Source organism: Toxotes jaculatrix, chromosome 1, assembly GCF_017976425.1.
Source record: "Toxotes jaculatrix isolate fToxJac2 chromosome 1, fToxJac2.pri, whole genome shotgun sequence".
Lineage (NCBI taxonomy): Eukaryota > Metazoa > Chordata > Actinopteri > Toxotidae > Toxotes > Toxotes jaculatrix.
Genome location: NC_054394.1, coordinates 7,790,847 through 7,932,614, shown reverse-complemented (window position 1 = coordinate 7,932,614; position 141,768 = coordinate 7,790,847). Strand labels below are relative to the sequence as shown.

Sequence of the window (141,768 nt, the reverse complement as noted above, 5' to 3'; positions counted from 1 at the left end):
TCAACAATGGTGGAAAATGTAATTACTCTGAAAGTAATTATTCATTCAAACTCTGTTTGGAGGATGACTTTGAAAAGATGGTGGTTGCATGATGGTGGTCGATGTCCTTGCCTCGAGTTCTGACAGTGATGTGAGCTGATACCAGAAGGGATCTTCCCATACATGCCACTGAACACTGAAGGCCATGATTCTGTAGTTAACCAGCATTCATTCTGCATTATCACAGCAGGTACAACTTTTTTGTGTGTGTAGGTTTTGTAAGTTAAATTTTGTGAGCATCATATAATTTAAACCACCCAGCTTCCAGACCAGTTGTTATTGCTTCCTGACTGAGAGAGAAGCAAAAATAGATTTTTAAAGAAAATTCTCTTGAGGCTGGAGCTAAAGTGCACTTTAGTGTGGTTCACTAAGCAAACAGTTGCTTCTATTTTGCTGCAAAATAAATAAAAAATAAAAAATCTCCACTCTTTTTGTGTAAGGAAATATAATCTAAAATGATTTTGCGGCTGTTGTGCATAATTTTCCATTTTTTGAAAGAGGATAAAACTGTTTTTGGACGTATTTGTAGAAACACTGCCTCTGCTTCAGGCCCTTGAGGGAGCGTTTCCCCCGCAGCAGCTGTCGCACATCTGAGGGCTGGAACCGATAGGACACACACTGTTAATTTATGTGGTGTGCTACTGACAGGAGCAGTTCAATGCCCCCTACTGGCCTAGTCATCAGCAACAAGGAAGCGCTCAAACACATTTCGCTAGGATTTCTCTAGGATTTCTGTTATAATAGTCAGGGTAACTGAATCTGTTTGTGTTTATAACACTGTAATATCACAACAAGAGCTGTCAGAGTGTAGCTGTTCAAAACATGTTGAAACAATATTATCTAAAACAGAGAGTCACGGTGGATTTTCATCTGGTTAGCATATTACATATTGTCAATGAAACAAATATCAATATCAATAGGTTAAGCATCAATTCATCAGAAACATAGGTGAGAAAGAGAAACAGGCTGTGTGAACTGACCAGGACTAAAATTTTTCATTTCCTGTGGACATCTGGCTTATAAACATACTGTGCTATCTTACAGACAAACATTAGCACTAAAACAGGAGATTTTTTTGTACATTAAAGAAGGAAGTATTGCTGCCTAAAAGCATATTGAAACAAGAAAAGTTCTGTGTGTTTTGACCATTACTACAGGATCATACAGAGTACTCAGCTAGTGGTTCTTATCTAAGATGGTGAGAAGACACCAACTCTCTGCACGCTAACTCTACTCAAGCTCTGCAGTTTGTCTCCCCCCTTCACCCTGCATCATGCTACATGTTGTGTTGGATCACTGTCTGCGATAAACATCATACACTGAACACCACATACCCTCGTCATTCCTTCATCCCAGCAGCTCTTCAATGCCAAAGTCCTGCTCTCCTCCTTCCCTGTGCATCTCTGTTGCTGCGTTCATGTAAGGATTACCAGCTGGGCATGTGGCACATATTGACTGAAGCCTCAGACCATGGTCCAAGGAATCTCTCTGGCATCACAGCATGAATCTGCAATTTCTCTTGAACTACAATTGGAATAGGAGTCTCCAGTGATTGTGTTGCAGTAAACTATGAGGCTTCTTCTCTGCTGTATCATGTTGCCATGATTGGTATTTTCTTTGTGTCTTCACATACTGATACTGGTAAAGTGTACTGGTTATTTATTTAGAAAATTGCTAATGGTTCTCACAGCATGTGTACATCAATGTTCTTACTCTCAGCCTGATCCCAGCATTCAGTCAACACTGATGACAAACTTTTGCAAGATCCTGGAGGGGTTTTTGTGTGGGGGCTTGTTGTATTTGATGTTGTTTGATGTGCTAATTTAATTTTTTAAGCTTTCTGGACGTAACTAATACTTTGAAGTCCAGATGAATTAAATGTTGTTGTGAAGATCTATTAGTTTCTACCAGAGGTTGGTCATGTTTTTTTTACAGGAATTTGCTCTCAGATGCAGTATCATAACATTTTATCACTGTTAGCATTATTATTACAGACTATAACATACTTAACAGGGTGCAGGATAATGATTTGAGTACAATAGTTATTTTATTTTGCTTATCTCGATTTAAACTCAGTCTGAAAATGCTGTAGAAATCCCATCATATTGATAAGAACATCTATTTTCCTACTGCACGTGGACTATGTTCACTACTCGAAATCAAATTAGTCCTTATTGTCATCAGCAATTCAGTAAAACTGCAATTTAATTATGTTTATTGTAAGAAGAGTGGTTAAAGTGCGTGTGCTTGTCCTTTTTTTGTTATTTGAAAATAATAGTATCGAGAAGGGGGTTAAATTGAACATGTCAAGAGTTCAATGTGAAGCGGACAGAGATTCATCATTCCTTTATTCCTGCATTAAATGCTGGGGTCCTATAGCTTCTGCATTTTAACAAAACAGGTTAACACTGCCAGTACCACAAAAGCAGGTTATTCTTATTGGTTCCTATTGTGAACATGGTAAACACAACTTCACACCACACAGCACCATATTATTTTGTTAAGATACAAACTGAATGAATAGCATTGACTCAATATTACTATGGAAACTGTGCTTTCCCTGTTTGAAAAACCCCTGGCATAAGGTTGCACATGCCTCAGTAACCCAGCTAATGTTGGCATATCCCAGGTGTCTTATTTAGGTTTCTCATTGCAGGAATATGAGCTTGTTCAAGCTACTGTAAACAACATTGACGTGCACCAATTTATAGGAAGAATACTATACAAAATACACGTATTGACCCAAATATAGAATTCCAGTTACAGCTAATGATCATAACCTTGAAGAGTTATACATGATAACACTGATATATAAAAGTTAAAATTGTGGTTGCTAGCAAGAAGACGTGAATGTACATAGATTTTTCTTGGTGTCAAATATTTCAAAGAAATATGACCAACAAAGCTGAGACTGATAAACATATTTAAGAACAACAGGGCCTCACAAAGGGAGCAAACAAAGTGGAAGATGTTCCATGAATAGATAATTGGTTCTTGAGGATGTTACAGTCGTGTACAGTGTCAGGAATTGTAAAGGATTGTAAAACTAAAATAATACATTGATCACCAGCATGTACCCCCTCCAACTCAGATTTCTTTTTTTTTTTTTTGTCTTAAAACACACACATTGTGGCTTACATGCGCTTTCCATAAGTTGATACACTTACCATATGTTACATGGAGGGATATTCCAGCTTTACAATTGGCAAAATGTTTTTTGGAGGCTTACGTACAGTATGCACGGCTCTCAGAGAAAATAAATTACGTTTACTGGCTTCTACAACTGAAACAGCACTGAATCGATTTTCAGCATGCCCACACTAAGTAATCCTGTTTGTGTATCCTCCTATGCTTATTGCTGCAGTGATTCTCAGCGCATTGAGAGGAATTAAATAAAATGAAAGGAAAAGGGAGATTTTCAGGAAGCTGCTCCATTTTACAATTTAAAGTGAAGATTATTTACCTGCAGCAAGTAAACAAAGAGCTCTTAGATAATAGGAAAAATGAAGCCCCAGTTACTCTCCTCTGGCTCTGCTTCTCCAGAAATACATTCTTCATGTCCTTGAAAAGCTTAATTAAATGCAAAATTAGTTCTTTTCCAGGTCTCATTAGCCCTGCTAAGAACATGTCTGTTTTAATAGCATCTCTTTTTTACTCTATAAACGTAAGCAATGGAGCACAGTCTTCCAGCTTTCCCACCTGATTCATTACACACCAATGACATCTAACAAGAAGAAAGGAGAGGTCTACACTCACTTCGTGTTTTCTTTCCATCTCTTTGTTCTTAAAAGCAGCAGGAGAATAGTGACATCATCACCTTTTTGTGATAATATGATTGAACCAGTTGAAAAAAAAATTTACATGTGATTCCTTACCACTGTGCATTAAAAAAAACAAACTAAAATGAGTCTTAAGAGTTTAAAAATATATGGTAAAAACATTTCCAATGTTCTGTGAGCCCTGTATGAGAGGTTCAGGATATAAGATTGAGTCTGAAAATGCCACCTTTCATTTCAGTAAAAAAAAAAAAACCTACCTAAACAAAGCCAGAAAGTGGCTGTAGCATTTCTGCCATCAAATTTACACTTAAGAGTGATGTCTGAATCATTGTCAGTGAAATAGGGATAAAAAACAAATCATCAATCAAAAAATCAAACATCTTTTAAAAGTGAATTGTACATTGTCAGTGTTGAGAAACTAAGCTGCAGATACATGTGATTTACACAGAGCTGTCTTCCATCCAACCTTTTCTCTCAGCTGATATTAAGTACAGATCCCATACCAGTGCCCTCTTAGTCTCATATTTGATATTAGTGTACCTCAGAGTGTGGAACTCATTAGAATCATTTTTGTGTAAAGTAATAATACAATACTGAAACGTTGCTTTATCTAAACTAAAGCATGTGGCTGAATTTAGCTCAGTATGTAGATATTTCTTATGTCCTCTTAACTTTGGAATGACAGATTGGGCCTTAAACTGTTCAACCTTGTACTGGCATTGAAATGGACTGAATCATTATTTTTAGGACATTCTGCCTGGCCCCTGCGTAGACCACTCTGTTCCTTAATTTGAGAACTAGAACGTGACTCATCTCATCATAATCTTTTAAGGCGCTCCAAATTACTCTACAAACAAGGTCAAAGCACATTCAGAAATAATAAGATTTCGATAATCATTTTTAATCCCCCCTGCTGTTACACCACGAAACAAATTGCTTATTTATTTTTCATCAGTGCCTTTGCAAAAAAAAAAATGTTTTGGTTTCCTCTCTCAGTACAAGGACTCATGCTTTCTGCTCCTCGTCCCTTAAAGTCCATGTTGTGGGGCTGATCTCGGATCTGTGACAAGGGTGTGAGATCGCAACGTTAGACAGGGGAGACAATCTCAATCCCTACCCCACAATGCACTTGGGTCAGGTTCATCTAGGTGTGACAGTGGGATTGGTCCCTCCGGGAGCAATTAGTTCTCACTAACGGATCTGGGATGGTGGGAGCGGCAAGATGTCAAACAATGGCTTCACCCCTCGTCAGCTAAACGCCTGTTACCCTCGGCTCCTGTGAGGGTGAACTGCCAGCATTTTGTGTTTCTGCGTGACTACTCCCCAGCTGCATACACTGTGGCTCAGAGTGATTTCAGACTCTGTTCAACATAACCTGCTTCGCTGTGTCATGTCATCATGGGAGGAGTTGTGTGTGTGCGTGGGTGCGTGTGAGTTGTGTGTGTGCGTGGGTGCATGTGTGTCTATTCACATGTGACTGTGCTGCTCAAATAAAAGCAATAAATCCAGTGTTGTGTTAAAATTCATCCGCCAACAAACCACAAGCTGCCTGTTTGTTGATCAAACTCTCAAACATGCATCAGACTTTTTTTTCCCATCAAAACCTTGACAAAAGGAGGCATGTTAGATCTTAACTTGGAAACTATCTGCCAGCACTTCTCTGTCTTAAAAACTGATGCAAAGTAGATGAAACTTTTCAGAAAACAGTGCTTATGTTGATCTTCAGAGTCTTATTCATCCCTGCCAGTCACCCCTCAGCACTGACAATTTATTCATCGTGGAGGGACAAAGTGCTCCAGATTTGTTCTTCGGGTTCAAAACACAATGTTTTAAATGGGATGCGCTGTCTATAAGGTCATAATATAAACCCCTGCTAATAACCGCAGTTATCACCATTAACATATTGTGAGAACTGACAAAGCTGATGGAAGTTTTGGCGTACTATGACATTCTTTTTATCTGAAGCATAAAGACACCTAGTGACAGGAATTCTTTTCGTTTGGCGAAGAGAAAAGACCGGTTGTTATGGTTACAAGTTATAAATAGAGCAGCTAGGAGTGTAGGTGACAAGGGAACTGAGAGCTTCAGGATGAAAGACGAAGATGAAATCCACCCCACGATCCCTTGCTGCAGATCTGCTAACTTACAGGGAGACATCAGCGCAGGCAAACTTGGAAACATCGGCCCACAGAAAGAACCTGTGCCCCAGCACTCAAAGTGTGCTCACCTGAATATCAGAACCACCTGTGTTTATTTATTTGTTTCCCATTGCTGTTCGGTCGACTGCTATTAATGGCAAGAACTGTATTAATGACTATTATGACACTGCAGTTTTAAAGTTCAGTCTTGAAGCAGAGTAGCAGTAGGATATGGACAGTTACATTTGTCTGTTGAGATTTGTCACCCCCCCCCCCCCCCTTATGATTTTTGGCATTTGTGTCATGCATATTGTTCTCTGCCCCAGTGCCCAGCACCGAGGGCCTCCTGATACAGCCCGTAATTAGAAGCAGCTCAAGGATTTAATGAAGAGGCGCTCACTTGATGGCAGCAGCGCTTGAGACATTGCCAGTGGCTCTGACTTCAAAGCTGGAGATATGGCTCCTCAGCAAAGGCCGGGGAAAAGCAGCAATGAGATAACAAGTCATGGCTTTCTTTTGATTTGTGGCATGCCAGGGCACTTACTATATAGGTTTGCAGCCAGCAAGGGCATGCAAACGGTTGATCAGTGTGGCATTGCACTACTGGGCAATGAGTATCATCAGCAATAAAGCCCAGTAATGATGCGAGTGGGAGGCAAGATAAGTTAGGCTGCATGAATTTCCTCCCCCTGCTGATTCACAGTCAGTAACTACCAGGATCACTCCATATCATCTAGTGTGCTGCCTTCCAGAAACAAACTTTGGAGAAGCTTTGTGATCAACCCAAAAGCCTTAGAGGAGGAGGATGTGTTTCAAAGTCATTTTCAACTCTCTTTGACAGCTGTGAGCCTAAAAAAAAAAACATAGTAGTTCCTCTGGAAAAGTTAAATGACATTTGCAGTGTATGAATGAATATTAATGACAGTTGTCAGGCTATACTCTATTACTGTTTGCTTGTAAGGTAGGTAGGCAAGTACTGGTTTGTTGCAATGTTAAAAGTATCGTCCACCGTGTTGTGTGCTGTGTGTCTGTAAGGATTAATGAAGCAGATAATGTCCTTGGTTGCATCGCTGAAGGGTTTCCACCCCCACATTCATTTCATATTAACTACAGTCAGTTCCTCTGACTTCATCCTACTGATAAGATATTTTCTTTTTCACTTTGAGATGCCTTCAAATTGAATTTAGCTGTTTCATAATTCCCTTTTTAAGCTGTTATATAAGATTGTTCCATAGGGTATATACTGTACACTTGTACAAACACTGACATCAAAGTATTTTGGGAAAGGGTTTTGAAGATCAACCATCTTTTTCTTTTTTTTTCTTTTTCTTTTTTTTTTTCAAAAATACACATCTCTAGAGCTGCTTAACGGGGGATTCAGTGGTAACAAGTGATTCGAGTGTATAGGGCGTGGTACCTTTGTGATGGGTGTCCTCTTGCCGTGTTGGTTAGAGCACACACTCGTCAATCAAATACAGTCCAATAATTTACTTTAGTTGTTCAAGGTATTCACACAACATAGCAATGAACAGCAAGTTACAGGTTATTGTGCATTCACATGTTGTGTGGTCTGAAATAAGAATAAACTTACAAGAAACCACAATTACATTAATATCACATATAATGTAGTTACATACAATAACTTTACTTTACATTACTTACACTAATATTAGTAATATAAACATTACTGTGTTAAAACAGGTAACTGTCATTGTCATTACATATGTCACATGGGCAAATCCAAGCCACCAGTGCCTCTTGCCTCACACAGATGATTACAAATGTGTGTCCTAATCTCAACAAAATAAGCAAGTGACAGAAGATTTCCAAACCGTCTTCAAAATTGTTTCAGCTACACAGTCATTACCTTTCCCACTGGTCCCCCAGATCTTCCCTGTCACCAAAGAAAGGCCTCTAGGGGGTTTAAAAAAAACTTTACACATCCTCAAACATGAAATTATATTATATACAACATTATTAAGTTTGAATAGTGAGAAGTTGAGGTAGCATTTCTCAGTCTCTTTCTCTTCTGTTTGCTCAAAGAAGGTCCTGGGGAATCTTTCTGTCTTTTTGAGAAGCCTGCACCCAACCTTTAGTTCTAAGTTGTTTTCATCTTTGGTTACATTACATAACTTATACTTCTGGCCCACAGAAAGGAGATGAATGATGCAAGATGTATTCAGGGACAACAATTCATTGAGGTTTTTGGTGTGTCGACCACAGTGCCCTGTTTGGATGCTGTAAATGTATAAACTTTTGTATAAACGTATGTATAAATGTATAATGTGTAAACGGTTTTCCTCTGCTGCAGTCAGTCTGGATAAGAATGTCACATTCATAAATTAATTATGACTCTACAACCCATTCTATATGTTTCCCTCCTTAATAAGTAGTTGTCACCCACGAATGGAAATTCTGATATAGAGGAAATTAAGCTCTGCAGGGATTAATGCAGCCTCAGGCTTTTCTCCTTTCAGTCATCTCTATCATGTATTCAAATTACAAACTATGTATTCAAATTACAAACTATGGCACAAAGTAAAATATCTACCACACACTGTGTGTACTAAGGGCTTTCACCATCCAGAGCAACATGTTATCCTTAATGTGACCAGAGCAGAGACTTCTGATTGTGCTATGTTAAGATCTGGCATCCTGCCTTTGGCTTTGGAAACTGGATGACTTCATTTAGTCCCAGTGAAGGACAGAAAGTGTGACCAGTGTGATTTGGATGAGATTAAGAGTGAAATGTATTCTATATGCCACTGTCTATTGTATCATGATTTTTGAGTTGAGCTTGTTTTGAAAGCGTTTGCTGGACATCCATGTCTGTTTGACGTGACAGATCAATGTAGATTACTCTACAGTTTGTTAAGGTTATGTCTAATAAATATATTCTGACTTTTATGTGGGACTGCAGGTAATGCTTATTTTCATTATTGATTTATCTGCTGAATATTTTTTTAATTAATCAATTCATTTTTTGAAATGTCAAGAATTACTTTTTCCAAATCACAGTTCTAACCTAAGGAAATTCGCATTTTTCCAAATAACTGATTAATCAGAGAATCATTTTATCTCGACTCATTTTCATAGAGTACCGTGTGTTTTCTCTTTCCTCTGTATTAATTAGAGGTGGTGCTTTGTAAACCCATGTGGGTTGGGCATCCTTGAATCAATGACATTTAAATGAAAGCATTCACCATTCACTAGTCTACTAGTTGACATTTCAAGCTGTTACATTTCAACACCCTGCCACTGAGTGCCCCTGTTTGCATGAATTAGCTGGCAGAAGATTCATGTTTATTTGTTGTGTCCAACTGACAGACAACAGTCATAATGAATTTACCTAATTTCAACCCTAAACCAGATTAATTATATCATTTATTTCCCATGTTGGAGGTACGCAGAGGCTGGGAGTACGTTTTGGTTTGGCCAGAGGTTGAACAGCTAAAAATATCTTTCCTTGGACACTTCATCATGTTAAAAAAAACCTTTTTGCATGCATTATCTGGCTAAATTATATTAATATTTTAATCTCATATTATCCCTGGCAGGAGAGGCAATTATTTTGTGGTGATGGAGTGTCACTGCTAAATGAATAACCAGTTGTCACAGCCCACCACTGAGGACAAGGGGCATCGCTGTGTGAATATAAAGCCCAATATATCCGCAATTAACTTCTACCCTCCATTCCCCTCCAAAGCGTAAATAACATTTATGTTCCACATTTTCTATCAGTTGAGCTTGTTCTGCAGGGTTAGGCATATTATCAGCTCATTACAATGGCCCACACACAAGCTCCTTTATTCTCATTATTCTGCCAGTCTCCCCCAACTCTCACTATCTTCACCTAATGAGTATTTATGACCCTGGACTATCTGCTGTGATATAAGAAACTACACATTCAATACATTTCATATTTTCCCTGGTGCTGGCGTTTAGAATAGCACAGAAATAAAAGAATCTGACAAAACAGCACATTCACAAATTAAAGTGATAGATCAACTATAATTCTTTAACAGTATGTTCCAAATGCTAAAACAAAGCAAAACCTCAATGGGTATCTCTCATTACCTTGTAACTCATCACACAATGGGTGTCCAAAATTATGATGTATAAGCCTGTCACAATTCATTTGTAGCATATCCCCACCTAGACATCTCTCACCTACTTTGTTAGCCTGCAAATTACATCCCACCCGACAAACAAAACAGTACAGAGAGTTTCCTTCTTACCTTTTTCAGTTTCCATTTCAGTTTTGACACTGTGTTCACCATGTAGCGTTAATTGATCTAAATAAGTGCAGTTTTCACTGCAGTGCATCACATCAGAAATACTGATCTTCTTGCTGCTTCTTTTAATTCTTTAATATTCAACCCCCACCCCCACCCCATCCCAACCCCCTTTTTTGGTCCATGAAGACATAACTAGCCTTAAGACTGCTCACATGTTTGTGCATACATGTAGTATGTTGAGCAAGTAGATGTGCAGATTAAAGTCCTGCAGCTGGACTTAAAGTAGTTCATTTTTAAAATATCACAGGGAGAGAAAGGGGAAGGATGAGAGGGAAGGAGAAAACAGAAGAGAAAAACTACGTGTGCGTGTGTGTATGTGTGTGTGCTCACATGCTGCTGAAGGATTCATGAAGCTGTTCACCCATGTTGTGCTTTCAGACAGAACACCTGGCCTTTCCAGCCTCATGAAACAAACACAGGAGCTGCAGATACTCATCTATTTTCTATACTTTTTAAAGATCAGACTATACAGAACCATATCTCTGTATGCGCACACCTGTTCCAAATATGACTCTTTACATTTATATCCATGCTACATTTTCTCACTCTCCCTGTCCTCATCTCTTTGTGTTTCTTGTGTGCATGTTGTGACCAGATTGTGTTCAGGTTATAAGAGAAGCCAGATTAAAAATTCACAGGTAATGGCCATGATATTGACCTTAAGTGGATCAGATACCGACCAGAAATGACCAGTACCCATTAAATGTGGTTTCTTTGTCTTGTTTCTGCATTAAAGTAACATCCAACCAGCCATCAACACAATTTTTTGTACTTTTGATATTATTATTATTTTGATATGAATTATTTACCCAATGAGTTTGGATTAATGGATCCTTTCTTTTTCTATTGTTGGGTATTTTGATAAAAAAATATCAAATGTCCCATATGGTCTAGCGGTTAGGATTCCTGGTTTTCACCCAGTATTTTCGTATTTTATAACACAGTCACATGTTTGTGTCACATGCAAAATCTGCAAAGTAACTAACAAATGTTTGCCTCTGAACTGTAGTGGAGTGAGACATATGAACCAACTACAGGGAACAAGCACCCCCCAAACAATCTACTTTCTGTCACGCATTGTGTTGGGAGATTCACTTGAAACTTTGTAAGGACAGAAGCAGCTCAGGAAAACAAGACAGCTAATCAGAAAAAAAAATGACTGAACAGTTTCTGGTATATTTATTCATTTTGGGTGAAATGACCCATCATTATTCAGTGTGCTGTGATGTTCATGGATGATAAAAACTGCATGAAACAAACTTAGAACTCTCTTCCTTACTTGTCTCTCTCAGCCTAATCAAATGTTTCTCACAGAAAACCCAGACAGTCTTTACACTGTACAGACAGGGTCACAGTTTTTTTTCTACAGCTACACTCTGAGTCCTTGTATGTTGATTTTGATCGACTGAACGTCCAATCCATCTGAAATGAAAACAGATGGTTTCCATTCTTTCTATTCCTGCACTGTTAAACCTGAAGGACATTTGAGGGTAATAATGACTGATCTGCCAAATGCCTGGCACACTGGCACAGCTGGCCTCCACTGGAAAGAAGTTGCATAATAATTGAAGTTATTTAGCAGTTAAAGTGAGCGGCTTTAGGGCAATCCAGTTTCAGAATTTGACGAGGATAAATCCTGATGAAATATGTGTGCTGTCCCTAATCCTCTTCAATCATAACCAGCTGTCCAGGGTTATGGATGTGACTGCTGCTTAACCTGCTGAGAGAGAGGCCTTTGATCTGGATTTGGGTCTGCCTACACTAACCTGATCCCTTTTCCCCACCCTGCCATCTGTCATAGTTTAATTACTCTTGTTTTTCAAAGTAGGTTTTAATAGCCAAACAGCCTCTAAAAGAGGTTTTATTCCTTTATAAGCCTTGTTCTTATAACCTTTGCTTTAAGCACACTTCACTGAGCATGCATGTGTCCTGGCTGTTATTCTCACTTACACCCATTGGCGTCTGGTGATGCTGAGTGCAACCACAGTCATCACCACCTCCCATAACTCAGTTACAGAATGGTATAATGTATGCCAATTCTTGCAACCTGCAGGGAAATAGTTTTGCTGTTTGAGCTAATTATTTTGGCCTGACACAGTGTTTACATGTGTGAAGGTCAAGGCTGGAATTTACCCTGAAGACTCTCTGGTGTGAATTTACATGCAGAGGATATAAAGAACATGGACATGCTCAAGCAGCAACAAATATCAGTATCATAATGCATTCTGTGCTCACTTTTCACTGTTTTGCATTCAGCTGAAATAATCCTGCTATTAAACTAAAAGTGTCACACTGGAACTATGCAATTTTCCCAAAGGACAACACTTTTGTGTCTATTGTTTAACATAAATACAGAATAAGATTTGGGGTTCGGGTATAGAGGGGTTCTACTAGTTCTGCTTCCAGATTACATTACTTAAGAAGAGCTTCTGTTTAAAACCACTAACCTGTTTAAATTACTAATGTATCATTGTAAGGCGGCATTAAAAGAAAATCCTGTGATTGTATGGGGCAATTGACAGTCCTACCAACTCTTCTTCTTCAACTTTTCTTCACTTTCTTTGATATCTGCACAAGGTACAGTTAAGGTTCATGAAAGGCAAAATGTTAATTGCAGGTCCATGCACTACACGGCCATCCACCACCGCAACCTCCAGACTTGCACACACTGTTTCCTGCGGTGGTACTGAATGAAAGCACTGAATGTATGTTGTATTTCAGCAGTGCATTCAATGATGCAATTAAATGAGAGGTTCTGTTAAGAATAAAAAAAAATACTTTGCTGTCTTTACCCAGGTTTCATACAGGGGTGCTGACACCTAATGATGACAGAAGTACAAACATTGTTTTAGTTTTGAGAGTGGCCTAATGTTGATGATGCAGATCTTTGGAGTCTAAGGGTTGCCACAGAAAGCACGTTTGTAATAGCATTTAAGTGATTAGTTTAAAGATTAGTCTTTTAAGTGTATTAAACTCCTTAAACAGGTTGTGTCACGGCAAGGGACCCAAGCAGGGAGTGATCAGTCCAATTTGGCTGTACAAGGCTTTGGTACTGGACATGTGAAACTTGCCTCCCAATGCAATTACTTTTCCAACACATAATATATTGTACCGTATTTCACATAGCTACATAAATTTGAATTAAAGTTGCAGTGAGCAAAATTTGTATAAACATTGAACAAAATGACTCCTGCTAATGTGAGGCTGCTGACTACTGATCCAACTTGGAACCACAGATCCATTATGCACATTTATGCAGCTTTCAGCCACTTACAGCCACTTTCAGCTCATTATCTTGCTCAGTAAACCACAAATGCTGGTTCAAAGGAAACTTTAGGCAGATGCTCCCAACCACAACCAGTTAGCTATTTATCCAGTATAAAGTGGCCAAAGTAACCTAAGTCGTGGCTCAAATAGCAAAGAAAATTCAATTTTTGATCAGATGGAGGACTGCCTATACAGTGACGCTCTCTTTCACAAGTCCTTGCTAACAAATCAACCATAAGAACTTGATTGGCTCACATTAGACTCCTTGTTGATTTGCAGCTTAATACAGCTCTGACTAGTTCCCTCAGTGCAAAAAGAGCACAGCAGAACAACTTGTCCTCTATTCTGTTCAGGGTTATTTACGCAGCTCTGAAGGTCTCCGCTGCCTTCTATAGCCATGTTTATCTTGTTCAGCTCTCTGGAGATCAGCCTGTAGTGAGTCTCCTGACTACAGTGGGCCTCTCTGAGGCATTTTAACAAGATGGAAACAAGCAGAGCCGTCTCTGTTGGACCATTCATCTTTCTCTCTGGCATCTCGGCAGATGGAAAGGAATTGGCACATCATACCTGTGCCACCAGCATTGCACCCATGGGGACACAAACGTAGTGACTGTCAAACTTTGAAGGATAGAAGTCTTATAGTAAAGTAAGTAAAGATGACAGCACAGCTTCTGCTAAATTCAAGACTTTTTCAATATTGATACTTACATTTCATACTTACATTTCAGTAACCTCTATGGATGCATGAGTGTTGATATGCTGGTGTTTTTGTCTGTGTGCATGTATTCCAGCTGTTAGTCCCCAAGATCACCTCATCAATAGTTATAAATGATTTTAAATATGTGAATAGATGGTCCTTTGTGCGTTGAGAAAATTCTGGCACATAGGCTTATAAAAACAAATAAACCCACCTTTAATGAAAAAAGGTAAAGGAATTAATCAGATGATTCCCTTAAGGGTTTTGTCATGAGATCTGGACATACAATAAATAAGTGAACAGTCTGTGCAGGTGCATTAAAATGAAAGCACACTGACCTTGGAGCAATGTACATGTGGCCTCAATAGATCAATTTTAGCTGCCAAAGAAAGACTGATTCACACTGTCACGCAAGAGGTCACAAATAATGTTCCCATCTTACAGACAGCCTGCGTTTGTCTGGCACAAGCAGCCTAAACCTCCATACATGTTGTAAAGAATTTAATTGTATTCAAACACATCCTGGCATATAATTCCTTAGACAAATTTTACTCATCAATAAATGAGCCAATACAATACATTTCAGTCAGTTGTATCAAAATACAGTAAGGAAGAAGAACCTAAAACCTCCTAAACCTAATCAGCCATATAGGTCACCTGTCCTTACAACCCATGGGATGGTACCAATGGCAGGCATACCAGACCTTTGACATTAGGGTTATAATAACAAACATTCAGTTAACGTTGAGGAATGGTCATGGTTTGTTTAGGTTTAGGCACAAAAACTACTTGGTTAGGTTTAGGAAAAAATTGTGGTTTAGAATAAAATAAGTACTTCCTTAAGGTTAGAGGACTAATGGTTTCACACGTGAAACAAAAAGCAGTGTCCTATGTTTTGTCGACCCATCCATCCACTCTAACCCTCCTCCCAACACAAACTCTGTTGCTCCATATACTGCATTACCTAATTTTCTCCTTTGCTCCTGCTAGAGGCTGCTAACCATATTATTATTTAAGTAATAATTTAAGTATTATTACCACGATTCATGCTGCTTAAAAAAAAAACAAAAAAACTATGGGGTCATTTTTTACAGGACAGTTTCCTGTTGTCACTATGACAGTATATTGGTTTTAGTGCAGAATATAACAGAGCAAAATTATGCCATATTTTCTGACCAAGATACAGTGCATCATACACTAAATCAAAGTGTTCCAAGTACTGATCCCTGTGTGACACCACATTTAACAAGACAGCAAAAGCAGACCCTTGAGACTGAAAATGTTTTCAAGATGATCTGAAAGGACGGTGTGGTCCACAGGATGAAATGCAGAACACAAGTGACAGCAAGACAGTCGATAGGCAGATCAGGAACCATGAAAAAGCACTATATTGAATGTACCATTAAGCTACACCTCCATCACAGACAGAAGATGTGTGATTTTCCCTGTGCTGTTCTCATCTGTCTGAGCTTCTTGAAACAACTTTGTTTCATTTCTTACTGGAGTGGAGGGTGTTGCAGTACTCATCTGCTTCAGGAGCTACTAATCAGCGTAACTCTACCTCAGACAGACCCCCTACTGAGGGAGCCCTTGCTACAATTTCCTTTCTTCTGTTAACTCAGCCTTTTGTGTGGTTGTTCAGATAGTAATCAGTGTTTCCATGCAGGTAGATGTCTATGTATTCCATAGCACAATATTCAAATCAACAGTGCTCTTGTTCTTTCAGTCTGGGGTTGATTCTTGTTCTGAAATCAGGGAACAATGAAACTGTTAGCGCTGAATGAACAGGCTTATCAGAATAATTAATCTTAATAATTAGCCTTGACCTACAGCCCTCTGTGCCTCATGTTGTAAACCCACATTCATATCTTCCCTTGCTTTGTCACCAAGCAGTTCTGTAGATTACTTTTAGAATAACATTAATTGACATGTAATAAAAACAAAAAGCTTTTTGTATTAAATTGGACAAAAAATCCCAAGGTCATTCGAAGGACCAGACACGCAATGCAAAGGGACAGTGCACATCAGTCATCCATTCACATCTCGCAGAAGACATACTGATACTAATTTCAAGTGGTCAGAGCGCTTAAGTGTTTCATGTGGCTATTTGTTTGATGATTAGAGAACACTTTGTACAGTCTTAAAGCTGCAGATCAGGAAAGGAGGGGCAAGAAAGGAAGAAAGCATTCCAGATAATGAAGACGTACAGTATAAGACTGCTCTGAACTGATTACCATGTCCTCTGATCTCTGACTGCTGTGATCCTACAAAGTTTGAAGTGTGTCTTGTGTCTGACCAAATTTCAAGTAATCTCAAACACTCTTTTTCCTCTGCTCACAGAGTTTATCTCCTATAGGCTGAAAAAAAAATCTTAATTAAGCATCTGATAAAGTTACAGTTTAATTTAATTAACAAAAGCAGTCTGGTGTAGTTGTGCCCACCAGCTACTTTAAATTTCAAGTAGATTTCTGTGTGTTTGTTTCTTTTTCAGCACTCCATTCATTCACGTTTATTTTCATGCTTGCCTTCACACCTTAGCGCTCCAGTACAAGTAAAGCTTCACACTGTTTGCCAGCAGCTTGGGAAAAAACACCAATTTATGTTTCTAATTGGCTGATGGTCCTGCTCTAAATAAAGCTGAGAGATTGGGAGTATGACTAAATTTATTAACGAATAATGAAACCCGCTCAAGGCAGATGCTTAAACAGAAGAGAGACTAGGGCTCAAGTAAGAAAGAGACATGGCTTTGTTATGACCCATTCCCACCCATTCTTACTACTGTTCTGTTGATTTAGTTATGCAGTGTACAGTGACAGGTAATGCTACATGAGCTCACTTAAATACCTCTTCATGGGCAGTTTCAATAACCCAAAATTCCTTACTATTTATATTACTTACTATTTTATCTTAAATCTACATCCTAATGTATACAATTCATATAGGTGCAAACAACCTAAAGTTAAGATTAGAGTTGGAAGGGAGCTGTTGTGAAACATATTTTCCCTCTGCAGTGAGGGAGGTATCATGGTATCAGGTCAGCCAAAAGGATAAAGCTATTAAAAGTAGAATGGCTCCACGTTGTTTGTGTTACCATGTACCTGCTTTAATCTGGAACATTGTATACTATTGGCATTCAAACGGTGATATCAGTAACATGAAAACAAACTGCTTTTAAAGGAATTAGATATATTTGGATAATTAAGTTTTAGTTTAGATGGTAGTTTGGTGCCTTGCGGTAGAGTTTACTTTCTTCTGCCACGGACTCGTGCGTCTGAGACACGTTGACCAGAAGGTATTACAGCACTCTGCAGAATCCACCAGCCCGCAGGCAGATTTTTGTGTTTTAATTAAACTCTCTTCTGGTCATCTGAAGAGAAAGAGTAAATAATCTGAGTCAATAGTGCTTCTTGCCACACTCCACTATTTGCCTAACTGACTGAAGAATTTTTGCACAGGAGGAGCTGGGTCAGTTTCTTAAGGAAATTAAAGGTAATCTCATCTCTTATATAATCGTATCCATATTTTTGGATGTGAACCTCAAACATACCAATGGGCTTGAAAAGTGGTTGTAAAATGTCTGTAGTATGGTTAGCTTGGACTAATTAACCTTATAGAATACAACGTCCCATCCATGGGACATTTTAGCGTTAGTCACAATACTTCAGGTGTTTTGTGGTCTGTACTAGACTCTAGTCCTCACACAACCTTGATAAGTTATACTCTGTTTGAAAGCTCTATGTCTCCTGATTCTGTGCAAAGCATTTTTGGATCCCTTTATCACTGCAACATTTGCTAACAAAGAACTGGTTCATACTTGTGCCATGGCTCCGAAGTGTTTTCCCAGGCAAACTACTACACTGCTATGGGAATTATTTAAACCATGGTGACAAAAAATTTCTATCATATTTGCGCCTCTGTGACTTTGGTTTTGTATCTCTTACACTTCTCCTGAATTTTTGTTTGAAAATTTTAAGGTTAGCTTTCAGAAGAGACCAGGGTTATGACTGTAATCAAAACAGTTTAAGGACAATAACCCTTTGAAATACATTCCAGTAGAGGGAAGACACTGAAACAGATCAGATCCACTTGCCGCTAGTCATATTTTGCTAAAATATGGTTAAATACACAGCTTTTGTTTCAGTTTTCACACAAGTGGCTAGAACTGCTGTTCCTCCTACTACAGTTCCAGTGTTACTCTCCTTCCTGTGAATAAGACAGAAGCATTACCAGCACTTTGCCTCTGTATTCCTTGGAGTATGCAGTAACTCGCCCCATTATTCTATGGATTAAATGCTGTATGAGAGGAATTTTAGAGTCTTTATTCAATGGGGCATGTTGACTAAGAACCACTTGAATGAACAGAAATGACCAGTAGAAGCAGATTTTTAGGGAGGAAGGGATACATACACAACTGGGAGCTGCCATCAACAACCTCAGTTAAGTGCCTTGCTCAAGGAAAGCAATAACTGAGGGAACAGACAGGAAGCCTTGTTCTCTTCCTGTGCTGGTTTCCACATTCAAAACAGCAACTTTCTAGTCACACGCCATCATTACAGAAATCTTTTCCTTCAGAACCATCTTTTTTCATGTGTTTCACCAGGAATTTCACACACAGGCTAGTGTGTGTCCCCAGCCTGGCCCATACATGTACATTTTTTTTTTAACCCTTTTTTGTCCTGAAACTCTTAGTGTCTATAAAGATGCCCCTCCTTCCATTGCAAATGTCCAAAGCCTGCAAGGAGTAAGGTTTTGAGTTCAAAACCCGACAGTTCAACTGTATCAACACAACTTACAGCTGGCACTAGAGATAAAATTTAGGATGCAGGGGAATTGGCACTCAGTCTACAGTGACAGTGGTGGCTTGATGCCTGGTGTCCCAGAGTCCTCCTTTGTACTACCAGCAGAAACACTTCCTCTCTGCCTGGGGTCCACTGGGGGGAAACAACAAAATTATGAGTGTGTGATGTGAGGATATATTTTTGTGGCATGTCAGGAACAAGTGTGAATCAAGCCAGTGATTTGTCAATGAAATCATCTGACTTCTCTGTGAGTTTATTGTGTTTTGCAAGAAAAACAAGGATGACTATAACTGGATTATACTTTGCCCTTTAAAAAGTGCCAAATGTATGCACATGAATATAATGAGTACCAAGTAAAACTGCCTGTAGTTCAAATTAGGCACAACTTACTGAGAGCAATGGCCTCATTTAATTTGGACCACACTAGCAGAAGGGGTGGTGGAAAGGTTAGGAGTCTTATTAATAATATCTGGAAATCTAAATAAGTGTTCAGTGTTCATTTTTCAGCTAAATGTTAAGTCCAAATAGCCAAGACACACTTTAAAATAGTTGAGACATGGACAAATGATATTTGCAAATGCTTTATATTTTTATTGTTGTTGAGAACTAATCTATCTTCCAGTCTAACATTAGGTTAGTTAGTATAGTAAGTTCCTCATCTGCCACCATAGCAGTTAAAGTAAGTCATTATGATGGATGATTAAAGATAACTTCCATCTGTCTGGATTGGAAGAATTAATTAAATTATTTTAAAACTTTATTTCAGCAGAAAAAGAGACAGGTGTTATAATATCTTGTTACCGTATGCCCTGCCATCAGACATCAACAACCTCTCGCAGTGAAAGCTGCTCATGTTTCAAGTTGAGCGTGTCAACCCTCTTGACAGTCTGTCATCTTTGCCTGGATGCTGTCTTTCATGACACATTGTTTAGAGTTACCTGCGTCATGTATCTGTAGTCACTCATAATAATTAATTATTTCTCAAACTCACCCTGCATTGTGTTGAAAGAGAGTTGCATCTCCCCCTACTGTTTTTACTGTAAAAGCACCATTGCAGAGTCAAATCCAGAGGCAGTAACCTTTTTAACAATTGTGTGCTTCTGAAGGTCTCACATTGCACTTTGTTTTCTGAATATTAAGGTGTTTTGGTAGGTTGGTTTGGTTTGGTTTTTGTTTTGTTTTTTTTTTTTAAATGTACAAATAAATAATGAAATGATAGTGCCAGATACACATGTTAAAGTATAAGCTCACTGTCTTTTCCCTATGGATTACAGAACAATTTGTAATTCTCTTAGTGTGGACTCATTTACATTCACAGTGGATAATTTCACAATTTCAATTCCTCAGCACAAAAAAAAAAAATTCACTGTTTTTTTGTGCTGAGGAAGGTCAGGTGTCTCAGCTGTGCTATTCATCTTTTTAATTAAAATCTAAAAACATATGTGTGTGTGTGTGTGTGTGTGTGTGTGTGTGTGTGTGTGTGTGTGTGTGTGTGTGTGTGTGTGTGTGTGTGTGTGTGTGTGGACAGACAGACACACAGACAGACAGACAGACAGATAGAAAGATAGATAGCTGCTGGTCAACCAACCACACACAGGCATGGTTTACAAAGAGCAGCAGAGAAGATCAAGAAGTGGCAGACATGGCAGTACTACTCCATTCTTCAGAGACATGCTATAGCCTCTGCTTTGAATCTTTGTGGAGAAGGATTCACATAGCTGCAAGTAAATGATCCCAAACACACCTCAAAGCTATGCAAGAACTACTTGAACACTAAAGAAGACCAAGGAGACCTCACTGTCATGGACTGTCCTCCACAGTCACCTGACCTCAACCCCACTGAACATGGTTGCTTTGCTTTTCAAGCACTTGAAAACCGAGAAAGTCAAGCATTCTGGGACAAGAAGACTCTTTTGAACATTGTCTAATCATCCTGAGATAACATGGGTCATCTGGTTTTGCACAAACTTGAGAAGTCGTAGCTTCTCACAATTCTTGTGCAGTGCCGTTTGCTCTTACTGACTGCAGCACTTTGTAAATGACAGCCAAACAACTTCACGGTCGATGCTAATATCTCCAAAAGACTTAAACGCAGCACAGTGCCACGTCAGCTGACCAGCGCCAGAGCGCTACAAAACTCACGTGAGCTCTGTCAGCAGTCTAGACCCGTATAATGCGGTGTATGAATGAATACACATGGCTGCAGCACCACAGTGAGTCGAGTCCCGTCTTTCGTTGTGTTTACAACGTTTTAACTGGAAAAAATATGGATTTATTTTACAAATACAAATTGTTTATTTTAAGTTTTTACTGAAAAGCCACCGCAGCATAGATGTTACTTTGCTAAGCTCCCGAGCTCGTCTAATAATAAATCAGCTGTCAGGCAGATGTACCGTTAAGACACTGTGTAACTGATGCCAAAATATTTTCAAGTTCACTTTGGAAAGAATGTCGTAAACTTTCACTTTCTCAAACTCAAAACGGTACATAGCTCTCTTACAGCTGCGTTCAGTAAAAAGTTTTAACTGCTCAGACATTTAGTTTACTTCCAGTTTTTAAAAAAAACTGATGTGAGAGTACCTGAAGCTGCTTTCACAGACACATTCATTTCTAAAGTAAATACACTTCAGGCAATGTGATATTGGAAGAGACTGTAATGTTTGATAATATGAACAGAACCAGTCATCCCCAACCTTTCTGTCTTGGGACCCTTTAAAGGAGGCAATGTGTTGTTGAAATGAAACTCCTTATAGATAGATAAATAAAAAGACAGACAGACACGTGTTACGCGATCTACAAGTCACTCAACTCGACACGTGTTAGGTCTTATTTAGTTTTTTTGTGTAGTTATTGACGTGAGTCAGACACTGATATTGTCCCTTTGTGAGAGTAAAAATCTTTGTTTTATCATTTTTTTACTCTGTTATATATTTACTTTGTAATAATTGTGTGCCCTTTGGACAAAATCTCTAGGGTCTCTGAGGCAAGTGAAGATAGGCTAATTCAATCCAGGTGTTCTGTGCTAAGTGTTTTTCTTCCTGGCAACTGTAACTAGACTTATGGTTATTTTGATAGGTTAAATCAGTGAGTGTCCTGCTCGTGGACAATTTATGACTTCTTTCCAATTGTAATATTACCTTGGTTTTGGGCAAGTGGCCAATCAAGCCCATTGTAAAAAAGAAAACTATAAAATACACTTGTTTTTTGTTCAAGGAGATCTCCCCTTGTTTTCAAGGTATGTACTTTTCTGAACTGCGTAACTTTCCATAACACCTTCACTTAAAAAGTGCAGCATCCACTGCTGAAATAACTCAAAGCCAGTAGTATAGTGATGTGTTTTGTTTGCTCAAGGAAACATGAAATAACTCTGTCTTGGTGTCAACGTGATATGCAGTAACGCACAGTGACTATCCTGCAAACATTAAATAATTATGTAGTGATCAGACAGATAATGTTTAATTTTCTAGTGAACATGACACACCCCAGACTAACTTCTTGTGACCAGTAGATAAAACTGCATAAAAATCTGCTGTGATAATCATAAAAATGTGAGCAGTCAGCAGTCATAAGACAGTCTCTGCCAGATATCTCCTTTTCACAGACTGCAGAGATTGGAACACACAACAGGCACACTGTATGATATTATGTAATCCAGTACAACACCAGAGACTGTGCCTTCAAAAATTAATTTACTTTAATGAATACCTCATTGACACAGTGTGGACTGGGATTGCAGTTTAGTACATGTTTGTGGCTGATCCGTCCTCACAGATACACGGTCTCACCTGTAAACTAAGCCATCAGTGGATGATACAGAAATCCTTGAGCCATAAAATACTGTGAGGTTATGGATTAACCTTTGGTCCTGTCCAGACTGAATCAGATATGTTGTTTTTGTTATCTTATCACTAAGGACACAGCCAGAGACCAAGATTTATAACCAAGACCTCTAAGTTGCAAAGCTGTCGATCGCTCTATATCTATGTCTTCACTCAGTCTGAAGGCAGGCTGGGCTGTGGTTCACAATATAGTATTTTGTTTTCACTCTGTCATTTATCACATATGGTTTTGTACGTGAGCACTACATGAATAAACCAGGATATCAGAGAATAGTTGAATGATGGTGAAACAGCGTGGGTCAGATTATATTGTTGGAGGCTTGTGCACCACGTGACTGGACAGTCCTAAACTAGACCCATAGCCCTCCATTTTGGAGCCAGTCTCTCCAACCACTCAACTACTCCCCTGTCTCCCTGTCCTTTCAGACCTGTCTACTGGCTGGGTAATGACACCTTGAGGGTGTCTGCTGCCCTTTTTGCCGAGAACCGTCAACGACTGTGCAAAGGACTGAAAGCCAAAGACGGAGTGGTGCCAAAGTCAGTGGTGGTGCTGCAGGGAGGAGAGCAGGAGCAGAGATACTGCACAGACACAGACCTCCTTTTCAGGCAGGTAAGTTGTCTTTGGTTGACTCTGAGATTGCTGCAAAACTAAAGCTGAGGTGGGAGCAAGGTTTTACATTTATTGATCCATCTGTCCATCCATGACCCATGTTGGCCCCAAGCCATGAGTGAGTCAGTGTCCCATCTGCATGTTCTGGGTCCATCTGCTCTCACTTGGTGGTTTCTTGAAAGGAAAGTCCTCAGAGGGCTTTCTATCAAGGTGCCACAAAAAGCTCACCTTTCTTCTCTCTTACCGTTCATTTCCACGCTGTGTCAGAAATATGTCTGCCAGCCACTTTGCAGATAAATCTTCAAGGTGGATATAGAGTCTTTTAACAAAACAAAAACTGGCACATTGAAAGTTTTGTTTTGTTGTTGGGCTTTGTATTCACCTCAGTCAATCTAACTGGTCTTATTTTTTCCTCATGTAATAATCTGACCAGAATCTGCTGACACCCTGCTTCCTTCTAGCTGAATATTATAATTTCCTTCACTAGTGTCCTGGCTAATTGTTTCAATTCTGTAGGAGTCTTTCTTCCACTGGGCTTTTGGAGTAACTGAGCCTGACTGTTATGGTGCCATTGATGTGGACTCTGGGAAATCCATCCTTTTTGTTCCCAAACTGCCTGAAAGCTATGCCACTTGGATGGGAGAGTGAGTCACACTAATCTTCAAAGAGCTGTGGACGTGGCCAACAATCATCACCAGCTGGTGCAGAACTGTGAGCTCTGATGTGATGTGCAACACAGTTAGATCATGTTTGCATTTAGTACTTTAATTGTAAATACAGCCAAAATTCACCCAAAACACCTTAGTGATATGTTTGACTACACGGATACAAAAGCCTGCTCTAGTATTTCCACCTCACAGCTACACAGAGTAAAGTGCTCAAATAAATTGTATTTTTCAGGTTTTATTTATTGTATGTTTTGAAAATTTTAATCCTCTTGCAAAATGCCCAAAATTCCAATTAAAACAGGCATTAAATTGCAGATGAAATTAATAATTTGCACATTGAAATAAATGGTGCATAAACTGCTTCAGACTCCCTAGTGTTTGTAACTGAATCAGTGAAATCAGCGAACACAATGATGTGGAAATAACCTGCAGATTCTTGACCATGTCACATTTTCTCTTCCCTGATCTATAAACCTCAAAGCATCTTTTGTCATCTGACATGAATAAAAAACCCTTTTCACTCAGGAGTTACTTAATCAGCACTTTAATGTATTGAGTTCCTGATTAGTTTTTCCCCCCGTGAATATTTCAGTTTTTCTAGTGTTTTTCCCAAAGTGTAACGTAAATTTCCAACACTTGTGTGTTTTGCATCTGTTGACAGGATTTTTCCAAAAGAGCACTTCAAGGAGAAGTACGCTGTTGATGAGGTGCAATACACCTGTGATGTAAGTCTCTGTGTGTGTCTGTGTCTGTGTAATATGAGTACAAGTATGTGTGTGTGTGTGTGTGTGTGTGTGTGTGTGTGTGTGTGTGTGTGTGGGTGTGGGTGTGTGTGTGTGTGTGTGTGTGTGTGTGTGAGACCCTTTTCCTGTGCAGTAACTGAATCTTGATGTTAAGTCACCGAGCTATGAAATTTCTGGAAAGGACATTAGTGCCTCCATAGACTGTTTTAAAGGTGGAGCCATGTACAGAAATGAACATGCATTAAAATGTAAAGTTACTCTCTGAGGCCTTTGTGTGTTTGCATGTGATTAGATGTTTGGAACATGTGCATATATTTGTGTAAGAGGATCACTGGATGCTGTTTGAGAGCAAACAAAGCACGTGAAGTCTTTCATTCTGATAATTAATTTGCTGGAAGAGGTCGCCATTGTGCACACTTCTGAGAGTTTAACCACCACAATTCTCTGCAGACTTTTATTTTGAATATTATTTTTACATTTGTAACCTGCAGCTCTATTCTCTTCTCAGCTCTATTCTCTTCTTTTTAACAACCTAGGCTTAAAAAATATGCTCCTGTTCAGACTGTCTATAATTGCATATTCTGAGAATTTGGGAAAACAGTCATGTATAGAAAGTGTTGACTGCAGATTCCCATGGGAGCTGTATTGGAGGGTTGACAGCTCTGGAGCTATTTTTGCGATTTAGACAAATCAAAATAATATATTTAGCCTATAATATAGCAGTTTTCACAGGCCAACAAGTCACTTAGAAGTTTGCATTTGAAATGATCACATATAAATTCTATATTTACACTGTAACACTTTGTTGAGTCATCCTGCTGATATTTCAGGTATTTTTCCATCTCCCCACCTGCCTGAGGTGTTAGCTTTGCTAATTAGTCACAGGTTGAGATGCCGTCCAACCGATTCAGTTATTCCATGAGGCTGTTCAACGCTGCAGTATATTAGAAAACATTAAATCATCTAATTACTGTGTCTGCATTTGTTTAGCTAATACTGTCATCTCGTCAGACAAAGAAACCAGTTGCTGATATTGAGCATTCAGATGCCAATGCCGCCTACAGAAGGACCTAAAAGAGAAAAATATTTTCTTATATTGCTTTCTTATTTCTTATTCCTTCTGATATTTTCTTAAGAAGCCAGTTTTCATAATAAAAACAGTGCTCCAATATCACCACACTGTCTGTGAACACAGTCAGGGATATTTTTTATCTGACATTTAGGCGGTTGGCAGAGGAGTAATAATGCCGCTTGATGTTTGTCATTCACTGTGCTGCTGAGTACCAGAGAGGCCACGTAACCACAACGGCGCCTGCCAGAGTGACCTTTATTCTGCAGCCTGAGAGTAAAAGAAAACTGGTGCTTGTTGTCTCTGCTGCTCTGTTGTGTGTCTCAGTTGTATAATTACTCCCTGTCTGCTCCCCTGTAGATTGTTGATGTCCTGTCCAACCTGAGACCAGCAGTGCTTCTAACACTGGTATGCATCACTCAGAAATATATATATGCGTGTGTGTGTATATCAGAGGTGTCCAAACTGTTCCACAAAGGGCCGCGTGGCTGCATATTTTTGTTCCAACCAAGCAGCAGCACACCAGACTCATTTAATCAACTGATCTCAGTCTTCAGACAGTTGATTGGTCAAACTGCGTGTTCTTCATAGTTAGAAGACACATGGCCCTTTGTAGAACAGTTTGGACGCCTCTGGTGTAAACGTATATAATATAAACAGTATATGTATACATATATAAAAGGAGGGTCTGTAAAAGCTCCAGTCAGATCTGCACTCCATCTTAGCTGAGTGAGAACTGTTTGTAAACTCCTTCTACTAATTCCACAGTAGTCCAAAATTTGCCATTGGTCATTATGGAATAAATCATCAGAACTAATATAAATCAACTTTATGTACTGTATTGACATTTTAATGCACTTGTTTTTTTGTTTTTTTTTCACGCAGCGAGGACAAAATACAGATAGTGGGAGCATCTGCCGTGAAGCCTCCTTTGAAGGAATTAGTCGGTATGTTTAATTGGCATCTATTTGCATTAACATAATTATACTTTGTTTAGGGGCGCTATTTTTTTTTTCTGTTTCATCAAGGATACAACAGACTCATGCATACTTATTGTTGCTGATTAACCTAATTCTGTATGTAATGTGATTAAGCAAAGAATATTACTTTTCCTAGTTAGTAATCAATTAATTGTAATGTTACTGTTGTCCTAAGCACTGTTCTTTGTTCTTTTTTTTAACTGCATATATTTACGTTTTATCTACTCTACACTCTGACCCTAACTGCTTTGAAAAAGGAGTCTCATACTTATTTCAAAGGTAAAACCATTTGCATCAAATATCATTTATATTTATAATGTTGTTGTTTATTGTTCTATTTTTATTCAGCTTCCAAGTAAACAACACTCTTTTACACCCAGTCATTGTGGAATGGTAAGTAATTCAATTTTGTTTAATAATATTATTGACAAAGTCAACTCAAGATCCAGATAAAGACTGTAGTCTCTCCCTTAATTTCCTAAAAGTCTTTTCAGTCAGATTCTGCTACTTTTAATACACAAACCTTGGCAATTAGACGTGCCCAGTCAGGTAACTGTGTGTCTGCAATCAGAAACAGGGACTTTTCTTTGAGGTGTTTTTTCCCTCTTAGAGTCAGAAGCCATTCTGCACAGATGTAATGGACTTCGTGCTTGCCTGGTTGTTCTTGGCATTAGAGTTTGCACCCTCCAGATGAATTGACATTTTCTGAAATAAGGAGGAATGCTTTTCAGGCACACCTCCTGGGAAGAAAGACTTGATTGATTGATTTAACTTTCGTTAGTGTTACTACTGGTTACCACTGCCTTGTGCTATTTACTCTCCAGTATGTATTTCATTTCTATCCATTTAAGGTGCAGCTACCAGTTATATTATGGTCTTAAAGCTTGTATTTAAATGTACTATATGTAACATTCAGAAAATTCTTGTTATTAATAACACCAGTGGCTGTTAGGTGATTTGTAGTCAAAATGCATGTTCATAATCCATAAGTAGGTGCAAGTGAGCATCTTGGACATCAGCCAAAACAGGGATATGAGATACATGAGACTGAACATGATTGACTAGCTTCATGTTAAACGATGATGTCGCACTCTTATTATGGTTTGACTATAACCAAGGTTTGAGACAATAGACTATTTATGACTCTCCAGCACATAGCGCTAAAGTGAAAGCGTTCACCCAGAGGCTCAGCAATGTCAGCATAGCTAAATTTGCTGGATGATAATAGTTAGTGACCTAGTTGGAATATTATAAATGTGTTAAAAATGTGTTGCCACACTTTATTATTGATAGGATAGTTCTCATCACATTTCTCATTTTGCTAAATCAGTGTTTCAGTATAATAGAACAGACCTTTTATATTGCCAAGTAATGTTACTGTCATAAATGGGTCTGGCAGCGAGTTGAGACAACGATAATCCTAAACTACCGTCAGTTATTGATTGGAGTTCAAAGAGTAACATTAGACTGGAGATAATGCACATAAACTCTGCAAAGTAACAGGTTCTAAACATGAGATATTTTGTGCTGGAAGCTTGTCGTCTGTTGACGTTAGTGGGCTCCACTTCTAAGCTAACGTTAGCTAGTGTTGCACACTGTTGGCGCTGCAGGGGAGTGGAGGAGAGGCACTGAGGCAGAGTACACAAACATCACATCCTTTGGATTTTAAAGAGATGAATATCATGACTCTGTTTCAGCCATCACATCACAATTACTACATTCCTTTAACTTGATGAAAGTTGTATGAATTCTGTAAGCTGTTTGACTGTACATTTCTCATACCATGCATTGATAAATTGGCAGTGTAGTGATCAGATAAGGAGAATGCGATCTCTCACTTCTCATTTCTGTCTGTGTCTGCAGCCGTCTGATTAAGACTGACATGGAGCTGGAGGTCCTGCGCTACACCAACAGGATTTCCAGTGAAGCCCACAAAATGGTGAGATCCCTCTTTGTTAGACACGGTGTCAATCAAAGTATCAACATGTATCAAGCATCTTATTGAATTTAAAACTCAAGCTTGGATTCAAAGATGTCAAGATCCTCTGAGGCTATAAACTGTTTAAATGGGATCAATTTAAACTTTATCCAGTAGCTTAGAGGCCAGCAGTTAGCAGAGATAGCCTTTGACCAATAAGCTGCAACATTAAAGCATTATTTTACTTTTGCACAGGATTTAACTTTATTACCAAGAAGCCACCCATTTTGGTAGATTTTCAGCTGTGACATTAGGTTAGAAGTGTCCAGTCAAAACAGAAAATGTTCTTCCAAATCAGAAAGTGCTTGTGGACACACTCTCTTGAACTCTTTATAGTATTATGTTAGAAGTGGAGAAGGCACAAAAAACGATCAGATAATACAGCCACTCAGAGGAATGTGTTCACCTACTTAGACTGCTGTTTTGCAAATAAACTGAGTTAACAGAAAATAATGAAAATACATTGCATGGTGTTAAACGTCAGAGAGGAAATCAAGGTGTAACATGCATGGAGGGTTTTAAATTTACTCATGACTCACTCTCTTTCACTGTAGGTCATGAAGCATGTGAAAGCTGGACAGAAAGAATATGAAATGGAGAGGTAAGTGGCTCATTTTCTCAGTGGATTTGTATCAGCCCATGTTTGGTGACAAGACACAGAAATAGTATCTGCTTTTTTGTATCTATGGTTATAGATATAGTATATGTGGGGATTGAAGCAGTCCTTATTTTATTTGACTTTCAAATATAATCAATAGTGACGCTTTCTGATTCACCAAAAACAGAACTTTTCTAGAATTGGGGGGTGTAGCCTTTAAATTCAAGCAGAAGAGACTGTGAGCAAAGCACAAAAAGAGAGTAATTTGTACAGTAATTTAATGTGTTTATTCTTCTGTATTTTGAACAGCTGTCAGTCACACTTTGCGTTTACTGTGTTAGCAGAGCCAGGAAACTTTCCCCTACACAACATTGTGATGCTGTCGAGATCCATCGAAGTAATTGATATGCTTGACCATGTGATGACTAAAGAAAGAGAGCTGAATGAATTCTTAAAAAGCATGGAGTCAGGAAGAGGGCAGTGAAAGTCCATCTGCTGATCTCTGCTGTGCTGAAGAAGTTCATTTTCCTTTTTCTGACTGTTTTTTTTTTTCAGCCTATTCCAGCACTACTGCTACACCAAAGGAGGGATGCGCCACACCTCATACACCTGTATCTGTGGGACGTATGTTTTCTCAATTAATTCTTTACCTGTTTTATTTCTGACTTAGTTTCTTACCCTTATTACTTTCTTCATACTTTCTTCTGTAGCACGCCAGCACTCTTAAGGATTTGAGCACATCTAAACAACTAAAACAGTACATCACCTTCCTCACTGTCGAAGGGTTACTGCCAGCCGGCAGCATCACTATGGATGAAGAATTTTGAGAGGTTGTTGCTAATCATGCTCTGGCTTTTCATACTAAAGGCCATGTGTAATGAGTACCTCCAGGGGATTAGTGGTCAAGGATACAAGTCATTTTCCTGGTCAAATTAAGAGCTTGAAAAATGAAGGAGGATGCTGTCTTGAAATACACTAGTTAATTAAAACTGTTTTAATAGTAGCTTTATGTAAGTCACATTCAGTACAATTACCACTTTGTAGTGTAGCTGTTATTCACATGTAGTTATACTATTTAATTCATCCATTGTGTTTTCCACACCAGAGGTCATAATTCTTCTGTCATCTTCTACGGCCATGCTGGGGCTCCTAATGACAAGACAGCTATGGATGGAGACATGTGGTGAGTAGCTTACAGTAATTTTTCGGCAGTTATTAGATTCAAGCACCTTGTGGTGCTGGTTTGTAACTCGCTCACAAAGTCTACACATTCTCCTTTAGGGGGAGCTGTTGTGTCATTGTCAGACCAAGGCTCCACATGCCAAACTCCTCAGCCTCTCAAGTGTCTCTGAGTCATATTTAGGGCCCGAGCACCGAGTGGTGCGAAGGCCCTATTGTTTTTCTAATGTTTATTATTATTATTATTATTATTATTAGGGCCCGAGCACCGAGTGGTGCGAAGGCCCTATTGTTTTTGTAATGTTTATTATTATTATTATTATTATTAGGGCCCGAGCACCGAGTGGTGCGAAGGCCCTATTGTAATTCTAATGTTTATTATTATTATTAGGGCCCGAGCACCGAGTGGTGCGAAGGCCCTATTGTAATTCTAATGTTTATTATTATTATTATTATTAGGGCCCGAGCACCGAGTGGTGCGAAGGCCCTATTGTTTTTGTAATGTTTATTATTATTATTATTAGGGCCCGAGCACCGAGTGGTGCGAAGGCCCTATTGTTTTTCTAATGTTTATTATTAGGGCCCGAGCACCGAGTGGTGCGAAGGCCCTATTGTTTTTCTAATGTTTATTATTATTATTATTATTAGGGCCCGAGCACCGAGTGGTGCGAAGGCCCTATTGTTTTTCTAATGTTTATTATTATTATTAGGGCCCGAGCACCGAGTGGTGCGAAGGCCCTATTGTTTTTGTAATGTTTATTATTATTAGGGCCCGAGCACCGAGTGGTGCGAAGGCCCTATTGTTTTTCTAATGTTTATTATTAGGGCCCGAGCACCGAGTGGTGCGAAGGCCCTATTGTTTTTCTAATGTTTATTATTATTATTATTATTATTATTATTCCTCCCAAACAACTGCATTTTTCAACCCCTTCCCATGCTCTAAAACGCCTGAAATTTTGCACACTCATCAGGTCTGGTGAAAAATTTGATATTTTGTGGTCGTTGTAAATGGGGGGGGCCAAATGGCTCCGCAGCGCCCCCTTGAAATTTTCAAAACCCCCCTCCCATTGGGCTTAGTTTGTCATAGGTGCATGAAAATTGGTACACATGTTGATCATACCGAGACACACCAAAAAGTCTCTTGACACCATGACCTCAACCCAACAGGAAGTCCGCCATTGTGGTCGGAAGTTGGCGATTTTGGCGAAATACACCATTGGTATGCGGACGAACTCGTGCTAGGGATTTCACCTGATCCACTTCATATTTGGTGGACCTCACCTCAAGACTATGATGATCAAAAGTTATCAAAGGCTTTTCTCTAAGTTAAAGGGCGTGGCCTCTGTGGCCCGCCAAAGTTTGGTGGCGTTTGGTGAATTTGCCATGACATTTTGAATGGCTCTCACGTCCACATACTTTATCCAAACATCTTCAAACTTCATGAGCTTGATCAGGGCTCTGCCCTGAACGCCTCCATATGTCAAACTCCCGCCTTACTCGTGGCGTCCCCTGCTGGTAACAGGAAATGACCTATTTTTACTCTGAAGTGTACTGCTCCTTAATAGTTGACACCATCGGCTTGGTTTCTGCTCTACAACCTTCCCAACTACTTGGTGAAGCTACATTATAAAGGCCGTGAAGCTGGGTGCAATGGCATCTGTGTGGCGGCGCGGCAACTGACGATCCCTCGCCGTGAAATTACGTTTGGATTTGTAATGACCTTAACCACCTCCTATGATCCTAAAAATTCATACACACGTTCTTGGGGGCTGGTCCTAGACTCTGATGGGGTTTTTGTAATTGGGCGGGGCAAAATGGCTCAACGGCGCCCCCTTGAAGATTTAAAATACCCCTCTCCATATGGGTTTTTTTGGAGTACGAAGATGAAAATCGGTACACATAAAGAACACTTCCTGACGCACAAAAAAGTCTCTTGACACCATGACCTCAACCTAGCAGGTAGTCGGCCATTTTGTTTTTGGCGGCCAAATTTCAGTGCTTTCCACCATTGGTATGCGGACGAACTCGTGCTAGGGATTTCACCCGATCAACTTCATATCTGGTGGACCTCACCTCAAGACCATGATGATCAAAAGTTATCAAAGGCTTTTCTCTAAGTTAAAGGGCGTGGCCTCTGTGGCTCGCCAAAGTTCGGTGGCGTTTGGTGAATTTGCCATGACATTTTGAATGGCTCTCACGTCCACATACTTTATCCAAACATCTTCAAACTTCATGAGCATGATGAGGGCTCTGCCCTGAACGGCTCCATATGTCAAACTCCCGCCTTACTCGTGGCGCCCCCTGCTGGTAACAGGAAATAACCTGTTTGTACTATGACGTGTACTGGGGAGAAGAGGAGAGGACATAGGAGGACTCTGGTACTCTTGGCTGCGCCGGCTGCGACTCCCGCGGGTCGCAAGGGGTGCGAGGGCCCGTCATCGCTGCTTGCAGCTTTAATTATTATTATTATTATTATTATTCCTCCCAAACAACTGCATTTTTCAACCCCTTCCCATGCTCTAAAACGCCTGAAATTTTGCACACTCATCAGGTCTGGTGAAAAATTTGATATTTTGTGGTCGTTGTAAATGGGGGGGGCCAAATGGCTCCGCAGCGCCCCCTTGAAATTTTCAAAACCCCCCTCCCATTGGGCTTAGTTTGTCATAGGTGCATGAAAATTGGTACACATGTTGATCATACCGAGACACACCAAAAAGTCTCTTGACACCATGACCTCAACCCAACAGGAAGTCCGCCATTGTGGTCGGAAGTTGGCGATTTTGGCGAAATACACCATTGGTATGCGGACGAACTCGTGCTAGGGATTTCACCTGATCCACTTCATATTTGGTGGACCTCACCTCAAGACCATGATGATCAAAAGTTATCAAAGGCTTTTCTCTAAGTTAAAGGGCGTGGCCTCTGTGGCCCGCCAAAGTTTGGTGGCGTTTGGTGAATTTGCCATGACATTTTGAATGGCTCTCACGTCCACATACTTTATCCAAACATCTTCAAACTTCATGAGCTTGATCAGGGCTCTGCCCTGAACGCCTCCATATGTCAAACTCCCGCCTTACTCGTGGCGTCCCCTGCTGGTAACAGGAAATGACCTATTTTTACTCTGAAGTGTACTGCTCCTTAATAGTTGACACCATCGGCTTGGTTTCTGCTCTACAACCTTCCCAACTACTTGGTGAAGCTACATTATAAAGGCCGTGAAGCTGGGTGCAATGGCATCTGTGTGGCGGCGCGGCAACTGACGATCCCTCGCCGTGAAATTACGTTTGGATTTGTAATGACCTTAACCACCTCCTATGATCCTAAAAATTCATACACACGTTCTTGGGGGCTGGTCCTAGACTCTGATGGGGTTTTTGTAATTGGGCGGGGCAAAATGGCTCAACGGCGCCCCCTTGAAGATTTAAAATACCCCTCTCCATATGGGTTTTTTTGGAGTACGAAGATGAAAATCGGTACACATAAAGAACACTTCCTGACGCACAAAAAAGTCTCTTGACACCATGACCTCAACCTAGCAGGTAGTCGGCCATTTTGTTTTTGGCGGCCAAATTTCAGTGCTTTCCACCATTGGTATGCGGACGAACTCGTGCTAGGGATTTCACCCGATCAACTTCATATCTGGTGGACCTCACCTCAAGACCATGATGATCAAAAGTTATCAAAGGCTTTTCTCTAAGTTAAAGGGCGTGGCCTCTGTGGCTCGCCAAAGTTCGGTGGCGTTTGGTGAATTTGCCATGACATTTTGAATGGCTCTCACGTCCACATACTTTATCCAAACATCTTCAAACTTCATGAGCATGATGAGGGCTCTGCCCTGAACGGCTCCATATGTCAAACTCCCGCCTTACTCGTGGCGCCCCCTGCTGGTAACAGGAAATAACCTGTTTGTACTATGACTAGTACTGGGGAGAAGAGGAGAGGACATAGGAGGACTCTGGTACTCTTGGCTGCGCCGGCTGCGACTCCCGCGGGTCGCAAGGGGTGCGAGGGCCCGTCATCGCTGCTTGCAGCTTTAATTAGGGCCCGAGCACCGAGTGGTGCGAAGGCCCTATTGTTTTTCTAATTAGGGCCCGAGCACCGAGTGGTGCGAAGGCCCTATTGTAATTCTAATGTTTATTATTATTATTATTATTATTATTATTCCTCCCAAACAACTGCATTTTTCAACCCCTTCCCATGCTCTAAAACGCCTGAAATTTTGCACAGTCATCAGGTCTGGTGAAAAATTTGATATTTTGTGGTCGTTGTAAATGGGGGGGGCAAAACGGCTCCGCAGCGCCCCCTTGAAATTTTCAAAACCCCCCTCCCATTGGGCTTAGTTTGTCATAGGTGCATGAAGATTGGTACACATGTTGATCATACCGAGACACACCAAAAAGTCTCTTGACACCATGACCTCAACCCAACAGGAAGTCCGCCATTGTGGTCGGAAGTTGGCCATTTTGGCGAATTACACCATTGGTATGCGGACGAACTCGTGCTAGGGATTTCACCCGATCCACTTCATATTTGGTGGACCTCACCTCAAGACCATGATGATCAAAAGTTATCACAGAGTTTTCTCTAAGTTAAAGGGCGTGGCCTCTGTGGCCCGCCAAAGTTTGGTGGCGTTTGGTGAATTTGCCATGACATTTTGAATGGCTCTCACGTCCACATACTTTATCCAAACATCTTCAAACTTTATGAGCATGATCAGGGCTCTGCCCTGAACGCCTCCATATGTCAAACTCCCGCCTTACTCGTGGCGTCCCCTGCTGGTAACAGGAAATGACCTATTTTTACTCTGAAGTGTACTGCTCCTTAATAGTTGACACCATCGGCTTGGTTTCTGCTCTACAACCTTCCCAACTACTTGGTGAAGCTACATTATAAAGGCCGTGAAGCTGGGTGCAATGGCATCTGTGTGGCGGCGCGGCAACTGACGATCCCTCGCCGTGAAATTACGTTTGGATTTGTAATGACCTTAACAACCTCCTATGATCATAAAAATTCATACACACGTTCTTGGGGGCTGGTCCTAGACTCTGATGGGGTTTTTGTAATTGGGCGGGGCAAAATGGCTCAACGGCGCCCCCTTGAAGATTTAAAATACCCCTCTCCATATGGGTTTTTTTGGAATACAAAGATGAAAATCAGTACACATAAAGAACACTTCGGGACGCACAAAAAAGTCTCTTGACACCATGACCTCAATCCAGCAGGAAGTCAGCCATTTTGTTTTTGGCGGCCAAATTTGAGTGCTTTCCACCATTGGTATGCGGATGAACTCGTGCTAGGGATTTCACCCGATCAACTTCATATCTGGTGGACCTCACCTCAAGACCATGATGATCAAAAGTTATAACAGACTTTTCTCTAAGTTAAAGGGTGTGGCCTCTGTGGCTCGCCAAATTTCGGTGGCGTTTGGTGAATTTGCCATGACATTTTGAATGGCTCTCACGTCCACATACTTTATCCAAACATCTTCAAACTTTATGAGCATGATGAGGGCTCTGCCCTGAACAGCTCCATATGTCAAACTCCCGCCTTACTCGTGGCGCCCCCTGCTGGTAACAGGAAATAACCTGTTTGTACTATGACGTGTACTGGGGAGAAGAGGAGAGGACATAGGGGGACTCTGGTACTTGGCTGCGCCGGCTGCGACTCCCGCGGGTCGCAAGGGGTGCGAGGGCCCGTCATCGCTGCTTGCAGCTTTAATGTTTATTATTATTATTATTATTATTATTATTCCTCCCAAACAACTGCATTTTTCAACCCCTTCCCATGCTCTAAAACGCCTGAAATTTTGCACACTCATCAGGTCTGGTGAAAAATTTGATATTTTGTGGTCGTTGTAAATGGGGGGGGCCAAATGGCTCCGCAGCGCCCCCTTGAAATTTTCAAAACCCCCCTCCCATTGGGCTTAGTTTGTCATAGGTGCATGAAAATTGGTACACATGTTGAACATACCGAGACACACCAAAAAGTCTCTTGACACCATGACCTCAACCCAACAGGAAGTCCGCCATTGTGGTCGGAAGTTGGCGATTTTGGCGAAATACACCATTGGTATGCGGACGAACTCGTGCTAGGGATTTCACCTGATCCACTTCATATTTGGTGGACCTCACCTCAAGACCATGATGATCAAAAGTTATCAAAGGCTTTTCTCTAAGTTAAAGGGCGTGGCCTCTGTGGCCCGCCAATGTTTGGTGGCGTTTGGTGAATTTGCCATGACATTTTGAATGGCTCTCACATCCACATACTTTATCCAAACATCTTCAAACTTCATGAGCTTGATCAGGGCTCTGCCCTGAACGCCTCCATATGTCAAACTCCCGCCTTACTCGTGGCGTCCCCTGCTGGTAACAGGAAATGACCTATTTTTACTCTGAAGTGTACTGCTCCTTAATAGTTGACACCATCGGCTTGGTTTCTGCTCTACAACCTTCCCAACTACTTGGTGAAGCTACATTATAAAGGCCGTGAAGCTGGGTGCAATGGCATCTGTGTGGCGGCGCGGCAACTGACGATCCCTCGCTGTGAAATTACGTTTGGATTTGTAATGACCTTAACCACCTCCTATGATCCTAAAAATTCATACACACGTTCTTGGGGGCTGGTCCTAGACTCTGATGGGGTTTTTGTAATTGGGCGGGGCAAAATGGCTCAACGGCGCCCCCTTGAAGATTTAAAATACCCCTCTCCATATGGGTTTTTTTGGAGTACGAAGATGAAAATCGGTACACATAAAGAACACTTCCTGACGCACAAAAAAGTCTCTTGACACCATGACCTCAACCTAGCAGGAAGTCGGCCATTTTGTTTTTGGCGGCCAAATTTCAGTGCTTTCCACCATTGGTATGCGGACGAACTCGTGCTAGGGATTTCACCCGATCAACTTCATATCTGGTGGACCTCACCTCAAGACCATGATGATCAAAAGTTATCAAAGGCTTTTCTCTAAGTTAAAGGGCGTGGCCTCTGTGGCTCGCCAAAGTTCGGTGGCGTTTGGTGAATTTGCCATGACATTTTGAATGGCTCTCACGTCCACATACTTTATCCAAACATCTTCAAACTTCATGAGCATGATGAGGGCTCTGCCCTGAACGGCTCCATATGTCAAACTCCCGCCTTACTCGTGGCGCCCCCTGCTGGTAACAGGAAATAACCTGTTTGTACTATGACGTGTACTGGGGAGAAGAGGAGAGGACATAGGAGGACTCTGGTACTCTTGGCTGCGCCGGCTGCGACTCCCGCGGGTCGCAAGGGGTGCGAGGGCCCGTCATCGCTGCTTGCAGCTTTAATTATTATTATTATTATTATTATTCCTCCCAAACAACTGCATTTTTCAACCCCTTCCCATGCTCTAAAACGCCTGAAATTTTGCACACTCATCAGGTCTGGTGAAAAATTTGATATTTTGTGGTCGTTGTAAATGGGGGGGGCAAAATGGCTCTGCAGCGCCCCCTTGAAATTTTCAAAACCCCCCTCCCATTGGGCTTAGTTTGTCATAGGTGCATGAAAATTGGTACACATGTTGATCATACCGAGACACACCAAAAAGTCTCTTGACACCATGACCTCAACCCAACAGGAAGTCCGCCATTGTGGTCGGAAGTTGGCGATTTTGGCGAATTACACCATTGGTATGCGGACGAACTCGTGCTAGGGATTTCACCTGATCCACTTCATATTTGGTGGACCTCACCTCAAGACCATGATGATCAAAAGTTATTCAAGGCTTTTTTCTAAGTTAAAGGGCGTGGCCTCTGTGGCCCGCCAAAGTTTGGTGGCGTTTGGTGAATTTGCCATGACATTTTGAATGGCTCTCACGTCCACATACTTTATCCAAACATCTTCAAACTTCATGAGCATGATCAGGGCTCTGCCCTGAACACCTCCATATGTCAAACTCCCGCCTTACTCGTGGCGTCCCCTGCTGGTAACAGGAAATGACCTATTTTTACTCTGAAGTGTACTGCTCCTTAATAGTTGACACCATCGGCTTTGTTTCTGCTCTACAGCCTTCCCAACTACTTGGTGAAGCTACATTATAAAGGCCGTGAAGCTGGGTGCAATGGCATCTGTGTGGCGGCGCGGCAACTGACGATCCCTCGCCGTAAAATTACGTTTGGATTTGTAATGACCTTAACCACCTCCTATGATCCTAAAAATTCATACACACGTTCTTGGGGGCTGGTCCTAGACTCTGATGGGGTTTTTGTAATTGAGCGGGGCAAAATGGCTCAACGGCGCCCCCTTGAATATTTAAAATACCCCTCTCCATATGGGTTTTTTTGGAGTACGAAGATGAAAATCGGTACACATAAAGACCACTTCCAGACGCACAAAAAAGTCTCTTGACACCATGACTTCAACCTAGCAGGAAGTCGGCCATTTTGTTTTTGGCGGCCAAATGTCACTGCTTTCCACCATTGGTATGCGGATGAACTCGTGCTAGGGATTTCACCCGATCAATTTCATATCTGGTGGGCCTCACCTCAGGACCATGATGATCAAAAGTTATTAAAGGCTTTTCTCTAAGTTAAAGGGCGTGGCCTCTGTGGCTCGCCAAAGTTCGATGGCGTTTGGTGAATTTGCCATGACATTTTGAATGGCTCTCACATCCACATACTTTATCCAAACATCGTCAAACTTCATGAGCATGATGAGGGCTCTGCCCTGAACGGCTCCATATGTCAACCTCCCGCCTTACTCGTGGCGCCCCCTGCTGGTAACAGGAAATAACCTGTTTGTACTATGACGTGTACTGGGGAGAAGAGGAGAGGACATAGGAGGACTCTGGTACTCTTGGCTGCGCCGGCTGCGACTCCCGCGGGTCGCAAGGGGTGCGAGGGCCCGTCATCGCTGCTTGCAGCTTTAATTAGGGCCCGAGCACCGAGTGGTGCGAAGGCCCTATTGTTTTTCTAATGTTTATTATTATTATTATTATTATTATTATTCCTCCCAAACAACTGCATTTTTCAACCCCTTCCCATGCTCTAAAACGCCTGAAATTTTGCACACTCATCAGGTCTGGTGAAAAATTTGATATTTTGTGGTCGTTGTAAATGGGGGGGGCCAAATGGCTCCGCAGCGCCCCCTTGAAATTTTCAAAACCCCCCTCCCATTGGGCTTAGTTTGTCATAGGTGCATGAAAATTGGTACACATGTTGATCATACCGAGACACACCAAAAAGTCTCTTGACACCATGACCTCAACCCAACAGGAAGTCCGCCATTGTGGTCGGAAGTTGGCGATTTTGGCGAAATACACCATTGGTATGCGGACGAACTCGTGCTAGGGATTTCACCTGATCCACTTCATACTTGGTGGACCTCATCTCAAGACCATGATGATCAAAAGTTATCAAAGGCTTTTCTCTAAGTTAAAGGGCGTGGCCTCTGTGGCCCGCCAAAGTTTGGTGGCGTTTGGTGAATTTGCCATGACATTTTGAATGGCTCTCACGTCCACATACTTTATCCAAACATCTTCAAACTTCATGAGCTTGATCAGGGCTCTGCCCTGAACGCCTCCATATGTCAAACTCCCGCCTTACTCGTGGCGTCCCCTGCTGGTAACAGGAAATGACCTATTTTTACTCTGAAGTGTACTGCTCCTTAATAGTTGACACCATCGGCTTGTTTTCTGCTCTACAACCTTCCCAACTACTTGGTGAAGCTACATTATAAAGGCCGTGAAGCTGGGTGCAATGGCATCTGTGTGGCGGCGCGGCAACTGACGATCCCTCGCCGTGAAATTACGTTTGGATTTGTAATGACCTTAACCACCTCCTATGATCCTAAAAATTCATACACACGTTCTTGGGGGCTGGTCCTAGACTCTGATGGGGTTTTTGTAATTGGGCGGGGCAAAATGGCTCAACGGCGCCCCCTTGAAGATTTAAAATACCCCTCTCCATATGGGTTTTTTTGGAGTACGAAGATGAAAATCGGTACACATAAAGAACACTTCCTGACGCACAAAAAAGTCTCTTGACACCATGACCTCAACCTAGCAGGAAGTCGGCCATTTTGTTTTTGGCGGCAAAATTTCAGTGCTTTCCACCATTGGTATGCGGACGAACTCGTGCTAGGGATTTCACCCGATCAACTTCATATCTGGTGGACCTCACCTCAAGACCATGATGATCAAAAGTTATCAAAGGCTTTTCTCTAAGTTAAAGGGCGTGGCCTCTGTGGCTCGCCAAAGTTCGGTGGCGTTTGGTGAATTTGCCATGACATTTTGAATGGCTCTCACGTCCACATACTTTATCCAAACATCTTCAAACTTCATGAGCATGATGAGGGCTCTGCCCTGAACGGCTCCATATGTCAAACTCCCGCCTTACTCGTGGCGCCCCCTGCTGGTAACAGGAAATAACGTGTTTGTACTATGACGTGTACTGGGGAGAAGAGGAGAGGACATAGGGGGACTCTGGTACTCTTGGCTGCGCCGGCTGCGACTCCCGCGGGTCGCAAGGGGTGCGAGGGCCCGTCATCGCTGCTTGCAGCTTTAATTAGGGCCCGAGCACCGAGTGGTGCGAAGGCCCTATTGTTTTTCTAATGTTTATTATTATTATTATTATTATTATTATTATTCCTCCCAAACAACTGCATTTTTCAACCCCTTCCCATGCTCTAAAACGCCTGAAATTTTGCACACTCATCAGGTCTGGTGAAAAATTTGATATTTTGTGGTCGTTGTAAATGGGGGGGGCCAAATGGCTCCGCAGCGCCCCCTTGAAATTTTCAAAACCCCCCTCCCATTGGGCTTAGTTTGTCATAGGTGCATGAAAATTGGTACACATGTTGATCATACCGAGACACACCAAAAAGTCTCTTGACACCATGACCTCAACCCAACAGGAAGTCCGCCATTGTGGTCGGAAGTTGGCGATTTTGGCGAATTACACCATTGGTATGCGGACGAACTCGTGCTAGGGATTTCACCTGATCCACTTCATATTTGGTGGACCTCACCTCAAGACCATGATGATCAAAAGTTATTCAAGGCTTTTCTCTAAGTTAAAGGGCGTGGCCTCTGTGGCCCGCCAAAGTTTGATGGCGTTTGGTGAATTTTCCATGACATTTTGAATGGCTCTCACGTCCACATACTTTATCCAAACATCTTCAAACTTCATGAGCTTGATCAGGGCTCTGCCCTGAACGCCTCCATATGTCAAACTCCCGCCTTACTCGTGGCGTCCCCTGCTGGTAACAGGAAATGACCTATTCTTACTCTGAAGTGTACTGCTCCTTAATAGTTGACACCATCGGCTTGGTTTCTGCTCTACAACCTTCCCAACTACTTGGTGAAGCTACATTATAAAGGCCGTGAAGCTGGGTGCAATGGCATCTGTGTGGCGGCGCGGCAACTGACGATCCCTCGCCGTGAAATTACGTTTGGATTTGTAATGACCTTAACCACCTCCTATGATCCTAAAAATTCATACACACGTTCTTGGGGGCTGGTCCTAGACTCTGATGGGGTTTTTGTAATTGGGCGGGGCAAAATGGCTCAACGGCGCCCCCTTGAAGATTTAAAATACCCCTCTCCATATGGGTTTTTTTGGAGTATGAAGATGAAAATCGGTACACATAAAGAACACTTCCAGACGCAAAAAAAAGTCTCTTGACACCATGACCTCAACCCAGCAGGAAGTCGACCATTTTGTTTTTGGCGGCCAAATTTCACTGCTTTCCACCACTGGTATGCGGATGAACTCGTGCTAGGGATTTCACCCGATCAACTTCATATCTGGTGGACCTCACCTCAAGACCATGATGATCAAAAGTTATAAGAGACTTTTCTCTAAGTTAAAGGGCGTGGCCTCTGTGGCTCGCCAAAGTTCGATGGCGTTTGGTGAATTTGCCATGACATTTTGAATGGCTCTCACATCCACATACTTTATCCAAACATCGTCAAACTTCATGAGCATGATGAGGGCTCTGCCCTGAACGCCTCCATATGTCAAACTCCCGCCTTACTCGTGGCGCCCCCTGCTGGTAACAGGAAATAACCTGTTTGTACTATGACGTGTACTGGGGAGAAGAGGAGAGGACATAGGAGGCCTCTGGTACTCTTGGCTGCGCCGGCTGCGACTCCGGCGGGTCGCAAGGGGTGCGAGGGCCCGTCATCGCTGCTTGCAGCTTTAATTATTATTATTATTATTATTCCTCCCAAACAACTGCATTTTTCAACCCCTTCCCATGCTCTAAAACGCCTGAAATTTTGCACACTCATCAGGTCTGGTGAAAAATTTGATATTTTGTGGTCGTTGTAAATGGGGGGGGCCAAATGGCTCCGCAGCGCCCCCTTGAAATTTTCAAAACCCCCCTCCCATTGGGCTTAGTTTGTCATAGGTGCATGAAAATTGGTACACATGTTGATCATACCGAGACACACCAAAAAGTCTCTTGACACCATGACCTCAACCCAACAGGAAGTCCGCCATTGTGGTCGGAAGTTGGCGATTTTGGCGAATTACACCATTGGTATGCGGACGAACTCGTGCTAGGGATTTCACCTGATCCACTTCATATTTGGTGGACCTCACCTCAAGACCATGATGATCAAAAGTTATTCAAGGCTTTTCTCTAAGTTAAAGGGCGTGGCCTCTGTGGCCCGCCAAAGTTTGATGGCGTTTGGTGAATTTTCCATGACATTTTGAATGGCTCTCACGTCCACATACTTTATCCAAACATCTTCAAACTTCATGAGCTTGATCAGGGCTCTGCCCTGAACGCCTCCATATGTCAAACTCCCGCCTTACTCGTGGCGTCCCCTGCTGGTAACAGGAAATGACCTATTCTTACTCTGAAGTGTACTGCTCCTTAATAGTTGACACCATCGGCTTGGTTTCTGCTCTACAACCTTCCCAACTACTTGGTGAAGCTACATTATAAAGGCCGTGAAGCTGGGTGCAATGGCATCTGTGTGGCGGCGCGGCAACTGACGATCCCTCGCCGTGAAATTACGTTTGGATTTGTAATGACCTTAACCACCTCCTATGATCCTAAAAATTCATACACACGTTCTTGGGGGCTGGTCCTAGACTCTGATGGGGTTTTTGTAATTGGGCGGGGCAAAATGGCTCAACGGCGCCCCCTTGAAGATTTAAAATACCCCTCTCCATATGGGTTTTTTTGGAGTATGAAGATGAAAATCGGTACACATAAAGAACACTTCCAGACGCAAAAAAAAGTCTCTTGACACCATGACCTCAACCCAGCAGGAAGTCGACCATTTTGTTTTTGGCGGCCAAATTTCACTGCTTTCCACCACTGGTATGCGGATGAACTCGTGCTAGGGATTTCACCCGATCAACTTCATATCTGGTGGACCTCACCTCAAGACCATGATGATCAAAAGTTATAAGAGACTTTTCTCTAAGTTAAAGGGCGTGGCCTCTGTGGCTCGCCAAAGTTCGATGGCGTTTGGTGAATTTGCCATGACATTTTGAATGGCTCTCACATCCACATACTTTATCCAAACATCGTCAAACTTCATGAGCATGATGAGGGCTCTGCCCTGAACGCCTCCATATGTCAAACTCCCGCCTTACTCGTGGCGCCCCCTGCTGGTAACAGGAAATAACCTGTTTGTACTATGACGTGTACTGGGGAGAAGAGGAGAGGACATAGGAGGCCTCTGGTACTCTTGGCTGCGCCGGCTGCGACTCCGGCGGGTCGCAAGGGGTGCGAGGGCCCGTCATCGCTGCTTGCAGCTTTAATTAGGGCCCGAGCACCGAGTGGTGCGAAGGCCCTATTGTTTTTCTAATGTTTATTATTATTATTATTATTATTATTATTCCTCCCAAACAACTGCATTTTTCAACCCCTTCCCATGCTCTAAAACGCCTGAAATTTTGCACACTCATCAGGTCTGGTGAAAAATTTGATATTTTGTGGTCGTTGTAAATGGGGGGGGCCAAATGGCTCCGCAGCGCCCCCTTGAAATTTTCAAAACCCCCCTCCCATTGGGCTTAGTTTGTCATAGGTGCATGAAAATTGGTACACATGTTGATCATACCGAGACACACCAAAAAGTCTCTTGACACCATGACCTCAACCCAACAGGAAGTCCGCCATTGTGGTCGGAAGTTGGCGATTTTGGCGAAATACACCATTGGTATGCGGACGAACTCGTGCTAGGGATTTCACCTGATCCACTTCATATTTGGTGGACCTCACCTCAAGACTATGATGATCAAAAGTTATCAAAGGCTTTTCTCTAAGTTAAAGGGCGTGGCCTCTGTGGCCCGCCAAAGTTTGGTGGCGTTTGGTGAATTTGCCATGACATTTTGAATGGCTCTCACGTCCACATACTTTATCCAAACATCTTCAAACTTCATGAGCTTGATCAGGGCTCTGCCCTGAACGCCTCCATATGTCAAACTCCCGCCTTACTCGTGGCGTCCCCTGCTGGTAACAGGAAATGACCTATTTTTACTCTGAAGTGTACTGCTCCTTAATAGTTGACACCATCGGCTTGGTTTCTGCTCTACAACCTTCCCAACTACTTGGTGAAGCTACATTATAAAGGCCGTGAAGCTGGGTGCAATGGCATCTGTGTGGCGGCGCGGCAACTGACGATCCCTCGCCGTGAAATTACGTTTGGATTTGTAATGACCTTAACCACCTCCTATGATCCTAAAAATTCATACACACGTTCTTGGGGGCTGGTCCTAGACTCTGATGGGGTTTTTGTAATTGGGCGGGGCAAAATGGCTCAACGGCGCCCCCTTGAAGATTTAAAATACCCCTCTCCATATGGGTTTTTTTGGAGTACGAAGATGAAAATCGGTACACATAAAGAACACTTCCTGACGCACAAAAAAGTCTCTTGACACCATGACCTCAACCTAGCAGGTAGTCGGCCATTTTGTTTTTGGCGGCCAAATTTCAGTGCTTTCCACCATTGGTATGCGGACGAACTCGTGCTAGGGATTTCACCCGATCAACTTCATATCTGGTGGACCTCACCTCAAGACCATGATGATCAAAAGTTATCAAAGGCTTTTCTCTAAGTTAAAGGGCGTGGCCTCTGTGGCTCGCCAAAGTTCGGTGGCGTTTGGTGAATTTGCCATGACATTTTGAATGGCTCTCACGTCCACATACTTTATCCAAACATCTTCAAACTTCATGAGCATGATGAGGGCTCTGCCCTGAACGGCTCCATATGTCAAACTCCCGCCTTACTCGTGGCGCCCCCTGCTGGTAACAGGAAATAACCTGTTTGTACTATGACGTGTACTGGGGAGAAGAGGAGAGGACATAGGAGGACTCTGGTACTCTTGGCTGCGCCGGCTGCGACTCCCGCGGGTCGCAAGGGGTGCGAGGGCCCGTCATCGCTGCTTGCAGCTTTAATTATTATTATTATTCCTCCCAAACAACTGCATTTTTCAACCCCTTCCCATGCTCTAAAACGCCTGAAATTTTGCACACTCATCAGGTCTGGTGAAAAATTTGATATTTTGTGGTCGTTGTAAATGGGGGGGGCCAAATGGCTCCGCAGCGCCCCCTTGAAATTTTCAAAACCCCCCTCCCATTGGGCTTAGTTTGTCATAGGTGCATGAAAATTGGTACACATGTTGATCATACCGAGACACACCAAAAAGTCTCTTGACACCATGACCTCAACCCAACAGGAAGTCCGCCATTGTGGTCGGAAGTTGGCGATTTTGGCGAATTACACCATTGGTATGCGGACGAACTCGTGCTAGGGATTTCACCTGATCCACTTCATATTTGGTGGACCTCACCTCAAGACCATGATGATCAAAAGTTATTCAAGGCTTTTCTCTAAGTTAAAGGGCGTGGCCTCTGTGGCCCGCCAAAGTTTGATGGCGTTTGGTGAATTTTCCATGACATTTTGAATGGCTCTCACGTCCACATACTTTATCCAAACATCTTCAAACTTCATGAGCATGATCAGGGCTCTGCCCTGAACGCCTCCATATGTCAAACTCCCGCCTTACTCGTGGCGTCCCCTGCTGGTAACAGGAAATGACCTATTCTTACTCTGAAGTGTACTGCTCCTTAATAGTTGACACCATCGGCTTGGTTTCTGCTCTACAACCTTCCCAACTACTTGGTGAAGCTACATTATAAAGGCCGTGAAGCTGGGTGCAATGGCATCTGTGTGGCGGCGCGGCAACTGACGATCCCTCGCCGTGAAATTACGTTTGGATTTGTAATGACCTTAACCACCTCCTATGATCCTAAAAATTCATACACACGTTCTTGGGGGCTGGTCCTAGACTCTGATGGGGTTTTTGTAATTGGGCGGGGCAAAATGGCTCAACGGCGCCCCCTTGAAGATTTAAAATACCCCTCTCCATATGGGTTTTTTTGGAGTATGAAGATGAAAATCGGTACACATAAAGAACACTTCCAGACGCAAAAAAAAGTCTCTTGACACCATGACCTCAACCCAGCAGGAAGTCGACCATTTTGTTTTTGGCGGCCAAATTTCACTGCTTTCCACCACTGGTATGCGGATGAACTCGTGCTAGGGATTTCACCCGATCAACTTCATATCTGGTGGACCTCACCTCAAGACCATGATGATCAAAAGTTATAAGAGACTTTTCTCTAAGTTAAAGGGCGTGGCCTCTGTGGCTCGCCAAAGTTAGATGGCGTTTGGTGAATTTGCCATGACATTTTGAATGGCTCTCACATCCACATACTTTATCCAAACATCGTCAAACTTCATGAGCATGATGAGGGCTCTGCCCTGAACGCCTCCATATGTCAAACTCCCGCCTTACTCGTGGCGCCCCCTGCTGGTAACAGGAAATAACCTGTTTGTACTATGACGTGTACTGGGGAGAAGAGGAGAGGACATAGGAGTACTCTGGTACTCTTGGCTGCGCCGGCTGCGACTCCCGCGGGTCGCAAGGGGTGCGAGGGCCCGTCATCGCTGCTTGCAGCTTTAATTAGGGCCCGAGCACCGAGTGGTGCGAAGGCCCTATTGTTTTTGTAATGTTTATTATTATTATTATTATTATTATTATTAGGGCCCGAGCACCGAGTGGTGCGAAGGCCCTATTGTTTTTGTAATGTTTATTATTATTATTATTATTATTATTATTCCTCCCAAACAACTGCATTTTTCAACCCCTTCCCATGCTCTAAAACGCCTGAAATTTGGCACACTCATCAGGTCTGGTGAAAAATTTGATATTTTGTGGTCGTTGTAAATGGGTGGGGCAAAATGGCTCCACAGCGCCCCCTTGAAATTTTCAAAACCCCCCTCCCATTGGGCTTAGTTTGTCATAGGTGCATGAAAATTGGTACACATGTTGATCATACCGAGACACACCAAAAAGTCTCTTGACACCATGACCTCAACCCAACAGGAAGTCCGCCATTGTGGTCGGAAGTTGGCGATTTTGGCGAATTACACCATTGGTATGCGGACGAACTCGTGCTAGGGATTTCACCTGATCCACTTCATATTTGGTGGACCTCATCTCAAGACCATGATGATCAAAAGTTATCAAAGGCTGTTCTCTAAGTTAAAGGGCGTGGCCTCTGTGGCCCGCCAAAGTTTGGTGGCGTTTGGTGAATTTTCCATGACATTTTGAATGGCTCTCACGTCCACATAGTTTATCCAAACATCTTCAAACTTCATGAGCATGATCAGGGCTCTGCTCTGAACACCTCCATATTTCAAACTCCCGCCTTACTCGTGGCGTCCCCTGCTGGTAACAGGAAATGACCTATTTTTACTCTGAAGTGTACTGCTCCTTAATAGTTGACACCATCGGCTTCATTTCTGCTCTACAACCTTCCCAACTACTTGGTGAAGCTACATTATAAAGGCCGTGAAGCTGGGTGCAATGGCATCTGTGTGGCGGCGCGGCAACTGACGATCCCTCGCCGTGAAATTACGTTTGGGTTTGTAATGACCTTAACCACCTCCTATGATCATAAAAATTCATACACACGTTCTTGGGGGCTGGTCCTAGACTCTGATGGGGTTTTTGTAATTGGGCGGGGCAAAATGGCTCAACGGCGCCCCCTTGAAGATTTAAAATACCCCTCTCCATATGGGTTTTTTTGGAGTACGAAGATGAAAATCGGTACACATAAAGAACACTTCCTGACGCACAAAAACGTCTCTTGACACCATGACCTCAACCTAGCAGGAAGTCGGCCATTTTGTTTTTGGCGGCCAAATTTCACTGCTTTCCACCATTGGTATGCGGATGAACTCGTGCTAGGGATTTCACCCGATCAACTTCATATCTGGTGGACCTCACCTCAAGACCATGATGATCAAAAGTTATCAAAGGCTTTTCTCTAAGTTAAAGGGCGTGGCCTCTGTGGCTCGCCAAAGTTTGGTGGCGTTTGGTGAATTTGCCATGACATTTTGAATGGCTCTCACGTCCACATACTTTATCCAAACATCTTCAAACTTCATGAGCATGATCAGGGCTCTGCCCTGAACGGCTCCATATGTCAAACTCCCGCCTTACTCGTGGCGTCCCCTGCTGGTAACAGGAAATGACCTATTTTTACTCTGAAGTGTACTGCTCCTTAATAGTTGACACCATCGGCTTGGTTTCTGCTCTACAACCTTCCCAACTACTTGGTGAAGCTACATTATAAAGGCCGTGAAGCTGGGTGCAATGGCATCTGTGTGGCGGCGCGGCAACTGACGATCCCTCGCCGTGAAATTACGTTTGGATTTGTAATGACCTTAACCACCTCCTATGATCCTAAAAATTCATACACACGTTCTTGGGGGCTGGTCCTAGACTCTGATGGGGTTTTTGTAATTGGGCGGGGCAAAATGGCTCAACGGCGCCCCCTTGAAGATTTAAAATACCCCTCTCCATATGAGTTTTTTTGGAGTACGAAGATGAAAATCGGTACACATAAAGAACACTTCCTGACGCACAAAAAAGTCTCTTGACACCATGACCTCAACCTAGCAGGAAGTCGGCCATTTTGTTTTTGGCGGCCAAATTTCAGTGCTTTCCACCATTGGTATGCGGACGAACTCGTGCTAGGGATTTCACCCGATCAACTTCATATCTGGTGGACCTCACCTCAAGACCATGATGATCAAAAGTTATCAAAGGCTTTTCTCTAAGTTAAAGGGCGTGGCCTCTGTGGCTCGCCAAAGTTCGGTGGCGTTTGGTGAATTTGCCATGACATTTTGAATGGCTCTCACGTCCACATACTTTATCCAAACATCTTCAAACTTCATGAGCATGATGAGGGCTCTGCCCTGAACGGCTCCATATGTCAAACTCCCGCCTTACTCGTGGCGCCCCCTGCTGGTAACAGGAAATAACCTGTTTGTACTATGACGTGTACTGGGGAGAAGAGGAGAGGACATAGGAGGACTCTGGTACTCTTGGCTGCGCCGGCTGCGACTCCCGCGGGTCGCAAGGGGTGCGAGGGCCCGTCATCGCTGCTTGCAGCTTTAATTATTATTATTATTATTATTCCTCCCAAACAACTGCATTTTTCAACCCCTTCCCATGCTCTAAAACGCCTGAAATTTTGCACACTCATCAGGTCTGGTGAAAAATTTGATATTTTGTGGTCGTTGTAAATGGGGGGGGCAAAATGGCTCCGCAGCGCCCCCTTGAAATTTTCAAAACCCCCCTCCCATTGGGCTTAGTTTGTCATAGGTGCATGAAAATTGGTACACATGTTGATCATACCGAGACACACCAAAAAGTCTATTGACACCATGACCTCAACCCAACAGGAAGTCCGCCATTGTGGTCGGAAGTTGGCGATTTTGGCGAATTACACCATTGGTATGCGGACGAACTCGTGCTAGGGATTTCACCCGATCCACTTCATATTTGGTGGACCTCACCTCAAGACCATGATGATCAAAAGTTATCACAGAGTTTTCTCTAAGTTAAAGGGCGTGGCCTCTGTGGCCCGCCAAAGTTTGGTGGCGTTTGGTGAATTTGCCATGACATTTTGAATGGCTCTCACGTCCACATACTTTATCCAAACATCTTCAAACTTTATGAGCATGATCAGGGCTCTGCCCTGAACGCCTCCATATGTCAAACTCCTGCCTTACTCGTGGCATCCCCTGCTGGTAACAGGAAATGACCTATTTTTACTCTCAAGTGTACTCCTCCTTAATAGTTGACACCATCGGCTTCGTTTCTGCTCTACAACCTTCCCAACTACTTGGTGAAGCTACCTTGTAAAGGCCGTGAAGCTGGGTGCAATGGCATCTGTGTGGCGGCGCGGCAACTGACGATCCCTCGCCGTGAAATTACGTTTGGATTTGTAATGACCTTAACCACCTCCTATGATCATAAAAATTCATACACACGTTCTTGGGGGCTGGTCCTAGACTCTGATGGGGTTTTTGTAATTGGGCGGGGCAAAATGTCTCAACGGCGCCCCCTTGAAGATTTAAAATACCCCTCTCCATATGGGTTTTTTTGGAATACAAAGATGAAAATCAGTACACATAAAGAACACTTCGGGACGCACAAAAAAGTCTCTTGACACCATGACCTCAACCCAGCAGGAAGTCGGCCATTTTGTTTTTGCCGGCCAAATTTCAGTGCTTTCCACCATTGGTATGCGGATGAACTCGTGCTAGGGATTTCACCCGATCAACTTCATATCTGGTGGACCTCACCTCAAGACCATGATGATCAAAAGTTATTAAAGGGTTTTCTCTAAGTTAAAGGGTGTGGCCTCTGTGGCTCGCCAAAGTTCGGTGGCGTTTGGTGAATTTGCCATGACATTTTGAATGGCTCTCACGTCCACATACTTTATCCAAACATCTTCAAACTTTATGAGCATGATGAGGGCTCTGCCCTGAACAGCTCCATGTGTCAAACTCCCGCCTTACTCGTGGCGCCCCCTGCTGGTAACAGGAAATAACCTGTTTGTACTATGACGTGTACTGGGGAGAAGAGGAGAGGACATAGGGGGACTCTGGTACTTGGCTGCGCCGGCTGCGACTCCGGCGGGTCGCAAGGGGTGCGAGGGCCCGTCATCGCTGCTTGCAGCTTTAATTATTATTATTATTATTATTATTATTCCTCCCAAACAACTGCATTTTTCAACCCCTTCCCATGCTCTAAAACGCCTGAAATTTTGCACACTCATCAGGTCTGGTGAAAAATTTGATATTTTGTGGTCGTTGTAAATGGGGGGGGCCAAATGGCTCCGCAGCGCCCCCTTGAAATTTTCAAAACCCCCCTCCCATTGGGCTTAGTTTGTCATAGGTGCATGAAAATTGGTACACATGTTGATCATACCGAGACACACCAAAAAGTCTCTTGACACCATGACCTCAACCCAACAGGAAGTCCGCCATTGTGGTCGGAAGTTGGCGATTTTGGCGAATTACACCATTGGTATGCGGACGAACTCGTGCTAGGGATTTCACCTGATCCACTTCATATTTGGTGGACCTCACCTCAAGACCATGATGATCAAAAGTTATTCAAGGCTTTTCTCTAAGTTAAAGGGCGTGGCCTCTGTGGCCCGCCAAAGTTTGATGGCGTTTGGTGAATTTTCCATGACATTTTGAATGGCTCTCACGTCCACATACTTTATCCAAACATCTTCAAACTTCATGAGCTTGATCAGGGCTCTGCCCTGAACGCCTCCATATGTCAAACTCCCGCCTTACTCGTGGCGTCCCCTGCTGGTAACAGGAAATGACCTATTCTTACTCTGAAGTGTACTGCTCCTTAATAGTTGACACCATCGGCTTGGTTTCTGCTCTACAACCTTCCCAACTACTTGGTGAAGCTACATTATAAAGGCCGTGAAGCTGGGTGCAATGGCATCTGTGTGGCGGCGCGGCAACTGACGATCCCTCGCCGTGAAATTACGTTTGGATTTGTAATGACCTTAACCACCTCCTATGATCCTAAAAATTCATACACACGTTCTTGGGGGCTGGTCCTAGACTCTGATGGGGTTTTTGTAATTGGGCGGGGCAAAATGGCTCAACGGCGCCCCCTTGAAGATTTAAAATACCCCTCTCCATATGGGTTTTTTTGGAGTATGAAGATGAAAATCGGTACACATAAAGAACACTTCCAGACGCAAAAAAAAGTCTCTTGACACCATGACCTCAACCCAGCAGGAAGTCGACCATTTTGTTTTTGGCGGCCAAATTTCACTGCTTTCCACCACTGGTATGCGGATGAACTCGTGCTAGGGATTTCACCCGATCAACTTCATATCTGGTGGACCTCACCTCAAGACCATGATGATCAAAAGTTATAAGAGACTTTTCTCTAAGTTAAAGGGCGTGGCCTCTGTGGCTCGCCAAAGTTCGATGGCGTTTGGTGAATTTGCCATGACATTTTGAATGGCTCTCACATCCACATACTTTATCCAAACATCGTCAAACTTCATGAGCATGATGAGGGCTCTGCCCTGAACGCCTCCATATGTCAAACTCCCGCCTTACTCGTGGCGCCCCCTGCTGGTAACAGGAAATAACCTGTTTGTACTATGACGTGTACTGGGGAGAAGAGGAGAGGACATAGGAGGCCTCTGGTACTCTTGGCTGCGCCGGCTGCGACTCCGGCGGGTCGCAAGGGGTGCGAGGGCCCGTCATCGCTGCTTGCAGCTTTAATTATTATTATTAGGGCCCGAGCACCGAGTGGTGCGAAGGCCCTATTGTAATTCTAATGTTTATTATTATTATTATTATTATTATTTGTCCTCCCAAACAACTGCATTTTTCAACCCCTTCCCATGCTCTAAAACGCCTGAAATTTTGCACACTCATCAGGTCTGGTGAAAAATTTGATATTTTGTGGTCGTTGTAAATGGGGGGGGCAAAATGGCTCCGCAGCGCCCCCTTGAAATTTTCAAAACCCCCCTCCCATTGGGCTTAGTTTGTCATAGGTGCATGAAAATTGGTACACATGTTGATCATACCGAGACACACCAAAAAGTCTCTTGACACCATGACCTCAACCCAACAGGAAGTCCGCCATTGTGGTCGGAAGTTGGCGATTTTGGCGAATTACACCATTGGTATGCGGACGAACTCGTGCTAGGGATTTCACCCGATCCACTTCATATTTGGTGGACCTCACCTCAAGACCATGATGATCAAAAGTTATCACAGAGTTTTCTCTAAGTTAAAGGGCGTGGCCTCTGTGGCCCGCCAAAGTTTGGTGGCGTTTGGTGAATTTGCCATGACATTTTGAATGGCTCTCACGTCCACATACTTTATCCAAACATCTTCAAACTTTATGAGCATGATCAGGGCTCTGCCCTGAACGCCTCCATATGTCAAACTCCCGCCTTACTCGTGGCGTCCCCTGCTGGTAACAGGAAATGACCTATTTTTACTCTGAAGTGTACTGCTCCTTAATAGTTGACACCATCGGCTTGGTTTCTGCTCTACAACCTTCCCAACTACTTGGTGAAGCTACATTATAAAGGCCGTGAAGCTGGATGCAATGGCATCTGTGTGGCGGCGCGGCAACTGACGATCCCTCGCCGTGAAATTACGTTTGGATTTGTAATGACCTTAACCACCTCCTATGATCATAAAAATTCATACACACGTTCTTGGGGGCTGGTCCTAGACTCTGATGGGGTTTTTGTAATTGGGCGGGGCAAAATGGCTCAACGGCGCCCCCTTGAAGATTTAAAATACCCCTCTCCATATGGGTTTTTTTGGAATACAAAGATGAAAATCAGTACACATAAAGAACACTTCGGGACGCACAAAAAAGTCTCTTGACACCATGACCTCAACCCAGCAGGAAGTCAGCCATTTTATTTTTGGCGGCCAAATTTGAGTGCTTTCCACCATTGGTATGCGGATGAACTCGTGCTAGGGATTTCACCCGATCAACTTCATATCTGGTGGACCTCACCTCAAGACCATGATGATCAAAAGTTATAAGAGACTTTTCTCTAAGTTAAAGGGCGTGGCCTCTGTGGCTCGCCAAAGTTCGGTGGCGTTTGGTGAATTTGCCATGACATTTTGAATGGCTCTCACATCCACATACTTTATCCAAACATCTTCAAACTTTATAAGCATGATGAGGGCTCTGCCCTGAACGGCTCCATATGTCAAACCCCCGCCTTACTCGTGGCGCCCCCTGCTGGTAACAGGAAATAACCTGTTTGTACTATGACGTGTACTGGGTAGAAGAGGAGAGGACATAGGATGACTCTGGTACTCTTGGCTGCGCTGGCTGCGACTCCCGTGGGTTGCAAGGGGTGCGAGGGCCCGTCATCGCTGCTTGCAGCTTTAATTAGGGCCCGAGCACCGAGTGGTGCGAAGGCCCTATTGTTTTTCTAATGTTTATTAGGGCCCGAGCACCGAGTGGTGCGAAGGCCCTATTGTTTTTCTAATGTTTATTATTATTATTATTATTATTATTATTATTCCTCCCAAACAACTGCATTTTTCAACCCCTTCCCATGCTCTAAAACGCCTGAAATTTTGCACACTCATCAGGTCTGGTGAAAAATTTGATATTTTGTGGTCGTTGTAAATGGGGGGGGCCAAATGGCTCCGCAGCGCCCCCTTGAAATTTTCAAAACCCCCCTCCCATTGGGCTTAGTTTGTCATAGGTGCATGAAAATTGGTACACATGTTGATCATACCGAGACACACCAAAAAGTCTCTTGACACCATGACCTCAACCCAACAGGAAGTCCGCCATTGTGGTCGGAAGTTGGCGATTTTGGCGAATTACACCATTGGTATGCGGACGAACTCGTGCTAGGGATTTCACCTGATCCACTTCATATTTGGTGGACCTCACCTCAAGACCATGATGATCAAAAGTTATTCAAGGCTTTTCTCTAAGTTAAAGGGCGTGGCCTCTGTGGCCCGCCAAAGTTTGATGGCGTTTGGTGAATTTTCCATGACATTTTGAATGGCTCTCACGTCCACATACTTTATCCAAACATCTTCAAACTTCATGAGCATGATCAGGGCTCTGCCCTGAACGCCTCCATATGTCAAACTCCCGCCTTACTCGTGGCGTCCCCTGCTGGTAACAGGAAATGACCTATTCTTACTCTGAAGTGTACTGCTCCTTAATAGTTGACACCATCGGCTTGGTTTCTGCTCTACAACCTTCCCAACTACTTGGTGAAGCTACATTATAAAGGCCGTGAAGCTGGGTGCAATGGCATCTGTGTGGCGGCGCGGCAACTGACGATCCCTCGCCGTGAAATTACGTTTGGATTTGTAATGACCTTAACCACCTCCTATGATCCTAAAAATTCATACACACGTTCTTGGGGGCTGGTCCTAGACTCTGATGGGGTTTTTGTAATTGGGCGGGGCAAAATGGCTCAACGGCGCCCCCTTGAAGATTTAAAATACCCCTCTCCATATGGGTTTTTTTGGAGTATGAAGATGAAAATCGGTACACATAAAGAACACTTCCAGACGCAAAAAAAAGTCTCTTGACACCATGACCTCAACCCAGCAGGAAGTCGACCATTTTGTTTTTGGCGGCCAAATTTCACTGCTTTCCACCACTGGTATGCGGATGAACTCGTGCTAGGGATTTCACCCGATCAACTTCATATCTGGTGGACCTCACCTCAAGACCATGATGATCAAAAGTTATAAGAGACTTTTCTCTAAGTTAAAGGGCGTGGCCTCTGTGGCTCGCCAAAGTTAGATGGCGTTTGGTGAATTTGCCATGACATTTTGAATGGCTCTCACGTCCACATACTTTATCCAAACATCGTCAAACTTCATGAGCATGATGAGGGCTCTGCCCTGAACGCCTCCATATGTCAAACTCCCGCCTTACTCGTGGCGCCCCCTGCTGGTAACAGGAAATAACCTGTTTGTACTATGACGTGTACTGGGGAGAAGAGGAGAGGACATAGGAGTACTCTGGTACTCTTGGCTGCGCCGGCTGCGACTCCCGCGGGTCGCAAGGGGTGCGAGGGCCCGTCATCGCTGCTTGCAGCTTTAATTATTATTATTATTATTATTATTATTATTATTATTATTATTATTCCTCCCAAACAACTGCATTTTTCAACCCCTTCCCATGCTCTAAAACGCCTGAAATTTTGCACACTCATCAGGTCTGGTGAAAAATTTGATATTTTGTGGTCGTTGTAAATGGGGGGGGCAAAATGGCTCCGCAGCGCCCCCTTGAAATTTTCAAAACCCCCCTCCCATTGGGCTTAGTTTGTCATAGGTGCATGAAAATTGGTATACATGTTGATCATACCGAGACACACCAAAAAGTCTCTTGACACCATGACCTCAACCCAACAGGAAGTCCGCCATTGTGGTCGGAAGTTGGCGATTTTGGCGAATTACACCATTGGTATGCGGACGAACTCGTGCTAGGGATTTCACCCGATCCACTTCATATTTGGTGGACCTCACCTCAAGACCATGATGATCAAAAGTTATCACAGAGTTTTCTCTAAGTTAAAGGGCGTGGCCTCTGTGGCCCGCCAAAGTTTGGTGGCGTTTGGTGAATTTGCCATGACATTTTGAATGGCTCTCACGTCCACATACTTTATCCAAACATCTTCAAACTTTATGAGCATGATGAGGGCTCTGCCCTGAACGGCTCCATATGTCAAACTCCCGCCTTACTCGTGGCGTCCCCTGCTGGTAACAGGAAATGACCTATTTTTACTCTGAAGTGTACTGCTCCTTAATAGTTGACACCATCGGCTTGGTTTCTGCTCTACAACCTTCCCAACTACTTGGTGAAGCTACATTATAAAGGCCGTGAAGCTGGGTGCAATGGCATCTGTGTGGCGGCGCGGCAACTGACGATCCCTCGCCGTGAAATTACGTTTGGATTTGTAATGACCTTAACCACCTCCTATGATCATAAAAATTCATACACACGTTCTTGGGGGCTGGTCCTAGACTCTGATGGGGTTTTTGTAATTGGGCGGGGCAAAATGGCTCAACGGCGCCCCCTTGAAGATTTAAAATACCCCTCTCCATATGGGTTTTTTTGGAATACGAAGATGAAAATCAGTACACATAAAGAACACTTCCAGACGCACAAAAAAGTCTCTTGACACCATGACCTCAACCCAGCAGGAAGTCGGCCATTTTGTTTTTGGCGGCCAAATTTCAGTGCTTTCCACCATTGGTATGCGGATGAACTCGTGCTAGGGATTTCACCCGATCAACTTCATATCTGGTGGACCTCACCTCAAGACCATGATGATCAAAAGTTATAACAGACTTTTCTCTAAGTTAAAGGGCGTGGCCTCTGTGGCTCGCCAAAGTTCGGTGGCGTTTGGTGAATTTGCCATGACATTTTGAATGGCTCTCACATCCACATACTTTATCCAAACATCTTCAAACTTCATGAGCATGATGAGGGCTCTGCCCTGAACGCCTCCATATGTCAAACTCCCGCCTTACTCGTGGCGCCCCCTGCTGGTAACAGGAAATAACCTGTTTGTACTATGAAGTGTACTGGGGAGAAGAGGAGAGGACATAGGAGGACTCTGGTACTCATGGCTGTGCCGGCTGTGACTCCCGCGGGTCGCAAGGGGTGCGAGGGCCCGTCATCGCTGCTTGCAGCTTTAATTATTATTATTATTATTATTCCTCCCAAACAACTGCATTTTTCAACCCCTTCCCATGCTCTAAAACGCCTGAAATTTTGCACACTCATCAGGTCTGGTGAAAAATTTGATATTTTGTGGTCGTTGTAAATGGGGGGGGCAAAATGGCTCTGCAGCGCCCCCTTGAAATTTTCAAAACCCCCCTCCCTTTGGGCTTAGTTTGTCATAGGTGCATGAAAATTGGTACACATGTTGATCATACCGAGACACACCAAAAAGTCTCTTGACACCATGACCTCAACCCAACAGGAAGTCCGCCATTGTGGTCGGAAGTTGGCGATTTTGGCGAATTACACCATTGGTATGCGGACGAACTCGTGCTAGGGATTTCACCCGATCCACTTCATATTTGGTGGACCTCACCTCAAGACCATGATGATCAAAAGTTATCACAGAGTTTTCTCTAAGTTAAAGGGCGTGGCCTCTGTGGCCCGCCAAAGTTTGGTGGCGTTTGGTGAATTTGCCATGACATTTTGAATGGCTCTCACGTCCACATACTTTATCCAAACATCTTCAAACTTTATGAGCATGATGAGGGCTCTGCCCTGAACGCCTCCATATGTCAAACTTCCGCCTTACTCGTGGCGTCCCCTGCTGGTAACAGGAAATGACCTATTTTTACTCTGAAGTGTACTGCTCCTTAATAGTTGACACCATCGGCTTGGTTTCTGCTCTACAACCTTCCCAACTACTTGGTGAAGCTACATTATAAAGGCCGTGAAGCTGGGTGCAATGGCATCTGTGTGGCGGAGCGGCAACTGACGATCCCTCGCCATGAAATTACGTTTGGATTTGTAATGACCTTAACCACCTCCTATGATCCTAAAAATTCATACACACGTTCTTGGGGGCTGGCCCTAGACTCTGATGGGGTTTTTGTAATTGGGCGGGGAAAAATGGCTCAACGGCGCCCCCTTGAAGATTTAAAATACCCCTCTCCATATGGGTTTTTTTGGAATACGAAGATGAAAATCAGTACACATAAAGAACACTTCGGGACGCACAAAAAAGTCTCTCGACACCATGACCTCAACCCAGCAGGAAGTCAGCCATTTTGTTTTTGGCGGCCAAATTTGAGTGCTTTCCACCATTGGTATGCGGATGAACTCGTGCTAGGGATTTCACCCGATCAGCTTCATATCTGGTGGACCTCACCTCAAGACCATGATGATCAAAAGTTATCACAGAGTTTTCTCTAAGTTACAGGGTGTGGCCTCTGTGGCCCGCCAAAGTTTGGTGGCGTTTGGTGAATTTGCCATGACATTTTGAATGGCTCTCACGTCCACATACTTTATCCAAACATCTTCAAACTTTATGAGCATGATGAGGGCTCTGCCCTGAACGGCTCCATATGTCAAACCCCCGCCTTACCCGTGGCGCCCCCTGCTGGTCACAGGAAATAACCTGTTTGTACTATGACGTGTACTGGGTAGAAGAGGAGAGGACATAGGGGGACTCTGGTACTCTTGGCTGCGCCGGCTCCGACTCCGCTGGGTCGCAAGGGGTGCGAGGGCCCGTCATCGCTGCTTGCAGCTTTAATTATTATTATTATTATTATTATTATTTGTCCTCCCAAACAACTGCATTTTTCAACCCCTTCCCATGCTCTAAAACGCCTGAAATTTTGCACAGTCATCAGGTCTGGTGAAAAATTTGATATTTTGTGGTCGTTGTAAATGGGGGGGGCAAAATGGCTCCGCAGCGCCCCCTTGAAATTTTCAAAACCCCCCTCCCATTGGGCTTAGTTTGTCATAGGTGCATGAAAATTGGTACACATGTTGATCATACCGAGACACACCAAAAAGTCTCTTGACACCATGACCTCAACCCAACAGGAAGTCCGCCATTGTGGTCGGAAGTTGGCGATTTTGGCGAATTACACCATTGGTATGCGGACGAACTCGTGCTAGGGATTTCACCTGATCCACTTCATATTTGGTGGACCTCACCTCAAGACCATGATGATCAAAAGTTATAACAGACTTTTCTCTAAGTTAAAGGGCGTGGCCTCTGCGGCCCGCCAAAGTTTGGTGGCGTTTGGTGAATTTGCCATGACATTTTGAATGGCTCTCACGTCCACATACTTTATCCAAACATCTTCAAACTTTATGAGCATGATGAAGGCTCTGCCCTGAACGCCTCCATATGTCAAACTCCCGCCTTACTCGTGGCGTCCCCTGCTGGTAACAGGAAATGACCTATTTTTACTCTGAAGTGTACTGCTCCTTAATAGTTGACACCATCGGCTTCGTTTCTGCTCTACAACCTTCCCAACTACTTGGTGAAGCTACATTATAAAGGCCGTGAAGCTGGGTGCAATGGCATCTGTGTGGCGGCGCGGCAACTGACGATCCCTCGCCGTGAAATTACGTTTGGATTTGTAATGACCTTAACCACCTCCTATGATCCTAAAAATTCATACACACGTTCTTGGGGGCTGGTCCTAGACTCTGATCGGGTTTTTGTATTTGGGCGGGGCAAAATGGCTCAACGGCGCCCCCTTGAAGATTTAAAATACCCCTCTCCATATGGGTTTTTTTGGAATACGAAGATGAAAATCAGTACACATAAAGAACACTTCGGGACGCACAAAAAAGTCTCTTGACACCATGACCTCAACCCAGCAGGAAGTCGGCCATTTTGTTTTTGGCGGCCAAATTTGAGTGCTTTCCACCATTGGTATGCGGATGAACTCGTGCTAGGGATTTCACCCGATCAACTTCATATCTGGTGGACCTCACCTCAAGACCATGATGATCAAAAGTTATAACAGACTTTTCTCTAAGTTAAAGGGCGTGGCCTCTGTGGCTCGCCAAAGTTCGGTGGCGTTTGGTGAATTTGCCATGACATTTTGAATGGCTCTCACGTCCACATACTTTATCCAAACATCTTCAAACTTTATGAGCATGATGAGGGCTCTGCCCTGAACAGCTCCATATGTCAAACTCCCGCCTTACTCGTGGCGCCCCCTGCTGGTAACAGGAAATAACCTGTTTGTACTATGAAGTGTACTGGGGAGAAGAGTAGAGGACATAGGAGGACACTGGTACTCATGGCTGTGCCGGCTGCGACTCCCGCGGGTCGCAAGGGGTGCGAGGGCCCGTCATCGCTGCTTGCAGCTTTAATTATTATTAGGGCCCGAGCACCGAGTGGTGCGAAGGCCCTATTGTTTTTCTAATGTTTATTATTATTAGGGCCCGAGCACCGAGTGGTGCGAAGGCCCTATTGTTTTTGTAATGTTTATTATTATTATTATTATTATTAGGGCCCGAGCACCGAGTGGTGCGAAGGCCCTATTGTTTTTCTAATGTTTATTATTAGGGCCCGAGCACCGAGTGGTGCGAAGGCCCTATTGTTTTTGTAATGTTTATTATTATTATTATTATTATTATTATTAGGGCCCGAGCACCGAGTGGTGCGAAGGCCCTATTGTTTTTGTAATGTTTATTATTATTATTATTATTATTATTATTATTATTATTATTATTCCTCCCAAACAACTGCATTTTTCAACCCCTTCCCATGCTCTAAAACGCCTGAAATTTTGCACAGTCATCAGGTCTGGTGAAAAATTTGATATTTTGTGGTCGTTGTAAATGGGGGGGGCAAAATGGCTCCGCAGCGCCCCCTTGAAATTTTCAAAACCCCCCTCCCATTGGGCTTAGTTTGTCATAGGTGCATGAAAATTGGTACACATGTTGATCATACCGAGACACACCAAAAAGTCTCTTGACACCATGACCTCAACCCAACAGGAAGTCCGCCATTGTGGTCGGAAGTTGGCGATTTTGGCGAATTACACCATTGGTATGCGGACGAACTCGTGCTAGGGATTTCACCCGATCCACTTCATATTTGGTGGACCTCACCTCAAGACCATGATGATCAAAAGTTATCACAGAGTTTTCTCTAAGTTAAAGGGCGTGGCCTCTGTGGCCCGCCAAAGTTTGGTGGCGTTTGGTGAATTTTCCATGACATTTTGAATGGCTCTCACGTCCACATACTTTATCCAAACATCTTCAAACTTTATGAGCATGATCAGGGCTCTGCCCTGAACGCCTCCATATGTCAAACTCCCGCCTTACTCGTGGCGTCCCCTGCTGGTAACAGGAAATGACCTATTTTTACTCTGAAGTGTACTGCTCCTTAATAGTTGACACCATCGGCTTGGTTTCTGCTCTACAACCTTCCCAACTACTTGGTGAAGCTACATTATAAAGGCCGTGAAGCTGGGTGCAATGGCATCTGTGTGGCGGCGCGGCAACTGACGATCCCTCGCCGTGAAATTACGTTTGGATTTGTAATGACCTTAACCACCTCCTATGATCCTAAAAATTCATACACACGTTCTTGGGGGCTGGTCCTAGACTCTGATGGGGTTTTTGTAATTGGGCGGGGCAAAATGGCTCAACGGCGCCCCCTTGAAGATTTAAAATACCCCTCTCCATATGGGTTTTTTTGGAATACAAAGATGAAAATCAGTACACATAAAGAACACTTCGGGACGCACAAAAAAGTCTCTTGACACCATGACCTCAATCCAGCAGGAAGTCAGCCATTTTGTTTTTGGCGGCCAAATTTGAGTGCTTTCCACCATTGGTATGCGGATGAACTCGTGCTAGGGATTTCACCCGATCAACTTCATATCTGGTGGACCTCACCTCAAGACCATGATGATCAAAAGTTATAACAGACTTTTCTCTAAGTTAAAGGGCGTGGCCTCTGTGGCTCGCCAAATTTCGGTGGCGTTTGGTGAATTTGCCATGACATTTTGAATGGCTCTCACGTCCACATACTTTATCCAAACATCTTCAAACTTTATGAGCATGATGAGGGCTCTGCCCTGAACAGCTCCATATGTCAAACTCCCGCCTTACTCGTGGCGCCCCCTGCTGGTAACAGGAAATAACCTGTTTGTACTATGACGTGTACTGGGGAGAAGAGGAGAGGACATAGGGGGACTCTGGTACTTGGCTGCGCCGGCTGCGACTCCCGCGGGTCGCAAGGGGTGCGAGGGCCCGTCATCGCTGCTTGCAGCTTTAATTATTATTATTATTATTATTATTATTAGGGCCCGAGCACCGAGTGGTGCGAAGGCCCTATTGTTTTTGTAATGTTTATTATTATTATTATTATTAGGGCCCGAGCACCGAGTGGTGCGAAGGCCCTATTGTTTTTGTAATGTTTATTATTATTATTATTATTATTATTATTATTATTATTATTATTATTCCTCCCAAACAACTGCATTTTTCAACCCCTTCCCATGCTCTAAAACGCCTGAAATTTTGCACACTCATCAGGTCTGGTGAAAAATTTGATATTTTGGGGTCGTTGTAAATGGGGGGGGCCAAATGGCTCCGCAGCGCCCCCTTGAAATTTTCAAAACCCCCCTCCCATTGGGCTTAGTTTGTCATAGGTGCATGAAAATTGGTACACATGTTGATCATACCGAGACACACCAAAAAGTCTCTTGACACCATGACCTCAACCCAACAGGAAGTCCGCCATTGTGGTCGGAATTTGGCGATTTTGGCGAATTACACCATTGGTATGCGGACGAACTCGTGCTAGGGATTTCACCCGATCCACTACATATTTGGTGGACCTCACCTCAAGACCACGATGATCAAAAGTTATCACAGAGTTTTCTCTAAGTTAAAGGGCGTGGCCTCTGTGGCCCGCCAAAGTTTGGTGGCGTTTGGTGAATTTGCCATGACATTTTGAATGGCTCTCACGTCCACATACTTTATCCAAACATCTTCAAACTTTATGAGCATGATCAGGGCTCTGCCCTGAACGCCTCCATATGTCAAACTCCCGCCTTACTCGTGGCGTCCCCTGCTGGTAACAGGAAATGACCTATTTTTACTCTGAAGTGTACTGCTCCTTAATAGTTGACACCATCGGCTTGGTTTCTGCTCTACAACCTTCCCAACTACTTGGTGAAGCTACATTATAAAGGCCGTGAAGCTGGGTGCAATGGCATCTGTGTGGCGGCGCGGCAACTGACGATCCCTCGCCGTGAAATTACGTTTGGATTTGTAATGACCTTAACCACCTCCTATGATCCTAAAAATTCATACACACGTTCTTGGGGGCTGGTCCTAGACTCTGATGGGGTTTTTGTAATTGGGCGGGGCAAAATGGCTCAACGGCGCCCCCTTGAAGATTTAAAATACCCCTCTCCATATGGGTTTTTTTGGAATACGAAGATGAAAATCAGTACACATAAAGAACACTTCGGGACGCACAAAAAAGTCTCTTGACACCATGACCTCAACCCAGCAGGAAGTCAGCCATTTTGTTTTTGGCGGCCAAATTTCAATGCTTTCCACCATTGGTATGCGGATGAACTCGTGCTAGGGATTTCACCCGATCAACTTCATATCTGGTGGACCTCACCTCAAGACCATGATGATCAAAAGTTATAAGAGACTTTTCTCTAAGTTACAGGGCGTGGCCTCTGTGGCTCGCCAAAGTTCGGTGGCGTTTGGTGAATTTGCCATGACATTTTGAATGGCTCTCACGTCCACATACTTTATCCAAACATCTTCAAACTTTATGAGCATGATGAGGGCTCTGCCCTGAACGGCTCCATATGTCAAACCCCCGCCTTACTCGTGGCGCCTCCTGCTGGTAACAGGAAATAACCTGTTTGTACTATGACGTGTATTGGAGAGAAGAGGAGAGGACATAGGGGGACTCTGGTACTTGGCTGCGCCGGCTGCGACTCCGGCGGGTCGCAAGGGGTGCGAGGGCCCGTCATCGCTGCTTGCAGCTTTAATTATTATTATTATTATTAGGGCCCGAGCACCGAGTGGTGCGAAGGCCCTATTGTAATTCTAATGTTTATTAGGGCCCGAGCACCGAGTGGTGCGAAGGCCCTATTGTTTTTCTAATGTTTATTATTATTATTATTATTATTATTATTATTATTATTATTATTCCTCCCAAACAACTGCATTTTTCAACCCCTTCCCATGCTCTAAAACGCCTGAAATTTTGCACACTCATCAGGTCTGGTGAAAAATTTGATATTTTGTGGTCCTTGTAAATGGGGGGGGCAAAATGGCTCCGCAGCGCCCCCTTGAAATTTTCAAAACCCCCCTCCCATTGGGCTTAGTTTGTCATAGGTGCATGAAAATTGGTACACATGTTGATCATACCGAGACACACCAAAAAGTCTCTTGACACCATGACCTCAACCCAACAGGAAGTCCGCCATTGTGGTCGGAAGTTGGCGATTTTGGCGAATTACACCATTGGTATGCGGACGAACTCGTGCTAGGGATTTCACCCGATCCACTTCATATTTGGTGGACTTCACCTCAAGACCATGATGATCAAAAGTTATCACAGAGTTTTCTCTAAGTTAAAGGGCGTGGCCTCTGTGGCCCGCCAAAGTTTGGTGGCGTTTGGTGAATTTTCCATGACATTTTGAATGGCTCTCACGTCCACATACTTTATCCAAACATCTTCAAACTTTATGAGCATGATCAGGGCTCTGCCCTGAACGCCTCCATATGTCAAAGTCCTGCCTTACTCGTGGCGTCCCCTGCTGGTAACAGGAAATGACCTATTTTTACTCTGAAGTGTACTGCTCCTTAATAGTTGACACCATCGGCTTGGTTTCTGCTCTACAACCTTCCCAACTACTTGGTGAAGCTACATTATAAAGGCCGTGAAGCTGGGTGCAATGGCATCTGTGTGGCGGCGCGGCAACTGACGATCCCTCGCCGTGAAATTACGTTTGGATTTGTAATGACCTTAACCACCTCCTATGATCATAAAAATTCATACACACGTTCTTGGGGGCTGGCCCTAGACTCTGATGGGGTTTTTGTAATTGGGCGGGGCAAAATAGCTCAACGGCGCCCCCTTGAAGATTTAAAATACCCCTCTCCATATGGGTTTTTTTGGAATACGAAGATGAAAATCAGTACACATAAAGAACACTTCGGGACGCACAAAAAAGTCTCTTGACACCATGACCTCAATCCAGCAGGAAGTCAGCCATTTTGTTTTTGGCGGCCAAATTTGAATGCTTTCCACCATTGGTATGCGGATGAACTCGTGCTAGGGATTTCACCCGATCAACTTCATATCTGGTGGACCTCACCTCAAGACCATGATGATCAAAAGTTATCACAGACTTTTCTCTAAGTTAAAGGGTGTGGCCTCTGTGGCTCGCCAAATTTCGGTGGCGTTTGGTGAATTTGACATGACATTTTGAATGGCTCTCACGTCCACATACTTTATCCAAACATCTTCAAACTTTATGAGCATGATGAGGGCTCTGCCCTGAACAGCTCCATATGTCAAACGCCCGCCTTACTCGTGGCGCCCCCTGCTGGTAACAGGAAATAACCTGTTTGTACTATGACGTGTACTGGGGAGAAGAGGAGAGGACATAGGAGGACTCTGGTACTCATGGCTGTGCCGGCTGCGACTCCCGCGGGTCGCAAGGGGTGCGAGGGCCCGTCATCGCTGCTTGCAGCTTTAATTATTATTATTATTCCTCCCAAACAACTGCATTTTTCAACCCCTTCCCATGCTCTAAAACGCCTGAAATTTTGCACACTCATCAGGTCTGGTGAAAAATTTGATATTTTGTGGTCGTTGTAAATGGGGGGGGCAAAATGGCTCCGCAGCGCCCCCTTGAAATTTTCAAAACCCCCCTCCCATTGGGCTTAGTTTGTCATAGGTGCATGAAAATTGGTACACATGTTGATCATACCGAGACACACCAAAAAGTCTCTTGACACCATGACCTCAACCCAACAGGAAGTCCGCCATTGTGGTCGGAAGTTGGCGATTTTGGCGAATTACACCATTGGTATGCGGACGAACTCGTGCTAGGGATTTCACCCGATCCACTTCATATTTGGTGGACCTCACCTCAAGACCATGATGATCAAAAGTTATCACAGAGTTTTCTCTAAGTTAAAGGGCGTGGCCTCTGTGGCCCGCCAAAGTTTGGTGGCGTTTGGTGAATTTGCCATGACATTTTGAATGGCTCTCACGTCCACATACTTTATCCAAACATCTTCAAACTTTATGAGCATGATCAGGGCTCTGCCCTGAACGCCTCCATATGTCAAACTCCCGCCTTACTCGTGGCGTCCCCTGCTGGTAACAGGAAATGACCTATTTTTACTCTGAAGTGTACTGCTCCTTAATAGTTGACACCATCGGCTTGGTTTCTGCTCTACAACCTTCCCAACTACTTGGTGAAGCTACATTATAAAGGCCGTGAAGCTGGGTGCAATGGCATCTGTGTGGCGGCGCGGCAACTGACGATCCCTCGCCGTGAAATTACGTTTGGATTTGTAATGACCTTAACCACCTCCTATGATCCTAAAAATTCATACACACGTTCTTGGGGGCTGGTCCTAGACTCTGATGGGGTTTTTGTAATTGGGCGGGGCAAAATGGCTCAACGGCGCCCCCTTGAACATTTAAAATACCCCTCTCCATATGGGTTTTTTTGGAATACAAAGATGAAAATCAGTACACATAAAGAACACTTCGGGACGCACAAAAAAGTCTCTTGACACCATGACCTCAACCCAGCAGGAAGTCAGCCATTTTGTTTTTGGCGGCCAAATTTGAGTGCTTTCCACCATTGGTATGCGGATGAACTCGTGCTAGGGATTTCACCCGATCAACTTCATATCTGGTGGACCTCACCTCAAGACCATGATGATCAAAAGTTATAACAGACTTTTCTCTAAGTTAAAGGGCATGGCCTCTGTGGCTCGCCAAAGTTCGGTGGCGTTTGGTGAATTTGCCATGACATTTTGAATGGCTCTCACGTCCACATACTTTATCCAAACATCTTCAAACTTTATGAGCATGATGAGGGCTCTGCCCTGAACGGCTCCATATGTCAAACTCCCGCCTTACTCGTGGCGCCCCCTGCTGGTAACAGGAAATAACCTGTTTGTACTATGACGTGTACTGGGGAGAAGAGGAGAGGACATAGGATGACTCTGGTACTTGGCTGCGCTGGCTGCGACTCCCGCGGGTCGCAAGGGGTGCGAGGGCCCGTCATCGCTGCTTGCAGCTTTAATTAGGGCCCGAGCACCGAGTGGTGCGAAGGCCCTATTGTTTTTCTAATGTTTATTATTATTATTATTATTATTATTATTATTCCTCCCAAACAACTGCATTTTTCAACCCCTTCCCATGCTCTAAAACGCCTGAAATTTTGCACACTCATCAGGTCTGGTGAAAAATTTGATATTTTGTGGTCGTTGTAAATGGGGGGGGCCAAATGGCTCCGCAGCGCCCCCTTGAAATTTTCAAAACCCCCCTCCCATTGGGCTTAGTTTGTCATAGGTGCATGAAAATTGGTACACATGTTGATCATACCGAGACACACCAAAAAGTCTCTTGACACCATGACCTCAACCCAACAGGAAGTCCGCCATTGTGGTCGGAAGTTGGCGATTTTGGCGAATTACACCATTGGTATGCGGACGAACTCGTGCTAGGGATTTCACCTGATCCACTTCATATTTGGTGGACCTCACCTCAAGACCATGATGATCAAAAGTTATTCAAGGCTTTTCTCTAAGTTAAAGGGCGTGGCCTCTGTGGCCCGCCAAAGTTTGATGGCGTTTGGTGAATTTTCCATGACATTTTGAATGGCTCTCACGTCCACATACTTTATCCAAACATCTTCAAACTTCATGAGCTTGATCAGGGCTCTGCCCTGAACGCCTCCATATGTCAAACTCCCGCCTTACTCGTGGCGTCCCCTGCTGGTAACAGGAAATGACCTATTCTTACTCTGAAGTGTACTGCTCCTTAATAGTTGACACCATCGGCTTGGTTTCTGCTCTACAACCTTCCCAACTACTTGGTGAAGCTACATTATAAAGGCCGTGAAGCTGGGTGCAATGGCATCTGTGTGGCGGCGCGGCAACTGACGATCCCTCGCCGTGAAATTACGTTTGGATTTGTAATGACCTTAACCACCTCCTATGATCCTAAAAATTCATACACACGTTCTTGGGGGCTGGTCCTAGACTCTGATGGGGTTTTTGTAATTGGGCGGGGCAAAATGGCTCAACGGCGCCCCCTTGAAGATTTAAAATACCCCTCTCCATATGGGTTTTTTTGGAATACCAAGATGAAAATCGGTACACATAAAGAACACTTCCAGACGCAAAAAAAAGTCTCTTGACACCATGGCCTCAACCCAGCAGGAAGTCGACCATTTTGTTTTTGGCGGCCAAATTTCACTGCTTTCCACCACTGGTATGCGGATGAACTCGTGCTAGGGATTTCACCCGATCAACTTCATATCTGGTGGACCTCACCTCAAGACCATGATGATCAAAAGTTATAAGAGACTTTTCTCTAAGTTAAAGGGCGTGGCCTCTGTGGCTCGCCAAAGTTCGATGGCGTTTGGTGAATTTGCCATGACATTTTGAATGGCTCTCACATCCACATACTTTATCCAAACATCGTCAAACTTCATGAGCATGATGAGGGCTCTGCCCTGAACGCCTCCATATGTCAAACTCCCGCCTTACTCGTGGCGCCCCCTGCTGGTAACAGGAAATAACCTGTTTGTACTATGACGTGTACTGGGGAGAAGAGGAGAGGACATAGGAGGACTCTGGTACTCTTGGCTGCGCCGGCTGCGACTCCCGCGGGTCGCAAGGGGTGCGAGGGCCCGTCATCGCTGCTTGCAGCTTTAATTATTATTATTATTATTATTTGTCCTCCCAAACAACTGCATTTTTCAACCCCTTCCCATGCTCTAAAACGCCTGAAATTTTGCACACTCATCAGGTCTGGTGAAAAATTTGATATTTTGTGGTCGTTGTAAATGGGGGGGGCAAAATGGCTCCGCAGCGCCCCCTTGAAATTTTCAAAACCCCCCTCCCATTGGGCTTAGTTTGTCATAGGTGCATGAAAATTGGTACACATGTTGATCATACCGAGACACACCAAAAAGTCTCTTGACACCATGACCTCAACCCAACAGGAAGTCCGCCATTGTGGTCGGAAGTTGGCGATTTTGGCGAATTACACCATTGGTATGCGGACGAACTCGTGCTAGGGATTTCACCTGATCCACTTCATATTTGGTGGACCTCACCTCAAGACCATGATGATCAAAAGTTATAACAGACTTTTCTCTAAGTTAAAGGGCGTGGCCTCTGCGGCCCGCCAAAGTTTGGTGGCGTTTGGTGAATTTGCCATGACATTTTGAATGGCTCTCACGTCCACATACTTTATCCAAACATCTTCAAACTTTATGAGCATGATGAAGGCTCTGCCCTGAACGCCTCCATATGTCAAACTCCCGCCTTACTCGTGGCGTCCCCTGCTGGTAACAGGAAATGACCTATTTTTACTCTGAAGTGTACTGCTCCTTAATAGTTGACACCATCGGCTTCGTTTCTGCTCTACAACCTTCCCAACTACTTGGTGAAGCTACATTATAAAGGCCGTGAAGCTGGGTGCAATGGCATCTGTGTGGCGGCGCGGCAACTGACGATCCCTCGCCGTGAAATTACGTTTGGATTTGTAATGACCTTAACCACCTCCTATGATCCTAAAAATTCATACACACGTTCTTGGGGGCTGGTCCTAGACTCTGATCGGGTTTTTGTATTTGGGCGGGGCAAAATGGCTCAACGGCGCCCCCTTGAAGATTTAAAATACCCCTCTCCATATGGGTTTTTTTGGAATACGAAGATGAAAATCAGTACACATAAAGAACACTTCCAGACGCACAAAAAAGTCTCTTGACACCATGACCTCAACCCAGCAGGAAGTCGACCATTTTGTTTTTGGCGGCCAAATTTCACTGCTTTCCACCACTGGTATGCGGATGAACTCGTGCTAGGGATTTCACCCGATCAACTTCATATCTGGTGGACCTCACCTCAAGACCATGATGATCAAAAGTTATAAGAGACTTTTCTCTAAGTTAAAGGGCGTGGCCTCTGTGGCTCGCCAAAGTTCGATGGCGTTTGGTGAATTTGCCATGACATTTTGAATGGCTCTCACATCCACATACTTTATCCAAACATCGTCAAACTTCATGAGCATGATGAGGGCTCTGCCCTGAACGCCTCCATATGTCAAACTCCCGCCTTACTCGTGGCGCCCCCTGCTGGTAACAGGAAATAACCTGTTTGTACTATGACGTGTACTGGGGAGAAGAGGAGAGGACATAGGAGGACTCTGGTACTCTTGGCTGCACCGGCTGCGACTCCGGCGGGTCGCAAGGGGTGCGAGGGCCCGTCATCGCTGCTTGCAGCTTTAATTATTATTATTATTAGGGCCCGAGCACCGAGTGGTGCGAAGGCCCTATTGTAATTCTAATGTTTATTATTATTATTATTATTTGTCCTCCCAAACAACTGCATTTTTCAACCCCTTCCCATGCTGTAAAACGCCTGAAATTTTGCACACTCATCAGGTCTGGTGAAAAATTTGATATTTTGTGGTCGTTGTAAATGGGGGGGGCAAAATGGCTCCGCAGCGCCCCCTTGAAATTTTCAAAACCCCCCTCCCATTGGGCTTAGTTTGTCATAGGTGCATGAAAATTGGTACACATGTTGATCATACCGAGACACACCAAAAAGTCTCTTGACACCATGACCTCAACCCAACAGGAAGTCCGCCATTGTGGTCGGAAGTTGGCGATTTTGGCGAATTACACCATTGGTATGCGGACGAACTCGTGCTAGGGATTTCACCTGATCCACTTCATATTTGGTGGACCTCACCTCAAGACCATGATGATCAAAAGTTATCACAGAGTTTTCTCTAAGTTAAAGGGCGTGGCCTCTGTGGCCCGCCAAAGTTTGATGGCGTTTGGTGAATTTTCCATGACATTTTGAATGGCTCTCACGTCCACATACTTTATCCAAACATCTTCAAACTTTATGAGCGTGATGAGGGCTCTGCCCTGAACGCTTCCATATGTCAAACTCCCGCCTTACTCGTGGCGTCCCCTGCTGGTAACAGGAAATGACCTATTTTTACTCTGAAGTATACTGCTCCTTAATAGTTGACACCATCGGCTTGGTTTCTGCTCTACAACCTTCCCAACTACTTGGTGAAGCTACATTATAAAGGCCGTGAAGCTGGGTGCAATGGCATCTGTGTGGCGGCGCGGCAACTGACGATCCCTCGCCGTGAAATTACGTTTGGATTTGTAATGACCTTAACCACCTCCTATGATCATAAAAATTCATACACACGTTCTTGGGGGCTGGTCCTAGACTCTGATGGAGCTTTTATAATTGGGCGGGGCAAAATGGCTCAACGGCGCCCCCTTGAAAATTTAAAATACCCCTCTCCATATGGGTTTTTTTGGAGTACGAAGATGAAAATCGGTACACATAAAGAACACTTCCAGACGCACAAAAAAGTCTCTTGCCACCATGACCTCAACCCAGCAGGAAGTCGGCCATTTTGTTTTTGGCGGCCAAATTTGAGTGCTTTCCACCATTGGTATGCGGATGAACTCGTGCTAGGGATTTCACCCGATCAACTTCATATCTGGTGGACCTCACCTCAAGACCATGATGATCAAAAGTTATAAGAGACTTTTCTCTAAGTTAAAGGGCGTGGCCTCTGTGGCTCGCCAAAGTTTGATGGCGTTTGGTGAATTTGCCATGACATTTTGAATGGCTCTCACATCCACATACTTTATCCAAACATCGTCAAACTTCATGAGCATGATGAGGGCTCTGCCCTGAACGCCTCCATATGTCAAACTCCCGCCTTACTCGTGGCGCCCCCTGCTGGTAACAGGAAATAACCTGTTTGTACTATGACGTGTACTGGGGAGAAGAGGAGAGGACATAGGAGGACTCTGGTACTCTTGGCTGCGCCGGCTGCGACTCCCGCGGGTCGCAAGGGGTGCGAGGGCCCGTCATCGCTGCTTGCAGCTTTAATTATTAGGGCCCGAGCACCGAGTGGTGCGAAGGCCCTATTGTTTTTCTAATGTTTATTATTATTAGGGCCCGAGCACCGAGTGGTGCGAAGGCCCTATTGTTTTTCTAATGTTTATTAGGGCCCGAGCACCGAGTGGTGCGAAGGCCCTATTGTTTTTCTAATGTTTATTATTATTATTATTATTATTATTATTATTCCTCCCAAACAACTGCATTTTTCAACCCCTTCCCATGCTCTAAAACGCCTGAAATTTTGCACACTCATCAGGTCTGGTGAAAAATTTGATATTTTGTGGTCGTTGTAAATGGGGGGGGCCAAATGGCTCCGCAGCGCCCCCTTGAAATTTTCAAAACCCCCCTCCCATTGGGCTTAGTTTGTCATAGGTGCATGAAAATTGGTACACATGTTGATCATACCGAGACACACCAAAAAGTCTCTTGACACCATGACCTCAACCCAACAGGAAGTCCGCCATTGTGGTCGGAATTTGGCGATTTTGGCGAATTACACCATTGGTATGCGGACGAACTCGTGCTAGGGATTTCACCTGATCCACTTCATATTTGGTGGACCTCACCTCAAGACCATGATGATCAAAAGTTATTCAAGGCTTTTCTCTAAGTTAAAGGGCGTGGCCTCTGTGGCCCGCCAAAGTTTGATGGCGTTTGGTGAATTTTCCATGACATTTTGAATGGCTCTCACGTCCACATACTTTATCCAAACATCTTCAAACTTCATGAGCTTGATCAGGGCTCTGCCCTGAACGCCTCCATATGTCAAACTCCCGCCTTACTCGTGGCGTCCCCTGCTGGTAACAGGAAATGACCTATTCTTACTCTGAAGTGTACTGCTCCTTAATAGTTGACACCATCGGCTGGGTTTCTGCTCTACAACCTTCCCAACTACTTGGTGAAGCTACATTATAAAGGCCGTGAAGCTGGGTGCAATGGCATCTGTGTGGCGGCGCGGCAACTGACGATCCCTCGCCGTGAAATTACGTTTGGATTTGTAATGACCTTAACCACCTCCTATGATCCTAAAAATTCATACACACGTTCTTGGGGGCTGGTCCTAGACTCTGATGGGGTTTTTGTAATTGGGCGGGGCAAAATGGCTCAACGGCGCCCCCTTGAACATTTAAAATACCCCTCTCCATATGGGTTTTTTTGGAGTATGAAGATGAAAATCGGTACACATAAAGAACACTTCCAGACGCAAAAAAAAGTCTCTTGACACCATGACCTCAACCCAGCAGGAAGTCGACCATTTTGTTTTTGGCGGCCAAATTTCACTGCTTTCCACCACTGGTATGCGGATGAACTCGTGCTAGGGATTTCACCCGATCAACTTCATATCTGGTGGACCTCACCTCAAGACCATGATGATCAAAAGTTATAAGAGACTTTTCTCTAAGTTAAAGGGCGTGGCCTCTGTGGCTCGCCAAAGTTCGATGGCGTTTGGTGAATTTGCCATGACATTTTGAATGGCTCTCACATCCACATACTTTATCCAAACATCGTCAAACTTCATGAGCATGATGAGGGCTCTGCCCTGAACGCCTCCATATGTCAAACTCCCGCCTTACTCGTGGCGCCCCCTGCTGGTAACAGGAAATAACCTGTTTGTACTATGAAGTGTACTGGGGAGAAGAGGAGAGGACATAGGAGGACTCTGGTACTCATGGCTGTGCCGGCTGCGACTCCCGCGGGTCGCAAGGGGTGCGAGGGCCCGTCATCGCTGCTTGCAGCTTTAATTATTATTATTATTATTAGGGCCCGAGCACCGAGTGGTGCGAAGGCCCTATTGTAATTCTAATGTTTATTATTATTATTATTAGGGCCCGAGCACCGAGTGGTGCGAAGGCCCTATTGTTTTTCTAATGTTTATTATTATTATTATTATTATTATTATTCCTCCCAAACAACTGCATTTTTCAACCCCTTCCCATGCTCTAAAACGCCTGAAATTTTGCACACTCATCAGGTCTGGTGAAAAATTTGATATTTTGTGGTCGTTGTAAATGGGGGGGGCCAAATGGCTCCGCAGCGCCCCCTTGAAATTTTCAAAACCCCCCTCCCATTGGGCTTAGTTTGTCATAGGTGCATGAAAATTGGTACACATGTTGATCATACCGAGACACACCAAAAAGTCTCTTGACACCATGACCTCAACCCAACAGGAAGTCCGCCATTGTGGTCGGAAGTTGGCGATTTTGGCGAAATACACCATTGGTATGCGGACGAACTCGTGCTAGGGATTTCACCTGATCCACTTCATATTTGGTGGACCTCACCTCAAGACTATGATGATCAAAAGTTATCAAAGGCTTTTCTCTAAGTTAAAGGGCGTGGCCTCTGTGGCCCGCCAAAGTTTGGTGGCGTTTGGTGAATTTGCCATGACATTTTGAATGGCTCTCACGTCCACATACTTTATCCAAACATCTTCAAACTTCATGAGCTTGATCAGGGCTCTGCCCTGAACGCCTCCATATGTCAAACTCCCGCCTTACTCGTGGCGTCCCCTGCTGGTAACAGGAAATGACCTATTTTTACTCTGAAGTGTACTGCTCCTTAATAGTTGACACCATCGGCTTGGTTTCTGCTCTACAACCTTCCCAACTACTTGGTGAAGCTACATTATAAAGGCCGTGAAGCTGGGTGCAATGGCATCTGTGTGGCGGCGCGGCAACTGACGATCCCTCGCCGTGAAATTACGTTTGGATTTGTAATGACCTTAACCACCTCCTATGATCCTAAAAATTCATACACACGTTCTTGGGGGCTGGTCCTAGACTCTGATGGGGTTTTTGTAATTGGGCGGGGCAAAATGGCTCAACGGCGCCCCCTTGAAGATTTAAAATACCCCTCTCCATATGGGTTTTTTTGGAGTACGAAGATGAAAATCGGTACACATAAAGAACACTTCCTGACGCACAAAAAAGTCTCTTGACACCATGACCTCAACCTAGCAGGTAGTCGGCCATTTTGTTTTTGGCGGCCAAATTTCAGTGCTTTCCACCATTGGTATGCGGACGAACTCGTGCTAGGGATTTCACCCGATCAACTTCATATCTGGTGGACCTCACCTCAAGACCATGATGATCAAAAGTTATCAAAGGCTTTTCTCTAAGTTAAAGGGCGTGGCCTCTGTGGCTCGCCAAAGTTCGGTGGCGTTTGGTGAATTTGCCATGACATTTTGAATGGCTCTCACGTCCACATACTTTATCCAAACATCTTCAAACTTCATGAGCATGATGAGGGCTCTGCCCTGAACGGCTCCATATGTCAAACTCCCGCCTTACTCGTGGCGCCCCCTGCTGGTAACAGGAAATAACCTGTTTGTACTATGACGTGTACTGGGGAGAAGAGGAGAGGACATAGGAGGACTCTGGTACTCTTGGCTGCGCCGGCTGCGACTCCCGCGGGTCGCAAGGGGTGCGAGGGCCCGTCATCGCTGCTTGCAGCTTTAATTATTATTATTATTATTATTATTATTATTTGTCCTCCCAAACAACTGCATTTTTCAACCCCTTCCCATGCTCTAAAACGCCTGAAATTTTGCACACTTATCAAGTCTGGTGAAAAATTTGATATTTTGTGGTCGTTGTAAATGGGGGGGGCAAAATGGCTCCGCAGCGCCCCCTTGAAATTTTCAAAACCCCCCTCCCATTGGGCTTAGTTTGTCGTAGGTGCATGAAAATTGGTACACATGTTGATCATACCGAGACACACCAAAAAGTCTCTTGACACCATGACCTCAACCCAACAGGAAGTCCGCCATTGTGGTCGGAATTTGGCGATTTTGGCGAATTACACCATTGGTATGCGGACGAACTCGTGCTAGGGATTTCACCTGATCCACTTCATATTTGGTGGACCTCACCTCAAGACCATGATGATCAAAAGTTATCACAGAGTTTTCTCTAAGTTAAAGGGCGTGGCCTCTGTGGCCCGCCAAAGTTTGGTGGCGTTTGGTGAATTTGCCATGACATTTTGAATGGCTCTCACGTCCACATACTTTATCCAAACATCTTCAAACTTTATGAGCATGATGAGGGCTCTGCCCTGAACGCCTCCATATGTCAAACTCCCGCCTTACTCGTGGCGTCCCCTGCTGGTAACAGGAAATGACCTATTTTTACTCTGAAGTGTACTGCTCCTTAATAGTTGACACCATCGGCTTGGTTTCTGCTCTACAACCTTCCCAACTACTTGGTGAAGCTACATTATAAAGGCCGTGAAGCTGGGTGCAATGGCATCTGTGTGGCGGAGCGGCAACTGACGATCCCTCGCCATGAAATTACGTTTGGATTTGTAATGACCTTAACCACCTCCTATGATCCTAAAAATTCATACACACGTTCTTGGGGGCTGGCCCTAGACTCTGATGGGGTTTTTGTAATTGGGCGGGGAAAAATGGCTCAACGGCGCCCCCTTGAAGATTTAAAATACCCCTCTCCATATGGGTTTTTTTGGAATACGAAGATGAAAATCAGTACACATAAAGAACACTTCGGGACGCACAAAAAAGTCTCTTGACACCATGACCTCAACCCAGCAGGAAGTCAGCCATTTTGTTTTTGGCGGCCAAATTTGAGTGCTTTCCACCATTGGTATGCGGATGAACTCGTGCTAGGGATTTCACCCGATCAGCTTCATATCTGGTGGACCTCACCTCAAGACCATGATGATCAAAAGTTATCACAGAGTTTTCTCTAAGTTACAGGGTGTGGCCTCTGTGGCCCGCCAAAGTTTGGTGGCGTTTGGTGAATTTGCCATGACATTTTGAATGGCTCTCACGTCCACATACTTTATCCAAACATCTTCAAACTTTATGAGCATGATGAGGGCTCTGCCCTGAACGGCTCCATATGTCAAACCCCCGCCTTACTCGTGGCGCCCCCTGCTGGTCACAGGAAATAACCTGTTTGTACTATGACGTGTACTGGGTAGAAGAGGAGAGGACATAGGGGGACTCTGGTACTCTTGGCTGCGCCGGCTCCGACTCCGCTGGGTCGCAAGGGGTGCGAGGGCCCGTCATCGCTGCTTGCAGCTTTAATTATTATTATTATTCCTCCCAAACAACTGCATTTTTCAACCCCTTCCCATGCTCTAAAACGCCTGAAATTTTGCACACTCATCAGGTCTGGTGAAAAATTTGATATTTTGTGGTCGTTGTAAATGGGGGGGGCCAAATGGCTCCGCAGCGCCCCCTTGAAATTTTCAAAACCCCCCTCCCATTGGGCTTAGTTTGTCATAGGTGCATGAAAATTGGTACACATGTTGATCATACCGAGACACACCAAAAAGTCTCTTGACACCATGACCTCAACCCAACAGGAAGTCCGCCATTGTGGTCGGAATTTGGCGATTTTGGCGAATTACACCATTGGTATGCGGACGAACTCGTGCTAGGGATTTCACCTGATCCACTTCATATTTGGTGGACCTCACCTCAAGACCATGATGATCAAAAGTTATTCAAGGCTTTTCTCTAAGTTAAAGGGCGTGGCCTCTGTGGCCCGCCAAAGTTTGATGGCGTTTGGTGAATTTTCCATGACATTTTGAATGGCTCTCACGTCCACATACTTTATCCAAACATCTTCAAACTTCATGAGCTTGATCAGGGCTCTGCCCTGAACGCCTCCATATGTCAAACTCCCGCCTTACTCGTGGCGTCCCCTGCTGGTAACAGGAAATGACCTATTCTTACTCTGAAGTGTACTGCTCCTTAATAGTTGACACCATCGGCTGGGTTTCTGCTCTACAACCTTCCCAACTACTTGGTGAAGCTACATTATAAAGGCCGTGAAGCTGGGTGCAATGGCATCTGTGTGGCGGCGCGGCAACTGACGATCCCTCGCCGTGAAATTACGTTTGGATTTGTAATGACCTTAACCACCTCCTATGATCCTAAAAATTCATACACACGTTCTTGGGGGCTGGTCCTAGACTCTGATGGGGTTTTTGTAATTGGGCGGGGCAAAATGGCTCAACGGCGCCCCCTTGAACATTTAAAATACCCCTCTCCATATGGGTTTTTTTGGAGTATGAAGATGAAAATCGGTACACATAAAGAACACTTCCAGACGCAAAAAAAAGTCTCTTGACACCATGACCTCAACCCAGCAGGAAGTCGACCATTTTGTTTTTGGCGGCCAAATTTCACTGCTTTCCACCACTGGTATGCGGATGAACTCGTGCTAGGGATTTCACCCGATCAACTTCATATCTGGTGGACCTCACCTCAAGACCATGATGATCAAAAGTTATAACAGACTTTTCTCTAAGTTAAAGGGCGTGGCCTCTGTGGCTCGCCAAAGTTCGATGGCGTTTGGTGAATTTGCCATGACATTTTGAATGGCTCTCACATCCACATACTTTATCCAAACATCGTCAAACTTCATGAGCATGATGAGGGCTCTGCCCTGAACGCCTCCATATGTCAAACTCCCGCCTTACTCGTGGCGCCCCCTGCTGGTAACAGGAAATAACCTGTTTGTACTATGAAGTGTACTGGGGAGAAGAGGAGAGGACATAGGAGGACTCTGGTACTCATGGCTGTGCCGGCTGCGACTCCCGCGGGTCGCAAGGGGTGCGAGGGCCCGTCATCGCTGCTTGCAGCTTTAATTATTAGGGCCCGAGCACCGAGTGGTGCGAAGGCCCTATTGTTTTTCTAATGTTTATTATTATTATTATTATTATTATTATTATTCCTCCCAAACAACTGCATTTTTCAACCCCTTCCCATGCTCTAAAACGCCTGAAATTTTGCACACTCATCAGGTCTGGTGAAAAATTTGATATTTTGTGGTCGTTGTAAATGGGGGGGGCCAAATGGCTCCGCAGCGCCCCCTTGAAATTTTCAAAACCCCCCTCCCATTGGGCTTAGTTTGTCATAGGTGCATGAAAATTGGTACACATGTTGATCATACCGAGACACACCAAAAAGTCTCTTGACACCATGACCTCAACCCAACAGGAAGTCCGCCATTGTGGTCGGAAGTTGGCGATTTTGGCGAATTACACCATTGGTATGCGGACGAACTCGTGCTAGGGATTTCACCTGATCCACTTCATATTTGGTGGACCTCACCTCAAGACCATGATGATCAAAAGTTATTCAAGGCTTTTCTCTAAGTTAAAGGGCGTGGCCTCTGTGGCCCGCCAAAGTTTGATGGCGTTTGGTGAATTTTCCATGACATTTTGAATGGCTCTCACGTCCACATACTTTATCCAAACATCTTCAAACTTCATGAGCTTGATCAGGGCTCTGCCCTGAACGCCTCCATATGTCAAACTCCCGCCTTACTCGTGGCGTCCCCTGCTGGTAACAGGAAATGACCTATTCTTACTCTGAAGTGTACTGCTCCTTAATAGTTGACACCATCGGCTGGGTTTCTGCTCTACAACCTTCCCAACTACTTGGTGAAGCTACATTATAAAGGCCGTGAAGCTGGGTGCAATGGCATCTGTGTGGCGGCGCGGCAACTGACGATCCCTCGCCGTGAAATTACGTTTGGATTTGTAATGACCTTAACCACCTCCTATGATCCTAAAAATTCATACACACGTTCTTGGGGGCTGGTCCTAGACTCTGATGGGGTTTTTGTAATTGGGCGGGGCAAAATGGCTCAACGGCGCCCCCTTGAACATTTAAAATACCCCTCTCCATATGGGTTTTTTTGGAGTATGAAGATGAAAATCGGTACACATAAAGAACACTTCCAGACGCAAAAAAAAGTCTCTTGACACCATGACCTCAACCCAGCAGGAAGTCGACCATTTTGTTTTTGGCGGCCAAATTTCACTGCTTTCCACCACTGGTATGCGGATGAACTCGTGCTAGGGATTTCACCCGATCAACTTCATATCTGGTGGACCTCACCTCAAGACCATGATGATCAAAAGTTATAAGAGACTTTTCTCTAAGTTAAAGGGCGTGGCCTCTGTGGCTCGCCAAAGTTCGATGGCGTTTGGTGAATTTGCCATGACATTTTGAATGGCTCTCACATCCACATACTTTATCCAAACATCGTCAAACTTCATGAGCATGATGAGGGCTCTGCCCTGAACGCCTCCATATGTCAAACTCCCGCCTTACTCGTGGCGCCCCCTGCTGGTAACAGGAAATAACCTGTTTGTACTATGAAGTGTACTGGGGAGAAGAGGAGAGGACATAGGAGGACTCTGGTACTCATGGCTGTGCCGGCTGCGACTCCCGCGGGTCGCAAGGGGTGCGAGGGCCCGTCATCGCTGCTTGCAGCTTTAATTATTATTATTATTATTATTCCTCCCAAACAACTGCATTTTTCAACCCCTTCCCATGCTCTAAAACGCCTGAAATTTTGCACACTCATCAGGTCTGGTGAAAAATTTGATATTTTGTGGTCGTTGTAAATGGGGGGGGCCAAATGGCTCCGCAGCGCCCCCTTGAAATTTTCAAAACCCCCCTCCCATTGGGCTTAGTTTGTCATAGGTGCATGAAAATTGGTACACATGTTGATCATACCGAGACACACCAAAAAGTCTCTTGACACCATGACCTCAACCCAACAGGAAGTCCGCCATTGTGGTCGGAAGTTGGCCATTTTGGCGAATTACACCATTGGTATGCGGACGAACTCGTGCTAGGGATTTCACCCGATCCACTTCATATTTGGTGGACCTCACCTCAAGACCATGATGATCAAAAGTTATTCAAGGCTTTTCTCTAAGTTAAAGGGCGTGGCCTCTGTGGCCCGCCAAAGTTTGATGGCGTTTGGTGAATTTTCCATGACATTTTGAATGGCTCTCACGTCCACATACTTTATCCAAACATCTTCAAACTTCATGAGCTTGATCAGGGCTCTGCCCTGAACGCCTCCATATGTCAAACTCCCGCCTTACTCGTGGCGTCCCCTGCTGGTAACAGGAAATGACCTATTCTTACTCTGAAGTGTACTGCTCCTTAATAGTTGACACCATCGGCTTGGTTTCTGCTCTACAACCTTCCCAACTACTTGGTGAAGCTACATTATAAAGGCCGTGAAGCTGGGTGCAATGGCATCTGTGTGGCGGCGCGGCAACTGACGATCCCTCGCCGTGAAATTACGTTTGGATTTGTAATGACCTTAACCACCTCCTATGATCCTAAAAATTCATACACACGTTCTTGGGGGCTGGTCCTAGACTCTGATGGGGTTTTTGTAATTGGGCGGGGCAAAATGGCTCAACGGCGCCCCCTTGAAGATTTAAAATACCCCTCTCCATATGGGTTTTTTTGGAGTATGAAGATGAAAATCGGTACACATAAAGAACACTTCCAGACGCAAAAAAAAGTCTCTTGACACCATGACCTCAACCCAGCAGGAAGTCGACCATTTTGTTTTTGGCGGCCAAATTTCACTGCTTTCCACCACTGGTATGCGGATGAACTCGTGCTAGGGATTTCACCCGATCAACTTCATATCTGGTGGACCTCACCTCAAGACCATGATGATCAAAAGTTATAAGAGACTTTTCTCTAAGTTAAAGGGCGTGGCCTCTGTGGCTCGCCAAAGTTCGATGGCGTTTGGTGAATTTGCCATGACATTTTGAATGGCTCTCACATCCACATACTTTATCCAAACATCGTCAAACTTCATGAGCATGATGAGGGCTCTGCCCTGAACGGCTCCATATGTCAAACTCCCGCCTTACTCGTGGCGCCCCCTGCTGGTAACAGGAAATAACCTGTTTGTACTATGACGTGTACTGGGGAGAAGAGGAGAGGACATAGGAGGACTCTGGTACTCTTGGCTGCGCCGGCTGCGACTCCCGCGGGTCGCAAGGGGTGCGAGGGCCCGTCATCGCTGCTTGCAGCTTTAATTAGGGCCCGAGCACCGAGTGGTGCGAAGGCCCTATTGTTTTTCTAATGTTTATTATTATTATTATTATTATTATTATTATTCCTCCCAAACAACTGCATTTTTCAACCCCTTCCCATGCTCTAAAACGCCTGAAATTTTGCACACTCATCAGGTCTGGTGAAAAATTTGATATTTTGTGGTCGTTGTAAATGGGGGGGGCCAAATGGCTCCGCAGCGCCCCCTTGAAATTTTCAAAACCCCCCTCCCATTGGGCTTAGTTTGTCATAGGTGCATGAAAATTGGTACACATGTTGATCATACCGAGACACGCCAAAAAGTCTCTTGACACCATGACCTCAACCCAACAGGAAGTCCGCCATTGTGGTCGGAAGTTGGCGATTTTGGCGAATTACACCATTGGTATGCGGACGAACTCGTGCTAGGGATTTCACCTGATCCACTTCATATTTGGTGGACCTCACCTCAAGACCATGATGATCAAAAGTTATTCAAGGCTTTTCTCTAAGTTAAAGGGCGTGGCCTCTGTGGCCCGCCAAAGTTTGATGGCGTTTGGTGAATTTTCCATGACATTTTGAATGGCTCTCACGTCCACATACTTTATCCAAACATCTTCAAACTTCATGAGCTTGATCAGGGCTCTGCCCTGAACGCCTCCATATGTCAAACTCCCGCCTTACTCGTGGCGTCCCCTGCTGGTAACAGGAAATGACCTATTCTTACTCTGAAGTGTACTGCTCCTTAATAGTTGACACCATCGGCTTGGTTTCTGCTCTACAACCTTCCCAACTACTTGGTGAAGCTACATTATAAAGGCCGTGAAGCTGGGTGCAATGGCATCTGTGTGGCGGCGCGGCAACTGACGATCCCTCGCCGTGAAATTACGTTTGGATTTGTAATGACCTTAACCACCTCCTATGATCCTAAAAATTCATACACACGTTCTTGGGGGCTGGTCCTAGACTCTGATGGGGTTTTTGTAATTGGGCGGGGCAAAATGGCTCAACGGCGCCCCCTTGAAGATTTAAAATACCCCTCTCCATATGGGTTTTTTTGGAGTATGAAGATGAAAATCGGTACACATAAAGAACACTTCCAGACGCAAAAAAAAGTCTCTTGACACCATGACCTCAACCCAGCAGGAAGTCGACCATTTTGTTTTTGGCGGCCAAATTTCACTGCTTTCCACCACTGGTATGCGGATGAACTCGTGCTAGGGATTTCACCCGATCAACTTCATATCTGGTGGACCTCACCTCAAGACCATGATGATCAAAAGTTATAACAGACTTTTCTCTAAGTTAAAGGGCGTGGCCTCTGTGGCTCGCCAAAGTTCGATGGCGTTTGGTGAATTTGCCATGACATTTTGAATGGCTCTCACATCCACATACTTTATCCAAACATCGTCAAACTTCATGAGCATGATGAGGGCTCTGCCCTGAACGCCTCCATATGTCAAACTCCCGCCTTACTCGTGGCGCCCCCTGCTGGTAACAGGAAATAACCTGTTTGTACTATGACGTGTACTGGGGAGAAGAGGAGAGGACATAGGAGGCCTCTGGTACTCTTGGCTGCGCCGGCTGCGACTCCGGCGGGTCGCAAGGGGTGCGAGGGCCCGTCATCGCTGCTTGCAGCTTTAATTATTATTATTATTATTTGTCCTCCCAAACAACTGCATTTTTCAACCCCTTCCCATGCTCTAAAACGCCTGAAATTTTGCACACTTATCAAGTCTGGTGAAAAATTTGATATTTTGTGGTCGTTGTAAATGGGGGGGGCAAAATGGCTCCGCAGCGCCCCCTTGAAATTTTCAAAACCCCCCTCCCATTGGGCTTAGTTTGTCGTAGGTGCATGAAAATTGGTACACATGTTGATCATACCGAGACACACCAAAAAGTCTCTTGACACCATGACCTCAACCCAACAGGAAGTCCGCCATTGTGGTCGGAATTTGGCGATTTTGGCGAATTACACCATTGGTATGCGGACGAACTCGTGCTAGGGATTTCACCTGATCCACTTCATATTTGGTGGACCTCACCTCAAGACCATGATGATCAAAAGTTATCACAGAGTTTTCTCTAAGTTAAAGGGCGTGGCCTCTGTGGCCCGCCAAAGTTTGGTGGCGTTTGGTGAATTTGCCATGACATTTTGAATGGCTCTCACGTCCACATACTTTATCCAAACATCTTCAAACTTTATGAGCATGATGAGGGCTCTGCCCTGAACGCCTCCATATGTCAAACTCCCGCCTTACTCGTGGCGTCCCCTGCTGGTAACAGGAAATGACCTATTTTTACTCTGAAGTGTACTGCTCCTTAATAGTTGACACCATCGGCTTGGTTTCTGCTCTACAACCTTCCCAACTACTTGGTGAAGCTACATTATAAAGGCCGTGAAGCTGGGTGCAATGGCATCTGTGTGGCGGAGCGGCAACTGACGATCCCTCGCCGTGAAATTACGTTTGGATTTGTAATGACCTTAACCACCTCCTATGATCCTAAAAATTCATACACACGTTCTTGGGGGCTGGCCCTAGACTCTGATGGGGTTTTTGTAATTGGGCGGGGAAAAATGGCTCAACGGCGCCCCCTTGAAGATTTAAAATACCCCTCTCCATATGGGTTTTTTTGGAATACGAAGATGAAAATCAGTACACATAAAGAACACTTCGGGACGCACAAAAAAGTCTCTTGACACCATGACCTCAACCCAGCAGGAAGTCAGCCATTTTGTTTTTGGCGGCCAAATTTGAGTGCTTTCCACCATTGGTATGCGGATGAACTCGTGCTAGGGATTTCACCCGATCAGCTTCATATCTGGTGGACCTCACCTCAAGACCATGATGATCAAAAGTTATCACAGAGTTTTCTCTAAGTTACAGGGTGTGGCCTCTGTGGCCCGCCAAAGTTTGGTGGCGTTTGGTGAATTTGCCATGACATTTTGAATGGCTCTCACGTCCACATACTTTATCCAAACATCTTCAAACTTTATGAGCATGATGAGGGCTCTGCCCTGAACGGCTCCATATGTCAAACCCCCGCCTTACTCGTGGCGCCCCCTGCTGGTCACAGGAAATAACCTGTTTGTACTATGACGTGTACTGGGTAGAAGAGGAGAGGACATAGGGGGACTCTGGTACTCTTGGCTGCGCCGGCTCCGACTCCGCTGGGTCGCAAGGGGTGCGAGGGCCCGTCATCGCTGCTTGCAGCTTTAATTAGGGCCCGAGCACCGAGTGGTGCGAAGGCCCTATTGTTTTTGTAATGTTTATTTAGGGCCCGAGCACCGAGTGGTGCGAAGGCCCTATTGTAATTCTAATGTTTATTATTATTAGGGCCCGAGCACCGAGTGGTGCGAAGGCCCTATTGTTTTTGTAATGTTTATTATTATTATTATTAGGGCCCGAGCACCGAGTGGTGCGAAGGCCCTATTGTAATTCTAATGTTTATTATTATTATTATTATTTGTCCTCCCAAACAACTGCATTTTTCAACCCCTTCCCATGCTCTAAAACGCCTGAAATTTTGCACACTCATCAGGTCTGGTGAAAAATTTGATATTTTGTGGTCGTTGTAAATGGGGGGGGCAAAATGGCTCCGCAGCGCCCCCTTGAAATTTTCAAAACCCCCCTCCCATTGGGCTTAGTTTGTCATAGGTGCATGAAAATTGGTACACATGTTGATCATACCGAGACACACCAAAAAGTCTCTTGACACCATGACCTCAACCCAACAGGAAGTCCGCCATTGTGGTGGGAAGTTGGCCATTTTGGCGAATTACACCATTGGTATGCGGACGAACTCGTGCTAGGGATTTCACCCGATCCACTTCATATTTGGTGGACCTCACCTCAAGACCATGATGATCAAAAGTTATCACAGAGTTTTCTCTAAGTTAAAGGGCGTGGCCTCTGTGGCCCGCCAAAGTTTGGTGGCGTTTGGTGAATTTGCCATGAAATTTTGAATGGCTCTCACGTCCACATACTTTATCCAAACATCTTCAAACTTTATGAGCATGATCAGGGCTCTGCCCTGAACGCCTCCATATGTCAAACTCCCGCCTTGCTCGTGGCGTCCCCTGCTGGTAACAGGAAATGACCTATTTTTACTCTGAAGTGTACTGCTCCTTAATAGTTGACACCATCGGCTTGGTTTCTGCTCTACAACCTTCCCAACTACTTGGTGAAGCTACATTATAAAGGCCGTGAAGCTGGGTGCAATGGCATCTGTGTGGCGGCGCGGCAACTGACGATCCCTCGCCGTGAAATTACGTTTGGATTTGTAATGACCTTAACCACCTCCTATGATCCTAAAAATTCATACACACGTTCTTGGGGGCTGGTCCTAGACTCTGATGGGGTTTTTGTAATTGGGCGGGGCAAAATGGCTCAACGGCGCCCCCTTGAAGATTTAAAATACCCCTCTCCATATGGGTTTTTTTGGAATACAAAGATGAAAATCAGTACACATAAAGAACACTTCGGGACGCACAAAAAAGTCTCTTGACACCATGACCTCAACCCAGCAGGAAGTCAGCCATTTTATTTTTGGCGGCCAAATTTGAGTGCTTTCCACCATTGGTATGCGGATGAACTCGTGCTAGGGATTTCACCCGATCAACTTCATATCTGGTGGACCTCACCTCAAGACCATGATGATCAAAAGTTATAACAGACTTTTCTCTAAGTTAAAGGGCGTGGCCTCTGTGGCTCGCCAAAGTTCGGTGGCGTTTGGTGAATTTGCCATGACATTTTGAATGGCTCTCACGTCCACATACTTTATCCAAACATCTTCAAACTTTATGAGCATGATGAGGGCTCTGCCCTGAACGGCTCCATATGTCAAACTCCCGCCTTACTCGTGGCGCCCCCTGCTGGTAACAGGAAATAACCTGTTTGTACTATGACGTGTACTGGGGAGAAGAGGAGAGGACATAGGATGACTCTGGTACTCTTGGCTGCGCTGGCTGCGACTCCCGTGGGTCGCAAGGGGTGCGAGGGCCCGTCATCGCTGCTTGCAGCTTTAATTATTATTATTATTATTATTATTATTATTATTATTCCTCCCAAACAACTGCATTTTTCAACCCCTTCCCATGCTCTAAAACGCCTGAAATTTTGCACACTCATCAGGTCTGGTGAAAAATTTGATATTTTGTGGTCCTTGTAAATGGGGGGGGCAAAATGGCTCTGCAGCGCCCCCTTGAAATTTTCAAAACCCCCCTCCCATTGGGCTTAGTTTGTCATAGGTGCATGAAAATTGGTACACATGTTGATCATACCGAGACACACCAAAAAGTCTCTTGACACCATGACCTCAACCCAACAGGAAGTCCGCCATTGTGGTCGGAAGTTGGCGATTTTGGCGAATTACACCATTGGTATGCGGACGAACTCGTGCTAGGGATTTCACCCGATCCACTTCATATTTGGTGGACCTCACCTCAAGACCATGATGATCAAAAGTTATCACAGAGTTTTCTCTAAGTTAAAGGGCGTGGCCTCTGTGGCCCGCCAAAGTTTGGTGGCGTTTGGTGAATTTGCCATGACATTTTGAATGGCTCTCACGTCCACATACTTTATCCAAACATCTTCAAACTTTATGAGCATGATGAGGGCTCTGCCCTGAACGCCTCCATATGTCAAACTCCCGCCTTACTCGTGGCGTCCCCTGCTGGTAACAGGAAATGACCTATTTTTACTCTGAAGTGTACTGCTCCTTAATAGTTGACACCATCGGCTTGGTTTCTGCTCTACAACCTTCCCAACTACTTGGTGAAGCTACATTATAAAGGCCGTGAAGCTGGGTGCAATGGCATCTGTGTGGCGGTGCGGCAACTGACGATCCCTCGCCGTGAAATTACGTTTGGATTTGTAATGCCCTTAACGACCTCCTATGATCATAAAAATTCATACACACGTTCTTGGGGGCTGGTCCTAGACTCTGATGGGGTTTTTGTAATTGGGCGGGGCAAAATGGCTCAACGGCGCCCCCTTGAAGATTTAAAATACCCCTCTCCATATGGGTTTTTTTGGAATACGAAGATGAAAATCAGTACACATAAAGAACACTTCAGGACGCACAAAAAAGTCTCTTGACACCATGACCTCAACCTAGCAGGAAGTCAGCCATTTTGTTTTTGGCGGCCAAATTTGAGTGCTTTCCACCATTGGTATGCGGATGAACTCGTGCTAGGGATTTCACCCGATCAACTTCATATCTGGTGGACCTCACCTCAAGACCATGATGATCAAAAGTTATAACAGACTTTTCTCTAAGTTAAAGGGCGTGGCCTCTGTGGCTCGCCAAAGTTCGGTGGCGTTTGGTGAATTTGCCATGACATTTTGAATGGCTCTCACGTCCACATACTTTATCCAAACATCTTCAAACTTTATGAGCATGATGAGGGCTCTGCCCTGAACGGCTCCATATGTCAAACCCCCGCCTTACTCGTGGCGCCCCCTGCTGGTAACAGGAAATAACCTGTTTGTACTATGACGTGTACTGCTCCTTAATAGTTGACACCATCGGCTTGGTTTCTGCTCTACAACCTTCCCAACTACTTGGTGAAGCTACATTATAAAGGCCGTGAAGCTGGGTGCAATGGCATCTGTGTGGCGGCGCGGCAACTGACGATCCCTCGCCGTGAAATTACGTTTGGATTTGTAATGACCTTAACCACCTCCTATGATCCTAAAAATTCATACACACGTTCTTGGGGGCTGGTCCTAGACTCTGATGGGGTTTTTGTAATTGGGCGGGGCAAAATGGCTCAACGGCGCCCCCTTGAAGATTTAAAATACCCCTCTCCATATGGGTTTTTTTGGAATACAAAGATGAAAATCAGTACACATAAAGAACACTTCGGGACGCACAAAAAAGTCTCTTGACACCATGACCTCAACCCAGCAGGAAGTCGGCCATTTTGTTTTTGGCTGCCAAATTTGAGTGCTTTCCACCATTGGTATGCGGATGAACTCGTGCTAGGGATTTCACCCGATCAACTTCATATCTGGTGGACCTCACCTCAAGACCATGATGATCAAAAGTTATAACAGAATTTTCTCCAAGTTAAAGGGCGTGGCCTCTGTGGCTCGCCAAAGTTCGATGGCGTTTGGTGAATTTGCCATGACATTTTGAATGGCTCTCACGTCCACATACTTTATCCAAACATCTTCAAACTTTATGAGCATGATGAGGGCTCTGCCCTGAACGCCTCCATATGTCAAATCCCCGCCTTACTCGTGGCGCCCCCTGCTGGTAACAGGAAACAACCTGTTTGTACTATGACGTGTACTGGGTAGAAGAGGAGAGGACATAGGGGGACTCTGGTACTCTTGGCTGCGCCGGCTGCGACTCCGGTGGGTCGCAAGGGGTGCGAGGGCCCGTCATCGCTGCTTGCAGCTTTAATTATTATTATTATTATTTGTCCTCCCAAACAACTGCATTTTTCAACCCCTTCCCATGCTCTAAAACGCCTGAAATTTTGCACACTCATCAGGTCTGGTGAAAAATTTGATATTTTGTGGTCGTTGTAAATGGGGGGGGCAAAATGGCTCCGCAGCGCCCCCTTGAAATTTTCAAAACCCCCCTCCCATTGGGCTTAGTTTGTCATAGGTGCATGAAAATTGGTACACATGTTGATCATACCGAGACACACCAAAAAGTCTCTTGACACCATGACCTCAACCCAACAGGAAGTCCGCCATTGTGGTCGGAAGTTGGCGATTTTGGCGAATTACACCATTGGTATGCGGACGAACTCGTGCTAGGGATTTCACCCGATCCACTTCATATTTGGTGGACCTCACCTCAAGACCATGATGATCAAAAGTTATCACAGAGTTTTCTCTAAGTTAAAGGGCGTGGCCTCTGTGGCCCGCCAAAGTTTGGTGGCGTTTGGTGAATTTTCCATGACATTTTGAATGGCTCTCACGTCCACATACTTTATCCAAACATCTTCAAACTTTATGAGCATGATCAGGGCTCTGCCCTGAACGCCTCCATATGTCAAACTCCCGCCTTACTCGTGGCGTCCCCTGCTGGTAACAGGAAATGACCTATTTTTACTCTGAAGTGTACTGCTCCTTAATAGTTGACACCATCGGCTTGGTTTCTGCTCTACAACCTTCCCAACTACTTGGTGAAGCTACATTATAAAGGCCGTGAAGCTGGGTGCAATGGCATCTGTGTGGCGGCGCGGCAACTGACGATCCCTCGCCGTGAAATTACGTTTGGATTTGTAATGACCTTAACCACCTCCTATGATCCTAAAAATTCATACACACGTTCTTGGGGGCTGGTCCTAGACTCTGATGGGGTTTTTGTAATTGGGCGGGGCAAAATGGCTCAACGGCGCCCCCTTGAAGATTTAAAATACCCCTCTCCATATGGGTTTTTTTGGAATACAAAGATGAAAATCAGTACACATAAAGAACACTTCGGGACGCACAAAAAAGTCTCTTGACACCATGACCTCAATCCAGCAGGAAGTCAGCCATTTTGTTTTTGGCGGCCAAATTTGAGTGCTTTCCACCATTGGTATGCGGATGAACTCGTGCTAGGGATTTCACCCGATCAACTTCATATCTGGTGGACCTCACCTCAAGACCATGATGATCAAAAGTTATAACAGACTTTTCTCTAAGTTAAAGGGCGTGGCCTCTGTGGCTCGCCAAATTTCGGTGGCGTTTGGTGAATTTGCCATGACATTTTGAATGGCTCTCACGTCCACATACTTTATCCAAACATCTTCAAACTTTATGAGCATGATGAGGGCTCTGCCCTGAACAGCTCCATATGTCAAACTCCCGCCTTACTCGTGGCGCCCCCTGCTGGTAACAGGAAATAACCTGTTTGTACTATGACGTGTACTGGGGAGAAGAGGAGAGGACATAGGGGGACTCTGGTACTTGGCTGCGCCGGCTGCGACTCCCGCGGGTCGCAAGGGGTGCGAGGGCCCGTCATCGCTGCTTGCAGCTTTAATTAGGGCCCGAGCACCGAGTGGTGCGAAGGCCCTATTGTTTTTGTAATGTTTATTATTATTATTATTATTATTATTAGGGCCCGAGCACCGAGTGGTGCGAAGGCCCTATTGTTTTTGTAATGTTTATTATTATTATTATTATTAGGGCCCGAGCACCGAGTGGTGCGAAGGCCCTATTGTAATTCTAATGTTTATTATTATTATTATTATTATTATTTGTCCTCCCAAACAACTGCATTTTTCAACCCCTTCCCATGCTCTAAAACGCCTGAAATTTTGCACACTCATCAGGTCTGGTGAAAAATTTGATATTTTGTGGTCGTTGTAAATGGGGGGGGCAAAATGGCTCCGCAGCGCCCCCTTGAAATTTTCAAAACCCCCCTCCCATTGGGCTTAGTTTGTCATAGGTGCATGAAAATTGGTACACATGTTGATCATACCGAGACACACCAAAAAGTCTCTTGACACCATGACCTCAACCCAACAGGAAGTCCGCCATTGTGGTCGGAAGTTGGCGATTTTGGCGAATTACACCATTGGTATGCGGACGAACTCGTGCTAGGGATTTCACCCGATCCACTTCATATTTGGTGGACCTCACCTCAAGACCATGATGATCAAAAGTTATCACAGAGTTTTCTCTAAGTTAAAGGGCGTGGCCTCTGTGGCCCGCCAAAGTTTGGTGGCGTTTGGTGAATTTTCCATGACATTTTGAATGGCTCTCACGTCCACATACTTTATCCAAACATCTTCAAACTTTATGAGCATGATCAGGGCTCTGCCCTGAACGCCTCCATATGTCAAACTCCCGCCTTACTCGTGGCGTCCCCTGCTGGTAACAGGAAATGACCTATTTTTACTCTGAAGTGTACTGCTCCTTAATAGTTGACACCATCGGCTTGGTTTCTGCTCTACAACCTTCCCAACTACTTGGTGAAGCTACATTATAAAGGCCGTGAAGCTGGGTGCAATGGCATCTGTGTGGCGGCGCGGCAACTGACGATCCCTCGCCGTGAAATTACGTTTGGATTTGTAATGACCTTAACCACCTCCTATGATCCTAAAAATTCATACACACGTTCTTGGGGGCTGGTCCTAGACTCTGATGGGGTTTTTGTAATTGGGCGGGGCAAAATGGCTCAACGGCGCCCCCTTGAAGATTTAAAATACCCCTCTCCATATGGGTTTTTTTGGAATACAAAGATGAAAATCAGTACACATAAAGAACACTTCGGGACGCACAAAAAAGTCTCTTGACACCATGACCTCAATCCAGCAGGAAGTCAGCCATTTTGTTTTTGGCGGCCAAATTTGAGTGCTTTCCACCATTGGTATGCGGATGAACTCGTGCTAGGGATTTCACCCGATCAACTTCATATCTGGTGGACCTCACCTCAAGACCATGATGATCAAAAGTTATAACAGACTTTTCTCTAAGTTAAAGGGCGTGGCCTCTGTGGCTCGCCAAATTTCGGTGGCGTTTGGTGAATTTGCCATGACATTTTGAATGGCTCTCACGTCCACATACTTTATCCAAACATCTTCAAACTTTATGAGCATGATGAGGGCTCTGCCCTGAACAGCTCCATATGTCAAACTCCCGCCTTACTCGTGGCGCCCCCTGCTGGTAACAGGAAATAACCTGTTTGTACTATGACGTGTACTGGGGAGAAGAGGAGAGGACATAGGGGGACTCTGGTACTTGGCTGCGCCGGCTGCGACTCCCGCGGGTCGCAAGGGGTGCGAGGGCCCGTCATCGCTGCTTGCAGCTTTAATTATTATTATTATTATTATTATTCCTCCCAAACAACTGCATTTTTCAACCCCTTCCCATGCTCTAAAACGCCTGAAATTTTGCACACTCATCAGGTCTGGTGAAAAATTTGATATTTTGTGGTCGTTGTAAATGGGGGGGGCAAAATGGCTCTGCAGCGCCCCCTTGAAATTTTCAAAACCCCCCTCCCATTGGGCTTAGTTTGTCATAGGTGCATGAAAATTGGTACACATGTTGATCATACCGAGACACACCAAAAAGTCTCTTGACACCATGACCTCAACCCAACAGGAAGTCCGCCATTGTGGTCGGAAGTTGGCGATTTTGGCGAATTACACCATTGGTATGCGGACGAACTCGTGCTAGGGATTTCACCTGATCCACTTCATATTTGGTGGACCTCACCTCAAGACCATGATGATCAAAAGTTATAACAGAGGTTTCTCTAAGTTAAAGGGCGTGGCCTCTGTGGCCCGCCAAAGTTTGGTGGCGTTTTGTGAATTTGCCATGACATTTTGAATGGCTCTCACGTCCACATACTTTATCCAAACATCTTCAAACTTTATGAGCATGATCAGGGCTCTGCCCTGAACGCCTCCATATGTCAAACTCCCGCCTTACTCGTGGCGTCCCCTGCTGGTAACAGGAAATGACCTATTTTTACTCTGAAGTGTACTGCTCCTTAATAGTTGACACCATCGGCTCCGTTTCTGCTCTACAACCTTCCCAACTACTTGGTGAAGCTACATTATAAAGGCCGTGAAGCTGGGTGCAATGGCATCTGTGTGGCGGCGCGGCAACTGACGATCCCTCGCCGTGAAATTACGTTTGGATTTGTAATGACCTTAACCACCTCCTATGATCCTAAAAATTCATACACACGTTCTTGGGGGCTGGTCCTAGACTCTGATGGGGTTTTTGTAATTGGGCGGGGCAAAATGGCTCAACAGCGCCCCCTTGAAGATTTAAAATACCCCTCTCCATATGGGTTTTTTTGGAGTACGAAGATGAAAATCAGTACACATAAAGAACACTTTGGGACGCACAAAAAAGTCTCTTGACACCATGACCTCAACCCAGCAGGAAGTCAGCCATTTTGTTTTTGGCGGCCAAATTTGAGTGCTTTCCACCATTGGTATGCGGATGAACTCGTGCTAGGGATTTCACCCGATCGACTTCATATCTGGTGGACCTCACCTCAAGACCATGATGATCAAAAGTTATAACAGACTTTTCTCTAAGTTAAAGGGCGTGGCCTCTGTGGCTCGCCAAAGTTCGGTGGCGTTTGGTGAATTTGCCATGACATTTTGAATGGCTCTCACGTCCACATACTTTATCCAAACATCTTCAAACTTTATGAGCATGATGAGGGCTCTGCCCTGAACAGCTCCATGTGTCAAACCCCCGCCTTACTCGTGGTGCCCCCTGCTGGTAACAGGAAATAACCTGTTTGTACTATGACGTGTACTGGGGAGAAAGGAGAGGACATAGGGGGACTCTGGTACTTGGCTGCGCCGGCTGCGACTCCCGCGGGTCGCAAGGGGTGCGAGGGCCCGTCATCGCTGCTTGCAGCTTTAATTAGGGCCCGAGCACCGAGTGGTGCGAAGGCCCTATTGTTTTTCTAATGTTTATTATTATTATTATTATTATTATTATTCCTCCCAAACAACTGCATTTTTCAACCCCTTCCCATGCTCTAAAACGCCTGAAATTTTGCACACTCATCAGGTCTGGTGAAAAATTTGATATTTTGTGGTCGTTGTAAATGGGGGGGGCCAAATGGCTCCGCAGCGCCCCCTTGAAATTTTCAAAACCCCCCTCCCATTGGGCTTAGTTTGTCATAGGTGCATGAAAATTGGTACACATGTTGATCATACCGAGACACACCAAAAAGTCTCTTGACACCATGACCTCAACCCAACAGGAAGTCCGCCATTGTGGTCGGAAGTTGGCGATTTTGGCGAAATACACCATTGGTATGCGGACGAACTCGTGCTAGGGATTTCACCTGATCCACTTCATACTTGGTGGACCTCATCTCAAGACCATGATGATCAAAAGTTATCAAAGGCTTTTCTCTAAGTTAAAGGGCGTGGCCTCTGTGGCCCGCCAAAGTTTGGTGGCGTTTGGTGAATTTGCCATGACATTTTGAATGGCTCTCACGTCCACATACTTTATCCAAACATCTTCAAACTTCATGAGCTTGATCAGGGCTCTGCCCTGAACGCCTCCATATGTCAAACTCCCGCCTTACTCGTGGCGTCCCCTGCTGGTAACAGGAAATGACCTATTTTTACTCTGAAGTGTACTGCTCCTTAATAGTTGACACCATCGGCTTGTTTTCTGCTCTACAACCTTCCCAACTACTTGGTGAAGCTACATTATAAAGGCCGTGAAGCTGGGTGCAATGGCATCTGTGTGGCGGCGCGGCAACTGACGATCCCTCGCCGTGAAATTACGTTTGGATTTGTAATGACCTTAACCACCTCCTATGATCCTAAAAATTCATACACACGTTCTTGGGGGCTGGTCCTAGACTCTGATGGGGTTTTTGTAATTGGGCGGGGCAAAATGGCTCAACGGCGCCCCCTTGAAGATTTAAAATACCCCTCTCCATATGGGTTTTTTTGGAGTACGAAGATGAAAATCGGTACACATAAAGAACACTTCCTGACGCACAAAAAAGTCTCTTGACACCATGACCTCAACCTAGCAGGAAGTCGGCCATTTTGTTTTTGGCGGCAAAATTTCAGTGCTTTCCACCATTGGTATGCGGACGAACTCGTGCTAGGGATTTCACCCGATCAACTTCATATCTGGTGGACCTCACCTCAAGACCATGATGATCAAAAGTTATCAAAGGCTTTTCTCTAAGTTAAAGGGCGTGGCCTCTGTGGCTCGCCAAAGTTCGGTGGCGTTTGGTGAATTTGCCATGACATTTTGAATGGCTCTCACGTCCACATACTTTATCCAAACATCTTCAAACTTCATGAGCATGATGAGGGCTCTGCCCTGAACGGCTCCATATGTCAAACTCCCGCCTTACTCGTGGCGCCCCCTGCTGGTAACAGGAAATAACGTGTTTGTACTATGACGTGTACTGGGGAGAAGAGGAGAGGACATAGGGGGACTCTGGTACTCTTGGCTGCGCCGGCTGCGACTCCCGCGGGTCGCAAGGGGTGCGAGGGCCCGTCATCGCTGCTTGCAGCTTTAATTATTATTATTATTATTATTCCTCCCAAACAACTGCATTTTTCAACCCCTTCCCATGCTCTAAAACGCCTGAAATTTTGCACACTCATCAGGTCTGGTGAAAAATTTGATATTTTGTGGTCGTTGTAAATGGGGGGGGCAAAATGGCTCCGCAGCGCCCCCTTGAAATTTTCAAAACCCCCCTCCCATTGGGCTTAGTTTGTCATAGGTGCATGAAAATTGGTACACATGTTGATCATACCGAGACACACCAAAAAGTCTCTTGACACCATGACCTCAACCCAACAGGAAGTCCGCCATTGTGGTCGGAAGTTGGCGATTTTGGCGAATTACACCATTGGTATGCGGACGAACTCGTGCTAGGGATTTCACCCGATCCACTTCATATTTGGGGGACCTCACCTCAAGACCATGATGATCAAAAGTTATAACAGAGTTTTCTCTAAGTTAAAGGGCGTGGCCTCTGTGGCCCGCCAAAGTTTGGTGGCGTTTGGTGAATTTGCCATGACATTTTGAATGGCTCTCACGTCCACATACTTTATCCAAACATCTTCAAACTTTATGAGCATGATCAGGGCTCTGCCCTGAACGCCTCCATATGTCAAACTCCCGCCTTACTCGTGGCGTCCCCTGCTGGTAACAGGAAATGACCTATTTTTACTCTGAAGTGTACTGCTCCTTAATAGTTGACACCATCGGCTTGGTTTCTGCTCTACAACCTTCCCAACTACTTGGTGAAGCTACATTATAAAGGCCGTGAAGCTGGGTGCAATGGCATCTGTGTGGCGGCGCGGCAACTGACGATCCCTCGCCGTGAAATTACGTTTGGATTTGTAATGACCTTAACGACCTCCTATGATCATAAAAATTCATACACACGTTCTTGGGGGCTGGTCCTAGACTCTGATGGGGTTTTTGTAATTGGGCGGGGCAAAATGGCTCAACGGCGCCCCCTTGAAGATTTAAAATACCCCTCTCCATATGGGTTTTTTTGGAATACAAAGATGAAAATCGGTACACATAAAGAACACTTCGGGACGCACAAAAAAGTCTCTTGACACCATGACCTCAACCCAGCAGGAAGTCAGCCATTTTGTTTTTGGCGGCCAAATTTGAGTGCTTTCCACCATTGGTATGCGGACGAACTCGTGCTAGGGATTTCACCCGATCCACTTCATATTTGGTGGACCTCACCTCAAGACCATGATGATCAAAAGTTATAACAGAGTTTTCTCTAAGTTAAAGGGCGTGGCCTCTGTGGCCCGCCAAAGTTTGGTGGCGTTTGGTGAATTTGCCATGACATTTTGACTGGCTCTCACGTCCACATACTTTATCCAAACATCTTCAAACTTTATGAGCATGATCAGGGCTCTGCCCTGAACGCCTCCATATGTCAAACCCCCGCCTTACTCGTGGCGCCCCCTGCTGGTAACAGGAAATAACCTGTTTGTACTATGACGTGTACTGGGGAGAAGAGGAGAGGACATAGGATGACTCTGGTACTTGGCTGCGCTGGCTGCGACTCCCGCGGGTCGCAAGGGGTGCGAGGGCCCGTCATCGCTGCTTGCAGCTTTAATATTATTATTATTATTATTATTATTATTATTATTATTATTATTATTCCTCCCAAACAACTGCATTTTTCAACCCCTTCCCATGCTCTAAAACGCCTGAAATTTTGCACACTCATCAGGTCTGGTGAAAAATTTGATATTTTGTGGTCCTTGTAAATGGGGGGGGCAAAATGGCTCCGCAGCGCCCCCTTGAAATTTTCAAAACCCCCCTCCCATTGGGCTTAGTTTGTCATAGGTGCATGAAAATTGGTACACATGTTGATCATACCGAGACACACCAAAAAGTCTCTTGACACCATGACCTCAACCCAACAGGAAGTCCGCCATTGTGGTCGGAAGTTGGCGATTTTGGCGAATTACACCATTGGTATGCGGACGAACTCGTGCTAGGGATTTCACCCGATCCACTTCATATTTGGTGGACCTCACCTCAAGACCATGATGATCAAAAGTTATAACAGAGTTTTCTCTAAGTTAAAGGGCGTGGCCTCTGTGGCCCGCCAAAGTTTGGTGGCGTTTGGTGAATTTGCCATGACATTTTGAATGGCTCTCACGTCCACATACTTTATCCAAACATCTTCAAACTTTATGAGCATGATCAGGGCTCTGCCCTGAACGCCTCCATATGTCAAACTCCCGCCTTACTCGTGGCGTCCCCTGCTGGTAACAGGAAATGACCTATTTTTACTCTGAAGTGTACTGCTCCTTAATAGTTGACACCATCGGCTCCGTTTCTGCTCTACAACCTTCCCAACTACTTGGTGAAGCTACCTTATAAAGGCCGTGAAGCTGGGTGCAATGGCATCTGTGTGGCGGCGCGGCAACTGTCGATCCCTCGCCGTGAAATTACGTTTGGATTTGTAATGACCTTAACCACCTCCTATGATCCTAAAAATTCATACACACGTTCTTGGGGGCTGGTCCTAGACTCTGATGGGGTTTTTGTAATTGGGCGGGGCAAAATGGCTCAACGGCGCCCCCTTGAACATTTAAAATACCCCTCTCCATATGGGTTTTTTTGGAATACAAAGATGAAAATCAGTACACATAAAGAACACTTCGGGACGCACAAAAAAGTCTCTTGACACCATGACCTCAACCTAGCAGGAAGTCGGCCATTTTGTTTTTGGCTGCCAAATTTGAGTGCTTTCCACCATTGGTATGCGGATGAACTCGTGCTAGGGATTTCACCCGATCAACTTCATATCTGGTGGACCTCACCTCAAGACCATGATGATCAAAAGTTATAACAGAATTTTCTCTAAGTTAAAGGGCGTGGCCTCTGTGGCTCGCCAAAGTTCGGTGGCGTTTGGTGAATTTGCCATGACATTTTGAATGGCTCTCACGTCCACATACTTTATCCAAACATCTTCAAACTTTATGAGCATGATGAGGGCTCTGCCCTGAACGCCTCCATATGTCAAACCCCCGCCTTACTCGTGGCGCCCCCTGCTGGTAACAGGAAACAACCTGTTTGTACTATGACGTGTACTGGGTAGAAGAGGAGAGGACATAGGGGGACTCTGGTACTCTTGGCTGCGCCGGCTGCGACTCCGGTGGGTCGCAAGGGGTGCGAGGGCCCGTCATCGCTGCTTGCAGCTTTAATTAGGGCCCGAGCACCGAGTGGTGCGAAGGCCCTATTGTTTTTCTAATGTTTATTATTATTAGGGCCCGAGCACCGAGTGGTGCGAAGGCCCTATTGTTTTTCTAATGTTTATTATTATTATTAGGGCCCGAGCACCGAGTGGTGCGAAGGCCCTATTGTTTTTCTAATGTTTATTATTATTATTATTATTATTATTATTATTCCTCCCAAACAACTGCATTTTTCAACCCCTTCCCATGCTCTAAAACGCCTGAAATTTTGCACACTCATCAGGTCTGGTGAAAAATTTGATATTTTGTGGTCGTTGTAAATGGGGGGGGCAAAATGGCTCCGCAGCGCCCCCTTGAAATTTTCAAAACCCCCCTCCCATTGGGCTTAGTTTGTCATAGGTGCATGAAAATTGGTACACATGTTGATCATACGGAGACACACCAAAAAGTCTCTTGACACCATGACCTCAACCCAACAGGAAGTCCGCCATTGTGGTCGGAAGTTGGCGATTTTGGCGAATTATACCATTGGTATGCGGACGAACTCGTGCTAGGGATTTCACCTGATCCACTTCATATTTGGTGGACCTCACCTCAAGACCATGATGATCAAAAGTTATTCAAGGCTTTTCTCTAAGTTAAAGGGCGTGGCCTCTGTGGCCCGCCAAAGTTTGGTGGCGTTTGGTGAATTTGCCATGACATTTTGAATGGCTCTCACGTCCACATACTTTATCCAAACATCTTCAAACTTTATGAGCATGATCAGGGCTCTGCCCTGAACGCCTCCATATGTCAAACTCCTGCCTTACTCGTGGCGTCCCCTGCTGGTAACAGGAAATGACCTATTTTTACTCTGAAGTGTACTGCTCCTTAATAGTTGACACCCTCGGCTTTGTTTCTGCTCTACAACCTTCCCAACTACTTGGTGAAGTTACATTATAAAGGCCGTGAAGCTGGGTGCAATGGCATCTGTGTGGCGGCGCGGCAACTGACGATCCCTCGCCGTGAAATTACGTTTGGATTTGTAATGACCTTAACCACCTCCTATGATCCTAAAAATTCATACACACGTTCTTGGGGGCTGGTCCTAGACTCTGATGGGGTTTTTGTAATTGGGCGGGGCAAAATGGCTCAACGGCGCCCCCTTGAAGATTTAAAATACCCTTCTCCATATGGGTTTTTTTGGAATACAAAGATGAAAATCAGTACACAAAAAGAACACTTCGGGACGCACAAAAAAGTCTCTTGACACCATGACCTCAACCCAGCAGGAAGTCAGCCATTTTGTTTTTGGCGGCCAAATTTGAGTGCTTTCCACCATTGGTATGCGGATGAACTCGTGCCAGGGTTTTCACCCGATCAACTTCATATCTGGTGGACCTCACCTCAAGACCATGATGATCAAAAGTTATAACAGAGTTTTCTCTAAGTTAAAGGGCGTGGCCTCTGTGGCTCGCCAAAGTTCGATGGCATTTGGTGAATTTGCCATGACATTTTGAATGGCTCTCACATCCACATACTTTATCCAAACATCTTCAAACTTCATGAGCATGATGAGGGCTCTGCCCTGAACGGCTCCATATGTCAAACCCCCGCCTTACTCGTGGCGCCCCCTGCTGGTAACAGGAAATAACGTGTTTGTACTATGACGTGTACTGGGGAGAAGAGGAGAGGACATAGGAGGACTCTGGTACTCTTGGCTACGCCGGCTGCGACTCCCGCGGGTCGCAAGGGGTGCGAGGGCCCGTCATCGCTGCTTGCAGCTTTAATTATTATTATTATTATTATTCCTCCCAAACAACTGCATTTTTCAACCCCTTCCCATGCTCTAAAACGCCTGAAATTTTGCACACTCATCAGGTCTGGTGAAAAATTTGATATTTTGTGGTCGTTGTAAATGGGGGGGGCCAAATGGCTCCGCAGCGCCCCCTTGAAATTTTCAAAACCCCCCTCCCATTGGGCTTAGTTTGTCATAGGTGCATGAAAATTGGTACACATGTTGATCATACCGAGACACACCAAAAAGTCTCTTGACACCATGACCTCAACCCAACAGGAAGTCCGCCATTGTGGTCGGAAGTTGGCGATTTTGGCGAATTACACCATTGGTATGCGGACGAACTCGTGCTAGGGATTTCACCTGATCCACTTCATATTTGGTGGACCTCACCTCAAGACCATGATGATCAAAAGTTATTCAAGGCTTTTCTCTAAGTTAAAGGGCGTGGCCTCTGTGGCCCGCCAAAGTTTGATGGCGTTTGGTGAATTTTCCATGACATTTTGAATGGCTCTCACGTCCACATACTTTATCCAAACATCTTCAAACTTCATGAGCTTGATCAGGGCTCTGCCCTGAACGCCTCCATATGTCAAACTCCCGCCTTACTCGTGGCGTCCCCTGCTGGTAACAGGAAATGACCTATTCTTACTCTGAAGTGTACTGCTCCTTAATAGTTGACACCATCGGCTTGGTTTCTGCTCTACAACCTTCCCAACTACTTGGTGAAGCTACATTATAAAGGCCGTGAAGCTGGGTGCAATGGCATCTGTGTGGCGGCGCGGCAACTGACGATCCCTCGCCGTGAAATTACGTTTGGATTTGTAATGACCTTAACCACCTCCTATGATCCTAAAAATTCATACACACGTTCTTGGGGGCTGGTCCTAGACTCTGATGGGGTTTTTGTAATTGGGCGGGGCAAAATGGCTCAACGGCGCCCCCTTGAAGATTTAAAATACCCCTCTCCATATGGGTTTTTTTGGAGTATGAAGATGAAAATCGGTACACATAAAGAACACTTCCAGACGCAAAAAAAAGTCTCTTGACACCATGACCTCAACCCAGCAGGAAGTCGACCATTTTGTTTTTGGCGGCCAAATTTCACTGCTTTCCACCACTGGTATGCGGATGAACTCGTGCTAGGGATTTCACCCGATCAACTTCATATCTGGTGGACCTCACCTCAAGACCATGATGATCAAAAGTTATAAGAGACTTTTCTCTAAGTTAAAGGGCGTGGCCTCTGTGGCTCGCCAAAGTTCGATGGCGTTTGGTGAATTTGCCATGACATTTTGAATGGCTCTCACATCCACATACTTTATCCAAACATCGTCAAACTTCATGAGCATGATGAGGGCTCTGCCCTGAACGCCTCCATATGTCAAACTCCCGCCTTACTCGTGGCGCCCCCTGCTGGTAACAGGAAATAACCTGTTTGTACTATGACGTGTACTGGGGAGAAGAGGAGAGGACATAGGAGGACTCTGGTACTCTTGGCTGCGCCGGCTGCGACTCCCGCGGGTCGCAAGGGGTGCGAGGGCCCGTCATCGCTGCTTGCAGCTTTAATTATTATTATTAGGGCCCGAGCACCGAGTGGTGCGAAGGCCCTATTGTTTTTCTAATGTTTATTATTATTATTATTATTAGGGCCCGAGCACCGAGTGGTGCGAAGGCCCTATTGTTTTTCTAATGTTTATTATTATTATTATTATTATTATTATTCCTCCCAAACAACTGCATTTTTCAACCCCTTCCCATGCTCTAAAACGCCTGAAATTTTGCACACTCATCAGGTCTGGTGAAAAATTTGATATTTTGTGGTCGTTGTAAATGGGGGGGGCCAAATGGCTCCGCAGCGCCCCCTTGAAATTTTCAAAACCCCCCTCCCATTGGGCTTAGTTTGTCATAGGTGCATGAAAATTGGTACACATGTTGATCATACCGAGACACACCAAAAAGTCTCTTGACACCATGACCTCAACCCAACAGGAAGTCCGCCATTGTGGTCGGAAGTTGGCGATTTTGGCGAAATACACCATTGGTATGCGGACGAACTCGTGCTAGGGATTTCACCTGATCCACTTCATACTTGGTGGACCTCATCTCAAGACCATGATGATCAAAAGTTATCAAAGGCTTTTCTCTAAGTTAAAGGGCGTGGCCTCTGTGGCCCGCCAAAGTTTGGTGGCGTTTGGTGAATTTGCCATGACATTTTGAATGGCTCTCACGTCCACATACTTTATCCAAACATCTTCAAACTTCATGAGCTTGATCAGGGCTCTGCCCTGAACGCCTCCATATGTCAAACTCCCGCCTTACTCGTGGCGTCCCCTGCTGGTAACAGGAAATGACCTATTTTTACTCTGAAGTGTACTGCTCCTTAATAGTTGACACCATCGGCTTGTTTTCTGCTCTACAACCTTCCCAACTACTTGGTGAAGCTACATTATAAAGGCCGTGAAGCTGGGTGCAATGGCATCTGTGTGGCGGCGCGGCAACTGACGATCCCTCGCCGTGAAATTACGTTTGGATTTGTAATGACCTTAACCACCTCCTATGATCCTAAAAATTCATACACACGTTCTTGGGGGCTGGTCCTAGACTCTGATGGGGTTTTTGTAATTGGGCGGGGCAAAATGGCTCAACGGCGCCCCCTTGAAGATTTAAAATACCCCTCTCCATATGGGTTTTTTTGGAGTACGAAGATGAAAATCGGTACACATAAAGAACACTTCCTGACGCACAAAAAAGTCTCTTGACACCATGACCTCAACCTAGCAGGAAGTCGGCCATTTTGTTTTTGGCGGCAAAATTTCAGTGCTTTCCACCATTGGTATGCGGACGAACTCGTGCTAGGGATTTCACCCGATCAACTTCATATCTGGTGGACCTCACCTCAAGACCATGATGATCAAAAGTTATCAAAGGCTTTTCTCTAAGTTAAAGGGCGTGGCCTCTGTGGCTCGCCAAAGTTCGGTGGCGTTTGGTGAATTTGCCATGACATTTTGAATGGCTCTCACGTCCACATACTTTATCCAAACATCTTCAAACTTCATGAGCATGATGAGGGCTCTGCCCTGAACGGCTCCATATGTCAAACTCCCGCCTTACTCGTGGCGCCCCCTGCTGGTAACAGGAAATAACGTGTTTGTACTATGACGTGTACTGGGGAGAAGAGGAGAGGACATAGGGGGACTCTGGTACTCTTGGCTGCGCCGGCTGCGACTCCCGCGGGTCGCAAGGGGTGCGAGGGCCCGTCATCGCTGCTTGCAGCTTTAATTATTATTATTATTCCTCCCAAACAACTGCATTTTTCAACCCCTTCCCATGCTCTAAAACGCCTGAAATTTTGCACACTCATCAGGTCTGGTGAAAAATTTGATATTTTGTGGTCGTTGTAAATGGGGGGGGCCAAATGGCTCCGCAGCGCCCCCTTGAAATTTTCAAAACCCCCCTCCCATTGGGCTTAGTTTGTCATAGGTGCATGAAAATTGGTACACATGTTGATCATACCGAGACACACCAAAAAGTCTCTTGACACCATGACCTCAACCCAACAGGAAGTCCGCCATTGTGGTCGGAAGTTGGCGATTTTGGCGAATTACACCATTGGTATGCGGACGAACTCGTGCTAGGGATTTCACCTGATCCACTTCATATTTGGTGGACCTCACCTCAAGACCATGATGATCAAAAGTTATTCAAGGCTTTTCTCTAAGTTAAAGGGCGTGGCCTCTGTGGCCCGCCAAAGTTTGATGGCGTTTGGTGAATTTTCCATGACATTTTGAATGGCTCTCACGTCCACATACTTTATCCAAACATCTTCAAACTTCATGAGCTTGATCAGGGCTCTGCCCTGAACGCCTCCATATGTCAAACTCCCGCCTTACTCGTGGCGTCCCCTGCTGGTAACAGGAAATGACCTATTCTTACTCTGAAGTGTACTGCTCCTTAATAGTTGACACCATCGGCTTGGTTTCTGCTCTACAACCTTCCCAACTACTTGGTGAAGCTACATTATAAAGGCCCTGAAGCTGGGTGCAATGGCATCTGTGTGGCGGCGCGGCAACTGACGATCCCTCGCCGTGAAATTACGTTTGGATTTGTAATGACCTTAACCACCTCCTATGATCCTAAAAATTCATACACACGTTCTTGGGGGCTGGTCCTAGACTCTGATGGGGTTTTTGTAATTGGGCGGGGCAAAATGGCTCAACGGCGCCCCCTTGAAGATTTAAAATACCCCTCTCCATATGGGTTTTTTTGGAGTATGAAGATGAAAATCGGTACACATAAAGAACACTTCCAGACGCAAAAAAAAGTCTCTTGACACCATGACCTCAACCCAGCAGGAAGTCGACCATTTTGTTTTTGGCGGCCAAATTTCACTGCTTTCCACCACTGGTATGCGGATGAACTCGTGCTAGGGATTTCACCCGATCAACTTCATATCTGGTGGACCTCACCTCAAGACCATGATGATCAAAAGTTATAAGAGACTTTTCTCTAAGTTAAAGGGCGTGGCCTCCGTGGCTCGCCAAAGTTCGATGGCGTTTGGTGAATTTGCCATGACATTTTGAATGGCTCTCACATCCACATACTTTATCCAAACATCGTCAAACTTCATGAGCATGATGAGGGCTCTGCCCTGAACGCCTCCATATGTCAAACTCCCGCCTTACTCGTGGCGCCCCCTGCTGGTAACAGGAAATAACCTGTTTGTACTATGACGTGTACTGGGGAGAAGAGGAGAGGACATAGGAGGACTCTGGTACTCTTGGCTGTGCCGGCTGCGACTCCCGCGGGTCGCAAGGGGTGCGAGGGCCCGTCATCGCTGCTTGCAGCTTTAATTAGGGCCCGAGCACCGAGTGGTGCGAAGGCCCTATTGTTTTTCTAATGTTTATTATTATTATTAGGGCCCGAGCACCGAGTGGTGCGAAGGCCCTATTGTAATTCTAATGTTTATTATTATTATTATTATTATTATTATTCCTCCCAAACAACTGCATTTTTCGACCCCTTCCCATGCTCTAAAACGCCTGAAATTTTGCACACTCATCAGGTCTGGTGAAAAATTTGATATTTTGTGGTCGTTGTAAATGGGGGGGGCAAAATGGCTCCGCAGCGCCCCCTTGAAATTTTCAAAACCCCCCTCCCATTGGGCTTAGTTTGTCATAGGTGCATGAAAATTGGTACACATGTTGATCATACCGAGACACACCAAAAAGTCTCTTGACACCATGACCTCAACCCAACAGGAAGTCCGCCATTGTGGTCGGAAGTTGGCGATTTTGGCGAATTACACCATTGGTATGCGGACGAACTCGTGCTAGGGATTTCACCTGATCCACTTCATATTTGGTGGACCTCACCTCAAGACCATGATGATCAAAAGTTATCACAGAGTTTTCTCTAAGTTAAAGGGCGTGGCCTCTGTGGCCCGCCAAAGTTTGATGGCGTTTGGTGAATTTTCCATGACATTTTGAATGGCTCTCACATCCACATACTTTATCCAAACATCTTCAAACTTTATGAGCGTGATGAGGGCTCTGCCCTGAACGCCTCCATATGTCAAACTCCCGCCTTACTCGTGGCGTCCCCTGCTGGTAACAGGAAATGACCTATTTTTACTCTGAAGTATACTGCTCCTTAATAGTTGACACCATCGGCTTGGTTTCTGCTCTACAACCTTCCCAACTACTTGGTGAAGCTACATTATAAAGGCCGTGAAGCTGGGTGCAATGGCATCTGTGTGGCGGCGCGGCAACTGACGATCCCTCGCCGTGAAATTACGTTTGGATTTGTAATGACCTTAACCACCTCCTATGATCATAAAAATTCATACACACGTTCTTGGGGGCTGGTCCTAGACTCTGATGGAGTTTTTATAATTGGGCGGGGCAAAATGGCTCAACGGCGCCCCCTTGAAAATTTAAAATACCCCTCTCCATATGGGTTTTTTTGGAGTACGAAGATGAAAATCGGTACACATAAAGAACACTTCCAGACGCACAAAAAAGTCTCTTGACACCATGACCTCAACCCAGCAGGAAGTCGGCCATTTTGTTTTTGGCGGCCAAATTTCACTGCTTTCCACCACTGGTATGCGGATGAACTCGTGCTAGGGATTTCACCCGATCCACTTCATATTTGGTGGACCTCACCTCAAGACCATGATGATCAAAAGTTATCACAGAGTTTTCTCTAAGTTAAAGGGCGTGGCCTCTGTGGCCCGCCAAAGTTTGGTGGCGTTTGGTGAATTTGCCATGACATTTTGAATGGCTCTCACGTCCACATACTTTATCCAAACATCTTCAAACTTTATGAGCATGATCAGGGCTCTGCCCTGAACGCCTCCATATGTCAAACTCCCGCCTTACTCGTGGCGTCCCCTGCTGGTAACAGGAAATGACCTATTTTTACTCTGAAGTGTACTGCTCCTTAATAGTTGACACCATCGGCTTGGTTTCTGCTCTACAACCTTCCCAACTACTTGGTGAAGCTACATTATAAAGGCCGTGAAGCTGGGTGCAATGGCATCTGTGTGGCGGCGCGGCAACTGACGATCCCTCGCCGTGAAATTACGTTTGGATTTGTAATGACCTTAACCACCTCCTATGATCCTAAAAATTCATACACACGTTCTTGGGGGCTGGTCCTAGACTCTGGTGGGGTTTTTGTAATTGGGCGGGGCAAAATGGCTCAACGGCGCCCCCTTGAAGATTTAAAATACCCCTCTCCATATGGGTTTTTTTGGAATACGAAGATGAAAATCGGTACACATAAAGAACACTTCAGGACGCACAAAAAAGTCTCTTGACACCATGACCTCAACCCAGCAGGAAGTCGACCATTTTGTTTTTGGCGGCCAAATTTCACTGCTTTCCACCACTGGTATGCGGATGAACTCGTGCTAGGGATTTCACCCGATCAACTTCATATCTGGTGGACCTCACCTCAAGACCATGATGATCAAAAGTTATAAGAGACTTTTCTCTAAGTTAAAGGGCGTGGCCTCTGTGGCTCGCCAAAGTTCGATGGCGTTTGGTGAATTTGCCATGACATTTTGAATGGCTCTCACATCCACATACTTTATCCAAACATCGTCAAACTTCATGAGCATGATGAGGGCTCTGCCCTGAACGCCTCCATATGTCAAACTCCCGCCTTACTCGTGGCGCCCCCTGCTGGTAACAGGAAATAACCTGTTTGTACTATGAAGTGTACTGGGGAGAAGAGGAGAGGACATAGGAGGACTCTGGTACTCATGGCTGTGCCGGCTGCGACTCCCGCGGGTCGCAAGGGGTGCGAGGGCCCGTCATCGCTGCTTGCAGCTTTAATTAGGGCCCGAGCACCGAGTGGTGCGAAGGCCCTATTGTTTTTCTAATGTTTATTATTATTATTATTATTATTATTATTATTCCTCCCAAACAACTGCATTTTTCAACCCCTTCCCATGCTCTAAAACGCCTGAAATTTTGCACACTCATCAGGTCTGGTGAAAAATTTGATATTTTGTGGTCGTTGTAAATGGGGGGGGCCAAATGGCTCCGCAGCGCCCCCTTGAAATTTTCAAAACCCCCCTCCCATTGGGCTTAGTTTGTCATAGGTGCATGAAAATTGGTACACATGTTGATCATACCGAGACACACCAAAAAGTCTCTTGACACCATGACCTCAACCCAACAGGAAGTCCGCCATTGTGGTCGGAAGTTGGCCATTTTGGCGAATTACACCATTGGTATGCGGACGAACTCGTGCTAGGGATTTCACCCGATCCACTTCATATTTGGTGGACCTCACCTCAAGACCATGATGATCAAAAGTTATTCAAGGCTTTTCTCTAAGTTAAAGGGCGTGGCCTCTGTGGCCCGCCAAAGTTTGATGGCGTTTGGTGAATTTTCCATGACATTTTGAATGGCTCTCACGTCCACATACTTTATCCAAACATCTTCAAACTTCATGAGCTTGATCAGGGCTCTGCCCTGAACGCCTCCATATGTCAAACTCCCGCCTTACTCGTGGCGTCCCCTGCTGGTAACAGGAAATGACCTATTCTTACTCTGAAGTGTACTGCTCCTTAATAGTTGACACCATCGGCTTGGTTTCTGCTCTACAACCTTCCCAACTACTTGGTGAAGCTACATTATAAAGGCCGTGAAGCTGGGTGCAATGGCATCTGTGTGGCGGCGCGGCAACTGACGATCCCTCGCCGTGAAATTACGTTTGGATTTGTAATGACCTTAACCACCTCCTATGATCCTAAAAATTCATACACACGTTCTTGGGGGCTGGTCCTAGACTCTGATGGGGTTTTTGTAATTGGGCGGGGCAAAATGGCTCAACGGCGCCCCCTTGAAGATTTAAAATACCCCTCTCCATATGGGTTTTTTTGGAGTATGAAGATGAAAATCGGTACACATAAAGAACACTTCCAGACGCAAAAAAAAGTCTCTTGACACCATGACCTCAACCCAGCAGGAAGTCGACCATTTTGTTTTTGGCGGCCAAATTTCACTGCTTTCCACCACTGGTATGCGGATGAACTCGTGCTAGGGATTTCACCCGATCAACTTCATATCTGGTGGACCTCACCTCAAGACCATGATGATCAAAAGTTATAAGAGACTTTTCTCTAAGTTAAAGGGCGTGGCCTCTGTGGCTCGCCAAAGTTCGATGGCGTTTGGTGAATTTGCCATGACATTTTGAATGGCTCTCACATCCACATACTTTATCCAAACATCGTCAAACTTCATGAGCATGATGAGGGCTCTGCCCTGAACGGCTCCATATGTCAAACTCCCGCCTTACTCGTGGCGCCCCCTGCTGGTAACAGGAAATAACCTGTTTGTACTATGACGTGTACTGGGGAGAAGAGGAGAGGACATAGGAGGACTCTGGTACTCTTGGCTGCGCCGGCTGCGACTCCCGCGGGTCGCAAGGGGTGCGAGGGCCCGTCATCGCTGCTTGCAGCTTTAATTATTATTATTATTATTATTCCTCCCAAACAACTGCATTTTTCAACCCCTTCCCATGCTCTAAAACGCCTGAAATTTTGCACACTCATCAGGTCTGGTGAAAAATTTGATATTTTGTGGTCGTTGTAAATGGGGGGGGCCAAATGGCTCCGCAGCGCCCCCTTGAAATTTTCAAAACCCCCCTCCCATTGGGCTTAGTTTGTCATAGGTGCATGAAAATTGGTACACATGTTGATCATACCGAGACACACCAAAAAGTCTCTTGACACCATGACCTCAACCCAACAGGAAGTCCGCCATTGTGGTCGGAAGTTGGCGATTTTGGCGAATTACACCATTGGTATGCGGACGAACTCGTGCTAGGGATTTCACCTGATCCACTTCATATTTGGTGGACCTCACCTCAAGACCATGATGATCAAAAGTTATTCAAGGCTTTTCTCTAAGTTAAAGGGCGTGGCCTCTGTGGCCCGCCAAAGTTTGATGGCGTTTGGTGAATTTTCCATGACATTTTGAATGGCTCTCACGTCCACATACTTTATCCAAACATCTTCAAACTTCATGAGCTTGATCAGGGCTCTGCCCTGAACGCCTCCATATGTCAAACTCCCGCCTTACTCGTGGCGTCCCCTGCTGGTAACAGGAAATGACCTATTTTTACTCTGAAGTGTACTGCTCCTTAATAGTTGACACCATCGGCTTGGTTTCTGCTCTACAACCTTCCCAACTACTTGGTGAAGCTACATTATAAAGGCCGTGAAGCTGGGTGCAATGGCATCTGTGTGGCGGCGCGGCAACTGACGATCCCTCGCCGTGAAATTACGTTTGGATTTGTAATGACCTTAACCACCTCCTATGATCCTAAAAATTCATACACACGTTCTTGGGGGCTGGCCCTAGACTCTGATGGGGTTTTTGTAATTGGGCGGGGAAAAATGGCTCAACGGCGCCCCCTTGAAGATTTAAAATACCCCTCTCTATATGGGTTTTTTTGGAGTATGAAGATGAAAATCGGTACACATAAAGAACACTTCCAGACGCACAAAAAAGTCTCTTGACACCATGACCTCAACCCAGCAGGAAGTCGACCATTTTGTTTTTGGCGGCCAAATTTCACTGCTTTCCACCACTGGTATGCGGATGAACTCGTGCTAGGGATTTCACCCGATCAACTTCATATCTGGTGGACCTCACCTCAAGACCATGATGATCAAAAGTTATAAGAGACTTTTCTCTAAGTTAAAGGGCGTGGCCTCTGTGGCTCGCCAAAGTTCGATGGCGTTTGGTGAATTTGCCATGACATTTTGAATGGCTCTCACATCCACATACTTTATCCAAACATCGTCAAACTTCATGAGCATGATGAGGGCTCTGCCCTGAACGCCTCCATATGTCAAACTCCCGCCTTACTCGTGGCGCCCCCTGCTGGTAACAGGAAATAACCTGTTTGTACTATGACGTGTACTGGGGAGAAGAGGAGAGGACATAGGAGGACTCTGGTACTCTTGGCTGTGCCGGCTGCGACTCCCGCGGGTCGCAAGGGGTGCGAGGGCCCGTCATCGCTGCTTGCAGCTTTAATTATTATTATTATTATTATTCCTCCCAAACAACTGCATTTTTCAACCCCTTCCCATGCTCTAAAACGCCTGAAATTTTGCACAGTCATCAGGTCTGGTGAAAAATTTGATATTTTGTGGTCGTTGTAAATGGGGGGGGCCAAATGGCTCCGCAGCGCCCCCTTGAAATTTTCAAAACCCCCCTCCCATTGGGCTTAGTTTGTCATAGGTGCATGAAAATTGGTACACATGTTGATCATACCGAGACACACCAAAAAGTCTCTTGACACCATGACCTCAACCCAACAGGAAGTCCGCCATTGTGGTCGGAAGTTGGCCATTTTGGCGAATTACACCATTGGTATGCGGACGAACTCGTGCTAGGGATTTCACCTGATCCACTTCATATTTGGTGGACCTCACCTCAAGACCATGATGATCAAAAGTTATTCAAGGCTTTTCTCTAAGTTAAAGGGCGTGGCCTCTGTGGCCCGCCAAAGTTTGATGGCGTTTGGTGAATTTTCCATGACATTTTGAATGGCTCTCACGTCCACATACTTTATCCAAACATCTTCAAACTTCATGAGCTTGATCAGGGCTCTGCCCTGAACGCCTCCATATGTCAAACTCCCGCCTTACCCGTGGCGTCCCCTGCTGGTAACAGGAAATGACCTATTCTTACTCTGAAGTGTACTGCTCCTTAATAGTTGACACCATCGGCTTGGTTTCTGCTCTACAACCTTCCCAACTACTTGGTGAAGCTACATTATAAAGGCCGTGAAGCTGGGTGCAATGGCATCTGTGTGGCGGCGCGGCAACTGACGATCCCTCGCCGTAAAATTACGTTTGGATTTGTAATGACCTTAACCACCTCCTATGATCATAAAAATTCATACACACGTTCTTGGGGGCTGGTCCTAGACTCTGATGGGGTTTTTGTAATTGGGCGGGGCAAAATGGCTCAACGGCGCCCCCTTGAAGATTTAAAATACCCCTCTCCATATGGGTTTTTTTGGAGTATGAAGATGAAAATCGGTACACATAAAGAACACTTCCAGACGCAAAAAAAAGTCTCTTGACACCATGACCTCAACCCAGCAGGAAGTCGACCATTTTGTTTTTGGCGGCCAAATTTCACTGCTTTCCACCACTGGTATGCGGATGAACTCGTGCTAGGGATTTCACCCGATCAACTTCATATCTGGTGGACCTCACCTCAAGACCATGATGATCAAAAGTTATAAGAGACTTTTCTCTAAGTTAAAGGGCGTGGCCTCTGTGGCTCGCCAAAGTTCGATGGCGTTTGGTGAATTTGCCATGACATTTTGAATGGCTCTCACATCCACATACTTTATCCAAACATCGTCAAACTTCATGAGCATGATGAGGGCTCTGCCCTGAACGGCTCCATATGTCAAACTCCCGCCTTACTCGTGGCGCCCCCTGCTGGTAACAGGAAATAACCTGTTTGTACTATGACGTGTACTGGGGAGAAGAGGAGAGGACATAGGAGGACTCTGGTACTCTTGGCTGCGCCGGCTGCGACTCCCGCGGGTCGCAAGGGGTGCGAGGGCCCGTCATCGCTGCTTGCAGCTTTAATTATTATTATTATTCCTCCCAAACAACTGCATTTTTCAACCCCTTCCCATGCTCTAAAACGCCTGAAATTTTGCACACTCATCAGGTCTGGTGAAAAATTTGATATTTTGTGGTCGTTGTAAATGGGGGGGGCAAAATGGCTCTGCAGCGCCCCCTTGAAATTTTCAAAACCCCCCTCCCATTGGGCTTAGTTTGTCATAGGTGCATGAAAATTGGTACACATGTTGATCATACCGAGACACACCAAAAAGTCTCTTGACACCATGACCTCAACCCAACAGGAAGTCCGCCATTGTGGTCGGAAGTTGGCGATTTTGGCGAATTACACCATTGGTATGCGGACGAACTCGTGCTAGGGATTTCACCCGATCCACTTCATATTTGGTGGACCTCACCTCAAGACCATGATGATCAAAAGTTATCACAGAGTTTTCTCTAAGTTAAAGGGCGTGGCCTCTGTGGCCCGCCAAAGTTTGGTGGCGTTTGGTGAATTTGCCATGACATTTTGAATGGCTCTCACGTCCACATACTTTATCCAAACATCTTCAAACTTTATGAGCATGATCAGGGCTCTGCCCTGAACGCCTCCATATGTCAAACTCCCGCCTTACTCGTGGCGTCCCCTGCTGGTAACAGGAAATGACCTATTTTTACTCTGAAGTGTACTGCTCCTTAATAGTTGACACCATCAGCTTGGTTTCTGCTCTACAACCTTCCCAACTACTTGGTGAAGCTACATTATAAAGGCCGTGAAGCTGGGTGCAATGGCATCTGTGTGGCGGCGCGGCAACTGACGATCCCTCGCCGTGAAATTACGTTTGGATTTGTAATGACCTTAACCACCTCCTATGATCCTAAAAATTCATACACACGTTCTTGGGGGCTGGTCCTAGACTCTGATGGGGTTTTTGTAATTGGGCGGGGCAAAATGGCTCAACGGCGCCCCCTTGAAGATTTAAAATACCCCTCTCCATATGGGTTTTTTTGGAATACGAAGATGAAAATCAGTACACATAAAGAACACTTCCAGACGCACAAAAAAGTCTCTTGACACCATGACCTCAACCCAGCAGGAAGTCGGCCATTTTGTTTTTGGCGGCCAAATTTCAGTGCTTTCCACCATTGGTATGCGGATGAACTCGTGCTAGGGATTTCACCCGATCAACTTCATATCTGGTGGACCTCACCTCAAGACCATGATGATCAAAAGTTATAACAGACTTTTCTCTAAGTTAAAGGGCGTGGCCTCTGTGGCTCGCCAAAGTTCGATGGCGTTTGGTGAATTTGCCTTGACATTTTGAATGGCTCTCACATCCACATACTTTATCCAAACATCTTCAAACTTCATGAGCATGATGAGGGCTCTGCCCTGAACGCCTCCATATGTCAAACTCCCGCCTTACTCGTGGCGCCCCCTGCTGGTAACAGGAAATAACCTGTTTGTACTATGAAGTGTACTGGGGAGAAGAGGAGAGGACATAGGAGGACTCTGGTACTCATGGCTGTGCCGGCTGTGACTCCCGCGGGTCGCAAGGGGTGCGAGGGCCCGTCATCGCTGCTTGCAGCTTTAATTATTATTATTAGGGCCCGAGCACCGAGTGGTGCGAAGGCCCTATTGTTTTTGTAATGTTTATTATTATTATTATTATTAGGGCCCGAGCACCGAGTGGTGCGAAGGCCCTATTGTTTTTGTAATGTTTATTATTATTATTATTATTATTATTATTATTATTATTATTATTATTCCTCCCAAACAACTGCATTTTTCAACCCCTTCCCATGCTCTAAAACGCCTGAAATTTTGCACACTCATCAGGTCTGGTGAAAAATTTGATATTTTGTGGTCCTTGTAAATGGGGGGGGCAAAATGGCTCTGCAGCGCCCCCTTGAAATTTTCAAAACCCCCCTCCCATTGGGCTTAGTTTGTCATAGGTGCATGAAAATTGGTACACATGTTGATCATACCGAGACACACCAAAAAGTCTCTTGACACCATGACCTCAACCCAACAGGAAGTCCGCCATTGTGGTCGGAAGTTGGCGATTTTGGCGAATTACACCATTGGTATGCGGACGAACTCGTGCTAGGGATTTCACCCGATCCACTTCATATTTGGTGGACCTCACCTCAAGACCATGATGATCAAAAGTTATCACAGAGTTTTCTCTAAGTTAAAGGGCGTGGCCTCTGTGGCCCGCCAAAGTTTGGTGGCGTTTGGTGAATTTGCCATGACATTTTGAATGGCTCTCACGTCCACATACTTTATCCAAACATCTTCAAACTTTATGAGCATGATGAGGGCTCTGCCCTGAACGCCTCCATATGTCAAACTCCCGCCTTACTCGTGGCGTCCCCTGCTGGTAACAGGAAATGACCTATTTTTACTCTGAAGTGTACTGCTCCTTAATAGTTGACACCATCGGCTTGGTTTCTGCTCTACAACCTTCCCAACTACTTGGTGAAGCTACATTATAAAGGCCGTGAAGCTGGGTGCAATGGCATCTGTGTGGCGGTGCGGCAACTGACGATCCCTCGCCGTGAAATTACGTTTGGATTTGTAATGCCCTTAACGACCTCCTATGATCATAAAAATTCATACACACGTTCTTGGGGGCTGGTCCTAGACTCTGATGGGGTTTTTGTAATTGGGCGGGGCAAAATGGCTCAACGGCGCCCCCTTGAAGATTTAAAATACCCCTCTCCATATGGGTTTTTTTGGAATACGAAGATGAAAATCAGTACACATAAAGAACACTTCAGGACGCACAAAAAAGTCTCTTGACACCATGACCTCAACCTAGCAGGAAGTCAGCCATTTTGTTTTTGGCGGCCAAATTTGAGTGCTTTCCACCATTGGTATGCGGATGAACTCGTGCTAGGGATTTCACCCGATCAACTTCATATCTGGTGGACCTCACCTCAAGACCATGATGATCAAAAGTTATAACAGACTTTTCTCTAAGTTAAAGGGCGTGGCCTCTGTGGCTCGCCAAAGTTCGGTGGCGTTTGGTGAATTTGCCATGACATTTTGAATGGCTCTCACGTCCACATACTTTATCCAAACATCTTCAAACTTTATGAGCATGATGAGGGCTCTGCCCTGAACGGCTCCATATGTCAAACCCCCGCCTTACTCGTGGCGCCCCCTGCTGGTAACAGGAAATAACCTGTTTGTACTATGACGTGTACTGCTCCTTAATAGTTGACACCATCGGCTTGGTTTCTGCTCTACAACCTTCCCAACTACTTGGTGAAGCTACATTATAAAGGCCGTGAAGCTGGGTGCAATGGCATCTGTGTGGCGGCGCGGCAACTGACGATCCCTCGCCGTGAAATTACGTTTGGATTTGTAATGACCTTAACCACCTCCTATGATCCTAAAAATTCATACACACGTTCTTGGGGGCTGGTCCTAGACTCTGATGGGGTTTTTGTAATTGGGCGGGGCAAAATGGCTCAACGGCGCCCCCTTGAAGATTTAAAATACCCCTCTCCATATGGGTTTTTTTGGAATACAAAGATGAAAATCAGTACACATAAAGAACACTTCGGGACGCACAAAAAAGTCTCTTGACACCATGACCTCAACCCAGCAGGAAGTCGGCCATTTTGTTTTTGGCTGCCAAATTTGAGTGCTTTCCACCATTGGTATGCGGATGAACTCGTGCTAGGGATTTCACCCGATCAACTTCATATCTGGTGGACCTCACCTCAAGACCATGATGATCAAAAGTTATAACAGAATTTTCTCCAAGTTAAAGGGCGTGGCCTCTGTGGCTCGCCAAAGTTCGATGGCGTTTGGTGAATTTGCCATGACATTTTGAATGGCTCTCACGTCCACATACTTTATCCAAACATCTTCAAACTTTATGAGCATGATGAGGGCTCTGCCCTGAACGCCTCCATATGTCAAATCCCCGCCTTACTCGTGGCGCCCCCTGCTGGTAACAGGAAACAACCTGTTTGTACTATGACGTGTACTGGGTAGAAGAGGAGAGGACATAGGGGGACTCTGGTACTCTTGGCTGCGCCGGCTGCGACTCCGGTGGGTCGCAAGGGGTGCGAGGGCCCGTCATCGCTGCTTGCAGCTTTAATTATTATTATTATTATTATTATTATTATTCCTCCCAAACAACTGCATTTTTCAACCCCTTCCCATGCTCTAAAACGCCTGAAATTTTGCACACTCATCAGGTCTGGTGAAAAATTTGATATTTTGGGGTCGTTGTAAATGGGGGGGGCCAAATGGCTCCGCAGCGCCCCCTTGAAATTTTCAAAACCCCCCTCCCATTGGGCTTAGTTTGTCATAGGTGCATGAAAATTGGTACACATGTTGATCATACCGAGACACACCAAAAAGTCTCTTGACACCATGACCTCAACCCAACAGGAAGTCCGCCATTGTGGTCGGAATTTGGCGATTTTGGCGAATTACACCATTGGTATGCGGACGAACTCGTGCTAGGGATTTCACCCGATCCACTACATATTTGGTGGACCTCACCTCAAGACCACGATGATCAAAAGTTATCACAGAGTTTTCTCTAAGTTAAAGGGCGTGGCCTCTGTGGCCCGCCAAAGTTTGGTGGCGTTTGGTGAATTTGCCATGACATTTTGAATGGCTCTCACGTCCACATACTTTATCCAAACATCTTCAAACTTTATGAGCATGATCAGGGCTCTGCCCTGAACGCCTCCATATGTCAAACTCCCGCCTTACTCGTGGCGTCCCCTGCTGGTAACAGGAAATGACCTATTTTTACTCTGAAGTGTACTGCTCCTTAATAGTTGACACCATCGGCTTGGTTTCTGCTCTACAACCTTCCCAACTACTTGGTGAAGCTACATTATAAAGGCCGTGAAGCTGGGTGCAATGGCATCTGTGTGGCGGCGCGGCAACTGACGATCCCTCGCCGTGAAATTACGTTTGGATTTGTAATGACCTTAACCACCTCCTATGATCCTAAAAATTCATACACACGTTCTTGGGGGCTGGTCCTAGACTCTGATGGGGTTTTTGTAATTGGGCGGGGCAAAATGGCTCAACGGCGCCCCCTTGAAGATTTAAAATACCCCTCTCCATATGGGTTTTTTTGGAATACGAAGATGAAAATCAGTACACATAAAGAACACTTCGGGACGCACAAAAAAGTCTCTTGACACCATGACCTCAACCCAGCAGGAAGTCAGCCATTTTGTTTTTGGCGGCCAAATTTCAATGCTTTCCACCATTGGTATGCGGATGAACTCGTGCTAGGGATTTCACCCGATCAACTTCATATCTGGTGGACCTCACCTCAAGACCATGATGATCAAAAGTTATAAGAGACTTTTCTCTAAGTTACAGGGTGTGGCCTCTGTGGCTCGCCAAAGTTCGGTGGCGTTTGGTGAATTTGCCATGACATTTTGAATGGCTCTCACGTCCACATACTTTATCCAAACATCTTCAAACTTTATGAGCATGATGAGGGCTCTGCCCTGAACGGCTCCATATGTCAAACCCCCGCCTTACTCGTGGCGCCTCCTGCTGGTAACAGGAAATAACCTGTTTGTACTATGACGTGTATTGGAGAGAAGAGGAGAGGACATAGGGGGACTCTGGTACTTGGCTGCGCCGGCTGCGACTCCGGCGGGTCGCAAGGGGTGCGAGGGCCCGTCATCGCTGCTTGCAGCTTTAATTAGGGCCCGAGCACCGAGTGGTGCGAAGGCCCTATTGTTTTTCTAATGTTTATTATTATTATTATTATTATTATTATTATTCCTCCCAAACAACTGCATTTTTCAACCCCTTCCCATGCTCTAAAACGCCTGAAATTTTGCACACTCATCAGGTCTGGTGAAAAATTTGATATTTTGTGGTCGTTGTAAATGGGGGGGGCCAAATGGCTCCGCAGCGCCCCCTTGAAATTTTCAAAACCCCCCTCCCATTGGGCTTAGTTTGTCATAGGTGCATGAAAATTGGTACACATGTTGATCATACCGAGACACACCAAAAAGTCTCTTGACACCATGACCTCAACCCAACAGGAAGTCCGCCATTGTGGTCGGAAGTTGGCGATTTTGGCGAATTACACCATTGGTATGCGGACGAACTCGTGCTAGGGATTTCACCTGATCCACTTCATATTTGGTGGACCTCACCTCAAGACCATGATGATCAAAAGTTATTCAAGGCTTTTCTCTAAGTTAAAGGGCGTGGCCTCTGTGGCCCGCCAAAGTTTGATGGCGTTTGGTGAATTTGCCATGACATTTTGAATGGCTCTCACGTCCACATACTTTATCCAAACATCTTCAAACTTTATGAGCATGATCAGGGCTCTGCCCTGAACGCCTCCATATGTCAAACTCCCGCCTTACTCGTGGCGTCCCCTGCTGGTAACAGGAAATGACCTATTTTTACTCTGAAGTGTACTGCTCCTTAATAGTTGACACCATCGGCTTGGTTTCTGCTCTACAACCTTCCCAACTACTTGGTGAAGCTACATTATAAAGGCCGTGAAGCTGGGTGCAATGGCATCTGTGTGGCGGCGCGGCAACTGACGATCCCTCGCCGTGAAATTACGTTTGGATTTGTAATGACCTTAACCACCTCCTATGATCCTAAAAATTCATACACACGTTCTTGGGGGCTGGTCCTAGACTCTGATGGGGTTTTTGTAATTGGGCGGGGCAAAATGGCTCAACGGCGCCCCCTTGAAGATTTAAAATACCCCTCTCCATATGGGTTTTTTTGGAATACAAAGATGAAAATCAGTACACATAAAGAACACTTCGGGACGCACAAAAAAGTCTCTTGACACCATGACCTCAACCCAGCAGGAAGTCAGCCATTTTATTTTTGGCGGCCAAATTTGAGTGCTTTCCACCATTGGTATGCGGATGAACTCGTGCTAGGGATTTTACCCGATCAACTTCATATCTGGTGGACCTCACCTCAAGACCATGATGATCAAAAGTTATAACAGACTTTTCTCTAAGTTAAAGGGCGTGGCCTCTGTGGCTCGCCAAAGTTCGGTGGCGTTTGGTGAATTTGCCATGACATTTTGAATGGCTCTCACATCCACATACTTTATCCAAACATCTTCAAACTTTATGAGCATGATGAGGGCTCTGCCCTGAACGGCTCCATATGTCAAACCCCCGCCTTACTCGTGGCGCCCCCTGCTGGTAACAGGAAATAACCTGTTTGTACTATGACGTGTACTGGGTAGAAGAGGAGAGGACATAGGATGACTCTGGTACTCTAGGCTGCGCTGGCTGCGACTCCCGTGGGTTGCAAGGGGTGCGAGGGCCCGTCATCGCTGCTTGCAGCTTTAATTATTATTATTATTATTATTATTCCTCCCAAACAACTGCATTTTTCAACCCCTTCCCATGCTCTAAAACGCCTGAAATTTTGCACACTCATCAGGTCTGGTGAAAAATTTGATATTTTGTGGTCCTTGTAAATGGGGGGGGCAAAATGGCTCCGCAGCGCCCCCTTGAAATTTTCAAAACCCCCCTCCCATTGGGCTTAGTTTGTCATAGGTGCATGAAAATTGGTACACATGTTGATCATACCGAGACACACCAAAAAGTCTCTTGACACCATGACCTCAACCCAACAGGAAGTCCGCCATTGTGGTCGGAAGTTGGCGATTTTGGCGAATTACACCATTGGTATGCGGACGAACTCGTGCTAGGGATTTCACCTGATCCACTTCATATTTGGTGGACTTCACCTCAAGACCATGATGATCAAAAGTTATCACAGAGTTTTCTCTAAGTTAAAGGGCGTGGCCTCTGTGGCCCGCCAAAGTTTGGTGGCGTTTGGTGAATTTTCCATGACATTTTGAATGGCTCTCACGTCCACATACTTTATCCAAACATCTTCAAACTTTATGAGCATGATCAGGGCTCTGCCCTGAACGCCTCCATATGTCAAAGTCCCGCCTTACTCGTGGCGTCCCCTGCTGGTAACAGGAAATGACCTATTTTTACTCTGAAGTGTACTGCTCCTTAATAGTTGACACCATCGGCTTGGTTTCTGCTCTACAACCTTCCCAACTACTTGGTGAAGCTACATTATAAAGGCCGTGAAGCTGGGTGCAATGGCATCTGTGTGGCGGCGCGGCAACTGACGATCCCTCGCCGTGAAATTACGTTTGGATTTGTAATGACCTTAACCACCTCCTATGATCCTAAAAATTCATACACACGTTCTTGGGGGCTGGCCCTAGACTCTGATGGGGTTTTTGTAATTGGGCGGGGCAAAATGGCTCAACGGCGCCCCCTTGAAGATTTAAAATACCCCTCTCCATATGGGTTTTTTTGGAATACGAAGATGAAAATCAGTACACATAAAGAACACTTCGGGACGCACAAAAAAGTCTCTTGACACCATGACCTCAACCCAGCAGGAAGTCAGCCATTTTGTTTTTGGCGGCCAAATTTGAATGCTTTCCACCATTGGTATGCGGATGAACTCGTGCTAGGGATTTCACCCGATCAGCTTCATATCTGGTGGACCTCACCTCAAGACCATGATGATCAAAAGTTATCACAGAGTTTTCTCTAAGTTACAGGGTGTGGCCTCTGTGGCCCGCCAAAGTTTGGTGGCGTTTGGTGAATTTGCCATGACATTTTGAATGGCTCTCACATCCACATACTTTATCCAAACATCTTCAAACTTCATGAGCATGATGAGGGCTCTGCCCTGAACGCCTCCATATGTCAAACGCCCGCCTTACTCGTGGCGCCCCCTGCTGGTAACAGGAAATAACCTGTTTGTACTATGAAGTGTACTGGGGAGAAGAGGAGAGGACATAGGAGGACTCTGGTACTCATGGCTGTGCCGGCTGCGACTCCCGCGGGTCGCAAGGGGTGCGAGGGCCCGTCATCGCTGCTTGCAGCTTTAATGTTTCTCTTCTATTTAAGTTGTGATCCTCAGTGTTGTTGCTATGTGTGTATGTTTGTTGCACTGTAAACTGCTCAGAAACATATTAGACACAAACCAAAGCACTTTGGAAATACATTTGTTTGAATCAGCTCTGATATTTTGTCCCCTGCAGTCTGTTTGACATGGGTGGAGAGTACTACTGCTACACATCAGACATCACCTGCTCCTTCCCAGCCAACGGCAAGTTTACTCCAGACCAGAAGGCCATGTACGAGGCCGTCCTCAGGTCTTCCCGAGCCGTCATGGCTGCCATCCAACCAGGTTTTCATCTTTTGTTCAGTTTAACTGTTGAGTACACATTATTGAAGTGAGGAAAAGTTCTTGAACTTTAAACTTCTGTCCTCTGTGCTACCATCACAGGATTAACTGAAAATTGTTTGGTTGCATTTTATAATCATCTTTTTTATTTTTTTACTTTTAACTATGCAAATAATATTTTTTTCTAAGCTACAAGTCTAAGTAAAATTAATTTCTGAGAAGCATTTGGGCTCAAGATATCAACGTGCATACTTAGAGTTTAGGTTAAGAAATGTCTGTTCTCAATAAAAAGCTATTTTGTGTTGAAGGTGTTAAGTGGACTGACATGCACCGCCTGGCTGACCGAGTTCACCTGGAGGAGCTGGTGAAGATCGGCATCCTGAATGGCAGCGTGGAGGACATGATGAAGGTCCACTTGGGCTCCATCTTCATGCCCCACGGCCTGGGACACCTGCTGGGCATTGATGTGCACGATGTGGGAGGCTACCCTGAGGTGAGAAGACTTTACTTCTGAGATTGCTCATCATATCATATCATATAAAGATGATTTTGTGTGTATCCTGGGATTAACAAACTATACTATTATTCAGGGGGTTGAGCGTATCAATGAGCCTGGACTGCAGAATCTTCTGATGGGCCGCCTGGTTCAGGAGAGGATGGTTCTCACTGTGGAGCCCGGCATATACTTCATAAACCACCTTCTGGACCAGGCCCTTGCCAGTCCTACCCAGAGCTGCTTCATCAACAACCAAGTGCTGGCTCGCTTCCGTGGCTTTGGAGGGGTCAGTCTGCCACCACTGTTTAATTTAGTCGTGTTTGTTGGATTTGATTCACCAGAAAGCTGGGCGAAATAAATCAGGACCAGTGTGTAGGATTTAGGGGGATTTGTTGGCAGGAATGGCATATGAAAATTAAAGCTTAGCATCTCTCAAATTATACATATACACTGAGGTTTTCCTTGCCTTATTATTTTAACCTTCTATAGCTGTGTATTGTCTGCTGCTTTAGACATGGATGTGTAGGTGTAAAAGTTGCACACTGCAGCATCTTGGAAAAGTCTTGTAAAAACATGCGAATTTTCAGCTGCGTTTCAGATGTTGGGAAATCAGACATTTTAAATCCTAATGAGAAGTCAACAGATTTTTTTGTTATTGATCCAGCTCATGCTCTACATATGAAATGTGTGTTACATTTTTGCATTGACTGAGTTTGCCTTTGAAGATCTCCTGCTTGAATCTTAACATGTTTAACTGACTACTGTATCACTAATGTGTGCAGGTTCGCATTGAAGAAAACATAGCCGTGACAGCAGATGGTATAGAGCTGCTGACCTGCGTCCCTCGCACCGTGGAGGAGATTGAAGCTTTCATGGCTGACTCTGCAAAAACCTTCAGCCCTGTCCTCAGCAGTGAGAAACTCTGAATACTACTCTAATGTTTATACTATACTAATGTTTATACTACTGCCCTTATGTTTATACTTCATTTTGTTCACGGCTCTGAATGGCTTAAACTGGGACCTGAGTACTAATTTCGTACCATAACATGTAAATGTCCTGGTATGACAATAAAGTTCCTTGATCCTTGATCCTGAATGCCATCTCTCTTAAAGTCAGAGCTGTTCACTGCACTGTCATTGATTAGCTCACATAAACAAGCAAAGAATATTCTTTATTCTGAATTTAATATCACTTTTATACCTCACTTATTTAACAGTAGAATTAACACGTTTAACAAGCAAAAGCATAAAGTTTCATATAGTATCTTTATTTATCACCTGGGAGCCAATCCCAGCCAACACTGGATGAGAGGTGGGGTACACCTTGAACAGGGCGCCATACAGGTCGCTGACATACAGACACAAACTACCAGTCACGCTCACATTCACAGCTGTGGACAATTTTGAGGCTCCAGCCTCCAGACCTTGTTCTGTTTTTGGACTGTGGGAAGAAGCTGGAGTACCCAGACATGACGACTCCGTTCACAAAAGCCCCAGATTCAAACCTGGGACAAGACATTAAATTTTTTAGAAATAATTCGTATTCTTTTGTGTTTCTATTTGTAAACACTGATTTAGGGAAAAAAATGAATTAAACATTTTAATATGCAGCAGTGTACAGCAAAGTTTTGTTTTATTTTTTAGTTTGTGTTTTCTATGAAAGACAATTCTTATGTAACAGTCAAATCAGTCAAATCCCTTATAGTTTCTCTTTTCTTTCTCTATAAATTTAAAGGTACGGTACTTCTATGTGAATCCATGAATTAAAAGGGGGAGAAATTATTAGAATTAGACTGATATAAATTTGTACTGGGTTGATACCAGTTATTAAGCTTGCAGCTAAAAACAAGCAGCAAAGTGAGGTTCAGATTTGTACTGTATCTAGTACCAGGGAAAACTATAAGGTAGGAGGGAAAAGCTAATTTGGTTTAAATGGGGCTTTGACATAATTAAAATTATATATATATATATATAAAATAGCTTTTCCCTCCTACCTTATAGTTTTTCCTGGTACTAGATACAGTACAAATCTGAACCTCATTTTGCTGCTTGTTTTTATACACTCAGACATGCAAACAGCTCACCTTTGGATAGTTGAATGCAGCAGTTTGCTGAGACACAAAATGTGAACGCAATGTTCTTTTATACTTTTAAAATACTGGTGTTTAATTATTTATTGTTCAACCCATTTGCTTCAAATAAATATTTTTGGGCTTGGGATGATATTTCAGGAAAATTCTATGCTTGTGCAATGAGTCACATTTGCCTTCTCAAGCCTATTTTATATGGCTTCAGTAACTACAAAAAAAAAAAAAAAAAACATCCCATTAGTGTTCACATTGGTTTTTGTGTTGATTGAGGCAGCCTCATTTTTTCTCACAGGCTGAAGTTAGTTTTGCAACTAATGTACTAATTATATCACTATTTAGCAGAGTGTGATATCCTCATAACTGCATCTAAGCATCTAAATAATTTAAGCAACGATCACTTCAATCACATCTCGTGGCAAGTAACCACAATTAACAGTGCCTGCCAGAGTGACCTTTATTCTGCAGCCTGAGAGTAAAAGAAAACTATTTGTTGTCTCTGCTGCTCTGTTGTTAATTACTCCCTGTCTCTCCTGTCCTGTCCAACTTGAGACCAGCAGTGCTCCTCACACTGGTATTTTGCTATCTTCTCTGCATTTAACTTCATCCATTAGTATGATCCTGTGGTTAGGACAGTGCATCACTGAAGGTTCCTCTGAATACAACAAGTTAAATAAAAATAATATATTAGATGATTGTGATAATCAGAGGCAAGACCTGCCAGACTTTTCATTTCTGATGATGGAATAAATTATCAGCCAAATTTAATGCACTGTATTGGCATTTGGAAGTACCTGCCACCATTTTTTTCATTGTTTCCATACTGATAGCAGTAACATCTGCCATGAAACCTCCTTTTTTCCCCCTAAATTCCTAAATTTAATCTAAATTTTTGACTCATACACACTCATGACGTTCTTTCTACAATGGAAATGAAACATTGTTCTGAAAGTTCGTCACAGTGCTCTTTTCTTCTAATGTTTTTGGTCATTATCTTGCTGCAGTATGAACCTCTGACCAACCAGTCTGTCTTCATTCATTGTTTACCTTTTTCTCACCATTCTGGTGGAAACATACAGTCCTACTTCCTGCAGAACAGTATTGTCCTAATAATGCATCAGATGGTGTAGTAACACAGTTTGTTCCAACACTTTGTACAGACAGAGGGTTTGTAAGTCATCAACAAAATCTGGGTCACCTGCAGGAACTGTTTTGGCAGTGGCACAATGGAGGTGGATTTGAAGCACATTGGCACAGCTGCTTGAGTGAGGGACAGGTTGAAAATGTTAGTGAAGACCCCTGCGAGTTGCTCGTGCATTGACCCAACTCAGTGCATTGTAGACGTCTGTGGAGGTGAACATTAGGGGCTGATGGTCTGCTGAGGGTGTTGTCTTGGTGGCCGTCTCCTTGTTGTCTCTGTCAAAGCGAGCATAAAAATCATTGTGGTTGCAATGAGAATAAGGTGCTTGTCTATGGGTTGATTTTTTTCCTTCTTAAGAGTCAGAAGCCAGTCCACATGCAGTTATGCAATGGACTTTGTGCTTGACTGATAGTCCTTAGCATTGGAGTTTGCTCGCGCCAGATGAGTTGCCATTTTCTGAAATAAAGAGGAAGTCCATTAAAAGCTGCTGACTGCTGTTGATTTCACTAAATGCTAGCCTACATGTCTTGTGTCTAACAGAAGCTTCACCAGCAGGGTTCATGATTTTGAGCTGTTGCACCCACTGAGAAACATCACTGTCGGATTTGCAATGTTCTTACTTTGGCGCCATCAGGTGGTAATGTTAGGAACAGCACTGTGGTACACAAGTACAAGCCAGTAAACATTAGTGGCTTGCACTTGTGTACCACAGTGCTGTTCCTTTAGTGACTAAAGCAACATGTTGAAGGTGCTATTCTCACTTCAAATACAAACCAATGCCATGGGAAATAAATGAAAATGACAAATGTTATATAAATTAAACATTATTTGCAAAGTAACTTTAATGATTTTGAGAGTTAAGTGCTTTAAACATTGGGTGGACATCTTTCAAACAAGTCAGTTTGGCCCAGTAGTTTTCTGTCAGTATATCCCAAGCTAATCACATACTGTATAATGAAACAGTTAATATCCATTTTCTCTGAAGGTCATGAGGCATGTGAAACCCAGACAGAGAGCATATGAAATGGAGAGGAAAGAAGTGCATTTTGTCAGTGGATCCTCTTTTTTTATATCAAAGATGTATGAATCCATGTTTTAGCCTTTGCTCTACAAGAAGAACCAGGAAATGTGGGCTTATCATCCTACACAGCATTGCGATGCTGTCAAGATCTACAGAAGTGTTTGATGTGCTTGATCATGTCATGTTTAAAGAATGAGTACTGAATGAATGAATTCTTTGAAAGTATGGAGTCAGCAAGAGGGCAGTGAAAGTCCTTCAGCTAATTAGTGTCTCTGTTCTCTGCTGTGCTGAAATTGTTTAGTTTCCTTTTTCTTACTGGGGTATATTCAAGGGATGAAGAATTTTGAGATGTTGTTACTAATCATGCTTTAACCTATTGAATTGAAGGCCAAGTGCAACGGCTATTTTCTCAGGATTAGTGGTCAGTGGATGGTCAGTGGTCAGTGGATGCACATCCTGTCCAAATTAAGAGCTTGCAAAATGAAATGAGGGCCTGATTATCACAGAGGCATGTAGTGGTCAGTAAGAGGAAGTTGAGGAAGCACTGAAAAAAAAAAAAAAAAAAAAAAAATCCCAGTGATGTTGTACTGAAATACATCATTTAATTCACTTTCTGTCATAAATGTAACTTTGTGGTGTGATAAATTATTCATATATAGTAACTATTTATGTTTCTTTTTAATCCATGTATGTATCATTGTTCACCACCAGAGGCAGTACAGTTGTTCTGTCACCTTCTACAACCACGCTGGGGCTCACAATGACAAGAGAATTATAGATACTAGATGTGATGAGTAGGTAGAGTTATGCTGCAGTACAGCGTGGGGCTGTATATAGCCAGGATAAAAATCACTGAATGCCAAGCTGCCAAGTGAACTGTAAACTGTAAAATGTAGGGCTAAATACGAATCTGGGAACCTTAAAACTGAAGAAAGGGGCTTTTGGATTAGTTTTTTTGAGCTTTTTTGAGAACAGAATGACAGAATGTAATGTAAGCAACAGATAATCAAAATTTGTCAGGACCTGCACTGACTATGGTTCTGACAAAAACACATGCCAGTGATACACATGTAGGTATAAAACAAATTGCTGCTTTAACCCCAGTCTTCTGTTTGAGGTCCTGGAGATCACAGGTTGCTTTTTCAGCTTGATGCTTCATGAGTGCTTTTTATTTTATAAGAATACACTACAGCAAATTACGCATTACTTCTGCTTGGGGTGTCAGAGTCTCCAGCTGTAAAACATGACAAAATACTGTTTATTTTTATATGTCCTACATCTGCAAATATTGTTGACAAATATTGTTTTATCATCATATGTGTGTGTGAGTGTCACTGTGACACACAGTGTGTAGGATAACATACTTTACATTTCTATGTCATGAATGAACATAAACTTTCTTCGTGCACAGCCCAAATAACATATGAAACATTTGATTATTTTTTCATAGTCATTTCATCAAATATGCAAACTCACAGAGTTTCCACTTCAATGTTTTCTACATATTGGGTTTTAATAAGATTGGAAGTAGCATTAATGTGAATCTAATTCTATCAAATAATCATAATGACCTCTGTAAATGGTAGCACTCACACACTGATGGCAACAGAGCTGCCATGCAAGGCGCTGGCCAGCAAATTGGGAGCAACTTCATTGTCAGTGTCTTGTCCAAGGGCACTTTGACATGTGGACAGGAGAAGCCAGGGATCAACACGCCAAACCAGAGATTAGTGGACAGCCCGCTCTACCACCTGAGCCACATATCTCTGATAGTTGACTTCTGTCAAAGATGCAACCACTCTCATTTAGTCTGCTTTTTTCTAACATCCAAAATATCACAAGAGAAACTCAACCCACATTTTGTACATTGACAGATTCCAGCATTTACATACAACTGATAGCCATGTAGTTTAAAGCCATATAAAACTGTCACAGACCTCCTCATCAAGGTCTTGGCACTTCACACGTTTGCATTAAAAACCTCAGGCACCTCACACCGGCCTCATTAATCATCAGCAAACAGGTGAGCTAAAACTAACCGAGCTGAGCCTCAGGCAGTGACAGGCTAATTCAGGCTTGCAGTCTATCCCTAATAGAGTTCCAAGTACATCTCTATACACACAGTGAACTTAAATGGTGGATTACTCATAGCAGATAAAATGACATATTTTGGAGGGAGGTTAGCTTGCTACAAATCTTCTGTTTGTTTCTCATCAGTTTTTTATTAATCATAATTAACTTAATTATATTAAGTTTTTGCAGTGTTCACATCACAATTAGTAAAAACTATATAAAAGTGAAAGAATAAGGAAATGTAGCAGATTGAATAACAATCTTTACTACATTTTCCCTTTGTGTGAGTTTCATTGCTTTTTTGTGGATTACTGTGTTATGTTCTGCTTCGCAGTTTAACTGTTTTATACAAAACAAGCAGACAAGTTTGCAGGTCGACTAAAATTTATGGTATTGATGCCTTCAGCTATCTAAGTTGGTCACGTGACCCTCACACTGCAGGTCCCACAAGAGTCTCCCAAAGACCCATGATGCACAGCTAAAATCTCTGCTGTGTAAGTTAAAATCCCTGGATTGAATTTATCAACACTTACTGTAACGATAGATAGTTTGTGCTGTTCAGCAATTACACATCATATTTGTTACTGTAAGTCCAAGAGCTGAAGACATGCTCTGCTGACATGAATCCATAACCATCTGCAGTGGGTAATGATGGGGAACACCCTGTGAGCCTGCAGCTGGGGCTTGTCGTGACGGGGATGGGATTGAGGTATCTCCACGAGTCTGTATATCAGAGCACTCATCCCCCTTTTAACAAGTCTGCCTGTCCACCACAGTGAGGAATGCATAAAACAGATGCAGCTGTCAGAGGAGAGAAGTGAGGAGTGCCTGAGGCTGTTGTTTGATGAGTTTGGGCCACACTATGTAGCCTCATCTATCTGTCATCTTTATTAGGAGACAACAATACATCAAAACCCATACTGAAATCTCTCAGGTCTGTATTGCACAGCTGTATGTCCTTTTTGACTGAGGAAACGGTCAAAGAGGATCCTGGTGCTTCTCAGAAGCAAAGCTTCAACTGAGCTTCCGCCCTATCACCCAGCTGTCAGTTCAGTTTGTTTAAAGGCAAGCAGAACAGGAAGTACATTACTGTACAGCACAGTGCATTACTACAAAAATCCTCTTTGGTAATTTACCACTAAATCTGCTTGATAATCTCTCAAGACACTGGCTTAGGCAAAAGAAAAAAACAAAAAACAAAACATAAAATACTTCTACCCGCTTGACCATGTGAGTTGACCTCTCCGACATGGACCTGAATAACTGGACCCCCCACTGACTAATAAGTGGACCACCTTAACAGCAGGTCTGAGGTCTGCTAAGGGAAAGACTTTCACCCCTCACCCAGACCATATAACTCAGCCCTGCTTTGCACCTTGTCTAAATTAAGTTCAGACAGGAAGGTCAGAAAGTGAAGCTGCAGACTTTTCAGTGTCCAAGGCAGGAGAAAAACAATACACACTTTACAATACACAGACTCCCTAACACTCTCCATGCATTTCATACTCTTTAACTTAATGTATGAATCTACTACTAGCATGATTTTTACCATTATTATTATTATTATTATTATTATTATTATTATTATTATTGCAAGAAAGAAAGCAAGAAATAACACCCAAAGTACCAGTATTATACTGGTATGGTGAAATGTGTGCAACTTCACTGATCCATTTCCACGCGCAGGTATCCTCATGGTCAAAACATGAATCCTAGTGGAAATGAAAGGTTTTCCTCTAGAGACTTAGTGCTAATGTTGGCGCAGTAGAAACTCTGGATCCTGGTCATCGTGGTGTTTCCAGCGATTCAGATTTTTGTGTACTTTGCTTTTTCAGCACTCCATTCATTCACATTCATTTTCATGCTTGCCTTCACACCTTAGCGCTCCAGTACAAGTAAAGCTTCACACTGTTTGCCAGCAGCGTGGAGAAAAAAACACCAATTTATGTTTCTAATTGGCTGATGGTCCTGCTCTAAATAAAGCTGAGAGATTGGGAGTATGACTAAATTTATTAATGAATAAATGAATCTTGGTCAAGGCAGATGCTTACTCAGAAGAGAGACTAGGGCTCAAGTAAGAAAGAGAAATGGCTTTGTTATGACCCATTCCCACCCATTCTTACTGCTGTTCTGTTTGATAACTTGGTGACTTTTTGGTTCAGTATCTCATACTTATTCTGACGTTTTTGTTTGTAAAATTTGATTAAATTTTCAAAAGAGGCCAAGGTTATGACTGTAATCAAAATGGCTTAAGAACAATAATGGGCTATATAATAACAGGTTAATGGGGCTTCTGATGGATTCCAGTATTTCAGTGCATATGCCGATGGTCATATTTCACATAAGTGGCTAGAACTGCTGTTCCTCCTTCTACAGTTCCAGTGTTACTCTCCTTCCTGTGAATAAGAGAGAAGCATTACCAGCACTTTGCCTCTGTATTCCTTGGAGTATGCAGTAACTCGCCCCATTATTCTATGGATTAAATGCTGTATGAGAGGAATTTTAGAGTCTGTATTCAATATTGACTAAGAACCACTTGAATGAACAGAAATGATCAGTGGAAGAAGATTTTTAGGGAGGAAGGGATACATACACAACTGGGAGCTGCCATCAACAATCTCAGTTAAGTGCCTTGCTCAAGGAAAGCAATAACTGAGGGAACAGACAGGAAGCCTTGTTCTCTTCCTGTGGTGGTTTCCACATTCAAAACAGCAACTTTCTAGTCACAAGCCATCATTACAGAAATCTTTTCCTTCAGAACCATCTTTTTTCATGTGTTTCACCAGGAATTTCACACACAGGCTAGTGTGTGTCCCCAGCCTGGCCCATACATGTACATTTTTTTTTTAACCCTTTTTTGTCCTGAAACTCTTAGTGTCTATAAAGATGCCCCTCCTTCCATTGCAAATGTCCAAAGCCTGCAAGGAGTAAGGTTTTGAGTTCAAAGCCCGACAGTTCAACTGTATCAACACAACTTACAGCTGGCACTAGAGATAAAATTTAGGATGCAGGGGAATTGGCACTCAGTCTACAGTGACAGTGGTGGCTTGATGCCTGGTGTCCCAGAGTCCTCCTTTGTACTACCAGCAGAAACACTTCCTCTCTGCCTGGGGTCCACTGGGGGGAAACAACAAAATTATGAGTGTGTGATGTGAGGATATATTTTTGTGGCATGTCAGGAACAAGTGTGAATCAAGCCAGTGATTTGTCAATGAAATCATCTGACTTCTCTGTGAGTTTATTGTGTTTTGCAAGAAAAACAAGGATGACTATAACTGGATTATACTTTGCCCTTTAAAAAGTGCCAAATGTATGCACATGAATATAATGAGTACCAAGTAAAACTGCCTGTAGTTCAAATTAGGCACAACTTACTGAGAGCAATGGCCTCATTTAATTTGGAACACACTAGCAGAAGGGGTGGTGGAAAGGTTAGGAGTCTTATTAATAATATCTGGAAATCTAAATAAGTGTTCAGTGTTCATTTTTCAGCTAAATGTTAAGTCCAAATAGCCAGGACACACTTTAAAATAGTTGAGACATGGACAAATGATATTTGCAAATACTTTATATTCTTATTTTTATTGACAGCTAATCTATATTCTAGTCCAGAAGCACCAACATTAGGTTAGTTAGTGTAGCAGGTTCCCCATCCACTGTCGTACTGGTTAAAATAAACCTTTATGATGGGTGATTAAAGACAACTTCCATCTATTTGAATCTGTCATCTATGTCTGGATTCTGTCTTTCATGACATATTGTTTAGAATTATCTGTATTATGTATCTTTAGTCACTCATAATAATTAATTATTTCTCAAACTCCCCCTACATTGTGTTGAAAGAGAGCTGCATCTCAGCCTTCTGTTTTTACTGTAAAAGCACTATTGCAGAGTCATCCTGTACCATTCTTCAGAGACATGCTATAGCCTCTGCTTTGCATCTTTGTGGAGAAGGATTCACATAGCAGCAAGTAAATGATCCCAAACACACCTCAAAGCTTTGCAACTACTTGAAGACCAAAGGAGACCTGACTGTCATGGACTGTCCTCCACAGTCACCAGGGACATCACAAGAAGACTCTTTTGAACAGTGTCTAACCATAACATGGGTCATCAGGTTTTGCACAAACTTGTGAAGTCGTAGCTTCTCACTATTCTTATGCAGTGGTGTTTGCTCTTACTGACTGCAGCACTTTGTAAATGACAGCCAAAGTTGGAAAAACAACCTCAGAAAAGCCTCTAAATACACCTTCCCAGTCCATTGTAATATCTCCGAAAGACTTAAACGCAGCACAGCGCCACGTCAGCTGACCAGCGCCAGAGCGCTACAAAACTCACGTGAGCTCTGTCAGCACGTGATAGTCCGGACGCAGAATCATCATGGCTGCCGCACCACAGTGAGTTGTCATGTCTTTCCTTGTGTTTACAACATTTGAACTGGCCAAAATATGTATTTATTTCAAGTCAGATAATTTATATAGAGTCGTTTAAGTTTTTACTGAAAAGCCACCGCAGCATAGATGTTACTTTGCTAAGCTCCCGAGCTCGTCTAATAATAAATCAGCTGTCAGGCAGATGTACCGTTAAGACACTGTGTAACTGATGCCAAAATATTTTCAAGCTCACTTTGGAAAGAATGTCGTGAACATTCACTTTCTCAAACTCAAAACGGTACAAAGCTCTCTTACAGCTGCGTTCAGTAAAAAGTTTTAACTGCTCAGACATTTAGTTTACTTCCAGTTTTTAAAAAAAAGTGATGTGAGAGTAACTGAAGCTGCTCCAAAATTTGAGACGTAGTTTTGTATAACAGACTTGAGGATCTTTCTGACCTCATTTTGAGACAGTTCAAATTTATGATTGGGTCTCATGTGTGTACCAGTGAATGACTAACTTTTGTACATGATTAACTAATTATATATATTCAAAACTTGCGCAAAGTGACTATGCTGCAAACATTAAATAATTATCTAATGATCGTAACAGATCATTGGATAATTAAATAAAGTTTAATTTTCTAGTGAACATGACACACCCCAGACTAACTTCTTGTGACCAGTAGATAAAACTGCATAAAAATCTGCTGTGATAATCATAAAAATGTGAGCAGTCAGCAGTCATAAGACAATCTCTGCCAGATATCAGAGATTGGAACACACAACAGGCACACTGTATGATATTATGTAATCCAGTACAACACCAGAGACTGTGCCTTCAAAAATTAATTTACTTTAATGAATACCTCATTGACACAGTGTGGACTGGGATTGCAGTTTAGTACATGTTTGTGGCTGATCCGTCCTCACAGATACACGGTCTCACCTGTAAACTAAGCCATCAGTGGATGATACAGAAATCCTTGAGCCATAAAATACTGTGAGGTTATGGATTAACCTTTGGTCCTGTCCAGACTGAATCACATATGTTGTTTTTGTTATCTTATCACTAAGGACACAGCCAGAGACCAAGATTTATAACCAAGACCTCTAAGTTGCAAAGCTGTTGATCGCTCTATATCTATGTCTTCACTCAGTCTGAAGGCAGGCTGGGCTGTGGTTCACAATATAGTATTTTGTTTTCACTCTGTCATTTGTCACATATGGTTTTGAACGTGAGCACTACATGAATAAACCAGGATATCAGAGTTGAATGATGGTGAAACAGCGTGGGTCAGATTATATTGTTGAAGGCTTGTGCACCACATGACCGGACAGTCCTCAACTAGACCCATAGCCCTCCATTTTGGAACCAGTCTCTCCAACCACTCAACTATTCAGAGCCACCCAATCTCCTGTCTCCCTGTCCTTTCAGACCTGTCTACTGGCTGGGTAATGACACCTTGAGGGTGTCTGCTGCCCTTTTTGCAGAGAACCGTCAACGACTGTGCAAAGGGCTGAAAGCCAAAGACGGAGTGGTGCCAAAGTCAGTGGTGGTGCTGCAGGGAGGAGAGCAGGAGCAGAGATACTGCACGGACACAGACCTCCTTTTCAGGCAGGTAAGTTGTCTTTGGTTGACTCTGGGATTGCTGCAAAATTGAAGCTGAGGTGGGAGCAAGGTTTTACATTTATTGATCCATCTGTCCGTCCATGACCCATGTTGGTCCCAAGCCATGAGTGAGTCAGTGTCCCTTCTGCATGTTCTGGGTCCATCTGCTCTCACTTGGTGGTTTTTTGAAAGGAAAGTCCTCAGAGGGCTTTCTATCAAGGTGCCACAAAAAGCTCACCTTGCTTCTCTGGAACCGTTCGTTTCAAATCTTCAAGGTGGATATAGAGTCTTTTTTAACAAAACAAAAACTGGCACATTGAAAGTTTTGTTTTGTTTTGTTGTTGGGCTTTGTATTCACCTCAGTCAATCTAACTGGTCTTATTTTTTCTCATGTAATAATCTGACCAGAATCTGCTGACACCCTGCTTCCTTCTAGCTGAATATTATAATTTCCTTCACTAGTGTCCTGGCTAATTGTTTCAATTCTGTAGGAGTCTTTCTTCCACTGGGCTTTTGGAGTAACTGAGCCTGACTGTTATGGTGCCATTGATGTGGACTCTGGGAAATCCATCCTTTTTGTTCCCAAACTGCCTGAAAGCTATGCCACTTGGATGGGAGAGTGAGTCACACTAATCTTCAAAGAGCTGTGGAGGTGGCCAACAATCGTCACCAGCTGGTGCAGAGCTGTGAGCTCTGATGTGATGTGCAACACAGTTAGATCATGTTTGCATTTAGTACTTTAATTGTAAATACAGCCAAAATTCACCCAAAACACCTTAGTGATATGTTTGACTACACTGATACAAAAGCCTGCTCTAGTATTTCCAGCTCACAGCTACACAGAGTAAAGTGCTCAAATAAATTGTATTTTTTAGGTTTTATTTATTGTATGTTTGGAAATTTTTAATCCTCTTGCAAAATGCCCAAAAATCCAATTAAAATAGGCATTAAATTGCAGATGAAATTAATATTAATTTGCACATTGAAATAAATGGTGCATAAACTGCTTCAGACTCCCTAGTGTTTGTGTGTAACTGAATCAGTGAAACCAACGAACACAATGATGTGGAAATAACCTGCAGATTCTTGACCATGTCACATTTTCTCTTCCCTGATCTATAAACCTCAAAGCATCTTTTGTCATCTGACATGAATAAAAAACCCTTTTCACTCAGGAGTTACTTAATCAGCACTTTAATGTATTGAGTTCCTGATTAGTTTTTCCCCCCGTGAATATTTCAGTTTTTCTAGTGTTTTTCCCAAAGTGTAACGTAAATTTCCAACACTTGTGTGTTTTGCATCTGTTGACAGGATTTTTCCAAAAGAGCACTTCAAGGAGAAGTACGCTGTTGATGAGGTGCAATACACCTGTGATGTAAGTCTGTGTGTGTGTCTGTGTCTGTGTAATATGAGTACAAGTATGTGTGTGTGTGTCTGTGTGTCTGTGTGTCTGTGTGTCTGTGTGTCTGTGTGTCTGTGTGTCTGTGTGTCTGTGTGAGACCCTTTTCCTGTGCAGTAACTGAATCTTGATGTTAAGTCACCGAGCTATGAAATTTCTGGAAAGGACATTAGTGCCTCCATAGACTGTTTTAAAGGTGAAGCCATGTACAGAAATGAACATGCATTAAAATGTAAAGTTACTCTCTGAGGCCTTTGTGTGTTTGCATGTGATTAGATGTTTGGAACATGTGCATATATTTGTGTAAGAGGATCACTGGATGCTGTTTGAGAGCAAACAAAGCACGTGAAGCATCATTCTGATAATTAATTTGCTGGAAGAGGTCGCCATTGTGCACACTTCTGAGAGTTTAACCACCACAATTCTCTGCAGACTTTTATTTTGAATATTATTTTTACATTTGTAACCTGCAGCTCTATTCTCTTCTTTTTAACAACCTAGGCTTAAAAAATATGCTCCTGTTCAGACTGACAGCTCCGGAGCTATTTAGCCTATAATATAGCAGTTTTCACAGGCCAACAAGTCACTTAGAAGTTTGCATTTGAAATGATCACATATAAATTCAGTATTTACACTGTAACACTTTGTTGAGTCATCCTGCTGATATTTCAGGTATTTTTCCATCTCCCCACCTGCCTGAGGTGTTAGCTTTGCTAATTAGTCACAGGTTGAGATGCCGTCCAACCGATTCAGTTATTCCATGAGGCTGTTCAACGCTGCAGTATATTAGAAAACATTAAATCTTCTAATTACTGCGTCTACATTTGTTTAGCTAATACTGTCATTTCGTCAGACAAAGAAACCAGTTGCTGATATTGAGCATTCAGATGCCAATGCCGCCTACAGAAGGACCTAAAAGAGACACCTTCTGTGAACACAGCCAGGGATATTTTTTATCTGACATTTAGGCGGTTGGCAGAGGAGTAATAATGCCGCTTGATGTTTGTCATTCACTGTGCTGCTGAGTACCAGAGAGGCCACGTAACCACAACGGCGCCTGCCAGAGTGACCTTTATTCTGCAGCCTGAGAGTAAAAGAAAAGTGGTGCTTGTTGTCTCTGCTGCTCTGTTGTGTGTCTCAGTTTTATAATTACTCCCTGTCTGCTCCCCTGTAGATTGTTGATGTCCTGTCCAACCTGAGACCAGCAGTGCTTCTAACACTGGTATGCATCACTCAGAAATATATATATGCGTGTGTGTGTATATCAGAGGTGTCCAAACTGTTCCACAAAGGGCCGCGTGGCTGCATGTTTTGGTTCCAACCAAGCAGCAGCACACCAGACTCATTTAATCAACTGATCTCAGTCTTCAGACAGTTGATTGGTCAAACTGCGTGTTCTTCATAGGTTAGAAGACACATGGCCCTTTGTAGAACAGTTTGGACACCTCTGGTGTAAACGTATATAATATAAACAGTATATGTATACATATATAAAAGGAGGGTCTGTAAAAGCTCCAGTCAGATTTGCACTCCATCTTAGTTGAGTGAGAACTGATTGTAAACTCCTTCTACTAATTCCACAGTAGTCCAGAATTTGCCATTGGTCATTATGGAACAGATCATCAGAATTAATATAAATCAACTTTATGTACTGTATTGACATTTTAATGCGCTTGGTTGTTTTGTTTTTTTTTCACGCAGCGAGGACAAAATACAGATAGTGGGAGCATCTGCCGTGAAGCCTCCTTTGAAGGAATTAGTCGGTATGTTTAATTGGCATCTATTTGCATTAACATAATTATAGTTTGTTTAGGGACGCTATTTTTTTTTTCTGTTTCATCAAGGATACAACAGACTCATGCATACTTATTGTTGCTGATTAACCTAATTCTGTATGTAATGTGATTAAGCAAAGAATATTACTTTTCCTAGTTAGTAATCAATTAATTTTAATGTTACTGTTGTCCTAAGCACTGTTCTTTGTTCTTTTTTTTAACTGCATATATTACACTGTTTTATCTACTCTACACTCTGACCCTAACTGCTTTGAAAAAGGAGTCTCATACTTATTTCAAAGGTAAAACCACTTGCATCAAATATCATTTATATTTATAATGTTGTTGTTTATTGTTCTTTTTTTATTCAGCTTCCAAGTAAACAACACTCTTTTACACCCAGTCATTGTGGAATGGTAAGTAATTAAATTTTGTTTAATAATATTATTGACAAAGTCAACTCAAGATCCAGATAAAGACTGTAGTCTCTCCCTTAATTTCCTAAAAGTCTTTTCAGTCAGATTCTGCTACTTTTAATACACAAACCTTGGCAATTAGACGTGCCCAGTCAGGTAACTGTGTGTCTGCAATCAGAAACAGGGACTTTTCTTTGAGGTGTTTTTTCCCTCTTAGAGTCAGAAGCCATTCTGCACAGATGTAATGGACTTCGTGCTTGCCTGGTTGTTCTTGGCATTAGAGTTTGCACCCTCCAGATGAATTGACATTTTCTGAAATAAGGAGGAATGCTTTTCAGGCACACCTCCTGGGAAGAAAGACTTGATTGATTGATAACCTTATCAATTGCGGCTCACCAGTGTCAGCATAGCTAAATTTGGTGGATGATAACGGTTAGTCATAAATGGGTCTGGCAGCGGGTTGAGACAATGATAATCCTAATACCAATCATTTGTGGGAGTTCAATGAGTAACATTAGACTCAAAGTAACAGGTTCCAAACAAGAGATATTTCGTGCTGGGAGCTGGTTGTTTGTTGACGTCAGTGGACTTCACTTCTAAGCTAACATTAACTAGTGTTGTTAAACATTTGTTCTCTACATCAGCTACTGAATTAGCAGTGCCTATAAGTAAAGAGATTTTTTTCATGTCTCTATTTCAGCCTTTAACTTCATATGAAGGTTGTATGGATTCTCTCTCACTTCTCGTTTCTGTCTGTGTCTGCAGCCGTCTGATTAAGACTGACATGGAGCTGGAGGTCCTGCGCTACACCAACAGGATTTCCAGTGAAGCCCACAAAATGGTGAGATCCCTCTTTGTTAGACACGGTGTCAATCAAAGTATCAACATGTATCAAGCATCTTATTGAATTTAAAACTCAAGCAAAGGATTCAAAGATTTCAAGATCCTTTGAGGCTATAAACCGTTTAAATGGGATCAATTTTGTTGTAGCTCTTTTCACAACAACAGACGCAGGTGGGTTCCTTCAAATACAGGTGTTTATTGCATGGAATCATCTCTCTTTTAAATTCTTGCCTTCCACGTCTTCATGCCGTGACAACTGTATTTGAACACATCAAATATCACATAAAGCATAAAACAACTTAAAAATTACATAAAAAAATAATTGACAACTTATAAAATACCTCGTTGGCTGCTGGTCATGAAAAGAGATTACTAATGCGACTTAAAGTCCTTCTTTTGCCGTCTGTTCCTCCCCGGCCAGGACATCTGAACATGAGCAAGGTGTGCTGCGCATTCGCATTTTTTCAGTCCCTCATCAAACACCGTCGGACTGTGGCAGCGGTATGGAACAAATTTAAGTTCTGCCAGGGGAACAAAATGCAAATACACAACAAATTATATCTACATATCAAATGTTTATATATTACAGTTTTTAAACCTGTTTTTAAGCTTTCATGAATTAACTATTTACTTATGCAAAATAATGCACTTATGAAGTATATTCAATGCATTTATGTAATAGCACTTACATTTATCTTCATCCAGTAGCTTAGAGGCCAGCAGTTAGCAGAGATAGCCTTTGACCAAGAAGCTACAACATTAAAGCATTATTTTACTTTTGCACAGGATTTAACCTTATTACCAAGAATAACCTTCGGGGATCGAGGAGCAGTTAACCTCACAATGGTATCTGTCCTCTGAAATCACTCATTCAATAATGTTTTCCCCACTTTGTTACTAGTGTGATCATTAGGCTTAGTTTTCAGAGGTATTTTTTACCCATGTGCCCCCAAAGCCACCCATTTTGGTAGATTTTCAGCTGTGACATTAGGTTAGAAGTGTACAGTCAAAACAGAAAATGTTCTTCCAAATCAGAAAGTTCCTACCAACATATTTTTTATGCCTGCCGTGTGTAAATCCTACAGACTACATTTGAATGACTAATCCACAATTCATAGTGTTATGTTAAAAGTGTCATGAGTCAGTAACAAGTTTACTGAGTAGTTCTTAAGTGTATTTGCCAGATATGACTCACTCTCTTTCACTGTAGGTCATGAAGAATGTGAAACCTG

The 141,768-nt window shown here is 44.2% G+C and overlaps 2 protein-coding genes across 2 annotated transcripts in view; both read left to right on the top strand.

Annotated features, from left to right (window-relative positions):
- The first annotated feature begins 21,190 nt into the window (after positions 1 to 21,190).
- Positions 21,191 to 125,377, top strand: LOC121180128 (xaa-Pro dipeptidase-like). The gene is made up of 16 exons (XM_041035287.1): positions 21,191 to 21,230; positions 23,283 to 23,466; positions 23,983 to 24,110; positions 24,796 to 24,859; positions 26,307 to 26,354; positions 26,832 to 26,893; positions 27,275 to 27,319; positions 28,790 to 28,865; positions 29,459 to 29,505; positions 30,058 to 30,126; positions 30,608 to 30,685; positions 123,156 to 123,304; positions 123,610 to 123,794; positions 123,892 to 124,083; positions 124,580 to 124,719; positions 124,891 to 125,377. The coding sequence occupies exons 1-16, from the start codon at positions 21,214 to 21,216 to the stop codon at positions 124,892 to 124,894; spliced, it is 1,488 nt and encodes a 495-aa protein (XP_040891221.1). The 5' UTR covers positions 21,191 to 21,213; the 3' UTR covers positions 124,895 to 125,377.
- A 9,085-nt stretch (positions 125,378 to 134,462) lies between these two features.
- Positions 134,463 to 141,768, top strand: part of LOC121184220 (xaa-Pro dipeptidase-like) — an 11,769-nt gene continuing 4,463 nt past the window's right edge. Inside the window, exons 1-9 of the mRNA XM_041041763.1 lie at positions 134,463 to 134,518; positions 135,930 to 136,113; positions 136,595 to 136,722; positions 137,415 to 137,478; positions 138,677 to 138,724; positions 139,204 to 139,265; positions 139,649 to 139,693; positions 140,459 to 140,534; positions 141,747 to 141,768. The exon at positions 141,747 to 141,768 is cut by the window's right edge and continues 25 nt beyond it. Coding sequence (XP_040897697.1) covers positions 134,502 to 134,518; positions 135,930 to 136,113; positions 136,595 to 136,722; positions 137,415 to 137,478; positions 138,677 to 138,724; positions 139,204 to 139,265; positions 139,649 to 139,693; positions 140,459 to 140,534; positions 141,747 to 141,768 — 646 coding nt within the window. The 5' untranslated portion in view covers positions 134,463 to 134,501. The remainder of the gene's footprint in view (positions 134,519 to 135,929; positions 136,114 to 136,594; positions 136,723 to 137,414; positions 137,479 to 138,676; positions 138,725 to 139,203; positions 139,266 to 139,648; positions 139,694 to 140,458; positions 140,535 to 141,746) is intronic.

Excerpts from the sequence above, each read along its gene's own strand:
- LOC121180128 (XM_041035287.1), top strand. Across the intron at positions 29,506-30,057 it reads AAAGAATATGAAATGGAGAG|CCTATTCCAGCACTACTGCT; the intron begins GTAAGTGGCTCA and ends TTTTTTTTTCAG. Across the intron at positions 124,084-124,579 it reads GCTTCCGTGGCTTTGGAGGG|GTTCGCATTGAAGAAAACAT; the intron begins GTCAGTCTGCCA and ends TAATGTGTGCAG.